This window comes from Vombatus ursinus, unplaced genomic scaffold (assembly GCF_900497805.2).
Source record: "Vombatus ursinus unplaced genomic scaffold, bare-nosed wombat genome assembly UNPS02013950.1, whole genome shotgun sequence".
NCBI lineage: Eukaryota > Metazoa > Chordata > Mammalia > Diprotodontia > Vombatidae > Vombatus > Vombatus ursinus.
This window is the reverse complement of record NW_020953728.1, coordinates 3,872,486-4,016,664: the sequence shown is the minus strand read 5'-3', so window position 1 is coordinate 4,016,664 and position 144,179 is coordinate 3,872,486. Positions and strand designations below refer to the sequence as shown.

At 37.3% G+C, this 144,179-nt stretch overlaps 2 protein-coding genes across 3 annotated transcripts; both read left to right on the top strand.

The window, feature by feature from the left end:
- Nucleotides 1-226: 226 nt before the first annotated feature.
- Nucleotides 227-1,968, top strand: UCN3 (urocortin 3). The gene is made up of 2 exons (XM_027858925.1): nucleotides 227-292; nucleotides 1,201-1,968. The coding sequence occupies exon 2, from the start codon at nucleotides 1,207-1,209 to the stop codon at nucleotides 1,714-1,716; it is 510 nt and encodes a 169-aa protein (XP_027714726.1). The 5' UTR covers nucleotides 227-292; nucleotides 1,201-1,206; the 3' UTR covers nucleotides 1,717-1,968.
- A 32,616-nt stretch (nucleotides 1,969-34,584) lies between these two features.
- NET1 (neuroepithelial cell transforming 1) lies at nucleotides 34,585-134,383 on the top strand. 2 transcript variants are annotated; one of them, XM_027858960.1, is made up of 12 exons: nucleotides 34,585-34,882; nucleotides 68,830-68,896; nucleotides 79,355-79,414; nucleotides 127,270-127,377; nucleotides 127,939-128,106; nucleotides 130,072-130,134; nucleotides 130,451-130,547; nucleotides 130,670-130,746; nucleotides 131,335-131,592; nucleotides 131,865-132,035; nucleotides 132,718-132,904; nucleotides 133,681-134,383. In XM_027858960.1, the coding sequence occupies exons 1-12, from the start codon at nucleotides 34,716-34,718 to the stop codon at nucleotides 134,085-134,087; spliced, it is 1,830 nt and encodes a 609-aa protein (XP_027714761.1). In that variant the 5' UTR covers nucleotides 34,585-34,715; the 3' UTR covers nucleotides 134,088-134,383. The 2 variants fall into 2 exon arrangements, with proteins under 2 accessions (XP_027714761.1, XP_027714762.1); XM_027858961.1 differs by lacking the exons at nucleotides 34,585-34,882; nucleotides 68,830-68,896; nucleotides 79,355-79,414 and adding an exon at nucleotides 117,275-117,586 and having other exon boundaries at nucleotides 133,681-134,381.
- Nucleotides 134,384-144,179: the final 9,796 nt, after the last annotated feature.

The window sequence follows — 144,179 nt, the reverse complement described above, 5'->3', positions numbered from 1 at the left end:
TAAAACAGTGAGGTTTTAAGTAGAAAAAAGTACTTGGATTTGGAATTCAAGCACCTAGGTTTGAATCCTGATTCTTCTACTTGCTTTTGGTGAGATCCTGAACAAGGAACTTGACCTCTCTGGTCTGGATGTACTTCAGTAAAATAAGGAGGTAGAAATAAATAATGTGTAAGGACTCTTCCAACACTAAATCTTATAACTCTTATGTTCTTTCTTCCTTTCTACAGGCACAGTTGTCCAATTCGCTTAGGAGTAGTACACATCAAACACACACCAGCCTCCAATTCTTCAGGTCAGCTAACTCCTTCTGTATGAGTTTTCCCAATCTAAATGAAAGAGGACCAGGAGCATAGGGACTAAAACAGTTGTGTCAAACTCAAATAGAAAAGTAGGCCCACTAAATCTTACATAAGGATCCCTGCTAGCCACATAATGACTTAGAAAACTGTGTATTTTTACTTAATGAGAGAGACAGAATCTAGGAGAGAGCATTGGGATAGAAGTGTATTGAAGTGGTGTGACATGAATGTCACAATCAGCAAAAGAGATTTATAAGGAATGAAGAAACGGGTAGAGGGAGAACCAAGAGAGAACAGTGTCACAAAAACCCAAATAGAATAGAAAGTGTCAAATGCTACAGAGAGATAAAAGAAAAAAAAGATGAGGATTGAGAAAAGGTCAATAAATTTGTCAATTAAGAGATGATTGGTAACTTTGGTGACATTAGTTTCAGCTAAGCAATGAGGTCAAAAACCAAATTACAAATTGCTGATCCAGGGAACAAGATTTCCTAACTGGATCCTTAAGGTTTAAGAATGAAAAATCGTAGATTACCCAAGCTGTCGTCCTGGATCCTGCTGGATCTTTCTAGCAGCACTTTCAACAGCATCATTTAAACGTAGACACCTCCATGTGAACTTCAAAAACAAAATAAAACACAGATGCCAAATTAATTGGCAAATAATTCACTTCAAAATGCACTGCCTTTTATTTGTATTTGGAACTTTTCTTCCCCCAATAATAGTACAAACCTTTTCTCACTCAGTACCTTTTGCAACTGAGAGCTTATGGATTTACAAATGATCAGCATTAGGGGTTTAGTCTTTTGACCACAAAACAGAGAATATCATAAATACCATTAAAGTTGTAATAACATCCCATTTCTTTTTCATCTTTGTCCCACCTTCTTCCCCACTATAGGACAGAATGCTGTTTCCTGCTCAATTTCTGTTCCTACTGCTACTTCTAGGAACCTCGGGAACAGGCAACTCCCACAAGCTCTGCCAGACAGAGTTCATCTTCAGCTGTATTAATACTGCTCTGTCTGGGGCTAAGAGTCAGCAAGGTGATGATTCCTCACTAAGCAAGAGGAGCTTTGGTTACATTTCCAGTGAGGAACTATCATCTGAGGAGGAAGACAAAGAGGAGAAAGAAGAGGATGACGAGAACAAGGAAAAAAGAACTTTATCTGGGGGTAGTGGTGGGATTGGCACAGGGATTGAGGGTACCAGGTATAAGTACCAGTCACAGGCACAGCTAACAAGAAAGCTCTACCAGAACAAGGCCCAGAGTGATCGGCACACTAAGTTCACCCTGTCCCTGGATGTCCCTACCAACATTATGAATATCCTCTTCAACATAGCCAAGGCCAAGAACTTGAGGGCCAAAGCAGCTGCCAATGCTCACCTTTTGGCACAAATTGGGCGAAGGAAATAAAGATGCTTCCAGAGGGAGTCTAGCAGAAGCTGTAGGGAGTGAGAGGCATGATATTTAGAGAGGCTAAGCATGTATTTATGGTTAGGGGAGAAGAAGGGTTGGGTAATCTAACTGGTGTTTGTGGTTAGGACCTATCCCTGATTAATATATGTCACTTATTCCCTCCTGGGTCTGCCTAGTGACTACCTTTTCTCTGTACATATGAACAAAATTGTGTTTTTTAATGTTTCTCTTTTCTCTGTGCCTTTCCAATTTGACCCCTTATCTATGAAGAGAATTGCCAGGGTTTGTCTCTTTCTCACCCTATTTTACACCTTCTTCTTCCTGACTTTTCACTGTCTTTCATCCAAATCCCCATTCCCTATACATTAAAACCAATATATCTTGAAATTGTTCTGACTTATTTGAGTTCTTTTTTCTGCTGTGTTTCAGTGCTAATGTCAAGAAAAATCAAGCCTGGTGGTTCCACTTACTCACTAGTAGACTGACTTCCGACTCAATACCAAAAAAAAGATAATGTATATATGTGCTTTGGGGAAAGTTTGTGGTGTGTGGTAGTTGTTTATGTGTGATGGTGAGGGGAATGTTGAGAGAGGCTAGGCTGGCTTTAGATTATACATGTATTGAAGCCATTCCCAATATCAGAAGCCACCCACAAAAATAAGCTAGATCAGTTTCTGAAAGGGGTTAAAGGTGAAGAGCTATTTGTGTGAAGCACAAATGACAAAGAAAGAGAAAACATGGAAAGTGTGTTGTAATTGAAGTCAGAAGATCTGAGTTCAAATCCAAGCTCTGATACTGTCTCTGTGACCTTGGTCAAGTCGCTTAAACTTTTCTGAGCCTCAATTTCCTAAACTATAAAATGAAGGCTTTAGACAAGATTGTTTCTAAGATGTCTTCCAGCTTAATTTTTATCATCCTATGACAGAGTCATAGGGCAATACTTTTAAAGCATCCTTTCTCCAATGTATAACTCAAATAAGACTCAAAGGGAACAGCACAAAAATCACAGAATTTGAGAGTTGGAAGGGACATCAGTGGACATTTGGTCCACCTCATACCTTTAAAGAATACCCAGTACAATATACCCAACAAGTGACCATCCAATCTCTGCCAAAGGACCTCCAAGTAGGGGGAATCCTTCACATCTTGAGATAAGCCTTTTAACGTAAAGATTCCTCTAATTGTTAGGGGAAGTGTTCCTGGCATCAGTTCTAAATTTCCTGGTTCTGTCTTCTGGAGCCAAACAGAGCAATTCTAATCCCCCTTTCACACAACAGCCTTTCAGATATTTGAACACAGCTATTGAGAGGCAGAATGGTAGATGGGAAAGAATTCCTATTCTGAAGTTAGAGGACTTGAGTTCAAATCTTGCCTCTAATACTTAATACTTTTGTGAGTTTGGGCAAATCACTTTGCTACCCTGAATCTTAGTTAACTCATCTGCAGAATAAATTGGTTGGAGATGGACTGTGAGGTCTCATCCAGTTCTTGGTCTCCCTCCTAAGTCTTCTTCTCAAGGCTAAACATTGACAAATGTTTCTTTAACTAATTACCATCCTAGTTGCCTTTCTTTGCATAACTTCTGGTTTATCAATGTCCTTTTTAAATTGTGCAGCTTCAAACTGAACACAATATTCCAGATGAGTTTTGACCAGGGCAAAGTATAAAGGAATTCTCATTTCCTTATCTTGAGAACCAGGTCCCTCATTGCAACCCAGCATCACAGTAAGTCATTTTTTGGCTTCTAAACCACACTGCTTATGCACTGTGAACTTTAAGTCCATTGAGACTCTTGGAGTTTTTCCATACAATTTACTATCCAACCATCTCTAATGAATTTCATCTTATTAAGTTCAGTCCAAAGTTCTAACTGTCAAGATATTTTTGAATCCTAATGAGCATATAATTTATACCTTTAACCAAGTCATTGACCAAAATGTTAAATAACACAGGGTCAAGTAAAGATCCTTGAGGTACTGGAGATTTCTTGCCATGTTGACATTGAACCACTTTTTGAGTTTGGGTATCTACCCAATCAATTTTGAATACAATTAATTTTAATAATGTCTAATCCACATCTCTCCCTATTCTTCACAAGAATAACATAAAACTTTATCAAAAGCCTTGCTAAAATTTAGACAAACTATAGTAAATTGTAGTCTCCTCATCCATCAGTTTTGTAAACCATCAAACATGGAAAAATGGTTACTTTGATATGACATATTTTTGCTGAATTTTAGATGGCTCTTTATAATCACCACTTGATGAACCATTCCAGAATTTTCCCTGAAATAGAATTCAAGATTATTGGCCTATAGTTTTAATGTTCTATACCCTTTTGTAAAAAAAATTGGAGCATTTTTGCCTTTCCCAATTTTGAGTGCTACCTCTCCTATTTTTACAGTCTTCCAAATATTGCTGACAATGGCTCAGCAATCAAATATGCAAATTTATCTGGGCCAAGTAACTTTAAATCACTAGTTCAATAAGGTGCTCTCTTCATATCAGCTTACTCATTTTGGGTATCAACTCCCTGTTAGCCTATTTTATTCTATTATTTTCAGTGTCAAAAAGCCATTCTCCTTGGCAGAGAAAACAAAAGTAGAACGGGATGGCTCATTCTTAGTGAGCAGTTCTGCCTTCTCTCTGTTGTCAGTTATAGTCCTATTCACCCCCAAGCAAAGTTTCTGTCCTTCTTTGACCTACTTTTTTCTTCCAGTACAGCAAAACAAACAAAAAAACCTACCTTTTTGTAATCTTTGTCTTCCTCCAACTTCAACTCATTCTGAACTTTAGCCCTCCTGATACTATTTTTGCAGGATTGTTCTATACTTTCATATTCATCCTCTGTTATTTGGCATTTCTTCCATCTTCAGTATAATTCTTTTTAAAATCTAAATTGATTAGTGAGTTTCCTTGACATCCTATTAGACTTTTCAGATAAATTCCGTTTTCCTTTTCATTGGAAATGTTGCCTTGTAAGTCTTCAGGATTTCAGTCTTGATTATCTCCAACCCCTTCTTATCACTAATACTGCTAACTGTGAGACATCTGAATGTTAAAGTGTTAAGTCTAAATGAAGTTTTCCCCACATTCAATAACTGGATTGGCTTAAAGAAGAGTTATTTTCCAATGTGAAGTTTCTGACTAGTTCTGCACTTTCCCAATTTCTTGGATTTCCTCACATAAGTATAATTTCTTTTTATTATTATTTTAATTTTTAGGCAATTGGTGTTAAGTGACTTGCCCAGGGTCACACAGCTATTAAGTGTCAAGTGTTTGGTCTGAGGCCGGATTTGAACTCAGGTCCTCCTGACTTCAGAGCTGGTGCTCTATTCACTGCTCCACCTAGCTGCCCCTTAAGTATCATTTCTTAACATTTGACGCTACATCATCCTCTTCCTTTTCCTATCTTATTTCTTTTGAATAATGTATACCCAAACAGAGTCACAGTCTATTCATGGGATAATTTTCCTCCTTGCTTTAGGATTTCTAGTTCCTTTTATTTGTTGCATACACTTTGGGCATTTGGGTCTTATTAATTTTCTTGTGAACTTCTAGGTGTCTCACATACTATTTTTCATTCTTTATGGTTATTCAATATAGCATCTAGCTTGGCGGATATACAAAGATAATCTTCTTCCTCCATCCTCTTTAGTTCAAAGTCCTTTGATCTTTGATTATATTTTTATTGACTAACTGACAGAATTGCAAACCACCAGACAAATGAATTTTTACCAGTCTTTTTTGGGTAGATTCCACCCCTGACCAGGAATCTGTTATCCATATATTTTAAACTAGAAGTTGAAATTCCAGCTTCAGATTCAGCACTTTCACAGCTAGCTGTTCACTTTCCAAATCAATTTTTTTCTTCTGTATCCCTTCACTTCAATGGATAATATAAGGAAAATAAAACCTGTGATTTTATGATCTTCAATTTTTGACTCAAGAGTTTGTAATCTTTGGAAAGACTTTTTAGGTTCTCTCTGAAGTATCCTCTGTGCATGCATGAATCACCAGAAGTGGGTAGTTTTCATCTATTATGATAAGTCTTCTCTTCTTCCTTTGACACTTATTGGATCTGTTTATCTCTGTGCCTTGGCATAGGCGATTCCACATGCTTGGAATGCACTCTCTACTTTCACTCAACCTCTTAGAATCCTTAGTACCTTTCAGAATTCAGCGTCCATGCTATTTTCTATATGACCCTTCTTGATCTTCCCAGCTGACAGTGCCTCCCACCAAAACTACATTGTATTTGTTTTCTATATACTTTTGTACATATATATTGTCTTTCATGATAGAATGAAACCTCTGTGAAGGAAATGTACTGTTTCATTTTTATCTTTGTATCCCCAGTTCTTATCACAATGTCCATCTGGCTCAAAGTTAGTACTTAATAAATGCCAATTGATTAATTGTATAACACAACTGCTTTTGTTTCCCTTGGACTTTTCCTTGACAAACAACAAAATAACAAATCAAGCCCTCATTTGTGATGTTTTCATTAACCTCGGATTTGCACTGTCTGAGCAAGTCACAAGTTCTAGAGCTCCGGGCCAGTCAATCATGACTATCTTTGGTGCAGCAGCTGCAGGAACCTCCTTGCAGGGGTACTCTTCTCCTCTAAGCTTGTTTAGAATTGAGAAATACCTTATGCTGAGCGCCTGATTTAGGAACTCAAGAATTCCCAAACTCACCAGATAGCTGAATAATCAGGATTACTGGTCACTGACCTGTTCTGAGGAAAGGAAACAGAAGGGCACAGGAAGCAGCCAAGGATTCAAGGCACATAGCAGGTATCTATGGGCTTCAAGCTACAATTGTCACTATGGAGGAAAGGGAGAAAGGAAAACGCAACTATTCTCACCTCTTACCCTCTCCCCTACCCCAACAAGTTCATGATAGATAAAGTGTTAAAAAACAAAAAGACAGAGCCGTGTCATTGTATCCTTTTTATATTGATCAAGGAGTAGGGAGCTTCCTCAATAAGAGTCTGTCCCCAGTAATATTCAGAGGCAGTCGTGTTTAATATACTGCCCCCTGCCCCAGTCATTGTAGAGAAATCAAAGGTGTTCATTATATGCTGATCCCAGCAAAGAGATAGAGAATATGCCCCAGCTCCTTTGGGTCCCTAATCTGACAAATTAGAGCTTTTTCTCATAATGATGCAACATATTCAAAGAATCTGGAGTGAGTTAAGATGGCAACACAATTTGATGGTAGGAACACATTGCAGAGGGCTATTGGGACAGTTATATCAAAGAAGACTCTGGAGCCCAGTTAGTCAATAAGCATTTATTAAGTCCCTACTCTGTGCCAGTCACTATGGTAAGTAAACTGGGGATAGAAAAGAAAGGCAAAGGATAGTCCCTGCTCTCAAGGAGCTCACAATCTAATGGCGAATACAACATGTAAAAAAAAATTTACAAACAAGCTATTTATAGGATAAAAAGAAATAATTAAAAGAAGGAAGATGATAGAATTAAGAGGGATTAGGAAAGGTTTCCTACAGAAGACAGAATTTTACTTGAAACTTAAAAGGAAGCCTGAGAAGTGAGGCAGCAGATATGAGGGGGGAGAACACTCCAGGGAGGAAGACAGTCAGAGAAAATAACTGGGAGAGCAGGTTATGGAGGACCTTGAACACCAAAGAGAGGATTTTTAAAGGTGATAGAGAGCCATTGGAGTCTATTGAGCAGTGTGTGTGTGTGTGTGTGTGTGTGTGTGTGTGTGTGTGTGTGTGCGCGCACGTGTCTGTGAGTGACATGGTTGGATCTTCACTTTAGGAAAATCACTTTGGTGGTCAAATGGAGGATGGATTGGAACAGGAAAGAATTGAGGCAGGCTATTGCAATAGTCCAGGGAGAAGGAGATGAAGGCCTACACCGGGTTGGTGGCAGTGTCTGAAGAGAGAAAAAGGTATAAATACAAGGAATGTTACAAAGGTGAAATCCAGAAGACTTGGCAACAGAGTGAATATGGGGGGAAAGGGGTGAGAGATAGTGAGGAGTTAAGGATGACACCTAAGTTGATAGTCTAGGAGACTGGGAGGATGGTGGGGCCCTTCACAGCACTTCTTTTTTTTTTTTCATTTTCAGGCATTTGGGGTTAAGTGACTCACCCAGGGTCACACAGCTAGTAAGTGTCAAGTGTTTGGTCTGAGGCCAGATTTGAACTTAGGTCCTCCTGACTTCAGGGCCAGTGCTCTATCTGCTGAGCCACTTTGCTGCCCCCCTTCACAGCACTTCTTAAACGTCATGTGGGTTGCAACCTCATAAGGGGTTGCGTAATTGAATGTGAAGGGGTCACAAAAAATTTGGCAACGGTAAAAGGTTTCTGAATGCTCAAGGACCAAAAATTAATTCAAAATCAAACACGCAATGAATCCAAGGTGCTTCTGGCAGTGCTTGCCAATGTTGCATTGTGCAACTTCACTGCAGGCTTGGTTCTGAACATGCAACATGTGACTTTGCACTGTGCATGCCGTCACTCCACGCAACACCAGTGAACACTGCCAGAAACACCTCAGCTCAGATTTGAGACTATTGTATGTTATAAATTGCAGTGTTTTTATTGTACATACAAAATCATTAAATGAATTTGGCTTGGGATTAGGACAGAATTTTCAATAATTTCTGAAATGGCCTTAATCATACTTCTGTCATTTTGTACTATGTACTTATATGAAGTGGCATTCTTAGTATTGATGATCATATAATTAAAATATCAATCAACTATGAAAAACATTGAAGATGCTCTATGCCCTGCAGTATCAAATATTCTGCCTAGATTTAATTCTTTTTGTAAAAATAAACAAGCACATCCATTTCATTAGTATGCAAATTTGCTTTTGTCTTTAATAAATGATAAAATGATATATATGCCAAAGAATTATTTTAAAATAAATTTCCTTATGATTTATTATCAGCAAATATTTTATTTGTATACCTGTTTTGCATACCTGTATACCTGGAGTTATGTAAAAATTTCTTGAGGGAAAAGGGGTCACAAGTGGAAAAAGTTTAAGAAGCCTTGCTCTATAGTATAAGAGAAGTTTGGAAGGAAGAAGGGTTTAGAGACCAAAAAAATTGAGTTTGAGGTGTCTGAAAGGACAGCAGAGAGGTTAGAGCTGGACAAATAGATTTGAGGATCATCAGCATAGAAATATAATTAAATCCATGGGAGCTGATGAGTTCACCAAGTGAAGTAATTTGGAGGGAGAAGAGATGAGGCTTCCTCATATACAATAATGAAATATTTGCATGCTAAAAGGTGGGAAAGAAATTTGTCCTCCTAGAACCCTAATGTCTTCAAGGAGGAAGCAAATAAGACAGAAAGCCTAGGAGCAGTTTTGCTATATTTTGATCATCTTAAGAAAAAAAAGACAAGAGATAGAAAAAAATAATATATTAGGGAAGAAAGAGGGAAGAGGGGGATAAACCTTAGCTATGCCATATAATTGGTTTGCATAAGATTATACAAACATAGAGGAAGGGGTGGGAGGAGTAATATGCACATGAAACTCACTTTCATCTGAACTGAACAAAGTGGGGTAGAATACCCCACCCACCCACCCACACACAGGAGTTTGGTAAAGAAACTAAACTCATTAAAAATAAAGAAGCATTAAAGAGGCAGCTAGGAGGCCCAGTGGATAGAGCTCTGGCCTTGGGGTCAGGAGGACTTGAGTTCAAATCCAGCCCTTACTAGCTGTGTGACCCTGGGCAAGTCACTTAACCCTGATTATCTCACCCAAAACAAAACAAACCCCTCCCCAAAACCCAACATACTAAAAAAAAAAAAAAAGTTGAATTGAATTGAAATGCTTTAGTGGTATCCATCCTTCAGCCTGGAAGGAAAATGGAGTTGGTTATACTAAGTTAACAAAACTTATTCTCACTACAGATCCACATAAAAAAGGGGAATGAAGCAAAATCTATTATGTTTTTGATAGGCTCAAAAAAATAGGGACAGAAATCATGACTTCAAATGAGGCAAGTAAGAACAGACTTCATTAAAACAGCGGAAAATTTCACTATGCTTAAGGAACCACAGAAAATGAATTTAAATCAATATTTAACATATATGCACTAAATGGCATAGCATCTAAATTCTTAAAGGGAAAGTCAATTGATTTGAAGGGAAAAAAAAGAGAGTAAAACCATAATATCTGGGGGTCTCAATGTAACCCTCTCAGATCTAAATAAATCTAAACAAAAGATAACTGAAAAAGAAGTTTAAAATCTGAATGGAATTTTGGAAAAATTAGATATGGCCATAGATCATAGATACAGAAATAGAAAGGACCTTGTAGGCCATCTAGTTCAATGTCTTGTAGTTGCTGAATGGGAGCAGAAAGGCTTATAAATATTTCTTAATTGTACATGGTACCTTTGCCAAAAATTATACAGGTACTAGGGAATAAAAATTTCATAAGCAAATGCAGAAATGTTAAATACATTCTTCACTGAAAGAATGCAATAAAATTACATTAAATAAAGGACCTTTAAGGAAAGGATTAAAAATTAATTGTAGGCTAAATAATTTCATCCTAAAGAATTGCTAAGTCAAAGAACAAACCATAGGAAAAATAGAAAGTTTCATTTAAAAAAAATAACAAGACAACTTATCAAAGGAGACTTCAATGCCTGCCATCTTCAATGTGGGACACATAGGGATTCACTGTTTCAGTTGAGGAGAGAACAAAGTTCCCTGGTTATACAGGTCTAATCCTGTCTTGGATCGACAGAGGAAGGAGCCTGTTAATGAATGACAGCTCTCACTGCAATCAAAGTCCAGTCCAGGAAGGAAAGCATTCCAAATGCAACTTTTCAGAACACTGTACATTGATTTTAGCCCAGCTTTATCTCTAGAATCCCAGTTCAGATTCTTCCTGTTCCCCTTTATGTTTTATTCAAAATACATCCAATTACTATATATGAACTCAAACAGGAAATGACTGAAATTGCCCCAGCTGGTGGCTCTGATAATTATAATTTTATCCCTTATCCTTAAAATTATAAGGCAAAGAATTTATGGCCAGCTATTAAGCATTAACCAGCACATAGGATGGGGACAATGTTTTACTCATTTTTTTATTCTCCCATCTGTCCTGGCATTTTTGGTGCTTGATTAATAGTTATTGAAATGAATTGAAATGGTAGTTGGATAGATCCCACTGGCAGACCCTACTTCCAGGGGCTTTTGAAACTCCATAGATTCAAGATTGACCTTCAGAAAGAGGGAATTCTGCCCGTACAGAAATGTTTGCATAGGTTTGGCAGTAACAGATCTGTTTACCCTCTAGAAATACTTTGATCAGCAAAGTGCTGGAGATAATGTCTCCTTTTAGGGAGCAGTAAGTAGTGAGAGTACACCATTATAGTAATTATTACTGAACATATTTACACAGAAACATTTAGATTTAAAAGACAGTTGGCCTAGGGAGCTTCTTCTGCATCTCCATCTTTACTATCACTGGAGAAATAAATGGTAGACTTCAATCTTTATGACTCCTTTAAGAATTAGGGGCCTGGAATATTCCATTAGATTGGTCTCCAATATCCTAAAATGTGAGAGTACCTTTACTAAAATGAGGTAGTGCCCCTCCTCTAACAACCCAAGTAAAAGCAACTAGAGTCCCACTTCTACAAAATTGCAGACAATAATAACAGACAATGATATGTCAACTCAAGACAATAAATATTTATTAGATAACTATTCTATTTCAGACACTGTGCATACAAAGAAAGGCAAAATGGTTCCAGTCTTCAAAGAGCTTACAGTCTAATGGGAGAGACAACATTTAACAGGATAAATTGGAGATATCTCAGGAGGATTAAGGAAAATTAGGAAAGGCTTCTTACAGACGGTGGAATTTTAGATGAGACTTAAATGAAGTCAGGGAACCCAGGATGTGGAGGTCAGGAGGGAAGGAATCCCAGGCATGGGAGAAAATAAGGGAAATGTGTGAAGTGAGCAGATGGGCTGTCTTATCTGAAGAATAAAAAGAAAGCCAAAGTCACTGGATCATAGAGTACATGGAGAAGAGTAAGTTGTAAGAAGACTGGAAAGGTAGAAAGGGCCATATAATACAAGGCACAAGTTTGGCTTTAAAAGCCAAACAGAAGATTTCATATTTAATCTTGGAGGCAATGGGGAGCACCAAGAGTTTATTGACAACCATGTTTAATGACTTGGTAGGACCTTTAGGAACATAACTTTGATAGATGAGTAGAAGATGTACTAGTCTGGGGAGCACCTTGATTCTGGAAGACCACCCAGAAGAATATTTTAATGGTCCAGGAATGAGGCAACCAGGGCTTATATGAAGGTGGTGGCAATCTCCAAGGAGAGATGGGAATGCATACAAGAGATGTTTCAAAGGTAGAAATGATGGAACTTAGCAAGAGATCGAATGTAAGAGATGAGAGAGATAACACCTGGGCTGTGAGCCTTGAGTGACTGAGAGAATGGTGAATATGGGTTCAGGGTGAAATGTACACTAAATATAATTTAGAAATAGAAGCAGCAACTAAGTCTGTGGTAGGGGTGTAGAGTGTGTTCAAGGAAGACTAGTACCTCTGGTGTAAGGGCTGCTGGGACCTTTTCAAGACTGCTTTCCACCTTTGGTGTATACCTGATCTACCTCTTACCTGTGACTCCAAACAGCTTTAGCATGCCCAGCGGCCACAGCCTAGTAAACCATTTTGGCAGATGGGTTAAACCAGGTCAAGGGTAACCAAGGGATCTCAAACCTGTCAGTGAGTTGGGGGGTGCAATAGTAGGCACAAACTACCAGACATGGCAGGGAATCATTGGGAGGAATGGAGTCAGAAACAGCAACAGCAATGGTCTCTTGCTACTTAAGACTTGTGCATCTCATGACCTTCTCATCACTAACATCTTCTGTTTGCCTAAATGCAATAAAACTTCATAGATGGACTCTCAAAACAAACATTGGCATTTAATAGACTATTTCTTTGTAAAGAGAAGAGACAGACAGGATGTGAGACTGACAAAAGTGATGTGTGGTACAGAGTGCTGCACTGATCATAGACTTCTCTTCTCCAAGCTAAACAATCACATTCAACAAAAGTGGGGGCCCCCAGGCAATATGACTACCAGAAGACTTATGGTGAAGAGATTAGAGTGTTTCTCCAAGGTGAATGGTTTGTTGTTAATTTGAAGGGAAAGCTGAGCCAACACACAGTTGGCAACAGTGGAGCAGAAAAACAGTGGGCAGCTTTCAGAGATTTGTTGTACAATTCTGCATTTACTTATCTGGGCCAGAACACTTGCAAACATCAAGACTGGTTTAATGAAAATGATAGGGAAATTCGGAAACTGCTAAATGAAAAATGAGAACTCCACAGTGTTTACCAGTAGGGTGGTTCATCCATCTCTAAGAAGACAGCATTTAAGTCCATCAAAAGTAAAATACAGGGGCAGCTAGGTGGCACAGTGGATAGAGCTTCAGCTTTGGAGTCAGGAGGACCTGAGTTCAAATCCGACCTCAGACCAAACACTTGACACTTACTAGCTGTGTGACCCTGGGCAAGTCACTTAAGCCCAACTACCTGAAAAAAAAAAGTAAAGTACAAGTGAAGCTTAGAGAGAGATACAGGATTCTTGGCTCAGTAAGAAGGCAGATGAAATTCAGCTTTATGCTGATAGTAACAATCTAAAGTGTTTATATGATGCCCTAGAAGCTATTTATGGACCAAAAACCTATGGCGCATCTCAACTACTCAATGCTGTTGGAGCCACATTGATTAATGAAAAGGACATGATCCTAGAGAAATGGGCTGAACACTTCCATAGTGTTCTCAACATCCTTTCATCAATCGATGCTGAAGCAAGCCATTGAGCGTTTACCTCAAGTTGAAGTCAATCCCTTGCTAGCTGAAGTTCCAACTGAAGAAGAGGTTTTGAATGCCATTAGGCTCCTTTCATGTGGCAAAACACCTAGCGCTGATTCTATTCCAACTGAGATTTACAAGGTGAGGGTCCATCGCTCATGCAAAAGCTGACTGAAATTTTCCAGGTTATATTGTTGAAGTTTCATGTGTTGTGGCAGAAGCATCTCAAAGAATTCAGAGTCAGACCACCTCTAATCCAAGTATAGGCATTTATTGAGATTGACGCCTCTCATGATGTGGGCTAAGCTCCAAGAGGAACAAGCAACTTTAGCGAAAGCAAGACAGATTTTTATGGGGTAAAGATGCAATTACATAACAGAAATTGTGAATATTAGAAAGGCAGGAGGGGTTTGTTAAAGGATTAGGTAATAGGGAAGTTGTCTCAGCCTCAGTGGAATTGTGCCTATGGTTTCCCACAATGCATACAGAAAAACCCAGATGAGAGGGTATGTATGATAATGATAATATAATAAGCCACTCTACATCATAAGTTGACCTAAAGGACAACTTTTGCTATTACCGCACAGGTGCCTACTTAGGGAAAGTCCCTTATGTTGTTTTGGGGTCCACATCTTGCTTGGGCATCCTGGTGGTGCTGCTTTCTAATTGGCTGAGTATTGTGGTCCTGTCTGAGACTGGATGGATGTGGTTGTGGTGGAGTGAATGGACACACCTGCTGTTTCTGTAGGAAATATGAGGAATGGGTCTGGGAGCAGTGGCTAGTTAGAGGCAGTGGCTGGGATCCCATCACATGGACATGCCTGCTATTTTTGTGAGAAATATGAGTTCATGGACACACCTGTTGTTCTCGTGAGCAGTGAATCATATGTGAGGAAGTTAGGCTGTTTATTTGGTAGGTTGGGGCAGTGGCTAGGTAGGGGCTGTGGACCTGCTGTTCAGTGGGGTCTATAAAGAAGTTAGAATATTGGGGCTGGGGCAGTTTTATTAGTATACCATCATTCCCTCCTCAAAAAGCTGGGGCCCAAATTCATTTGGGAAAAGGGACGAAGGTCTCTGCTTCTGTAGCTTCTTCAGGCTGGCAAAGGGCATAGAGCTGTCCCTGCCTCAATGGGTTCTGAGGAGGAGGTTGACTGGAATCGAGCATAGGTCACATCCAGGGGATGATGGGTGAGCATGGGCTGGTATCCACTGTTTTCTGCCAACTGTAGGTGAATCGGCCTGTAGTCTGGGAGACACAAATCTGACAAGCCAGTTCAAGATGCAGGGCCCCAGATATAAGGAGAAAGAAACCAAGAGCCCCAACGATGGTATTATTTACTTTTGATATACAGGATTATCTGATTGTGTTATTTTCTCAAAAGTTTCTGCTCTGATTCCAATTTCTTTAGGAGGATCAGATGCTATTGAGGATCCAATCCTATACATGTAAATATTAGTAACAACACTTCTGCAGGTAGAAGATTTCCACTCCTGGGTTCAATAGTTATACAAATGAATTTGCTTATAGGAGGTTAACTTTACTGCAATTATAATAAAAAAAACTTGTGAGGATATTTTAAGTAATTAATTCCAAAACAGTGCATATACTTTCTTTAAGAAAATTGGTTGCACTGAAATTCTTTTTCCCAAACCAAACTGAAGATGTTTCTGATTTAGTTTCAGTAATTAATAGAATAACAGCTAGGTCCCTCAATCAGTTGTACTAATACCCAATTATTCTTACATCCATTTTGAAACAGTTAAAGACCTTATTTCATACAGATATATCTAGTAACAGGCAGTTAACTAAGCCAAGTACCCATTTGCTGAATTGTTTAGGCTATAGGAAAGAATATAATTTTAGGATAAATAGCTCAGATCTAACACACATTTTGTTATAGTAGCTCAGATGCATCCAAGCCTTAGTCTATGGGATAACGATTAACATTGTGTTTTACCTTTGTTTCACAAACTTCATTTCCCTTTGTCTAATTATTACCACATCATTCAGAAAGAATGTTCTATTCCAGGGATTTAATCTTTCACTTGACTCTGCAGGCAGGCAGATGATAAGCCCGATTACTAATTTACCTAGTTATTTAGGATATGGAATAACTACATTTTCAGATTGAAAACAGCAAGATTTCACATACTTGCATTGTACTCATATCTTTTACTGACTACTTTCTCTGATTATAGAAATTTGCTTTACAAGGAAAAAAGCAGGAACATGCCAGATATGACAGGGTTCTTTGCTCTGTTTGAATTAAGATAAGAGTTACTTTAATTCCATCTCATAGCCAGACTCAGGAATAGTCAGGTGGGAAACATTCCTTTTCAAAGGAAGACAATGGGGAGACTGAGCCAGAAGGGTTCCATCTTAGATTGAAGCTAAAATTGTCCTTTTGGCTTTTCCTAGAAGCAAGCCTCCACCTGTAGTAAGATCACATTCCCTCTGAGTAGCTTGTGGCATTTCTCTCAGATATTGATTTCATGCAGACAACTATTTCTAAATTCAAATTCAAAATAAAATCAGTTCAGTCCCAAGGACTTTTACTTCAAATGGCAAGTCTCACCAATTACAGCTTAGGTCTAGATACAATTATTTTTACTTTTATGGAGTTGCAATAAGCGATAAAAATTTACCATGATTTATGTAACATCTTTCACTTGTTTTTCTTTTCTTCTTCAAGTTTAAATTTGTCCTGGTATAAAGACAAAAATCTTTAAGAATCATTTCTATATTGTACAAAAACTTGCAAATTCTCAGTAAGAGAGAGTAAGTAAGTAAGTAAGAGTCTAGCACCAGAATTAAAGGTCCAGGGGGCTATTGAGAAATGGGATTTGGTGGATGAGCAGGGTCCCCATGAACCTACAAGCTTTCTGATAGGGGTTTCTCAGCTTTGGGGAACTTGGAGCAGAAGCTTCAGGTTCCAGTGGTGTAGGAGCAAAGATTTGGGGATTTGAGAAGAGAGGTTCATTTGCTTGCCTAGAGGGGTGGGCTTCAGGGTGCCCAGGGGGTCAAGTAAACTTCACTTCTGTGTCCACTCCTTAAAAACTTCTGCCAGAGTGGGAGCTTTAAACCTGCCAGTCAAAATGAATGGGACTCTGGATAAGATGCGACTAGTACCCTTTCCTCCATACATACTGGAGATCTCAAAGCTTCATCTCTGAGGTATCTCTTTTTCAGAGCAATGCATTTTCCCAATTTATCTTAATGCCTAATAGTATAATAAATTCTGACTTATCTTAAACATCAAATTAGGAGAGACAACATTTCACTTAAACTATAACCAGATTCAATTACTTTTGGTTGTATCCTGACTCACATAAACCTTCTCTCTTTCTGTGACCCAGGAAAGGGTTAAGTGCTAGTCCTATTCCAAAGTGCAGCCTTGAAATCTTCCTCACTTTTATCAGTGAAGTGACCCTTTTTCTCTTAGATAGAGAGGAGAAGTTTCCCTTCTTTTTTCTATCTGTCCCTCTACCTCCAGAACTTGGCCAGAGTCCAAGGAAGTAGAGAGGGAGAGAGAGAGAGAGAGAGAGAGAGAGAGAGAGAGAGAGAGAGAGAGTTGGGTTTTTTTGGTTTGTTTGTTTGTTGCCAAGAACCTTTCTTTAAGGGACTATCAATCTTTCCAGCCCAGGTATAGTTTCTTTTTTCTTTTCTGGCTGGCTGCATTTTAAATCTTACAAGGTGGCAGACTTAGAGATTTTTACACAGATACAGAGCAAACAAATACAAATAGATCTTAGTAGTCCCATGGGATGGGAGCTGGGACTAAATGCCAGTAAGCCTAAGGAAATCCCCCCTATAGCCACATTCATCTTTCAGTGGAGTCCCACTGAAAGATGAAGAAAAGGACAATCCACAGAAGAAAGGGGTGTTATGAGCTCAGCAATTGTGTGGATCCTTTCAACAACCTTTAGGCATGTTACTGCCAGGTAGCAGGATGTTTAGAAAGTCTTGACAAAGTCTTGAGTCTGCAGCTTCTGCTCAAGGTTGCCCTTGAGTTGATCAAAGCTGGTCCTGTGGTATCTGGCAGCTACAGGCATCTCCAAATTTGACTAGAGTTCACCTGCAAAGGATTATTGTTATGTCAAGCAGCTCTGAGATTCAGAAATCTTTCTGATTGGCTATTTGTTGTGTATTCCCATCATCTTGCTGCCCTGCTAAGAAAGGAAGTTCCAACATATTTAACAAATTATTATAATCATTACAAAACCCTACCCACATTGGGTACCTCTCTCACTGTACTTATAATATTTTTTGTGTATTTCACTTACTTTTGTGTTTTATACAAAGCTAAGTGGCACAATGAATGGAGTGGTGGGCTTGAAGTCAGGAAGACCTGAGTTTGAATCCAGTCTCAGATACTTGCTAGCTATGTGACACTGGGCAAATCACTTATTTGCCTCAGTTTCCTAATCTGTAAAATGGGGATAATAACAGCATTTACCTCCAAGGGTTGTTATGAGGAGCAGATGATAACTGTAAAGACCTTAGCACAGTGGTTGTCACATAGTATTTATATAGCATTTGTTATATAAATCTTAGCTATTATTATTATTCAGCACCTATATAGTATGGAGGTATATGAGAGAAGGAACTATATCTTAATCTAAGGCTTATTGTCTTTCTCAGCACTTAGTACAGTACAATAAGCATTTAAAAAATGTTTGCTGGGGGCAGAGTCAAGATGACAAAAAAAAAAAAAAAAGGCAGGGACTCATCTGAACTTTCCCCAATTCCTCTCCAAACAACTTTAAATAAAACCTCAAAATGAATTCTGGAGTGGCAAAACCAACAAAAGGACAGAGGAAAACAATTTTCCAGCCCAAGACAACTTAGAAGGTTGGCAGGAAAGGTCTGTCTCACTGAAGTAAAAGTGGAGCTCAGTCCAGCACTGGCCTCTGCAAGCTAGGCTTCAACAAAGCAGCAGCAGGCCTTAGGAATGACTGAATCAGTGGCAGCAGCAGCAGTTCCAGGAGTTCTCAGTCCACAGATGGTAAGGGGGTCAGACAACTGGTCAGAAGGAGATTACAGGGGCAGCTAGGTGGCACAGTAGATAGAGCTCTGGCCTTGGAGTCAGGAGGAGCTGAGTTCCAATCCGGCCTCAGACACTTGACACTTACTAGCTGTGTGACCCTGGGCAAGTCACTTAACCCTGATTGCCTTACCAAAAAAAAAAAAGAGAGAGAGAGAAAGAAAGAAAGAAAAGAAAAGAAGGAGATTACAGGGGTCCCTTTGCTGGCCATGGGTGCAGGACTCTGTTGCACTGCCCATATGTGGATCAAGGTTGCAGCATGAGTTGAAGTCCTGGGGTGAGGAGAAGCACTAGTACACCAAAGCTTGTAGCTGCTGGGGAGCTGGGACCCTGGTCACAGCTCCAGAGTAGAAAAGAGTGCTTGTGGAAAAAAAAAGAGTGCTTGTGGTCACTCACAGACCAGAGTACAGGCCAGGAGAGCAATGACCACACCTCTCCTTAGATCATAACATCTTGGAAGAACTGAAAAACTTACAGACACCCAGAACTAGCTCTGAGAGTATCAGTAAGAAAGGACTGAAGCTTCCATCCTGGGAGCAGAGGCCCACTTTAACATAGAGTTAAAAATTAAGAAATAAGCTGGAAAAACAAGCAAATATCAAAAAAAGAACCTGACCTTAGAAAATTATGATGGTGACAGGGAAGATCAAAACACAGAATCAGAAGACAACAAAGTCAAACTGCTATATTCAAAGCCTCAAAGGAAAATGTGAATTGATTTCAGGCCCAAACAGAATTTTTCGAATGGCTCAAAAAGGATTTTAAAAATCAAATAAGAGAGATAGAAGAAAAATTGGGAAAATGAATGAGTGTTCAAAAAAATGAAAAAAGAGTCAGTAGCTTGATAAAGGAGGTACAAAAAATACTGGAGAAAATAACACCTTAAAAACAGAATGGGCCAAATGATAAAAAAGGCACAAAAATCCACTGAAGAGAATTCCTTAAAAAAACAGTATTATCCAAATGGAAAAAGAGGTACAAAAGCTCACTGAAGAAAATCATTCCTTAAAAATTAGAATTGGGCAAGTGGAAGTTAATGATGCCATGAGACAGCAAGAAACAATAAAATAAAACCAAAAGAATGAAAAAAATAGAAGAAAATGTGAAATTTCCTTGGAAAGACGACTGACTTAGAAAATAGATCCAGGAGAGATAATTTAAGAATTGTTGAACTACCTGAAAGCCATGATCAAAAAAATAGCCTAGACATCATCTTTCAAGAAATTATCAAGGAAAACTACCCTGATATTTTAGAACCAGAGGGCAAAATAGAAATTGAAAGAATCCACCGATTATCTCCTGAAAGAGATCCCCAAAGGAAAACTCCTAGGAATATTGTCTCCAAATTCCAGAGTTCCCAGGTCAAGAAGAAAATATTGCAAGCAGCCAGAAAGAAACAATTCAAGCATTGTGGAAACACAATCAGGATAACACAAGATTTAGCAGCTTCTACATTAAGGGACTGGAGGGCATGGAATAGAATATTCTGGAGGGCAAAAGAGATAGGATTACAATCATGAATCACCTACTCAGCAAAACTGAGTATAATCCTTCAGGGGAAAAAATAGTCAGTCAGTGAAACAGAGGACTTTCTAGCATTCCTGATGAAAAGATCAGAGCTGAATAGAAAATTTGATTTTCAAATACAAGACTCAAGAGAAGCATAAAGAGGTAAACAGGAAAGAGAAATTATAAGGGTCTTATTAAAGTTGAACTGTTTACATTCCTACATGGAAAGATGATATTTGTAACTCCTGAGACCTTTCTCAGTATTAGGGTAGTTGGAGGGAATATATATGTATATAGACAGAGGGCACAGGGTGAGTTGAATATTAAGGGATGATATAAAAAATTAAAATTAAGGGGTGAGAGAAGATTGTACTGGGAGGAGAAAGGGAGAGGTAGAATGGGGTAAATTATCTCACATAAAAGAGGCAAGAAGAACTTTTTACAGTGGAGAGGAAGAGGGGAGAGGTGAGAGAGAATGAGTGAATCTTACTCTCATTGGATTTGGCTTAAGGAAGAAATAATATACACACTCAATTGGGTATAGAAATCTATCTCACCTACAGGAAAATAGGGGGGGAAGGGGATAAGAGGGGGAGATAATAGAAGGAGGGCAGATTGGGGGAGGGAGTAATCAGAAGCAAATACTTTTGAGTAGGGACAGGGTCAAAGGAGAGAATAGAAAAAATGGGGGGGCAGGATAGGATGGAGGGAAATATAGTTAGTCTTTCACAACATGACTTTTATGGAAGCGTTTTGCATGACTACACATGTATAACCTATATCCAATTGCTTGTCTTCTCAATGAGGGTGGGTAGGGAGGGAGGAAAGGAGAGAATTTGTAACTCAAGGTTTTAAAAACAAATGTTAAAAAATTGTTTTTACATGCAACTGGGAAATAGGATATAGAGGCAAAGGGGTATAGAAATCTATCCTGCCCTATAGGAAAATAGAAGAGGAAGGGGATAAGAAAAGGGAAGTGGTGATAGAAGGGAGGGCAGATTGGGGGTAGGGTTATTCAGAATGCATGCCGTCTCGGGATGAGAAGAGGGGAGAGATGGGGAGAAAATTTGGAACTCAAAATCTTGTGGAAGTGAATGTTGAAAACTAACAATTAATTAATTAATTAGAAAATTTAAAAATATAAAAAATAAATTTAAAAATATATACTTAGTTTAATCAACTAATATTAATACATATTTTATGTATTTTATATTTAGGGATAATTAGATAAGATTAGATAGATTCTTTCTTATATTAGGCCACCAAACTTTAAACTGCAAGTTATAAGTTCATTTGTTTGTTATAAAGTTCACGTGACTAACCACAGAATGCTGACTAGAGGACCTCCACCCTTTTGGCCTGATGAGTAAGTGACCAAGGTCAGCATGAGTGAGAGGACCTCTGAACCTCCAACCTCTTTTGCATAATCATCATGACCCAGCCCTGCATGGCGGAGATGACCTAATGATATGGGAAGTCCGCCAACTTATTTTTGTACCTCTGGACCCCCTCTGTTATCCAATATGAAGAGGTGCCCAGCCTATGACTATTTCGTGGAGATGACCCTTGCCTTGTTCATCCTGTTCCCACCCACACAGTTGCATTATCTCCAGACCTTTTGGAAAGTCAAGGTATAGGTCTGTCAATCAATGAGATTCAGTATCTTACTCTGCCTTATCTGTATCATTTGGGTTTCAGGCACTATAAAACTAAGGCTCTGGTATAAGGGGGCATCTCAGATCATGAGGAAGATCTGAGGTCACATTCGTTAGAGGGGACCAAAGTTCCTTTAATAAATGGTTATTGACTTGGAGCTCTGCTTCAATTTTCTTTTATTGTAGATTAGATATTTTTGCAGTTCACAGACGATATCTAAAAAAAAAATAAAATTAAAGGGGTGAGAAAGAGGAATGCACTGGGAGAAAAGGAAAGGGTGTGGTAGTATAGGGTAAATTATCTCACATAAAAGAGGTGAAGGGGAAGATGGGGGGGTAGACAACACTTGAATCTTCCTCTCTTTGGAATTGGCTCAAAAAGGGAATGACATACACATTCAGTTAGGTATAGAAATCTGTATTACCCTACAAGAAAGTAGAAGGGGAAGGAGAAAAGAGAAAGGGATGGGGAAAAGAGAGAAGGGAGGGCAGATTGGGGGAAGCAGTAAGCAAAAGCAGAACACTTTTGAGGACTGACAGGATGAAAGGAGAGAGAGAAAATAGGATAAATGGAGCAAATAGGATAGAGGGAAATACACAGTAACCATAACTGTGAAAAAAAAATTTACAGCAAGTTTCTCTGATTAAGGCCCATTTCTCAAATATATAGAGAATTGTGTCAAATTTATAAACATAAGAGCCATTCCCAAATGATAGTCAAAGGATATGAACAGGTAGTTTTCAAAGTAATCAAAGTATCTATAGTCATATGAAAATATGCTCTAAATCACCATCAATTAGAAAAATACAAATTAAAACCACTGTGAGGTACCACCTCTACACGTATCAGATTGTCTGATCAGATTGACAGAAAAGGAAAATGACTGAAGGTTGCATTCTTTTTTTTTTAATGTAGCAGCACACTATTTGCTCCTATTGAGCTTAGATATCATAAAGAAGTTAGAGTAAGTTTAAAAAAATTTTAAAAGGGTGCAGGCATATATATTATTTCTTAAAGTCCTTTGGTTTTCATGTCTTTTGTTCTTGCAGAGACTTCTAAATAGAGTTTTTGTTGACTTAGAGGAGAAGCTGCCCACAGACTCTGAATGCTTTTTGAACTGTTCTCTAGGAACCCAGGGCTAGAGCATTGTCCTAGGAATTGTAAGCAGGGGAAAGTCGATTGAGAATGGAGATCACTTTATGAAGTTATTCATGGATAGAGGCAACTGGAGAAATCAATGAGTTACTGACCTTGTCAATGAAGTACCAACCAGATGAAAACAAGACTTGCTGCTGGCATTGATGAGATCAAGCAAAATTCTGGTTCTAAAGATTCTTTTTTCCTTATTTTCTCAGAACCCTTACTGAAAAAGCTCATATCAGCGTGTTTGTTTGTTTTAATCTCCTGCCCAATCCCTTTCTTTTCTGTTCCACACAAACCAAGTTCGAGAAAGGGTGGGGAGAAAAGGAAAATTAACCCAAACTGTGGCAATATCAAAGCCTCTCATCTGAGGTTCCAATTTATAATTTTCTTGAATTTCCTATGACATTTAACCGTGACCTGTAGAATCCAATGAATTTGGGGAAGGGGACTGTGATTGAGCCCATGAGAAAGGGACTCAATAAGTAAAGGAGAGATGTTCCAATTTTGGTAATTTGGATGTATTGCATATCATTCCAATCGATTTCCCTTGAAACTAGAGAATGCTTAATCACACTCTAGCTGAGCGTGCAGGAGCAACTAATGGAAATAGGCTACTCATAAATATCAAGAGCACCATCTAGTGGTCAAAATCCCTTTCTGCTAGTTAACTTTGGCATCACAGGACAGGCTTGCTGCCCTTCCAGAACTAGCTTTGGATGGCTAAATTTATTCCTAAGTGCATCTTTTAGCACACATTGGCATCCACCACCCCATCACACTTATTAATATGTATATCCTTAAGGTTAAAGAAGGAAAAAAAATTAACAGCAAACCAGACAGACTGAGGTTTTGGTAGAAGAAAGAACTTCCTAGCAAGTTGGGATCTGGCACAGATTATTTAAGGATGTGGAATCTTCCACAATGAAAATTAAGAACTGGATAGACATCCATTGGTTTAGTATGAATCAAACGAAATTCTCTTTGGGGACAAAGTTCTGTGGAGATCCCCAAACTGCTTTTCATTTTATTTTCAGAACTTCATGATCATTGGCTAGAAAAGTATAGGGAGATGGAGATGGGAAGAGGGCGTCCTGAACTGTTATTGTTGCTCATCACCAGGCATTAATTTAGCTCCTGCTATGTGTCAGGTACTGTGTACCCTAGTATATTTGGGAAGCAAAGAGGGAGATGAAGCACTTCTTATCCTCAAGGAAATTAGGGTCTATAGGGGAATTAGCATGTACACAAATAAGTAAATACAAAATTTAGTCAAAAGAAATACACAGTAATTTCAGAGGTGGGAGGCACTAGCGGCTAGACAGAATCAGGAAAAGCCTCATATAGGAGGCAGTATTGAGCTAATGAAAAGCTCTGCTCACTGGGGTAGTCTGATCGAATGTAGCATCATATATATGCGTCATATATATCCAGTCAAGACAACATACTCTTTTTTTAAGTATCAGATTAGCCATACAATAATCAGATATCGTACAAAATAGCGAGAATACACAAAAAGGTAAAAGAAATATATATTATATATATATAATTGCTAATTTGCTACTTACTGAGTGAAATATATATACTGAAACAATTTATTTCTCTGCTATGTAGTCACCATGAATCTTAGAATTCCTAAACTCTGGAATGCATAACAGCATTAACCCACATTATTATCCAAATGTATATTATCAGTGTCACTAACTAGGAAGCATTGCTGAGTACACACAGACCTCACCTGAAACAATTGTGCAATAACTTTGGATGTGAGTTTAATATATGTAATACTGAAACTTTTTACAAAGAATATTTACTCCAGAAAATATAATCACAGATTAACTTATACCTCCAACATGTGGGAGGCATAATTTCTCACCACCTCAGTCTTTGGCAAGGGGAAGGGGATTATCCAAAACCTACCTCAGGCTTGAGTCTCAGGCACCGTGGCCTTCTGGGGTTTCTATGTTGGGCTGGATAGGCATTGCCACGGCTCAAATTCCCAGCAGGTATCACCTCTGGTACCCGACTAAGGAAAAACAACACAGAATAGAAAAAAGAAATACTCTCAGGCCGATTTCTTGAAACCAGGGTAAAAGAAGGAGAGCAGAGGAAGGCAAATCCCCCTCCTCTCACCAGTTCATGGCATTCATTCTGCGTACAGTAGAAGGAGTTGTCCCCCAAAATGGTGGGAAAGTGAGCAACCAGCTCAGTCTCACCAGTTTTAAAGATGGAGGCAAAAAAAAAAATTAAGGCTGCCAGTCAAAGGAGACTACCTCACCCATGTGGTAGGGGACACATTGGGCCCAGGTTACATATATAATTAGTAGTATGATTTAACATAAGCACTTGAATTAGGATCAGGCTTAAGAACCATCAAGCATTGCAACTTAGGTAAATGTCAATGCTTGACCAATCAGTAATGTAATCATGTACTATTGTGCAAAGTGAGAGATGCAAAGTAAGACAGAGTACTAGAGTTTTTGAAACAGTAGCGGTCTGTCTTGGATAGTTTTCATAGATCTCCATGTTCCATGCTGAACTTTTATCTGAACTCTCCTTGGTGAGAAACTCCATGTACCATGGAGAAGGGGCCTAATCTATTTGCTAAGGGTCTCTGATTTAGGAGAACATTGGCAATAATTTTAAACATGAAAGATGTCAGAATCTCAGGTCCTCAAACAAATGTTTTTCAACAATGAGTAAAGCACATTAGAAAACATTGAAACAATTGTGGCAAAAGGGGGAGTGAAAGGAGCAGCGGCTATGATCAGCTAGGAGTGGAGAGAAGAGGAAGAAAGAGCTAAGGAGCGAATAAGCGTTGGGTTACTATTTAATATCTCAGTCAACAGCTAACAGCGGGTGCTAACTGTAGATCCAATGCAATTGAATAAACTGGCTAAATATCATAAGCAAAGAAGGGGAAGCTCAAAGTAGCTGTTGTGGGATAGAGGGCACTCCCTCTCACAAAAGGACTTTGACCCTGGGCTCAAGAAACCTGGGTTCAGCTTTTGAGGAGCTAGATCTCTAGAAGGAGGATCGAGGTTTTCTGAAAGTCATTGTCCCTATCTTGGAACAGAACTTCAGGGAAAAAAATCTCTGAAGTAAATAATGGGTACGACTTATGTCTAGGGCCTCTCTGTTAAAGGTCTCTTCTTGAAAAATATTCAGCACAGTAGTAGTAGTAATAGTAACAGTAGTAATACTGGGTCTAGGACAGCTACTTGTTTCTTCTGCCGCACACACAAACTGCTTAAAACAGAAAAGATTCCTAAGTGTGCATTTTAAAATGCTTATAAAAATAATTATTAACATCTATAATTTTCTCCCAGAAGGTAAAGATTCCTAGGAGACATATGGTACTGCTAAAAGATATTTTGTTGTTGTCTGTCCTTCATTCTCAAAGAGGACCATGGCACCAGGGAGGTGATGCTGTGACATGCGAGTGAACTGGATTTAAGTGAGGGAGGGCTGTGCAGAGTCACCAGCCTCACTTTCTCCTCTGAAGCCATCTAGGTCCAGTGACAAGCTTTAAATCAGTATAACTAGAGATGGCCCTGGAAAAGATATTTTATATTCACCTTGGATTGGTACTCTCTGAGCACCTCACAGAGTCCCAATATTTGGCCAGCCAGGCACGATTTGGTCTTACTTGGTTTTTCAGTTAAAGCATCCTCCTAGTGGTAGTCATCTTCTCTTGCCAAGAAGGATGTAGTTGTAGGAAGCACCTTCGGAGGAGCGGCTAGCACCAACTCAGAAACTCTAGTCCTCTTGAACTTAGGGGGTAGCCACAAAGGCTAAAGATGTCTGTTGTTGTTCAGTTATTCTCTACATTACCGACAAAACCCAGTAGGAAGAGAAGAAGAGAGATATTCCGTTTACAATAATTTTAGAAGCTATAAAATACTCGCCAAGACACACATACAGGATTGATATGAATATAACCTGAAACAATTTTTATATAAATACAGATTTAAACAATCAGAGAAATATTTCTTACTATTGGTGAGTCGAAGCAGATATAATAAAAATGACAATGAAACCTAAATTAATTTACTTATTTAGTGCCATAGCAATCAAACCACCAAAGGATTACCTTGTAGAGCTAGGGAAAAAATAACAAAATTCATCTGTAGGAACAAAAGAATCACAATGATACTAGTTAGAAAAGCGGGAAGGGGGCCTAGCAATATCACATCTCAAACTATGCTACAAAGCAATAAACATTTAAAAAAAATTTGGTACAGGGCTTAGATTCTTATAATCTAGCCAATAGATCACTAACATTCAGACTCCTTAAGAGTCTGCCCAAAACGACAGGTGTTCTAATAAACCTTTTCTTTGGCTGAAAGAAGGCTTGGGTCTAATTCTTTTGGGCAGGACCCACATGCTGTGATTTTGGGGTCCCAGCACTCCTAAACCCCTAAACTTCAATATGTTGGAGGCCCGTATGGGGAAACTGCCTAACTCCAAGTTCTTCTCCAGCCAAGGTATGTAAGCTTCCCCTCACCCCTGCTTCTTGCTCTGCAGTTGGGGTAACTCTCCAAGCACCAAGGCTTGGAGGTGCTTTTCAGGCAGACAGTTACAAGGCTGTCTTGCCCTCGGCCTGATGCTCTCAGGCTCTTGGTCCACTAGTTTGGTTTGAGGTCGTGGACCTCAGTCCACCTTTAGCAGCATAGAGGACAAGGATGGATGCTCTATCGGGAAGTGTATGCCCAATTCTGTCAATTCTCTCTGTGCTAGGGAATTGGGGAAAACTGAGGTTGCTTTTTGGTTCCTTGAGGCTTACTTACTCCCTTCCCTCTAGACCCCTGAATACTCCTTCATGGAGGTTACAGGGAAAAATTAGAACAGCTAAAAATATCTTGGCAAATTCTGGAGGTTTTGTGATTGATCATTAAGGAGTTTTGAAACTCCTCCTTATAACTCTGGTCACTCCTTTCTCCCACTCCCTTCCCTTCAGTCAAGAGGGTATCTGTTAAGCCCTCTCATAGGAGAACAGAGTTTCTCCTTTTACCCCTCACCTTTGATTTCACCCTCCTCCCCCTGGGAAAGGAAGGAGGGGGGAAAGGAAGCAGCTACAGCATGGGGCCCCCTGGCAATGGCCTTGAGCCCTAGAGCAACCTTTGCCTGAAAGCATCACCCAGGTTCAGCACATCCTGCTCAAGGTAAAGAAGCTGGCCTCTTAACTTGGGTGAGCAAGCTCTTTTAAAGTTGTAGTTTTAACTGTTAATGATGAGAGGTTGATTCTCTGTGTAAAGTAATTTGGAAATGCATTTAACAAAACTGAAGTCACCTGATTGGTAAAGGGTTTGTTTCAAGTTTCAAATTAGTGAACTTTTTGTATCAATTATATCAAGCAACTTTTCATAATTTGGTTACTGCTAAAATAATTTGGCTATTTTTGGTTATTGTTTTAATATGTAAACTTGCTGGGTTTTGTCTTGCTGAGAATTTGTAAGTATATAGAAATAATCCCTAAGGACTGGCTTTTTACACCAGGACAAATTTAAATTTGAGATACAAATCCTGGAAAAGTTTTTCCTAAACTGTGATTAGTGAAACTTGCTGTTTGAGGTAAAAGCTCATAGGATTTTATTTGAGTTGTCTGATGGATCATAATAATATATTGATAATCAATAATCTACCATCGGAGAAATTCCACAAGCTACTCAGAGAATGGGATGGAAAGTCAGCATCAGGAAAAGCTGAGGACAATTTTAGCCTCAGTCTAAGATAGGATCCTCCTGGCTCAGTTTCCCCATTATGTTCCTTTGAAAAGGAATGTTACCCACCTGGCTATTCCTGAGTCTGGATATGAGGTGGATTTGATACTGCATGGTTGGAAAACTGAATTATCTGAATCCAAACAGAGTTAAGGATGTTTTATCCTGTCATTTGGGCCCTGCAGTCTTTTTCTGTCAGATTTGTGTCTTCCAGACTACAGGCTATTCACCTACAATTGATAGCAAACAGCAGATACCAGCCAATATTCCCCCATCGTTCCCTGGATGCAGCCTGTACTAGGTTCCGGTCAACCTCTTCTTTGGAACCCCCTCGAGGCAAGGACAGCTCTACGCCCCTTGCCAGCAGGAAGCAGTTTCAGAAGTCGAGACCTTCACCCCTTATCCCAAAAGAATTTGGGTCCCATTTGTTTAAGAGGGGAATAATGAGGATGGGATCTAGACCCCAAAAAGGAAAAACCCTGAACTTTCCCACATGGCCAAATTTCTGGCATTTGTCTGAGGCTATAATACCATCAACTGCCATACCCTCAACGTAGCCTGGCCCTCCATTGTCTTACCTCCCTATGGCCCCCAGCCACTTCCCACCCTTAATCCTAGCAAGGCTGAATTCTCCCTTGGCCATGTGGTCCAGGTCCCAGGAGTTGTGTTCACTCCAGCTTACTGGCCACTCCCATTCATATCTTCCTTAGACCCCTCCTCCAGTCACCCCAAACTACTTGGCCACTCCTAGATCCCTCCCACAGTCTTTCTGTATATAAAGTCCATCTTGTCTCCATTAAGGTGCTTAGATTCTTAAAATCTAGCCACTGCTCAGATTCTTATTATCTAGCCAATAGCTCACTAACATTCAGACTCCTTAAGAGTCTGCCCAATGTGACGGATGTTCTAATAAAACTTTTCTTTGGCTGAAAAAAAATTGGTACTGATTAAAAAATAGAGAAGTTAATCAGTGGAATAGATTAGATACACAATATACAGAAGTATATGTATGTATATATGTACACATACACATACATGCATACACAGACACAGACACACACACACACACACACACAGCGATTTATTGACTAACCCAAAGATCCCAGACATTGGGGAAGAACCCACTATTCACCAAAAATTGCTTAGAAAACTGGCAATCAATCTAGCAGAACCTAAGTATAGACTAGCATCACACACCTTATACCAAGATAGGCTTCAAATGGTTACATTACTTAGATGCAACGAGTGACATTATAAACAACTTAGAGGAGCAAGGAAGAAATTACTTCTCAGATTTATGGCTCTGGAAAGAGTTCATGACCAGATAAAGGATAAAGAGAATCATAGAAGGTGAAATAGACAGTTTCGATTACATAAAATGAAAAGTTTCTGCACAAACCAATTCAGTGAAAATTAGAAGGGAATCAGACAACTGGGACTAGGGTGGGGGTTAAATCTTTGCAGCAAATTTCTCTGATTAAGGTCTCATTTCTAAGATATGTAGGGAACTGATCTAAATGTATAAAAAAAGGAGCCATTCCCCGACTGATAAATGGTCATAGGATATGAATAGGCAATTTTCAGAGGAAAAAAATCTAAGCTATCAACAACTATGAACAACTGAGGAAATATTCATTGCTTTTGGTTAGTCTAGCCAATATAACCTAAACTAATTTATTTATTCAGTCCTGTACCAAACTACAAAGGAATATTTTATAGAGCTAGAGATATTATGAAATTTATCTGTAGGATTCAAAGGTCAAGAATCTCAAGAGTAATAATGAAAAAAAGTTGGATTAAAAAAAGTAGATTTTTAAGTATAAGACAGGCCTGTACATTATACCCGTGGGCCACTGGCAGCCTGCCAAAGGATTTTGGGCAGCCCTCGAAAAATGTAGAGGTTATAAGAGAAAGTAAAGATGTAATGAGTGCTTTGTCCATGCCCTTAGTAACCCACCTTCCACTAGTCACTACTGTGCCCATCATGTAACTTGAAAGGTGAGTTGCCACTGCACACTCTCTTGTGTTTGTCACATCACCTGTGGCAACCAACCATTGTCAGTCTCTAGTCTGAGAAGAGTGAGAGTCCTATCTTTTTGCTGTGTTTTCCATCATTACTGGTATTGAACAGGGACAAAATGAGTGCAGCAAAGCACTGACGCAGTTGATGCCCACTATGCAATGAGTCACAGTAACGCAAGGACTACTTCCCCTCCCTTGCTACATAGCCGCCCTTCAAGTTACATGAGTGTCTGGCACTCTCTCCAAAGTCAGATGCTCAGCTCAGTATTTCTTTGTATGTGAGCCGTTGCTGTGGAGATTTTTTGTTTCTAATGTTAAAATTTGGGGGGTAACTTTTTAAAATGGGCAATATAAAGATATGGAAGATCAAATCAGAACATAGTGCTTAATCCAGAGTGGACAAATAGATACTTGTTTACTTACATGAGAGACAAAATATTATGCCTTGTTTGCCGGGATGTAATAGCTGTTCCAAAGGAATACAATCTTCGTCACCACTTAGAATCAAAACATCCTGACTTAAGCAAATTGGACACCAATGAAAAACAAATTAAAGCACCCAAATTATTGAAAAATCTCAGTGGGGAACAACAGTTTTCAAGAAAGTAAACAGAAAATGAGGTAGCTACTAAGGTTAGTTTTCAGATTTTTAAAGAAATCGCTGCTGCTGTGAAGTCTTGCTGAAGGTGATTTCATAAAGAAGTATTTGCGGATTGAAGTTTCTTGATTATGTCCCAATAAAAAAAGAAGTGTTTTTGAGAAATAGTTTAACCATTAATTATATCTTTACTTGTGAAGTGAGCCTTTAAAAACCTATCTGCAGCCCAAAGAAGTTTAGCCTTTTTTAATTCTGGCCCCTACCTATACCAGGTCTGGTATAAGATCTCAAATTGTACTGCAAAGGAATAATCATTAAAACAATTTTGTGGTTGTTATTGTTCAGTTGTATCTGATTCTTCATGACCCCATTTGGGGCTTTCTTGGCAAAAACACTGGAATGGTTTGCCATTTCCTTCTAGACTTAGTAACTGATCAATACAATGATCCACTACAATTCAAAGGACTCATAATGAAAAATGTTATCCGCTCCACATAAAGAACTGAGAGACTGAGGAAATACAGATTGAGGTGTGCTCCTCCCTATCCCCCCCCCTTTTTATTTTCTTTGCTTTTTTTTTTGTCAGGGGAGGTGGCGCTAATGCAGAAATATACTTTGCATGACTTCATAGGTGCAATGAGTATTGTATTTCTTGCCCCCTCAACGAGTGAGTGAGGGGCTTAAGGGAAAGAAACAATTTGGAACTGGAAATAAAAATAAAAAAAAATATGATTTAAACTCATAAAAAAGTAAAAATGAATACATGACCCAGATTTTTAAAAATATTACATCATAAATTATAGGAACAAGGAAGAAATTATCTTTAGGATCTATGAATATGGAAGAGATCATAAAGATAAAATGGACAATTTTGATTATGTAAAGCTTAAAAGTTTGTGCACACATAAATCTAATGTAGTTAAACTTAGAAGGGAAATGAGTAACTGGGCAAAAATCTTTGCAGCAAGTTTCTTTAATAATGATTTCACATCCAAGATTTATAAAAAACTGATTCAAACGTATAAGACTAAGAGCCCAATTGATAAATGGTGAAAGGATATTGTGTGGGATAGTGACCTTAAAAAAAACTCTCAAGGTAGGAACAGAAAGTTTCTTTCAGTTCTCGAGAATTAGGTGTTCCTCTCACCAGCATGATTTCTGATGGAGGAAGACATATTACAAAAGCAGAAAGCCAGTTTAAATAACAGAAACGGGGGAAAATTCCCCCTCCCACCAACTATCCAATATTTGGCTTACAATCTAAGTGCAAAATCCATTCCCAGGGACAGAAAACAAAGAAACAATATACATATCACCTTAGTTTGCTGCAAAAATGAACAATTTAGAATGTGCAATCAAGCTAGATGCTGCTGTGGGAAGCAGCTAAACACTGCTGTGGGAAAGTCACCATGACTGGAATGTAGCAACAAAATGGGGGGGGGGGGTTCTCAGGGGTTCCAGGCTTGGCAATCTTTAACTACTAATGTCAGACTGTGAGAAAAAGGAAACTATAGAAATCTATACTTATCCTATACTGTCTTCTGAACTTATCTCCAAGTTCAGGATAGTCTTATCCCAAACCTTAATTACACTGAGAAGTCTTCATAGGGGCATCCCACATTATATGAACAGGCAGTTTTCAAAGGAAGAAATTCAAGCGATCAAGAATGGAAAGAAAAAAAAATGCTCTAAATCACTAATAATTAGAGAAATGCTAATTTAAAGCACCTTTGAGTTTCCACCTCACACTCATTAGCCTAGCAAAGATGATAAAATGGGAAAATGGCAAACACTGAGGTGAGGGACTGTGGGAAAACAAAGTACATTAGTGTTCAAGTACACTAGGGAATTGCTCCAACTATTCTGGAAAGCAGTTTGGAACTATGTCCAAAAAGTTACCATACTGTGCATGCCTTTTGGCTTAGGGATACCAAGACTAGTCCAAAGAAATCCCCTCCAAAGAGAGAAAAGACACATACCTACAAATATATTTATAGTGGTTCTTTTTGTGATGACACAGAACTAGAAACTGAGAGAGTTGTCCTACTGGGTTACAGTTAAGCAAATTGTATACAAATGTAATAAAATAGTATAGTGTTGTAAGAAATGAAGAATTGTCCAATGTGGGAATTTACTTTGCTGGACGAGGGCATTATATTTCAGGATTAAAACAAAATTAAAAAAAAAACCCTCTGTGTGTGTGTGGCAGGGTGGGAGTGACAGATTAATAAAATAAAAAATAGGGGGCAGCTAGGTGGCGCAGTCAATAGAGCACGGGCCCTTAAGTCAGGAGGACCTGAGTTCAAAATCGACCTCAGACCAAACACTTGACACGTACTAGCTGTGTGACCTTGGGCAAGTCACTTAACCCCAACTGTCTCACCAAAAAAAAAATCAAATAAAATAAAAAATAGGGTTGATTCTCTGGGACGGTAGGCGATAGAGAAATTTGCACGATGTGTAAAAACATATTTTTTTAATGAGACTAGAAAAGTAGGAAACGGCTGGATTGTGGAGGGTTTTAAAAGCTAGAGGATTTTATATTTGATCCTGGAGCTAATAGAGAGCCCCTGGGTTTAGTAACTTAAAGCACGTACACCCATCCTCGTCTCAATTTCTTCTCCTGTAAACTGAGCCTCAGGACGGTTGTTGTTTTCTCCGAAGTCACGCAGGTATTAAGCATTGAAATTCAAATCTGAACCCAGGTTCACTGACTCCCAAGCCTGAGATCTTTTCACTATACCAAACGTCTCTTTAATGTAAGATGACAATCAGTTATTCAAAAGTGCCAAGAGTTGCCTCGGAAGCGGCGGGTTCCCCTTCACTGGAGTTTATCCAAAACTAGATGACCATTTTTCCTGTGCAGGGAATGCTTGTTTAGGTATGGACTGAACTAGATGACCGCTGAGATAGCTTCCTGCTCTGGAATTCTTGGAGGAGCTGGTGATGAATTCAGGAATAAATTCCATGAGGATGGACGGTCAGCCTTTTAAGTTTTTTTTTTTTTTAATATGAACTAATTAATTGAACCCAGCCCTCTCTCCTTCCATTTTCATTCCCCTCTCTTCCTCCACCTTCTCTTTCCTCCCACTCCCTCTCTTTCCCTTCCCCCTCCTGCCTCTCTCCTCCCCCCAACTTAAAGGGGGAGCTCCTCCTTAGAGGAGCAACAGCACCGCCCCCTGTTATACTCGACTCAATAGGAGGCGGGGCCTCCTGCGTCTCCTAGCAACGCCTTACAGGACCTCGCTGATTTGCTGGTTGTTGCCCTGCCGCCATTTTTCAAACCCCTAATGTTGACTATGGCGGCTCCTTCCTGACAGAAACCCCTTTCCCTCAGCGGAGGCCTCAGGCCGGCCCCTAGTTTCTTCCGCTCCCCCCAGCCCTGGTGAGCCCCCTCCCCGAGATCTCTCCTTTTGCCTCCCGTCCTTCTCCCACAGCCATGGAGCTGGAGCCGGCGGCGGCGGCGGCGGAGAGCCCGGCCCTGGAGCCCGAGCAGCCCCCGCCTCGGAGGCGCGGCAGCCGAGCGGCCGGGTCTCGGACGAAAAGCGCCGACGAGACGGAGGCCCGGCCGGACGATCCTGCCTCGGGGCCTGACCAGCGGAGGAGGTGGGAGCCTCGGAGGAGGGTCTGGGGTGGAGGGTGGGGGCGGCCACGGACCCAGTGAGGGTGGGGGGGAGGCTTGTTTACGTTTAGGCCGGGACCTCTGCCCGGCCCTCCTCGCCTGCCCTGGGGGCCTGAGGGGGAGGAGGCCCCGGCCGACCCTGGAGAATGGAAGCAGCCCGTCCTAGAGGCCGCGTGGCCTAGTGGGCGGCGTGCTGAGCTGGGAATTGTCCAGACCTGGGTTTGGATTCTGCCGTGGACACCTAGCAGCTGTGTGATCCTCGCTTAGCGCGTCGCTTAGCTTTTCTCAGCCTCAGTTTCCTCATCTGCAAAATGAAAGGTTCTGAGGTTCCTTCCATCTCTATGATCCTATGATCCTATGATCTTATGAAATAGAAGACTTGGAGCAAATAGAACCTTACATGTCTTTTATCTGATCCAGGACTCACTTTTTATAAATTACACTTTATTTTAGCATTATTTTTTTTAAAACTCTGAGTTCCAAATTCTCCCCCTCTTTCTCGCCCCTCCCCCATTCATTGGGAAGGTAAACAATATATCATTTATACACAGTGAAGTCATGCAGACTATGTTTCCATATTAACCGTGTTGCAAAAAAAAACAAGAAAAATGAAGATGAGAAAAGTATGCCTCACTGTGCACTGGGAGTTAATCAGTTCTCTCTCTGGAGGTAAAATTTTTCAACAGGAGTCCTTTGGAACTATCTTGAATCAATATTTTGATCAGAGTAACCAAGTTATTCACAGTGGATCATTGTTAAAATATTGCTGTTATTGTGTACAGTGTTTTCCTGGTTCTGCTCACTTCACTTTGCATCAGTTCATATGAGTCTCCCCAGGTTTTTCTGAACCACCCTCCTTGTCATTTCTTATAGCACAATAGTATTCCAATCATAATCATATGCCACAGTTTATTCAGCCATTCCCCAATTGATGGACATCCCCTCAGTTTCCAGTTCTTCACCACCACAAAAAAAGAATTGCTATCAATATTTTTGCACATATAAATCCTTTCCTCTTTTCTTTACTCTCTTTGGTATACAGACCTGGTAGTGGTATTGCAGGATCAGAGGGTATGTATAGTTTTATAGCCATTTGGATATAGTTCCAGATTGTCCTCCAAAATGGTTATACCAGTTCACAACTCCACTAATAGTGCATTAGTGTCCCTATTTTTCTACATCTCTTCCAGCATTTGTCATTTTCCTTTTCTATCATGTTAATCAACCTGATAGATTTGAGTTGTTTTTAATTTGCATTTCTCTAAACTATAATGATTTAGAGCATTTTTATATGACTATTAGTAGATTTGATTTCTTCTGAAAACTACCTGTTCATATCCTTTAACCATTTATCAATTGATAAATGAATAACTCTTATTATAAATTTGGCTCAGTTCCCTACATATGTGAGAAATGAGGGCTTCATCAGAGAAAAAAATTTCCCTGTGTCCTGTTTTCTTTCTAATTTTGGCAAAAACCTTTTTAATATTATGTAATCAAAATTATTCACTTTATGTCCTGTGATCTTCTTTGTCTCTTTGTTCATAAACTCTTCCTTTACCCATAGATCTGACAGGTAAAATTTTCCATGCTCCCCTAATTTGCTTATGATACCATCTTGACATTATGTTGGTATATGGTGTGAGAAGTTGGTCTGCGCCTAGTTTCTGCCAAACTGCTTTCCAGTTTTCCCAGCAATTTTTGTCAGATAGTGAGTTCTTGCCGCCAAAGCTTGGATCTTTGGGTTAATCAAATACTAGATCACTGTAATGGAAGCAACAAGGTAGCTCAGTGGGTAGAGCACTGGATCTGTAGTCAGGAAGACCTGAGTTCAAATTCAGCCTCAGATACTCATTATTTATGTGACCCTCGGCAAGTCGCTTAACCTCTATTTGACTTAATTCACTGGAGAAGGAAATGGCAAACCACTGCAGTATCTTTGCCAAGAAAACCACATAGGGGGACGTGAAGAGTCTGACATGACTGAACAACAACAAGATTACCATAGTCATTTACTACTGTATGTTGTATACCTAAATCTATTTCACTGATCCAACACTTTTTTTTTTAGCTAGTACCAGATTGTTTTGATGACTACTGCCTTGTAATATAGTTTGAAATCTGGTACTGCTAGGCCACCTTTCCTTAACATTTATTTTGTCATTGATTCCCTTGATATTTTTAACTGTTGTTCATCCAGATGAATTTCATTACTATTTTTTCTAGCTCTATAAAATAATTCTTTGGTAATTTGACTGATATGACACTAAATAAGTAAATTAGTTTAGGAAGTATTGATGCTCTATTTTATTTGTTTGGCCTACTTATGAGCAATTAATATTTCTCCAGTTTAGATCTGACTTTTTTTGAAAAATGTTTCATAATTATGTTCATATAGTTTCTGGGTTTGTCTTGGCAGGTGGGCTCCCAAGTTATTTTATATTGTCTGCAGTTATTTTATATGGAATTTCTCCTTCTATATCTTCTTGATGGATTTTGTTAGTAATATATAGAAATGCTGATGTTATATATGGGTTTATTTTATATCTTGCAGCTGTGCTAGTTATAAATTGTTTCAGCTAGTTTTTCAGTTGATTCTCTAGGGTTCTTTAAGTGTCATCATATCATTTGCAAAGAGTGATAGCTTTGTTTCCTTGTTGCCTATTTGTATTCCTTCCATTTTTTTTCCTTGTCTTTTTGCTATGACTGGCATTTCTAATATAATATTGAACAATAGTGATGATAATGGACATCCCTGCTTCACCTTTGATTTTATTGGAATGGCTTCTAGTTTACCCTCATTATAGATAATACTTGCTCTTGGTTTTAGATAGATGCTACTTAACATCTTAAGAAAAGCTCCATTTATTTTTTTATTTCTAATATATAGTACCTCTTTTCTACATATGAGGAAACTGAGGCCCAAAGAAGGTTCCATATAAAGAAAAACTTCCAGTTTAGGAAGATGAGTGACTTTAGGTAAATCCTTTCACTTCTCTGGGCTTTTGTTTCCTCAACTGTAAAATGAGGGGATTAGGCTTAACCTCTTAACTTCCTCTTCCAGCTCTATGATCCTATCATCTTATGGAATAGAAGACTTAAAGCAGAATGGGACATGTCATCTGATCCAGGACCCTTTTTTACACATGAGTAAACCGAGGCCTAGATAAGGTTCCATATAAGGAAAACTTCATATTAGCTTAGGGAGATCCAAAAGTAGAATGGAGTGGGGTGTGGTGAAAAGATAGCTAGATTTGGAATTGTAGGACCTAGGTTCCAATTCCAGCTTCTATACCCATTTACCTGAGTGACCTTGGATAAATTCCATCACTTCTCTGGGCCTTATTTTCCTCCTCTGTAAAATGAGGAGGTTGGGAGGTTGGAATACATGACTCCAAATCCTGCTCAGTTGCTGGTGGTATGTAAATCCTCACTAGAAGCCTTCAGAAACTGGATGACCACTTGTCAGGGAAGTTATAGAGTTAACTTCCTAAGAAGGTTCCTCATGGTTGGACTCATGAATGAATGAAAAAGCGTTTATTAATATTAAGTACATAATATGTGCCAATCACTGTGATAAGGGTTAAGGATACAGATAGACAGGTTAAGGTAGTTCCTGCTCTCTAGCAGGTCATAGTTAAACAGGAGGTGATAACACATACCAAAGGGTAAAGGCCCAGTGGCCCTTACAGTACCAATGCCAGTAGTAATGGATCTGTCTACCTTAGTGTCATTTCCACTAAGAAGACATTCCGTTTCTGACACAGAATCATTGACGGTGCCAAGGAGTTTGGTGTCAAGAACTTTCTTTTTTGAATCTTAAGTAGCTGTGGGTGTTGAGGAGCTATAGTACCTGCACAGACAATTGCCTTCTTAAGTTTTTATAGGGTTTGTCCACATGGAAAATGGCTGGGGGATGGGACTGGTGGCTGGTAGTTGCTGCTATTCTTAAGACTCTTGGGTCCTGGACTGCTTCTACTATGGTATGTTATATTGGGGGTTCCCTTTGTGTATAGGTTGCACTTAGATGGTCACTGAGGTCCTTTTTAACTCTGAAATTCTTTGATGCTGTTTTTATAGAAATTTTATAAGTGGTACAGAGTGGTATTTATAGATGTAAGATTTCTTTTCCCCTTCAGTACCAGGTTCAGATATCAATACTTTTCAGTCCATGGGACAAAGAAATGGGGAGCAATAATAATAACTGATTATTAATTGGTTGACATTTTTATAGCATTTTAAAGTTTCCAAAGTACTTTACATTAATTATCTCATTTAAGCCTTACTCTGTTAGCCAAGTTTTGATAGTATTATTATGCCCATTTTACAGATGAGGAAACTATGCCTTTGAGAGATAAAGTGACTTGGGGTCACACAGTTTAGTAAATGTGAAAAATACAGTTTGAAGCTAAGATATCTTGACTCTAAGCCTAGTACTCTAATGTAGGGCTTTATGGTTTTTCAAGTGATTTCAGAGATTATCTCATTGAAACGTGTAGAGTTTTGTTAAAGCCACTAGCCTTTTCATCTTTCATTCTTCAGTGAATATCTATTTACTTTTTCTTATATGCTTTTCACTATCTCATGTCAGGTAAAATAATACAGAGATTGTGAGAGTAGCTAGCACGTTCCTTTACTCCTTCCAAATATGGGTATCTGTGGAGTGTTCCTCCAACACGTGGGCTAGACCTGGCTGTGGCTTGATCCCCAAGGAGTGGTTTTATCAAGGAGCACAGATCAGGGTGCCTATCCACTAGGCAAGGCTATAGATCAGGTATGGCCCTGGAGTTAGGATATGTGAGTTCACATTCAGCCTCAGACACTAGCTGTGTGGCCCTGGGCAAGTTACTTAACCTCCCTCTGCTTCAGTTTTCTCATCTGTACAATGGGGATAATAATATCACCTACTTCCCAGGGCCGTAATGAGGATCAAATGAGATAGTATTTGTAAAGCTTAGTACATGGTAAACACTTAATAAGTGCTTATTTCGTTCCTTCCAACATAACTACATCTGCCCTTCACAATCCAACTCTCCCTTTTGTCTGCATCCAGAAAGCTCCAATCATAGCCCTTCTGAACTAGGCACTGGCCTTTCAGGGTTATTGGGCTCAAACAGCTGCCTAGATGCCATGCGAAAATTCTCTTCATCCCAGCAGAATTTCCACTGAGAAAAAAAAAATTGTAGCTAATAGTACACAATCAAAAAAGTTTGAATACTGTTACTCTAGAGCAGGAAACGTGGATGTTTAACTAATGTATTGGGGTTTTCTTTTTTTGTTTGTTTGTTTGGTTGGTTTTTTATTTATTTTTAGTTTTCAACATTCACTTTTATAAGGTTTTGAGTTCCAAATTTTTCCCCCTCCCCAAGACAGCATGCAATCTGATATAGGCTATACATGTACAATCATATTAAACATCTTTCCACATTAGTCATGTTGTAAAAGAAGAATTAGAACAAAAGAGAAAAAAAAGAGAGAAAATAGCATGCCTTGATCTGTATTTATATTCCATAGTTCTTTCTCTGGATATGGATAGCATTTTCCATCATGAGTCTTTTGGAATTGTCTTAGATTATTGTATTGCAGAGAAGAGCTGAGTCTATCACAGTTGATCCTCACACAATGTTGCTGTTATTATGTAGAGTGTTCTCCTGATTCTGCTCACTTCACTCAACATCAGTTCATGTAAGTTTTTCCAGGTTTTTCTGAAATCTACCTGCCCATCATTTCTTATATAACAATAGGATTCCATTACATTCATATACCACAGATTGTTTAGCCATTCCCCAATTGATGGGCGTCCCCTCAATTTCTAATTCTTTGCCACCACAAAAAGAACTGCAATAAATATTTTTGTAAATGTGGGTCCTTTTTTATGATCTCTTTGGGGTACAGACTTAGTAGTGCTATTGCTGGGTCAAAGGGTATGCATAGTTTCATAGACCTTTGGATATAGTTCCAGATTGCTCTCCAGAATGGTTGGATCAATTCACAACTCCATCAACAATGCATTGACCTAATGTATATGTTAAATATGTGTTTTGGATTCAGGTGTATAGTTTTGCCAAGTACAGATTGGACTAGTAGATATAAATTTTATTTTCCCAAGGAAAAGGAATATATGCATACATACAAAGGAATATGTGTGTGTGTCTGTGTATATAAATACACAGACACACACACACATACACACGCACGCACGCACACTTTATGGTAGATCTCCCTGCTATCTTGACATCCTTTTAAGGGAATCAGACAGTCCCCTGAGAAAGCCTGCTTGTTCCTTACTACCATATTACCTCATCAAGGATACCTTTGATCTGTGTATGCATGATTTACATGAAATTTTTACATATATGGGAAAGTAGTCAAATAAGTTGGTAGTTGTTGATGTGATATTAATTGATTTCTTCTTGTATTAATAGTCAGTAAATATTTATTAAGTGCTTACTCTTTGCTTACACTGTGCTAAGCAACAGTGATACAAAGAAAGGCCAGATGAGATAGTCCCTGCCCTCAATGCATAATCTACTGGAGATAGACTATACATAAAAAAAAGTTGAAGAGGGTCAGGTATGAGATGGAAGCATGATAAAGCCTAGAGGAGTGCAGCCAGATGGTAAATGAAGAGGTAGCTGGCCTGGTTCCTTTAATGTTAAGATCTGAGAGGAGCTCTCTCATCTTCACCCTCCATCCTCTCCTATCAGAGGAAGGAAGAGGCCACAGGGGCTACTGATGAGGGTTGATGTGATGAGCTTCCTGGGAGGATCAGGGGGGTGGGGGAGTAGCAGCATATAGAAGTCTAGAGGACTACAACTGGTTGGAAAAGAAATTTCAAGACTTTCTGACACCTTTGATATCTTTGCCTAATAAAGATAACTTGTGAAGCATTCTTGCAAAAGCTCCACAATTGTATTGACCCCTGAAAGAATCTTCTTTATGTACTTTAGATTGGATCCAGTTGGTTTCCCCTCTTTATTCTCTTTAGTGCCATTTCTACCTCCTTCTCTATAAGCATATCTGGGAATGTTTTGTTAGAGTCTAAGTGTGATGACTGTTGATTGTTCTTAATGGTGAAAAAGTTTGTTATAAAATCCCTTTGCAGATGTTTTACTTTTTCCCTCTATTTTTTGTCATCCTTTCATTATTCTTTTTTTTTTTTTTTTTTTTTTGGTGAGGCAATTGGGGTTAAGTGACTTGCCCAAGGTCACACAGCTAGTACACGTCAAGTGTTTGGTCTGAGGCCGGATTTGAACTCAGGTCCTCCTGACTTCAGGGCCGGTGCTCTATCCACTGTGCCACTTAGCTGCCCCATCCTTTCATTATTTTTAAATGGCCGCAAGATGACTTTGATTAGTTGTGTCTTTTGTCAAATTTGCCTTAAACTGGTTTTAACATCTAATGTTTCTCTCTTGGTATTTTATGGTGTTAAAAAGAAGAAAAGAAAGGGAGGAGCAAAGGAGTTCAATAAGGGGGGAAAGCAAGAGGAAGTGTGAGGGAAATTTTTCTCATATAATTGGTGTATGGGAGTAGATTACTACAAGCAAGAAGGAAAAGATGGGGGCAGAAGTCAACACTTGAACTTTCCTTTCATCTGAAGTAGGCAAAGGAGGAAAGAATACACATACACACACATTCATACATACATACATATATACTCACACACATAGTTGGATGCAGAAATGCATTTTATGGTTGAGAATTTGTGGAAAGATGGTAGAATAAACTGGGAAGTTACTCAGCTCTCCCAGATTCCCCTCCAAATAACTTAAAACAGTGCCTCAAATTGAATGTTAGAGTGACAGAAATAGTAAAAAGTGGAGCTAAAGCAGTCATCTAGCCTAACAATTTGGAAGAATGTTGAAAGATCTGACCTACCAGGGTGACCTGACTGGGAGTGAAGTACAGATGCTGCTGTGTCAGTAAGCAGCAGGCTTGGGGGTCAGCTGTGTAAGTGGCTGTTTGGGTGTTGTTTGCCCTGGGGGAGGAGGTCCCAAGGAAGATAACAGGGCCCTCTGCTGACACTGGATGCAGGGCCCAGGTGTACTGACCAGTCTGGTCCCTGGCTGTGGCGATGGCCAGTAAGTGCAGGAGCAGAAGGGTGGGGCACTGGACGTAGAGAACTAGTTGGGGCTGCTTGCAGGGCAGAGGGACGAACTGAAGCTTGCAGCTTAGGGAAAGCAGAGACCAGTGATGTGTTTCAGGGACTATGGGGAAGGAAAGTGTTCGCGGTGATGTTGGTTCAGAGGGGCCCTGGTTGTGTCTTAGGGCTGGAGAGGCGCATCTGAGGTCACTCATAAACCAAGGTTTGAACTGGAAGAGCAGTAAAAGCTAAAGACCCACAGATATACCTCTGAAAACAACATGAAAAAACTGAAGCCTGAGATATCCTTTACACCACAGGAACAGATCCCTATCCTAACATAAAATAAACAACTAATAAACAGGCCATTTTAAAAAAATTCGTAAATGATAGGAAAAGACCCTGAACATAAATAGTTACTATGGTGATAGAGAAGATTAGGGTTCAAACTCAGAAGAAGTCAAAACAGCTACTTGTAAAACTTCAAAGAAAAATGTGAGATGGTCACTAGCCCAAAAAGAATTCACGGAAGAGCTTAAAAAGGACTTTAAAAATTAAATAAGAGAGGTAGAGGAAAAATTGGGGAAAAAAAGGAGTACTGTGAGAAAATTTTAAATAACTGGAAAAAAGAAGTCCAAAAACTTATTGAAGAAAATAACTCCTTAAAAATTGGAATTGGGCAACGAGAAGCTAATGATTTCATAAGACATCAAGAAATAATAAAGCAAAATCAAAACAATGAAAAAATAGAAGCCAATGTGAAATATCTCATTAGAGAAACAACTGACCTGGAAAACAGATCAAAAAGAAATAATACAAGAGTTGTTGGATTACCTAAAAGTTATGATAAATAAAAAAGAGTTTAGACCTCATACTTCAAGACATTATTAAGGAAAATTGCCCTAAAGTTTTAGAACTAGAGGATAAAATAGAAATAGGAAAAATCCACCAATCACCACCTGAAAGAAATTCCAAAATGGAAACTCTCAGGAACATTATTGCTAAGTTTCAAAGCTCCCAGATCAAGGAGAAAATATTACAAGCAACTAGAAAGTAACAATTCAAATATGGTGGAATTACAGTCAGGTTTGACACAAGATTTAGCAGCTTCTATAGTAAAAAGACTGAAGGCTGTGGAATATGATATTCTGAACAACAAAGGAGCTGTTTTTGTAACCAAGAATAACCTACCCAGCAAAGCTGAGTTGTAATCCTACAAGGGAAAAAATGGATATATAATTAATTAAAGGACTTTCAGACATTCTTGAAGAAAAGACCAAAACTGAACAGAAAATTTAATTTTCAGATACAAGAATCAGGAGAAACATAAGAAGGTAAACATGAAAGACTAATCATAAGGAATTTAATAAGATTAAACTGCTTGCTGTTTTGTATGAGAAAACAATATTTGTAACTCTTAACAATGTTATTATTATTATTAGGCTAGTTAGAAAGAGTATGCATAGATAGAGGGCTTGGGTTTGAGTTGATAGTAATGGGATGATCCTAAAAAATAAAATTGGGTAGAGAGAAGTAAAATGGAGCAAAAAGAGGCATGAATGGAAGAACTTTTACAGGGGAGGATAGAGGACAGGCAGCACCAGAACCTTATTTTCATCAGAACTGAGTTAAAGAGGGAATAACACATATATCTAGGGTCTTCTTAACTTAGAGAAAAATAGAAGGTCATGTGGATAAGACTCTTAGAAGAGTATGCAGATTAGGTAGGCTATGGTCAGAAGTAAACTGGACTTCTGAGGAGGGACAAGGTAAAAAGAGAAGGAGAAATAGTGAGGAGAAATAGGATGGAGGGACAGGTAATTGTAACTTTGAATGTGAATGGAATGAACTTACCCATAAAATGGAAACAGCAGAATGGATCAAAACCTAGAACCTGACAATATATTGTTTACAAGAAACACATTTAAAGGGCAAGTAGGTGGCCAGCCCTGGAGTCAGGATGACCTGAATTCAAGTCTGGCCTCAGACACTTAACTCTTACTAGCTGTGTGACCCTGGACAAGTCACTTAACCCTGATTGCCTCACCCACCCAAAAAAAATTTTAAAAAAAGACATTTAAAAATGAGAGACACAAAGTAAAAATAAAGGGCTGAAGTAGAATTTACTGTATTTCAGCTGATATTAAAAAAAAAAGAGGTAGTGATGATGTCAAACAAAGTTAAAGCTAAAATAGATTTAATTAAAAGATCAATGAAACTACATTATGTTAAAAGGTACCATAGATAATGAAGTGATATCAATTCAAAACATATATGCACCAAATGCTATAACATCCAAATTTATAAAGAAAAGGTAAATGAATTCAGGTGGAAATAGATAGCAAAACCATAATAGTGGAGGATGTCAACTTTCCCTTCTCAGAACTAAATAAATCTAACCAAAAAATAAATAAGAAAGAAGTCAAGGAGATGACTAGAATCTTAGACAAGCAAGATATGATAGATATCTGGAGAGAAATGAATGGGGAACACAAGGGAATATATCTTTTTCTACCAAACATTTGAAGATCAACTAATTCCAATATTAAATAAATTATTTGGAATAACTGGCAAAGGAGTCTTACCAAACTCCTTTTATGAAGCAGCTCTTTTTGTGGTGGCAAAAAATTGGAAATTGAGGGGATGCCCATCAATTGTGGAATGACTGAATAAGTTGTGGTATATGAATGTAGTGAAATACTATTGTGCTGTAGGAAATGATGAGCAGGTGGACTTCAGAAAAACCTGGAAAGACTTGCATGGACTGATGCTGAGCAAAGTGAGCAGAACCAGGAAAACACTATACACAGTAACAGCCACGTTGTTCCATGACTAACATTGATAGATTTAGCCTTTGCCAGCAATGCAAGTATCTCCAACGGTCTCATGATGGAAAGTGCTATCCACATCCAAAGAAAGAACTATGGAGTTTGAATGCAGATCGAAGCATACTATTTGCTATTTTTTTTCTTCTGTTTTGTTTTCTCTTTTTTGTGGTTCCTCCTATTGGTTCTAATTCTTCCTTACAACATGACTAATGTGAAAATATGTTTAATAGGAATGTATATGTGTAGCCTTTATCAGATTGTGCACCATCTTGGGGAGGGAGGCAGGAAGAGAAGGGGAGAAAAATTTAAAACTCAAAAGTTTATGGAAGTGATGGTTAATAAATCAAAATAAATTAATAAAACACAAAAAAACCCTCCTTTTATGAAACAAATATGGTGCTGAAACCTGAATCAGGAAGAGCAAAATTTTAGACCAATTTCAGTAATGAATATTGATGCAAAAATCCTAAATAAAATACTAGCAATATTTGAGTGTTTACTTTTGCTGTCAGAAAGCATGATTGCAGTTCTTGCTGTTTTAGATTCATTTAATGAATTGTAAATATTTTTTAATCCTTTCAGTTTTAATTTGTGAATATCTTTGTTTTAATATATATTTTTTCCAGCACTATTTGTACTTTAACGCATTTCCCCTCTGACTCACTGGTCTAGGTAGGGGAGTTGGAATACTCCTTGCTTCCCATTGCCACTTCCAGGCTTTCCCTCTACCACCATCACTCAGTAACCTCTCTTTTTTTGAAGTTCACTCTATCCATGTCTACTACTCAATAAATATTGAACCTGTTCAACTCTACACTATCCACTTGAGTTTCTCTTAAATAATAGATTGTAGGGTTTTGTTTTCTTGTCCAATATGCCACTTTTTTTATTTGATTGTTTAATCCATTCATATTTGAACCTGTGAGAATTAGGTTTATATTTTCCTCCATTTGTCTAATATTATTTAAGTTATGATTTTTCCTTCTTCCACTGTAAACACAGCACTAGGTTTCTTCAATTATTTCAGCTTAATTTTTTTTAAGATGACTCTGCTCCCACTAACTTTCTTCCCCTCACTTCTGATGAACCCACTTCTGTTTGTTACCCTTTGGAATTTTGCTTATTACTTCTTTTTTCTTTCCTCCTTTTAACTGGTTATTTAATTCTATTCTTTTTTTCTTTCAGTTAGTTAAGTAGATTTCTTTTTCTCCCCTTAACTTGTCCTACTCAGTGTTTTTTTAATTTCTTTTTTTTGTATCCCTTTACAGAGATTTCTTTTTGTTATCCACTCCTTCTGCCTACTCTAGCCCCTTATGCTCTGATTTGTAATTCTTATGCTTATGTCTCTATTGCCTTTATTCCTCAAGGAATCAAAATTTCGAAGATATCCATTCTGGGATATCTCATAGAGTTTGCCCCGTTGTTATTCTTCAGTCATGTCTTCATGACCCCATTTGGGGTTTGCTTGGGAAAGATACTGGAGTGGTTTGCCATTTCCTTCTCCAGCTTATTTTACAGATGAGGAAACTGAGGTAAACAGGGTTAAGTGATTTGCCAAGGGTCACACAGCGAGTAGGTATATGAAGCAAGATTTGGACTCAGGAAGAGGAGTCTTGCCCTATAGATTCCCCTTTTCCATTGTACCTCAGTCCCTGAAAAATACCAGTTCCTGCAGGAATGGGGATGCTACCTCATGAAGGACAACCTTCTTTCTTCCTCACATGTCCTGTATTACACAATCTACCACTGACCTATACCCTCACCTTGTTTATCTTATTTCCCCATTTGCCTCACAGTGTCCTCCCTTGGTCTATGCCCTCCCACTCTTCCAGGCAGTAGTTGCCCCAAGAGATAATAACTACCCTTCTCCTGAGGCAGGACAGTGGGCTTTTCAAGCACCAAATCCTTAAAGACAATGCCCAAGGCAGGGTCCCCATCCTCCTTCACAGAACATTTCTCTTCACACATAGGAGCATTCATCATGGAATCTCCTACCACTCTAAAACAAAGTTCCCTTCTTCCTTCCCTGTTTTCAGCCCTTCTCTCTACCTCCTCACCTACTCTCCTGCAGGTACTTGTCTTCTTGAGAGACAAGAATCACTTCCCCATTATTTCTACTAGCTTTTGATTTGAACAAGTTTTATCACACAGTACCTCTATCCTCTGTCTTCCTTCCCACCTTCCATACACCCTCAAAAGGTAATGCAATCCCACAAAAAGAGTTAATTTACCTTAACCAAGGGTTATAAGATTCTTTCCATAATGCCCCAAGCTGGCTTCTCTACCACCTCCACTTCACCCTGTCTCCTTGGGTACATTAAGAAACCTGTCTTTTTACTAGTCTTTCTGTTGTCACTCTGTTGCTAATTGCTTTCCTTGCTGTAATCATTTGTTCCTGCTGTATTTCTGTTGTCTGGGATATTCAAGAAGCAAATAATCTCTTTTAGTATGGCTTTCTTTTTAAGAATGTTTCAAGTGCCTCTTTATCATTGAACATTCATCTTTTTTTCATTTATACTTAAGCTCAGATAAGCTCAGCCTTGGCTATATCCTGAACACGTTATTCTATTCCCTCCTGTGTTTCTTGGTAGGTCCAGAATAATCTGTTATTTGAATTTTCTTGCCTCTGTTCTTGAAAGTTTTTCTCCTGATCACTTACATAATTTGTTGTTTCTGAAATTAATTGTTAAATTTAACCACTATATGTCTTGGAGTTTTCAGCCTTAAGGTTTTTTGTTTTTTGTTTTTTTTCTGGAGGCAATTTATGTATTCTTTTTTTAAATTTATTTTTTATTTTTTATTTTTATTTTTTTGATGAGGCAATTGGGGTTTAGTGACTTGCCTACAGTCACACAGCTAGTATCAAGTGTCTGAAGCCGAATTTGAACTCAGGTCCTCCTGACTCTAGGGCCGGTGCTCTACCCACTGCTCCACCTAGCTGCCCCTCAATTTATGTATTCTTTAAATTGGTGTTTCATTTTCAGTATTCAGAAGTTCTGAGCAATTTTCCTATACAGGCATACCTTGTTTTGTTGTGCTTTGCTTTATTGTACTTCACAGATGCAATTTTTTACAAGTTAAAAGTTTATGGCAACCCTATATCAAACAAGTCTATTGGTGCCATTTTTCCAACAGTGTAGTCTCACATTGTGTCTCTGTGTCACACTTTGGTAATTCTTACAATATTTCAAACTTTTTCATTATTATTACATCTATTATGGTGATCTATGATCAGTGATCTTTGATGTTACTATTGTAATTGTTTTGAAGCTCCATAAACTGTGCCTATATAAATGTTGTTTGTGTTCTGACTGTTCCACTGACCACCCATTCCCTTTCTCTGGCCTCCTCTGGCCTCTCAATTCCCTGAGGCCCAATTAATTACTAATTAGGCCAATTCGGCCAATCAGTAACCTTACAACGGCCTCTAAGTGATAAAGTGAAAGAAAATTGATGAGACAAATTTCATTGTTGCCTTATTTTAAGAAATTGCCATACGAACCCTAAACTTCAGCAACCATTACCCTGATCAGTCGGCAGCCATCAACATCAGAGCAAGACACTCTACCAGCAAAAAGATTAGGATTCACTGAAGGTTCAGCCGATGGTTAGCATTTGTTAGCAATAAAATATTTTTAAATTAAGGTATGTCCTTTTTTTAAAAAAAATAATACTATTGCACACTTAATAGACTACAGTATGGTATAAACATAACTTCTATATGCATTGGGAAACCAAAAAATTTGTGACTTGCTTTATTGTGATATTTACTTTATTGCATTGGTCTGGAACTGACCCTGCAATATCTCTGAGGTATGCCTGTATTATTATTTTATTATTATTAGTTAATTATTATTGGACTGAACAACCTTATCTATATTTGAAGAAGATAGGGTTGAACTTACCCATTGCTAAGTGCTTGAAGATCTTTCAAATGGAAGAGGGATCAAATTTGTTTTACTTGTTCCAGAAGGCAGACATGTGAACAAGGGATAATGGTTTTCTCCCTAAGTTTTTATGATATTGTTCTCTTGCCTATCTGTATTCTCCCAGTGTCCTTTCTAGGATCATCCTGCCATGGGTAGAAGCCTTTTTCTTTCTCTACACTTTCCTATTGTTACCTCACCTAGGCAGCTACATGGTGCAGTGGATAGAGCTCTGGGCCTGGAATCAGGAAATTGTTGTTGTTGAGTTGTTTCAGTCATGTCTGACTCTTCGTGACCCCATGTGGAGTTTTCTTAGCAAAGATACTAGAGTGGTTTGCCATTTCTTCTCCACCTCATTTTACAGATGGAGAAACTGAGGTAAATGGGTTCAGTGATTTGCTCAGAGTCACATAGCTAGTGTCTGAGGTCAGATTTGAATTCAGGAAGATAAGTCTTACTGACTACAGGCCCAGCAGCTCTATCCACTGCACCAGCTAACAGGAGTCAGGAAGACTTGAATCAAATCAGGCTTCAGACACTAGCTGTGTGGATCTCTCAGCCTCAGTTTTCTCAGCTTTAAAGTGAGGATAATAATAGCATCTATCTTGCAGAGCTATTGTGAAGATCAAATGAGATATATGTAAAGTGCTTAGCACAGTGCCTAGCATGTAGTAAGTGACATACAATTGCGTATTCCCTGCCCCCTTTTATCAGCTCTCATAGGTCCCACTATTATCTCTATGCAGATGACTCATAAATCTGCATATCCATCTTTCATCATCTCCTGAGCCCATTGCCCCACTTCGCTAACTGCCGGCTGGCCATCTCCTTCTGGATGTCCCATAGGCACCTCAGGTGTAACATGTGCAAATCTGATCTCATTAGCTCTCCTCCTAAAACTAACCTTCCTTCATGCCATGCTTCGAGTCACCCAGGTACACAACTTAAGTCATCACTTCTTCCCTCTCTCTCATTTCCCATATCCAACCAGTTGCCGAGCCTTACAGATTTTTTTTCTTCACATCTAGTATGTCTGTCCTCTTCATTCTCACAACCTCCACTATTTCAGGCCTCATTGTCTTTTGCCTGGGCTACTGCAAGTGTATCCCTCTTGGTCTTTCTATATCCAACCTTTCCTTTCCCTAATCTATCCTACTCAAAGCTGGAAAATTAATATTCCTTAAGTATAAATTTGACCATATCTTCTACTCAAGAAGCTTTAGCAGCTAAATAAAGAGGTCACTAAAGGGAAGTTGAATTCTAAGTAATGGAAAAACCAGCGAAGGTCCTGGAGAGATAACTAAACATACCTTCTTTCTCCTGTCAGAGAGGTATGGAAACTAGGGCATACTATTATTTACATTACCTGACAAGGTTTCTGTATCTGATATTTTTGCTTATTGCTTTTATTTGCTTGAAAGCTGAGTTCAAAGGAAGGATGATTGCAATGTAAAAACAAAAGATGAATAATTTTTTAAGAAACTTTAAAGGTTCTCTACTACCTCTCAGATGAAATATAAACTCTTCTATTTTCCATTTAAACTTCTTCATATTCTGACTTCAACCTGTCTTTCCAGGCTTATTACCTATTATTTTTCCTCATACGTTCTGGTTCCACAAGGACTAGCTTGTTTGCTCATTCTTCACCATGACATTCCATCTTCTGTCTCTTTGTCTTTTACAGTCTATTCCCTATTTTTAGGACTCTCTGCTTCACTCCCCTCTGTCTCTTGGAACTTCCAACTTTTTTTTAAGGATCAGCTAAAGATCGTCTCTTTCAATAGGCCTTTCTTGATTGTCCCGAGTTGTTAGGTTCCGTCTTCTACTCCTCCAAAATATTTGTATTTATTTTGCATATATTTTGTATTGACTTACTTATCTGTATACATGGTGTTTTCCCTTGGTAAAATATGAGTTGAGTACAGGGACTCTTATTTTTGTATACAGTGTCTATACCAGCCCTGCACAGTTTGCAGCCCAAGGCCCTCGGGTGCATGCTTCATGCCAAAGGATTTCCTCTATAAACAAAGGATGTTGTCCTCTACATTTTTCAGGGGCTGCCCAAAATCTTGTGGCGTGCTGCAAGCAGTAGGAGGGCTATAAGTGGCCCAGAGGCCACAAGTTGTGCAAGCCTGCTCTATACTCTTATATTTTGTATACTCTTAGGGATATTTTTTGTGTGCCTGGTGCCAGAATATTCACTTGATCACTACTTGTTGAATGAATAAATGAATTGTAACATGGCTTTGATGGATGCGCAGGTCACTTCAGATGTACCTGTGTGGGAGATGCCAGGGATCTGCTTCTAGTGGAAGATAATACTGCATTTCAGTCTTTAACATAGTCCAGGGATGAAGATCTTTTTCTCTCATAGCATAGACACCATATACTTAACCTGAGCGGTGGTGGGGAGGGTGTTTGGGGGAAAGAACATCTTTTCCTTTCCTCTTAGGCCCTATGGCCCCAGGAAACAGTCTTGGTATTTTTCATTAGTCCTTTTCAATTTTAGAGGCAGGTGGTAGAGTTCTCAGACCCAGAAGGTTAAGCTGTGATAGATATCCTTGGAGCAAGGCTTCCAAGTTAGATGTTAACTATGTAACAGAGTTTGCCAAACTATTCTTAGCATGCAGATCATATAAAAACAGGTAGAAGGCCATATTTGCCTCTTGGGCTATAGTTTGCCAACTGTGCTATATTGAGCTGAGTAAAGCCATGAACCTAATTCTCTCCCCTCCCCAGAAAACAATGCCCTCCCTGCCTAAAAGCCAGGTCTGTTACATTTCATCTCTTCTTCCTGGTTCTCCAGTGTCCTTAAGGAGTTTTGGAGGTGTCTAGTCTCTGCCATTGGCTCAAGCCCCCACTGATTGTGTTTCCCTAATTTTAAGTCTGATCATTTCAATTCCATTTATCCACTTAACAGATTAACTTTTACAAAGGAATATTTACTTCAGAGGTTGGCATCTTAATCCCTTCCTACTTTTCCATGGTCTCTGGAGAGTGGAGAGGGTATTCAATTTACAGCTTAATTCCATTCCTGTATAACATTAATCCAACCAGGTTCCAAGTACAAATTCCCACCTCTTGGGTTTGCATCCTAGCACCCTGGCTTCTCAGGACTTCTCTGCTGAGCTGGCTGCAACATCTGGCTTGGAATCTTAGGCTCCAAGGTTATCATGGTTTAAGCTCCCAGGTTCAGGGATTCTACCTAAGGCTTCTAGAACTGAAAAGGACAAAGGAAACAGACTAATGCTCAAACTTTTTTGGCACCACAGGGCCTAAGGAGAAAGGGAAAGTGGTAGGCATGGTGCCCATGATGTAGGTGAATGAGATTTTCACTCCCTGATGCCATCAGAAAGATAGAGCTACTCTGCCTCTGTCAGGTAGATTTAAAGACTCAGGAAGTTCTGGCTACATAGCCAATGGAAAAAGGTTACTCCTACCCACATGGTAGGGGAACTGAGAAACAGGTCCCTGTCATTTCCCTGGCCTCCATTTTAAATTATCTGGATCTGTCCCAAAGCTCTGTTACAGAATAAATGTCATTTAACTTGTCTGAATCTCAGTTTCCTCATCTGTAAAAAATTGATAATGCTTGTAAAACAGTACATACTTTGTAGGGTTGTTTTATAAACCTTGTGATACTGTATAGTTATTACGTATTATATACTATTTTATTTTGGTGTTTTGCTTTAAAAAAGGACAAGAATTCTGCATTAGTGGAGAGTTTTTATAATAGGAACACCAATGAAGTAACCTATTTAAATTACAATCCCCAGTCAAAAAAAACCACAAGAGAAAAACATTCTTTACTGTGCAGTTGTACCTATTAAAAGAATTACTTTAATTTCTAGCAAATTATAGAAGCTAATTTTTAAAAATAGAATATTCCTTCTAAATTTATTTTAAGGTTGAGTGATGGCAGCTAGGTGGCACAGTGGATAGAGCACTGGCCCTGAAGTCAGGAGGACTTGGAGTTCAAATCCGGCCTCAGACACATAACTTTTACTAGCTGTGTGACCCTGGGCAAGTCACTTAACCCCAGTTGCCTTGCAAAAAGAAAAAAAAAAGATGTCCAAAGAGGGCCAAAACCAAACAATAAAAATTATTAAAAAATAAATAAATAAAGGGGGGGGCAGCTAAGTGGTACAGTGGATAGAGCACCGGCCCTGAAGTCAAGAGGACCTGAGTTCAAATCTGGCCTCAGACCAAACACTTAACACTTACTAGCTGTGTGACCCTGGGCAAGTCACTTAACCCCAATTGCCTAAAAATTAAAAAAAAAAAAAGGTTGAGTGATATTTTTATGACTTGGAGTTCAGGCTATAATAAGCAGTAGTTTGAACTGTCTTCCTCTAGGTGGCCGTAGAAGCTAATTTTATATTTAGAATGAAATGGAAGTTGAGAAGCTCCTCAGTTTTGTTGTTCTTTCCTCCACAGTTTGTGAGAAAGCAGCTTCCTTCCTTCCTTCCTACATGAAATTTAAAAAAAAAACATATATAGAATATAACATCAGGCACTGAGCAATTCAGTGGTTTCTTTCATTAATTTTTTTGGTTAAGGCTAAGGAGTCCACATCTGTTGAGTTGTGTTTTCCTTTAAGTGCCTCTTTTTTTCTTTTTAATTTTTCAATGACCAGTCTATATTCAGATAGAGTAAAACATCCTTTTAAAAATAAAAGATATTTGGAGCCAAGATGACAGAGTAAGCAGTAAATCGCTGTGACTCTCCCATATTTACCTTCAAAAAACCATAAAATGGTGCCCCAAAACAAATCCTGGAAGAGCAGAACCAGCAAAAAGGCAGGGTGAAAAGCTCAAGAAACTTGGGAGATTGGCAGGAAAGGTCTGTCTTACTCAGGCAAAAAGAGAATACAGTCCAGGACAGGGAGTGTCCAAGCAAGCCAGCAGCAAGCCCCATCTCAGCAAACCAGCAGGAGATGCTGAACCCCAGTGCAGTGAAACAGGCAAGTGCCAACACAAGGACCCCTAATGTGCCTCAGATAGCTGGGGAAATAGGCAGACTCTAGTTCAGAGAATAGCCAAGTGCTTCAGCATAGCCCCAAGCAAATAGGCAATCTCCAGTGGCCAATCCATGTGGTTCAGTGTACCTAAGCAAACAGGCAGCTGCCAGCTTAGGGCCCCCACTACATGCTTCATTGTATTGCGGGAAATGCAGAAACACCCCACTAGCCTCAGCATATACCAGACACCAGCACTAGGACTCCGGCTTAGCGCCAGGTAAGTTTCCAGACCCCTATGGCCTCCAGCAGTGCCAGCCACCACCCCTAGCCCTTACCCCTTCAGCACTGCATCAGACACAAGGGTCCCCCATGGGCCTCAGGGCAACATCAATGCAGCACCAGGTAAACAACCACAAGTTGCAGCCCCTGGTACAAAAAGCCTGAGACAGTGCCCCTGCCACCCGAGAGCAGAGCTCAAATTTAAAAGAGAGGGAAAAGGCCAACAAAGATCAGCAAAAAACAACAACAGAAAAAGAATCAGACCATAGAAAGTTATTATGATGACAGGGAAGACCAAGACACAAACTCAGAAGAGGAAAACAGTGTCAAAAGACCTATGGGCAACACCCCAAGGAAAAGCCAGAAGTGGTCTCAAGCTCAGAAAGAAGTCATGGAGCTCAAAAAGGAGCTTAACGATCATTTAAGAGAGGTAGGAGAAAAATTGGGAAAAGAAATGAGTGAAGCAAGAGAGTTATGAAAAAAGATGCAACAGTTTAGAAAACGAAAACAATTGCTTAAAAAGTAGAATTGGTCAAATGGAAAAAAGATATACAAAAATCCACTGAAGAAAACAACTCCTTAAAAAGTACAGTTGGCCAAATAGAAAAGAAAGTACAAAAGCTAATTGAGGAAAGTTGGAATAAAAGTTAGAATTAGGCAAATGGAAGCTGATGACTCTATGAGACATCCAGAATCAATCCAATTCAAAAGAATGAAAAAATAGAAGAAAATGTAAACTACCTCATGGGAAAAAACAACAGACCTGAAAAATAGATAGGAGAGACAATATCAGAATCATTGGACTACCTGGAAGCCATAATCAAAAGGAGGACCTGGACAGCATCTTTCAAGAAATTGTCAAGGAAAACTGTCCTGATATCCTAGAACCAGAGGGCAAAATAGGCATTAAAAGAATCCACTGATCACCTCAGGAAAGAGATCCCCAAATAAAAACTCCAAGGAGCATTATAGCCAAATTTCAGAACTATCAGGTCAAGGAAAAAATACTGCAAGTGGCCAGAAAGAAACAATTCAGATATCAGGGAGCCGCAATCAGATTTACACAGGACTTAGCAGCTGCAACATTAAAGGATCGGAGATCATGGAAGGTGATATTCTGGAAGGCAAAGGAGCTAAGATTACAACCAAGAATCACCCACCTGGTGAAATTAGGCATAATACTTCAAGGGAGAAAAGTGGTCATTTAATGAAATAGAAGGATTTCAAACTTTCATAAGGAGAAGACCAGAATTGAACAAAAAAATTCAATATCAAGACCCAAGAGAAGCAGAATCTTTTATGAGCTGAAGCTGAATCTATTGTGAAGCTGAAGAGCTGAAGTACAAAAAAAAAAAAAAAGCAGGGGTAGTAATCATGATTTCAGACGAAGCAAAAGCAAAAATAGACCTAATTAAAGGAGATGAGGAAGGAAACTAAATCTTGCTAAAACGTACCGTAGACAGTGAAGTAATATCAATATTAAACATATGTACTCCAAATAGTATAAAATCCAAATTCTTTTTTTAAAGTTTTTTTATTTTATAAGCAATTTTTTTTTCATGTGTTTTTAAAACTTTGGGTTACAAATTTTCTCCCTTCCTCCCTCCCCACCCACCCTCATTGAAAAGGCAAGCAACTCAATACAGGTTACACATGTGTAGTCATGCAAAACACTTCCATAGTAGTCATATTGTGAAAAACTAAGTATATTTCCCTTCATCCTATTCCGCCCCCCATTTATTCTATTCTCTCTTTTGACCCTATCCCTCCTCAGAAGTGTTTGCTTCTGATTATCCCCTCCCCCAATCTGCCCTTCCCTCTATCATCCTCCTGCTCTCTTTTCCCCTTTCACCCTTATTGTCGTGTAGGGTAAAATAGATTTCCATACCCAGTTGTGTATGTTATTCCCTCCTTAAGCCAAATCCTATGAGAATAAGATTCACTCATTCCTTCCCATTTCCCCTCCTCTGTAAAATCCTTTTCTTGTCTGTTTCATGTGAGATAATTTACCCCATTCTACCTCTCCCTTTCTCCTTCTCCCAGTATAATCCTCTCTCACCCCTTAATTTTATTTTCCAGATATCACCCCTTCATCTTCAACTCACCCTGTGCCCTTTATCTATCTATCTATCTATCTTTCTGTGTATCTATCTATCTATCTATACATACATATAATTTTTTTCCTTCCCACTACCCTAATACTGACAGAGGACTCAAGAGTTACAAATATTATCTTTCCATGCAGGAATGTAAACAGTTCAACCTTAATAAGTGTCTTATGATTTCTCTTTCCTGTTTACCTCTTCGTGTTTTATTTCAGTCTTGTATTTGAAAGTCAGATTTTCTATTCAGCTCTGGTCTTTTCATCAAGAATACTTGAAAGTCTCCTATTTCACTGAATGACCATTTTTTACCCTGAAGGATTATACTCAGTTTTGCTGGGTGGGTGATTCTTGGTTGTAATCCTATTTCCTTTGCCTTCTGGAATGTTATATTCCATGTCCTCAGGTCCCTTAATATAGAAACTGCTAAATCTTGTATCATCCTGATTGTGTTTCCACAATACTTGAATTGTGTCTTTCTGGATGCTTGCAATATTTTCTCCTTGACCTGGGAATTCTGAAATTTGGCTACAATATTTCTAGGAGTTTTCCTTTGGGGATCTCTTTCAGGAGGTGATCAGTGGATTCTTTCAATTTCTATTTTGCCCTCTGGTTCTAAAATATCAGGGCAGTTTTCCTTGATAATTTCTTGAAAGATGATGTCTAGGCATTTTTTTTGATCATGGCTTTCAGATAGTTCAGTAATTTTTAAATTCTCTCTCCTGGATCTATTTGCTCTGTCAGATCTATCTGATCTATTGGTCAGTTGTTTTTCCAATGAGATATTTCACATTCTCTTCTATTTTTTCATTCTTTTGGATTAGTTTTACAGTGCCTTTATTTCTCATAAAGTCACTAGCTTCTAATTGCTCTAGTCTAATTTTTAAGGAAGTATTTTCTTCAGTAAACTTTTGGACTTTTCCATTTGGCCAATTTTGTTTTTTGGCGCATTCTTCTCCTCATTGGCTTTTTGGACCTCTTTTGCCATTTGGGTTAGGCTATTTTTTAAGGTGTTATTTTCTTCAGTATTTTTTTGGGTCTCCTTTAGCAAGCCGTTGACTTGTTTTTCATGATTTTCTTGCATCACTCTCAGTTTTTCCTCTACTTCTCTTACTTGCTGACGTGGCCGCTGCAGTGGTGAGCATGAGACCAGCTCAATACACTTAACCCGGAGGCGCACGATAAGGCGGGAGATAGCAAGAGGGCAGAAGCTCCGTTTATTAAGTGCTAGTAGCTTTCTTTTATATCCTTAGTAACACCTGATCAAAGCATGATCTCCACGTGATAGCCAATCACCAAGTCTGCTGGACACCTGCAGCCCTCATATCAGGGGTATGAGTAGGACTTTTCTCCCAATGAGAGGGGAGCCGAGCCAACCGTGGGAGCTGCATGTCAGCAAAGGAGAGGTCTTGTGAGACTTCCTTATTTTTGCCACGCAACAGGTTGTGACCCTCAGCTTCTGCTGAGAGAAGCTAGAACTCCCATGAGAAAATTACCCTAACACTTGCTTCTCAAAATCCTTTTTGAGCTCTTCCATGGCCTGGGACCAATTCATATTTTTCTTGGAGGCTTTGGCTTTGTTGTCTTCTTCTGGTTGTATGTTTTGATCTTCTTTGTCACCAAAGTAAGATAATATAGTCTGACTCTTTGCTTGCTCATGATCCCAGCCAATTACTTGAGTTTTAAACTCTTTGTTAAGGTAAGGGTCTGTTTCCATTATGGAGAATGTACTGTCCCAAGCTTCAGGGGTTTTGTGCAGCTGTTTTCAGAGATACTTCTAGGGACCTGAAAAGTGTCAGTTCTTCCAAGGTGCTATGATCAAGGGCAAGGTGTTTACTCCTTTCCTGGCCTGTGCTCTGGTTTGTGAGTGACCACAGGCACTCTTTTCTGTCTTGGAACTGTGAGGAGGATTTCCTCTCTATTGCCACGACAAACTCCACCATGCCAGCACTCCTCCTCGCCCCAGGACCACCACCCAGAACTGTGACCCAGATCCAAGCATGGACAAAGCAAGAGAATCCTGCCTCAGCAAAGAGATCTCTGAAATCCCCCTCTGATCAGCCAGTTGATTCCCCCTCAGTCTGTGGGCCAGGAGCTCAGGAGGCAGCCGCCACCCCAGGGCCAAACTTGGGGACTGGAGCTGAGACCGCCGTGCTTTTCTCTCACCGCAGAAACAGACTTTTGACCTTCTAAGTTGTCTTTGGCATTCGTGGGTTGAGAAGTCTAGAAACCACCACAGCTGCCCATGATTCAGTCCTCTGAGGCTCCAGGTTCGCTGCGGCCTGCACGCCCATGCCAAACTGCGTTGTTCTCCCAGCCTGGCGCGATATACCTTTCCAATCAACCATCCAGGTTGTCTTGGACTGGAAATTTGTTTCACGCTGTCTTTTTGTGGGTTCTGCTGCTTTAGAATTTGTTCAGAGCCATTTTTTATAGGTATTTGGAGGGGTTTGGGGGAGAGCTCAAGCAAGTCACTGCTTTTACTCTGCCATCTTGGCTCCACCTTAGCATCCAAATTCTTAAAGGAGAAGTTAAGAAAAAGACAGAACGTTGCCTCGGTGGAAATATAGAGCATTGGAAATAAACAAAACTCAGGGTAAAGCAGTTCTCCTAAGACAACTTAAAAAGACCCCAGGAAACACCTGACCTCCTGGGGCAGAGGATTGTGCTGATGAAGTGCAAACACCTCCAGGTCAACTCTCTAGAATCAATAAACAATAAGCCCTGGGGGCAGCTGGGGTTGGGAGGTAGCCTCTGCCTTAGAAACTTTCCTCTCATGGACTGTGTGGGGATCTGAAAGCTGAGGAGGATAAGATTGAAGGACCTTCCACTGTCTCAAAGGACACCAAGCACAGCTGTGCTGATCAGATTCGTCCCAGGCTGTGGCTACAGGGAGAAGGAGCTAGCACACACCTGGTGAGTGCAGTAGCAGAGGGGCAAGGACTCTACTGGCTGTGGGCAATTGCAGGAGATCAGAGTCCCTGGTTTCAATTCCAGGGAAGAGAGAATAGCTGTAGTTTGCAGCCACCAAAGGGACCACAGGGAGTAAGATCATTTGCAGGACAACTTGACTGGGGGCCCTAGTGGTAGCTTAGGAGTGGAGAGGAGAGTCCAAGGTTGAGCCTCAGGACAGACCTCAGAAAATAACACTAAGAAGGACCTGAGGCTTGGGGCATTATTCCCCATACCTTGGGACTAGAACTTGATCACACTAATAGCTGCAAAAAAGAAAATAAAACAAAAAAATGAATAAAAATGAACAACCAAAGGAGAAAGAACCCAGCCATAGATAGCTACTATGGGGATAGAGAAGGTTTGGATTCATATTCAGAGGAAGATAATGGAGCTAAAAAAGCCATTCCTTTTTCAATGAGAAATGCCAAATGGTCCCAAGCACAAAAAGATTTCTTAGAAGAATTTAAAAAGGACTTTACAAATAAAGTAAGAGAGATCAAGGAAGAATTAGGAAAAAAAAACTAGAACAATCCAAGAAAATTATGAAAAAAAAATAAACCAATTTGAAATAAAGAACTAAAAAATTAAAGAAGAAATTCCTTGAAAACTAGAGTTAGGCAAAGGTAAGCTAATGACAATCTTAAGATAAAGAATTAATAAAACAAAATCAAAAGAATGAAAAAATAAAAGAATATTAAACATCTCATCAAAAAAGCAACTGATCTGGAGAACAGATCAAGGATTGCCTGAAAATTATGATAAAAAAGAGAATCTTGATACAGTATTACAAGAAATTGTGAAGAAAAATTGCCGTGAAGTTCTAGAACAAGAAGGCAAAGCAGAAATAGAAAATCACCACCTGAAAGAGATCTCAAGTGGAAAACTTAACAGTAATATCATAGTCAAGTTTCAAAGCTCCCAGATTAAGGAGAAAATATTGGAAGCAACAAGAAAAAAACAACTTAAGTGTTATGGAGCTACAGTAAGGATTGCATAACTGTAGGTCTTGGAATACTATATATCACAGATCAAAAGCACCATCCCACATACCCCAGGACTAAAAATGATTATAAAAATAGCTGTTACAAACAAGGGTAACTTACCCAGAAAAGTTAAATATAATTCTGAATGAAAAATATTGACATTTAACGAACTCAAAAACTTTCAAGTATTTGTAACAAAAATAGCAAAACTTAAGGGAAAATTTGGCATATAACATCCAGGAGAAATATAAAGTAAACATTAAGGACCAATTTTAAGGGACTCAATAAGGTCAAATTGTTTATTTATGTATGAAAATATCAGTTCTATTATGACTGTCATTTTTATTTGGGTAGTTTGAAAGAAAGGCGTGGGCTGAGCTGAGTATGATGGGGTGATTCTAAAAAAAAGTAAAACTGTAGGGAGAGAAAAAAGGAGCAATTATATCATGAATGAGGCAACAAAGGAAAAATTGATACAGAAGAAGCTAGTGGCGGGGAGTGGGTAGTGCTGAAATCTTACTCTCATTTAGAATGGGTTAAAGAGGGAACAACATATATCAGAAGGGTATAAAAGTCTTCTAAATTCAGGAAGAAATAAGAGGGCATGAGATAAGGTGGGAGAAGAGGATAAGGGAAGGGATTCTTGAAGGAATGGATGGGTTAAAGAATAAGAGGGCAAGGTAGCAGGTAGAAGTAAAGCAGAAGAGTGATTTGGGATACGAATAGGGTGAGAAGGCTAGTAAAGGAAAACAGGAAGAAGGAAAATATACAACAAGTAATTATAACTTAGAATGTGAATGGGATGAATTTACTCATAAAAAGGAAACTGGTAGCAGATTAAAAAGTTTAATTTAACAGTATGTTGCTTTTAGGAAATGCTATAAAAATGAGAGATACACACAGACAAAATAAAGGTCAGAAGTAGAATTTATTATATAAAAAAAGCAAGGGTAGTAATCATGATTTCAGACAAAGTTAAAGCTAAAATAGATTTAATCAAAACAGAAAAATAGAGAAACGACACCGTGTCAGCCATGATATTCAATATTGTTTTAGATCATTTAAAATAACTAGATAGTATAAAATATCTGAGAATATACCTGCCAAAACAGATACAGAAATTATATGAATATAAACATAAAATACTTTTTATACAAATAAAGTTAGAGCTAAATAATTGAAGTAATATTTATTGTTCATGGGCAGGTAAAGCCAATATAATAAAAAAAAATGACAAGTTTACCTAACTAATCTATTTATGTAATGCTATCCCAATTAAATTACTAAAACATTATCTTACTGAGTTAGAAAAAATAAAAACAAAATTCACTGAGAAAAACAAAAAGTCAGGAACTTCAAAGAAACCAGGGGAGAGAGGGGATTCTGGGAAGATGGCAGAATAGATCAGAAAATTCCAAGCTCTCCAGATTTTCCCCACAAATGAGATAAAATAGTACCTCAGGGCAAACATAGAATGGTAAAAATAAATAAGAGTAGGGGCAAACAGTGGTCCTCCTGGGAAGATCAGAGAAAATCTGAAGAAAAATCCCAGGTTGGTCCCTGAGGAGTGTAAACACCTCCAGGCTAGGTCTGCTTAAACAACAAGCAGCAAGCCCAGGGCTTAACCTAGGTTGGGAGGCTGCCTTGGCCCCAGCCATAGTAACTTTTACCCACTGGGACAGTGAGGGGAGTTGGGCCCCTGAGCTGGGGAAGATCTAGGGAACCTCTGCTGACAAGGAAAGCCAGACCCAGCTGTGCTGCAGAGACAGGGCTGGGGGTGAGAAGGAATCAGTACACAACCAGTGAGTGGAGAAGTGCTGGCTATGGGCACTTACAGGAGGCTGGAAGTTCTAGGCCAGAGGGGAGAACTGAAGGAGTTGCTAAGGCTAGAAGCACCATCTAACATACCCCAGGACTAAATGTGATTATAAAAATAGCTGTTACAAATAAAAAATTTTTTAAATGAACAGGCAAAGGAAAAATAATCCAACTATAGAGAGTTACTTTGGGAACAGAGAAGACTAGGGTTCATATTCAGGGGAGGATACTGAAGCAAAGAAACCCTCTTCTACCCCAAAGAGTAACATAAATGGTCACCTGCCCATAGAAGAATTCATAGAAGAACATAAAAAAGATTTTAAAAATGAAATGAGAGAGATTGAGGAAAAACTAAAAAAAAAAAAATCCAAGAAAAACAAGATTATGAAAAGAAAGTCAACCAATTAGAAAAGAAGATCCAGAATCTTAAGGAAGAAAATTACTCCTTGAAAATCAGAATTGGGCAAGGGGAAGCCAGCAAAGTTGTAAGAGATCAAGAAATAATAAAACAAAATATAAAGAATGAAAAAATAGAAGAGAATGTGAAACATCATGTAAGAAGAACAACTGATCTAGAGAACAGATCAAGAAGAGAAAATTTAAGAATAATCGCACTACTTGAAAAGTGATAAAAGAATTTTGATATAATAACACAACAAATAATTAAAGAAAATTGTATTTATGCATTAGAACAAGAAGGGAAAGTAGAGATAGAAAAAATCCACTGATCACCACCTGAAAGAGATCCTCTGAGGAAAACCCACAGAAACATCATACTCAAATTCCGAAACTCCCAGCTCAAAGATAAACTACTATGCACAACAAGAAAAAAAAAACAATTTAAATATGGCAAAGCCACAATTAGAATCACACAAGACCTAGGAGTGGCGACACTAGAAGACCCCATGTATTAGAACACTATCAAAGACCAAAAGAACTGGGGTTCCAGCCCTAAATATCTTACCCAATAAAGCTAAACATAATCCTGAATGGGGAAAAAAAAGACATTTAATGAATTGTCACACTTACAGGATTTTGTTTAAAAAAAAAAAACAACTGAACTTAATAGAAGATTTGACATACAAGAGCCAAGAAAAATATAAGGTACATACCAAAGACTAATTACGAGGGGCTCAATAAGGACACACCATTTACCTTTTATGTATGTGAAATGTAAAACATATGTCAAGATTGTTATTAGTAATTGGATAGTTTGTAAGAAAGATTGGGGTAGACCTGAGTGTGATACGATTTTAAAAAGTAAAATTGTTTAGGAACAGCTAAAAAGAGTAATAATTATCTTATATAAATGAGGTATGAGAGGAAGAACCGACACAGAGGAATTAGATGGGAGAAGAGGGCCGGTAGTTCTGGAAGTCTACTTTCATGGGGAATGGGTTCAAGAGGGAACAATACATATATATCTAGAGGAGTATAAAAGTCTTCTAAATTCAGAAAGAAATAAAATGGTAAGGGGATAGAGAATGGGGAAAGGATAAGGGAGGGATCTTTACAAGGAAGGGTGAGGGAATGGGTTAAATGGGGGTATAGAAGGGTGTTTAGATTAATGGGAATTGGAGGGGGGAGGTTAAATAATAGGAGGCAAGGTAGAAGTAAAGTAGAAGAGTCAGGAGGGATAGGAAATAAGAGATATGCACAAACATAAAATAAAGATCAGGAGTAGAATTTATTAGGGGAAAAGGAGCAGGGGTGGTAATCATGATCTTGGAAAAAGTTAAAGCTAAAATAGATTTATTCGAAAGAGAAAAACAGGGAAACTACGCTATGTGTCAATTGTATTTATCAACATCGTTTTGGACTATTTAAAATAACTAGACAGTATAAGGTGGGGATATTGCTGTGGTTTAGGAAATGATGAGTTATTGGACTTGGAAAAATATGGAAGGACTTTGACTTATGAAGGAAGAGGTTATCCACCCTTAGAGAAACAGAGGATAAATAAGTATAGTACAGTCTTAGATAGATGCATATGAATGTATATGTCTATGTATGACTATGATTAATGATAACTAAGTATATGTGTGTGTAAGTGTATGTATGGGTATATGTGTGTATATATATATCTTTGTGTGTATTTATCTATGTATGTATGTGTATATGTGTGTATATATATCTGTACTTAATTATAGCCTGGTGAGGGGGGAAGGGGGAAAAAAGAACACAGTAAAAAATGCACAGCACAGAACAAAAGAAAATCTATAAGGAAGCAAAGAAAAGCTGGGCAACTTTGAAAAAAAATGTGTAGTATTTATTATATAGGCTTTCTTGAAATTGAAATTTATTGTTTTATATTGAATCCTCTCTTTATGTTCTGCTGTGCACATGACAATTTTTTTCTTTTTTTCTTTTTTACTTAAGTTTAAAATAAATTTTAAAACAAAAAAAGCTTTTGCACAAACAAAAACAATGCAATCAATAGTAGAAGAAAACTGAAAGCTGGGAATCAATCTGTACAGCAAGTGTCTCTGATAAAGGCCTCATTTCCCAAATATATAGAGAACTGAGTCAAATTTATAAGAAAACATGCCATTCTGCAGTTGATAAACGGTCAAAGGATTTGAACAGGCAGTTTTCAGATGAAGAAATCAAAGCTATCTATAGGCATTTGAAGAAGTGTTCCCAAATCACTTTTGGTTAGAGAAATGCAAATTAAAACTACTCTGAGGTACTACCTCACATCTCTCAGATTGGCTAATATGATAAAAAAGGAAAATGATAAATGTTGGAGAGGATGTGGGAAAATTGGGACACTAATGCATTGTTGCTGGAGTTGTGAACTGATCCAACCATTCTAGAGAGCAATTTGGAGCTATGTCCAAAGGGCTGTAAAATTGTGCATACTCTTTGATCTAGCAATACCACTACTAGGTCTGTATCCCAAAGAGATCATAAAAAAAAAAAGGGAAAAGGACCTACATGTGCAAAAATATCAGCCGCTTTTTGTGGTGGCAAAGAATTGGAAATTGAGTGAATGTCCATCAATTGGGAAATGGCGAACAAGTTGTGGTATATGAATGTAATGGAATACTATGGCAGATTTCAGAAAAACCTGGAAAGACTCATATGAACTGATGCAAAGTGAAATGAACAGAACCAGGAAAATATTGTATACCGTATCAACAACATTGCGTGATGATAAACTACAGATGCTCAGCTCTTCTCAGCAACACAATGATCCAAGACAAATAAAAAGGACTCAGGAAGGAAAATGCTATCCACATCCAGATAAAGAATTGTTGGACTCTGAATACAGATCAAAGCATACTTTTTCACTTACTTTTGTCTTTTTCATATTTTTCTTTTTCCTTTTGATCTTTTTCTTTCAAAAGTGCAACTAATATGGAAATATGTTTTACATGACAGCACTTGTATAACCGATGTCAGTTTGCCTACCATTTTCAAAAGAGGGGAGGGCAGAGAGGGATAAAAAAAATTTGGAACTCAAAGTCTTGTAAAAATGAATGCTAAAAATTGTCTTCACATGTAATTGGGGGAAATACTATTAAAAATAGAAAAGACATTTGCCATTTTTTGTAGGAAAAAATCAATTTTTATTTACTTTTCAAAGCTCAAGTGCTAAATTATCTTTTGGAAAAATTTTTATGAGCAAAGTTTACCATGGTTTATTTACTATAATTTATAGTCACAAATGACAGCAATGTTTTATGTTTTCCTTAATGGAGTGTGGTCACTTTTTCCTGATTCATAAGAATTTTCTGGCACAAATCTTGGGAGGCAAATGACAGCTTTATCATGACTTCTAGGTGCTTAGATATGTAAAGTAGGATACTTTTCTTAACGTTATACATAGTGGCATTTGGTCCTTTGCAGCTCATTATGGATGGGTGAAGTACATGAAAACTGTCTCCAGGGTACATATATCTTACCCATACAGTATGAGGTCACCTATAACGCATGATGATGCAGAACCCTGTCATCTTTTTCCAGGCTTTGTTCTCAGATGCTAATATAGGTCTTCTTCAGGCATCTTGTTTATTTTTGTTTGTTTTTTTGTTGTTGTTGTTTGTGGTTTTTTGTTTTTTGTTGTTTTTTTTTTTTTTGGCTAGGCAATGGGGTTAAGTGACTTGCCCAGGGTCACACAGCTAGTGAGTGTTACACGTCTGAGGCCAGATTTGAACTCAGGTCCTCCTGACTCCAGGACCGGTGCTCTATCTACTGCACCACCTGGCTGCCCCTTCTTCAGGCATCTTTAGGCTAGCATCCAAATCTTAGGAAATTGTTCAGAGTAGGAAATTATTGGAAACTATTTGCCCAATTATAAGACAATAAAACTGACAATCTAAATGAAATAGATGAATAATTAATACAAAATGCTCAGATTAACTGTACAAAAAATAGAGGACTCAACCCAATCTCAGAAAAAGAAATTAAATAAATCATAAATGAACTCCCAGAAAAAAAAAAAGAAAAAACTACAGGTCCAATAGATTTACAAGTGAATTCTTTTAAACATTTGAAGAACAGTTCTTTTCAATATTACATAAACTGTTTGAAAAATAGGAAAAGGAGGGGTACTACCATGATTGTGCTCTATCTTTCTACCTCTTATCCAACACTCCAACTGTCCTGGAATCCTCAGCTTCTGATTGGTGAACATTCACCATAATTGGCCAAATTGCCCAGACCTACCACATTACATTTCTGCTTCCCAACCATCTTCATGCCATTTCATCCTACCTATTTTCCACCTCTAGTTCTGTGAATAGTAATGAAGTGATTAATGCCATTCCTGGAAAAGAGCATGTCAATCAGTTGTCCTATGACTACATTCACCCTCCCTATAATATTCCTGACCAAAAACATCCCTCTCTGGCTACTACTACTCCTTTATGTGATTGTAAGCTCCCTGAGGGCAGGAACTATCTTGCTTTTTATATTTGCATGCCCAGCACTTATCACAGTGCCTGATGCATAATAAACAATCAATATTTGTTCCTGTAATCATTTGAGAATCAGTTAAAGGATCATATCAGCGACGTGATCAGCGACAATGAATGGAAATGGCGAAGAACCATATTTAAATTTAATATAGAGGAAAAGGTCTCAATAATTAAAGCTTTCCCAAAGTAAAATATGCAGCCTTGTAATGTAGTACATTTCCTGTCATTGGAGAACTTTGACATGAGCACTTGTCAACTATGTCATATAGTAGGATTTCTGTCTGATATAAGTTAGACTAAATGGCTGATAAGAGTCCCTTATAGCTCTAAAATTCTGTGATTCTATGGGTGTCCATCAGTTAGTTGCTTTTGCCATGTGGCCAGCTCACTTGTTTTTTCTGTCATACTTTTTTTTTTTTTTGGTTGTGATATCCTTCATGCTATTCCTATGTAAGTTATTGGTAATATATTGCAGTATACTCATACACAGCTGCACTTCTTCATTGTTCTTTGAGTGATCTTCAACTTTTAATTCTTTAGAAATTGTGATGTTCTATGATCTTAATCCTTTAATTCTTAGAGATTATGATAATCCATGACTTACAACTATATAGTATCCTTGAATGAATATTGACATTAAAATGATGAGCCTTTTTTTTTTTTTTTTTTCAGGAGAAGCTTGGGATCATTAGAAGTACTATACAACTCCTCAAAGGCAATCTAGTTATAAATATAGACTCTTCTTGGTATTTTAAGTGCTAGAAACAGGAGGAGAATAAACTGGATAATCACTTGTGATCCCTGCCAATTAAAAAAATTATAATAAGAAAATGTCCATTTACAATGCTTCTGTTATAATAATATTATAATAACATTAATCTTACTGCTGAAAATGTATTGGCCAACCTGGGGGAGAAAGAATAAATGGAAGTGAGGTTTTAATTCTATTGTTAAATATCTTAACTGTTTCTTCAGAGTATTTCAAAAGTATCCCAAAATTATAATCAACTTTCTCTGTAGCTGCTGCTGTAGCTCCGTGTCTCATAAATTTATTTTATTTATTTTCTATTAATAGATACTCCCTTCGGAGAGGCAGTTCCTTCACATTTCTAACACCTGGGCCACACTGGGATTTCACTTTGGTGGGTAAATACCTTTTACATATTTAACAAAGTTCTTTAAAATTTGCTAGCACTTGGAATCCTATAGAATTAACATTCTTCATGAAGTACATACTGAAGTATTATTTCAATTACTATAGCATAGTTTTTATAGAAATAATACAGCCATGGCAAATAAACTTAATTGGCATGTAGAAGTAATAAATCAAGAAGCCTATTTAAATTAAAAAAAAAAAGCTCCAGAAACTCAAATGATAAATTTTAAAATCAGTTGGAGTTTTTATGACCCCTTAGTAAACCACTTCAATCTTACACTTTCCTCTTCTCCCTAGTCCCGTGCCTCCTTTTCCTATAGATCTTGCCCTTCCAAGCCTTAGCCTTGGATCACTGCTACCCTCCACTGCCCTTGTTCCTACTCACATATTGATGAACAAAGCTGAAGATCTAGAAACTGCTTTATTGGGTCCACTATGTATTTGTTACATAACTGAGGCAGGGCATTTCTTTTGTGCCTTCCTAATTGATTCACTATCTCACTTACCACAGTGACCTTTCCAAACCATTTCATCCCTACTTAAAATTTGAAGTGCTGGGACTGGAGTCAGGAAGACCGGAGTTCAAATTAGACGTCAGACAACCTACTGGCTGCGTGACCTTGAGCAAGTCACTTAACTTCCACCTACCTTAGTTTCCTCAGTTGTAAAGTGGGGATAATTATAGTACCTAAAACCTCTCCTCTCCCAGTGTTGTTAGGATCAAATGAAATATTTGTACAATGCTTGGCATGTAGTAGATGATTCATAAATGCTTGTTTCACAGCTCCCCTTCTCTACTCTCTCATCTGAGAACCTTGCTACTTATTTCACTGAAAAGTTAAAGCCATCAATAGATTGGCCCTATTCTCCCCTCCTCCTCATTTCATGTCTCCTAGATGCGTTCTGCTACTATCTCTTCCTTTGCCCATTCATATAAAGAGATAGCCCTTCTTCTTGCCAAGCATAACCCTTCTGCATGCAGCCTTGATTGCATTCCAACCTGTCTTCTCCAGATGATTGCACCGTTATTTCCCCTCTCTCCTTTGTCTCCAACTTCTCATTTTCTATTGTCAGCTTTCTTACCGCCTACAAACATACCCTTGTTGTCCTATGTTGTTCCTGCCTTTCATGGCTGAACTCCTTAAGAAGGCTGTCTATAGTCTGTGCCTCTAATGAGTCAACAAGTATTTATTAAGCACTTAGTATGAAGGACGGACTGTGGGGATACAAGTACAAGCAAAATGAAGACAATCTGTTCTCAAGGAGCTAAATTCTAATGCAGAAAGAATACATAAAAGGGGACCTGAAAAGCGAGAGGGATAGAAGGAAGAAGTGAAGAAATTCAGAGAACGAAGGATGAAGTCCTCCTCCCAACCTGGCTTCTGACTTCCATCATTCAACTGAAATACCTCTCTCCAAAGTTACCAATAATGTCTTAATTGCCGTATCTAATGGCCTTTTCTCAGTCCTCATCTTTTTTTTATCTCTCTGCAACCTTTGACCCTGTCAATCACCTTCTTCTTGTCTCTTTAGCTTTTCATGACACTACTCTTTCCTGACTGTCTTCCTCCTCCCCAGTCTCCTTTGCTGCATTTTTATCCAGATTTTACTTGCTAACCATGGGTGTCCCTAAGGCTCAGTAGTGGACCTTCTTGTGTTCTCCTCCTCTTTGTCCTAGTAATCTCTTCAGCTTCCGTGTATTCAATTATTATCTCTATGCAGATCATTCTCAGATCTACTTGTCCAGCCCTGACCCCTTTTGTGACCTCCAGTCTCACATCTTCAACTTTCTATTGGATATTTCAAACTGGATATCTGTAGATATATGAAACTGACTTGTCCAAAACAAAACTATTTTTCTCCCAAACCCTTTTCTGAACTTCCCTGTTCCTGTCAAGGATTCTCAATCACCCACAAATCTGAAAGTTAGGTGTCATCCTCTCCTTCTCACTCACCTTTCCCCCATATCTAATCAATTGCTAAATACTGGCTACCATGGAAATATTTCTCAGATGTACCCTCCTCTCCTCTAACACTACCACTATCTTGCTGTAGGCCCTTATCACCTCCCATCTAGAGTATTGCGGTATCTTGCTGGTTGGTCTCTTGCTGGTTGGTCTCGCTGCCTCAAATCTTTCCCCACCCAGCATATCCTCCATCAACTATCAAAATGATCTCACAGGTCTGCCATATTACCCCCTATTGAGGAAACTCCAATGGCTCTTTTTGTTTTAAATATAAAATGCTCTGTCTAGTTTTTAAAGCTCTTTATAACCTAGCACCTTGCAGTTTTCTTATATTCATTTTTCCTCTACAATCCAGTGACACTGGTCTTCTTGCTGTTGCTTGCATAGTACACTGCATCTCTTGACTCCATGAAATTTTTACTGGTTATCTCTCATATCTGGAACTCTATTCCTACTTTTCTCCACCTCCTAACTTCCTTCGAGTCTCAGCTGAAGTCTCACTTTCTGTAAGAAGCCTTACCTGTTTGACCTTAATTTCCTTCCCTCTTAAATTATCTTCAGTTAATCCTGTATATATCTTGTCTGCAGGCAGTTGTTTGTGTGTTGTCTTCCCCATTAAGACTCTGAGCTCCTTGAGGGTAGGAACTGTTTTGTGGTTTTTGTGTGTGTGTGTGTTTTTGTTGTTTTCTTGCTGCCTTTCTATCCCCATCACTTAGTATAGTGCCTGGCATTTAATAGGCATTTTATAATAGGCATTTAATAAATACTTGCTGACCTGCCTTGATTTGAAGAGCATCGATGATGATTATAATCCAGTCTTTATACATATACTTGCTTATACAGTATACCCTATTTTTGTCTTGTTCTTTTAAGCAATAAACATATTCTGGCTTGTATTATACTTGCCATAGTATAGAGCTATACTTGTATATATTTCTTCAATCAGTGAACAAGCATTTATTAAGTGCCTCCTGTATGTTGGGAACTGGGGAATATAAACACAAAAATGAAATAGTTCCTGCCCTTAAGGAGCTTACATTCTACTAGAGGTTGCATAGTCATCACAGGTAAGTGCTGTAGCCTATATTTACAGGCTATGTGGTAGAGAGCCAACATAATATAATGGAAAGGATACTAGTTTTAGAATCAGAAAATGTGAGTTTGAGCCCTGACTCTAAAGCTTTGTGACCCTGGGCAAGTCTTAAAGTCATAGGTTTGGAGCTGGAAAGGACTTCAGAAGCCATTGAATTCAACTCTCTTGTCTTACGAATGAAGAAACTGTGGCCTGGAGAGTTTAAGAGACTTGCCCAAGGTCTAAATAGTACATGCTAGAGGTGGGATTTTAACCTAGCTCCTCTGACTCTAGAGCTGGTATCACATTATTCAGTCTCTTTCAGAGAGAGACAACATGATATACTAGAGAAAAAACACTGGATTTAAAGTCAGGAATCTTTTAATCCTCTCACTCTAATATTTTTAGTCATTTTTACCTTGGTTAAATCATTTTACCACCTTGGGTGTCATTTTACTAATCTGAAAATGAGGAAATTGGACTAAATGATTTAAGCCTTTCCTTCATCCTGTGATTATCCTGTGGATGATAAGCCACTTGTCCAGTGACCAACAAATGAATATATTGCTGGAGGAACTGAATTTCATCAATCTTAACATTCTTGCAATAAATGAATCTAGAAAAAAGAAGTTGCAGCTAAATGGAAATATAGCTTACCAGTATTCCTTGGATAAAGACAAAGAAAGGAATTAGCAGAGTAAGTTTTATCATACCTATCAAAGCTAGGAGAAATATTATTTCATGGGAGGGCAAAGTTAAAATTGAAAGAAACTCCAAAACAAAAACTCCCAGGAATATCATAACTAAAAGCCAGAGGTTCTAGGTCCCAAAAGAAAGAGTTTGAGTACTAAGGAGCCAGTCTACTTCAGTGGTGTCAAACGCAAATTGAAATGGATCCCTAAGGGTCACATGTTGACTTAGGAAACCACAAATCAACATTATGCTGTATTTTCATCCATTTTGCTAAACAATTCTCAATTACATTTTATTCTGGCTTAACCAGATCAGATTTTTGGTATATCTGGGAGTTTTGTGGCCTGCGAGTTTGACATCTCTGGTCTACATTCCATAAGAGTAAAAGAAGAGACCTTGGAATATTTGTTTCAAAATGTAAAAGATAAAGGCTTACAATCAAAAATAACCTATCCAACAAAATAAAAAATTAAGTATAATCCTATAGCGGGAAAATGACCATTTAATGAAATAGACTTCCAGACTTTCTTGATGAAAACACCAGAGCTGATTACTTTGAAATAGAAATATAGGAGTCAAAAGAAACATAGAAAAGTACAAATACTTATTGAATTAAAAGGGACTGTATGGGGATGGCCTATTTACATGCCACCAGCTGGTTAAGAAACAGTTGTCTTAGGGGCAGGTAGGTGATGTAGAGCACTGGCCCTGAATTCAGGAGGACCTGAGTTCAAATCCGGCCTCAGACCAAATACTTGACACTTACTAGCAGTGTGACCCAGGGCAAGTCATTTAAACCGAATTGCCTAAAGAGAAAAAAAAAGAAACAATTGTCTTCTGAGAACCCTAACATTTTCAAGAGTTATACAAACGATAAATATGACAGACAGGGTCCAGGAATGGTTTTGTTTTCTTTTAATGGTCTTAGGAGAAGACAGAATTAGGAGAGATAGGGATCTGTATTGAGGAAGAAAGGAGAAGGAAGGGTAAAGAAAACATCAAATAATAGAGATATATAAGATGAAGAGTGTTCAATCATGGAAGAAGGAGTGGGAAGTATGAGTGCCCCGTGAACCTCATTTTCATCTGAACTAGAGAAAAAAATGATTGAGCACATAAAGATTATAGCATAAAAATACATTAAACTCAACAGGGAACCTCAGAGAGGGAAAGAGGGGTTTGAGATGGAATGTAAAATAAATAACAAAAAGGTATAAGCAAAACAAAACCCAAAGAAGATAGCAAAATGGATTAGAAAACAGAATCCAACAAAATGGTGTTTACTAAAAACACATTTGAATCATAAAGATTCACATAGAATTAAAACAAAGGGCTATTAATACTCTAGCTGAACTTGAAAAAGTCAGAGTTTGCAATTTTGGTTTCAGATAAGGCTACTATAAATTTTTAACATGATTAAAAATGATAAAACAGTGAAATTGCTTTACATTTAAAGTCACCATAAACAGTGAATCAATATAATTACTTATTGGTGTGGCTTCTAGTTCAATGTATGCTCCTCAAGCCAAAAATAAGTCTAACAGAAGATAAACGAAAAAAGTTCAGAACTTGAAAAGAACTTTTAAAAAATTATAGGTGATTGATCTCTAATCTTCTGAATGGAAACAGAAAGGAATTTAAATACCTCTTAGCTGTGTTTGAGACTTTTACAAAAATTTACTATATTATTGATGCATAAAACCCTCACCAAAGCAGAAATATGAAACACATAATTTACCATGATGCAACAAAATTGTATTCGATAAAGAACCTTTGAAGACAATTTAAATTAATTGGAGACTAAATAAATTTTTTCAGAATTTTTTTTCCAATTGCAAGTAAATGCTATTTTTAACAATTGTTTAAAATTTTGAGTTCCAACTTCTCTCCTTTCTTCCTTTCCTTCTCCCCGTCTTTATACGGCAAGCAATTTGATATAGATTATACATATGCAATCATGTAAAATATATTTCCATATTAAGATTAAATAACTTATTACTAAAGAATTGGTGGGCCAGTACAAATTATAGAAAAAATAAAACATTTCATTAAAGAAAATGACAATAATGAATCAATAGACTAGATATAGCTAAAGCAGTCCTTAGGGGAAAATGTTTATCTTTAAATGCTTTCATCAACAAAAGAGGGGGGGAAATCAATGAATCAAATATGCAACTAAAAAAAACCTAGAAAAACAAATCACCCTTTCCAACTAAACAACAACAACAGAATTTGTATTGCTAAATAAACTAGGTTTAGATATATAAACTAATCTGATTTTTAAGAGAAAAAAATAAAATTGTTCTTAACAAAGATTAAAAAGATTAAAAGATTAAAAAGAATTCACAATTGAAGAGAAAATAAAAGGAAATAATCAGAAACTACTTTGTCTAATGTCATGCCAAAAAATGATAATTTAAAGGAAGTGAATAAATACTTACAAAAATATAAGATACTCAAGTTAACAGACATTAAATAGCTTACTTGAATAATGCAATATCAATAAAGAATTTCATTTTACAATTCAAATTACATCATTTACAAAAGCTTCACTACCACACAACTGGGCCTGAAACATAGACTTTCTTATTTTGAAGGAAGGTAATTCTGATCCATAATTACCATCATTTCACAATAAGCTGCTAAAGATTTATGCTCCTCCACTTTTGTATCCTTTAATAATGAAAAAGAGCACTCATTCTCTTTGTCATGCCTTAGAGTGAGTGTTAATGTTATTCTTTAGGTTGTCTAAATGTTCTGTTTCAATAATAACATTTCTTTGCTGGTGATTAATATATGCCTTTATTTCTTTTTTTTTTTTATGCCTTTATTTCTAAAGCTGTTCTGAATATAGTTTGCTTCCCTTTCCAGTGGTTAATATTACCAACCTTTTCCTTCATTCAAAATTTAAATGCCTCCATTTTACATTAAGTACACCTTATGCATTTGTTTATATCTAACTGGTCAATTATTATTTTTAAAATTTAATTCTGTATTCTTGTCTTATCCTGTAAAACTGTAAAATATTTAATCATGAACTTCTTCGCAGTAAGTAGTCTTTCAATGCCCTTTCAGTCCTCATGGTGCTGACTAACCAAAATTATCATCATTGACAGCAATATTATCATAATTTGTATAACATGTTTTACTTTCCACGGTTTTTCCACATGTATATATTTATATATCTTTATATCTTTTATATAGTTCTGGAGGTAGATAGCACAAATGATTTGATCGTGATTTTCCAAAGAAACATAGATTTAGAGCTCGAAGGGATCTCAGAAGCCATTAGTCCAACCCTCTTATTTTATAGATGAGGAAACTTGAGTTCCGAGGAGCGCTTGCCAAAGGTCACATAGAAAGTAGGCATCAGAATTAAGCATAAGTATCCAGGTCCTCTGACTCCAGCACCAGTGTTTGTTCATACTGCTTCCCATAGAAGTATAACTTTCTTTTTAGCTATTAGATAACATGATTACTGACTTCTCCTAGTCAAAGCCTAAATGAGCCCTATAATTCTTGACATCAGCAGTAACATTATTTTGATAAGCAATACATAGTAATGGGGGGATGGAATAATTTGTTAATATTGACCATTAAAAATATGGATAAAGCTCACCTAAACTAACTTAAGACCATTATAATTGCCTTTGTAACATCCTTTGAATTAAAACTTTTTAATCATTTCTAGATATTGTTCTGTTCTTTTATCTAACATTATTTTCTCAGTACTCATTCTTTTTGATCTGTCTGCTCCATTTGGCCCTGTTAACTACTCTTGGATATTTTTTTTCCTCTGGGTGTTCATAACACTGTTTTCTTATAGTTTTCTTCCTTCATATTTAAATGCTATTTCTACATCTACTTTGCTATCTTATCATACAAGATAAAAAATGCAAGAGGTGAAAAAAAGCAATGAAATGAGAAGTAAAGAGAAAATGGGGGAATTTTAAAAAAAATTCATTGATTCTTTGTAGTTCTATATTGTTGCATCAAATCCTAAATTATCTTAACATGCTAAGCCTCATGTTTCATACATGTTAATTTTATGTTATGTACTTTTTTTTGCTTGATTTTTACCCTTAAGGATTTAACATAAAATACTGCTTCAGTTTTGATAGACAAATTGTGCTTGCCAAAAAATATAGGTAAATGATGTTGTTTCATATGAAATTTATCTGTAGAGTTGTTTCCTCTAATATTAAGGAATCTCTTAAAGATCACCAAATTTCTATGGTATGGTTTTCTTGTTTACATTAATGCATGTAATCCTTTTGCCTAAAATCTAAATTTTGTGAGACTATATTAAAAATTGTGATTAGTACTGTAGATTAATCTATTTAGAAACATACTTTTAGACCAAATCTATCCAGTTTTAAAATACATTTGATTTCTTCAGACCAGGCCTGGTCCCATTACCATATGCTCAAGATTTTTCTGTTTATATATCCTATACATGTCAATCAGTTATTAAACATTTATTAAGTGCCTGCTTTGTCCAGGCACTGTGCTAAGAGCTGAGGATACAAAAAGAGGCAAAAGATAGTCTCTGCTCACAAGGCGGGACAACATGTAAACATCATACAAAGCAAGCTATATACAGAATAAATAGGAAATAATTAACAGAAGGAAAGCACTGGAATTAAAAGGGGTTGGGATTTTAGTTGGAACTTAAAGGCAGCCAGGGAAGTCAGTAGGCGGAGTTGAAGAGAGAAAGAATTCCAGGCTTGGGAGACAGCCAGAGAAAATGCCTATAGCCAAGAGGTGGGTTGTCATATTCTTAGAATAGTCAGCAGATCAGTGTTGCAGGATCAAAGAATACATGTTGGAGGGTAAGGTATAAGAAGATTAGATAGGTAGGAGGGGCCTAGGTTTTGAAGGGCTTTGAATAACAAACACAGAGCATTTTGTATTTGATCCTTGAGTTGAGAGGATGGAAACCACTGGAGTTTATTGAGTGAGAGTGGGGTAGGTTTTGACATGGTCTCACCTGCACTTTAGGAAAATCACTTTGGTGGCTGAATAGAAGATGGATTGGAGTGAGGAGAGACTTGAGGCAGGTAGACCCACCTACAGGTTATTTCAGTAGTTCAGGCATGAGGTAATGAGGCCTGCCCTAGAGTAATAATCTGGTTTCATAGGAGAGAAGTGAGCATATTCAAAAGATATTCCAAGGGTAAAATCAACAGGCCTTTGCAGCTGACTAGATTTGGGAGGTGAAAGATAGTGAGGAATTGAGGATAACTCCAGGATTGCAAGCCTGAGTGCCTGGGAGGATAGTGTTGCTCTTTACAGTAACAAGAAGGAGTTTAGGGGAAAAGATGATAATTTGAGATGTCTGAAAGGTAGTTGGAGATTAAAGGTTGGAGGTCAGCAGAGAGGTTGGGGCAGAATAGGTAAATTTGAGAATCATCAGCATGGAGACAGTAATTTAATCCATGGAAGCTGATGAGATCATTAAGTTGTATAGAGACAAGAGGAGAGGGCCATGTACTCATATTTGCATACATACATACATACATATATACATATAAATGGTCATTTGAGAGAGCTTTCATTTTAAATTTTTTAATTTGAGGATTGATGATTTCCTCACTGATTTAATAAATGAATAATTACATGTATTACCAAGTTAATTGGCTCACAGGTACATTTATCTACTATTAAAGAAAGTAGTTCTTGGTCCTTGGCAAATGTGTGAGTGTATTTAGTTTTTTTCACCAAGAAGAGGGAGAATATTCAGTAGAAAAGCTTTGCAAATTGGTTGAACTCAACCAGAATTTTAAAGTAATCTCCAAAACAATTTTACCAACCCTTCTCCTGTTAAAGAATCTTATATTCTGTCTAAATAATCTATTTTAATCAGCTTCATGAAGAGATGCCCCCTCCCTTCTCTTTTAGCAAATCAGTTTATCTGTCATCCTGTTTACCATGCTTGAGAAGAAACCATTTGATTAAAATTAGGGATAAATGAAGTAACGTCCTCAAAGGGCGAAGGTGGTTAAGAGTAGGGGCATTTGCTTTCTTCCCTTTAGAAAATGATCATTTTTCACGTAACCAAAAATAGAGATGTATTTGGGACATTAACTTTTTATTTTTTCATTTTAAAATGTATTTTGATTAGATGATCTCTTAAGGTTATTCCTAGCCCTAACATTGTATAACTCTGTAAACAAAATGTACTTTTAAATTGTAGACCAAAAAACTGTGTATATGCAGCTTATATAGGGTGGTGGTAACAAAAGACTGTGTTAAAGGTAACATTTATCCAGGCAAATAAATTAAACCTAACATTCCTTTTTTCCTCCTTCCTACTTTTTGCTGTTAAGAGACAGACACTAAACCTCTGGCTTAGGCTCTCCTGCAAGCTATAGTTACAAAGAGTTGCATAGTCCTAGAGGATTGAGAAGTTAAGGGACTTGGCCCACAGTCACATAGTCAATAGGAACAAAGAACTGGAACCAAGGTCTTCCTGATTCTGAGGCCAGGTCTCTATTCATTACACCATCCTGCCATTTAGGCTGTTATTTTATAAAACTGTATTTTCTCGTGACTTGCCTCCTGAATTTTCATATGTAAGAGAATATTTATAATTGTGCAACTTAACTCTTTTTCATATGACTTTTCAGGTTATGTGGAGTTCCTTATTTTTTAAGTGTTAAATCTTCATATTGAATTTGAGAATTTAAATGAGTTTTTCTCTTTTTTATAGAAAAGAAAACGAAGAGAAAAAGAAGATGATGTTGTAAGTCTTAGCAGCCTGGACCTTAAGGTAATTGATTTTTTGGTTGTCTCTGCTAAAACAAAGCACTATATATATACAAATCCTGTCCAGACCTGTGACTTCAGTGTTATCAGGAATTCTCAGTGAAGAAACTCCTTAACCAAGACAGGTTAGCAATTGTTCTATAATTTATGGTCTTAGATAATTGTCTGAATATTTGAACATGTTCAAATAACATTTTATTAACATGTTTTAAGACACTAACTTGTAGTAATTGTCATATTACATTAGAATGTAAGAATGGTATCTAAGACTCCTCCTGAGTAATATAGGTTCCTTCTATGTCTTATTTTATAATTAGTAGCATCCTTTTTGAATATCACTATCTAAAACAAAAATGAAAGATAGCAAAGGAATATTGAGGTTTAAATGATAAAGTGACATTTGTATACATATAATATTTATTGAAAGCAAATCCAAAAACCCAATACCTAATGATGGAGAACATGTTTGATTGCAGTTTTTTAAATATATTCTCCAAAATTTGTGCATTTTAGAAATCAAAAACTTTTATAGAACTTGTTAAGACATATTGATTAGGAATTAAATATTTTTAGAAATATTATTTTGTGAGGAGGTTGAGCCAAGATTCGAGAAAAGGCAGGGACTCACCTGAGCTCTCCCCTAAATGCCTCCAAACAACTTTAAATAATACCTCAAAACAGATTCTGGAGCAGCAGAATTCACAAAAGGATGGGTTGGAACAATTTTCCAGCCCAAGACAACTTAGAAAGGCAACAGGAAAGGTCTGTTGCACTGGGTTGAGAGTGGAGTGAAGGCTGCCCCCACAAAACAGCAGTAGAATTTGGGGGCAGCAATCGGTGGCAGCAGTGGTGGTTTCTGAACCACTCAGGTTAGTAAGCTGGTCAGAAGGAGATTACAGAGGTCCCTTTAGTGGCACCAGGGGTAGGACTCTTTTGCATTACCTATACTTGGACCCTGGTCACAGGCCTAAGTGGCAGTCCCAGGGCGAGGAGAAGGACAAAAACACCAGAGCTTGGGGCTGCAGGGGAGCTGGGACCCTGATTGCAGTTCCAGTGTGGAAAGAATGCTTATGGTTGCTCACAGACTAGAGCACAGGCCAAGAGAGTAGTAAATACACGTCTTCCTAGATCATACCACCTTGGAAGAAGCAAAAACTTACAGGTCCCCAGAATTATCTCTGAAAACAGCTGCACAAAAAAATCTGAAGCTTGGGACAGTGACCCTTCCACTCCAGAAGTAGAGCGCTACTTTAGCATAGAGTAAAAAGTCAAGAAATAGACTGGAAAAATGAGCAAACAGCAGAAAAAGATCCTGACTATAGAAGGTTACTATGGCCATAGGGAAGATCAGAAGCCAAACTCAGAAGAAGACAACGGAGTAAAATCTAAAGCCTCATCTGCCATCTAAAGCCTCAAGGAAAAATATGAATTGGTCCCAGGCCATGGAAGAGCTCAAAAAGAATTTTAAAAGTCAATAAGTGAGATAGAGGACAAATGAGAATGAGGGAAGAAAATCTTGAAAAAAGAGTCAACAACTTGGTAAATTGAAGAAAATAACATCTTAAGAAACAGAATAGGCCAAATGGTAAAATCCAATGAGAAAAAGAATGCCTTGAAAAGCAGAACTGGCCAGATAGGAAAAGAAAAAAATTCACTGAAGAAAAGAACTACTTAAAAAGTAGAACTGGCCAGTTGGAAAAGGAGGTACAAAAGCTCACTGAAGAAAATTATTCCTTAAAAATTAGAATTGGGCAAGTGAAAGCTAATGATTACATGAGACAGCAGGAAACACTAAAACAAAATCAAAAGAATGAAAAAATAGAAGACAATGTGAAATATCTCATTGGAAAAACATTTGATCTGGAAAATAGATCCAGGAGAGATAATTTAAAAATTATTGGACTGCCTGAAAGCCACAATCAAAAAGAGAGCCTAGACATCATCTTTCAAGAAATTATCAAGGAAAATTGTCCTGATATTCTAGAACCAGAGGGTAAAACAGAAATTGAAAAAAATCTACTAATCACCTCCTGAAAAAGATCCCAAAATGAAAATTCCCAGGAATATTATAGCCAGATTCCAGAGCTCACAGGGCAATGAGAAAATACCTCAAGCAGCCATAAAGAAATAATTCAAATATTGTGGAGCCATAGTCAGTATCACACAAGTTAGCAGTTTCTACGTTAAAGGATCAGGGGGCTTTGGAATATGGTATTCCAGAGGGCAGAAGAGCTATGATCACAACCAAGAATCACCTACTCTGCAAAACTAAGTATAATTCTTCAGGGGAAAAAAATGGACATTCAGTGAAATAGAGGACTTTCAGATACAAGGCTCAAGAGCAGCATAAAAAGGTAAACAGGAAAGAGAAATCATAGGGATTCAATAAAGTTTACATTCCTACATGGGAAAATGACACTTGTAACTCCTAAGAACTTTGTTATTATTAGAGCAGTTAGAATAAACATAGACAGAGGGCACAGGTGTGAGTTGAATATGATGAAATGATTATCTAAAAAAATAAAATTAAGTGGTGAGAAAGGGAAATATACTGGGAGAAGGGGAAAGAGAGAGGTAGAATGGGGTAAATTATCTTACATAAAAGAGACCCAAGAGGAAGATGGGGGAGATTGGGAACAGGGAGCATGTGAACCTTACTCTCATAAGAATTGACTCAGAGAGAACAACACACACATAGAAGTATATCTTACCATACATGAAAGTAGGTAGGGAAGGGAATGAGGAGTGGCTGGTGGAGGGGATTGCTGATAGAAGGGAGGGCAGATTGAGGGAGGTAAAAGTTAGAAGTAAAACATTTTTGAGAATGGACAGGGTGAAAGGAGAGAGTAGGATAAACAGGGGAAATAGAATGAAGGGAAATACATAGTAATCATAACTGTGAAAAAAAATTTATAGCAAATTTCTCTGATAAAGGTCTCATATATCAAATATGTAAAGAATGAAGCCAAATTTATAGAAATGAGTCATTCTTTAATTGATAAATGGTCAAAGGATGTGAACAGTTTTCAAACAACTAATCATAGCTCTCAATAGTAATATGAAAAAATGTTCTAAATCACTATTGATTAGAGAAATGCAAATTAAAACAACTCTGAAGTACCATCCCATACCTATCAGATTGGCTAATGTGACAGAAAAGGAAAATGACAAATGTTGCAGGGAATGTGGGAAAATAGAGACACGCATACAGTTGGTTGAAGTCGTATTCAGCCATTCTGTAGAGCAATTTGGAACTATGCCCAAAGGGCTATAAAACCATGCATATCCTTTGACCAAGCAATACCAGTACTAGGTCTGTATCCCAAAGAGATTAAAAAAAAAAAGGTAAAGAGTCTGTATGTACAAACATATTTACGGCAGCTCTTTTAGTGGTAGCAAAGAATTTGAAGTTGAGGGGATGTCCATCATTTGGAAAATGGCTGAACAAGTTGTTGTATAAGATTGTAATGGAATACTGTTGTGCTATAAGAAACAATAAGCAGGATTCTCTCAGAAAAACCTGGAAAAACTTACACGAACTGATGAGAGTGAAATGAGCAGAATCAAGAGAACAGTATGTATACAGTAACAGAAATACTGCATGATGATCAACTGTGAAAGACTTAGTCATTCTCAGCAGTATGATCCAAGACAGTTCTGAAGGACTCATGAGGAATGATGCTATTCATCTTCAGAGATGGATTCTGAATGCAGATCAAAGCATAATTTTTCTTTACTTTCTTTATTTTTCTTGTGTGGTGTGTGTGTTTTCTTTCACAACATGACTAACATAGAAATATGTTTTGCATGACTGCTTCTGTATAACTTATATCAAATTGCCTTCCTTCTCATTGGGGGAGGGAGTGGCTGGGGAGACAGGGAGAGGGGATGAGAATTTGGAACTCAAAAATTTTAAGAAACAAGTATTTAAAATTGTTTTCACATGTAACTGGGGAAAAATAAAATATTAAGTTGTTTTTTAAAAGTATTTTGCTTTTATACCTTTCTGGGTTTGGATAAGTCTATCAAATCTGTTTTTCATTGTTATTGTAGGTATATAATATCATTTTAGACATATGATCTGGAAATTTTACAGCACTATTTTAGTTAAAAGAATAAACTTGCCATAGTAGAAAGAGTCAGTCTTCAGAGTCAAGAAAATTAGGATAAAAGACTTGCCTCTGACGCTGCTGACCATTATGATCCTAGACAAATCATTTAAACTTTCAGTGCCCTAATCAACTCAGACTGTAAGTTGCAGAGAAGACAGTGATCTGAATTAGTATGTCATTACAAAAATGGCTCCCATGTAAAAACTAATCTTTTCAGATTTGCCTAAATCTAATTGAGAATTTCTTCAAAATTGTTAATCTGTTGAGGGGGCGGAGTACAGTGATGAATTCTATTCAGTATGAGTGGTCATACTAATTTGTGGACTTGTTTGCGATATTTGTATTATTAAATTGGAAGAATTGGTATCCTCCCTCTTCTAGTGATGATTCGTCCTTTGACATATTTTATATTATTGTGGTTTTGCAGGTCATTAATCAGTTAAAATTTTGACATCAAATTTTCAGCTGAAACTAATATATAATTATTGAATTAATATAATGGAATGATTGTCTTTCTTAAACTAAGGCAATAATAATTGAACTAAAAATTACATATACAGAGTTATGGTTTCATTTTATTTGGAAATCAGAACAGAAAACAACCGAATTCACATTTGGGTATCCATGTTAGAGGTTACTCTTATGCCAGTATTCTCTTAGATGTTAGGACAGAATGAGACATTTTCAGTTCATTGAATAGTTAACAGAAGTATATTTAACACAGAAAAAATATGTAACAGGAGAATAAACATTTATTAAGTGCCTACTATGTGCTAGTCATTGTAGTAAGCACTTTACAGATAATATCTCATTTGATAAATGATCCCTGATCAAAAAGGATATATTGGCATTCAGCTTCTCTAGATGTGGTCCTTTTCATCTCCATATGGAAACTTGCCTGGTGCTCAAGGGAGGATGTGGTAAATAGAATGGTATTCATAAATCCACCCTGAGTCTGAGGTGCCCTGACTGTCTGTGGCCGGGATTTTTTGTGCCTCTGGGTGTTTTAGGTAAGCCTGGGCTACTTAGGTCCTGGGGGCAGCTTCATCTCTTTTTAGGAAAAGCTAATCCGTAAGGTTTAGGGAAGAAAGAGGGACCTGGGCCTCCCCATGTTGTAGGTGGGGGAAAAGAAAATGATTCAGAGAAACACTGGTAAATATTAGTTCTATCACAGTGCAATTCTTTCTTTTCTTTTCTTTTCTTTTTTTTAATAAAAAACAAAAGAATATCTTCAAAAATGCTGTTTATATCTGACAGAAATATGGTTATATTTATTACCCTACTTGTAGCATTTAATTTCTATTACTATTCATCCTGTTATGTGCTTGACACATAACAGTAAGTATAGTATATAACATATATACCATATAACATATACGATATAGCATATAACATATATTATATAGTATATAACAGTATAGTAAGTACTAAAGAAACGCTTTTTTTTTTTTTTTAAGTGAGGCAATCGGGGATAAGTGATTTGCCCAAGGTCACACAGCTAGTACACATCAAGTGTTTGGTCTGAGGCCGGATTTGAACTCAGGTCCCCCTGACTTCAGGGCCAGTGCTGTATCCACTGCGCCACCTAGGTGCCCCTTAAAGAAACGCTTCTTGACTTGACATGTTGATATATGATACTTTATCCAAATGTTCTCTAACTTGTTGGCTCCCATATGGTTCATGAATTTTCTTATATGACTAGATCTTCTTAATATAGAATATTAGTACTTTCCAACCTTTACTCTATCCTGTGCCTTTCAAATAAATTATATCTTCCTAGTACCATTTATTCCAATCATGTTATATCATATCACATCAGAATGATAAATCTGTGAGGTCAAATTTGCCCCCTTGTGTTTGCATCTCTAGTTCACTTTGCTTCTTACTCATATTTTGCATATGAATTTAAAGTGTTAATAGACAGGTGAAAAAAATTTTTGTCTTGGAGAATAAAATGGTCAAAATTTTTGTCAGTCAACAATATTTATTGAACTTCTTTAGGTAAATGCCAATATAGGACAGTATAATAGGGTTTTGTCCCAATTCTTTAAAAGCCAACTGTAAAGAAAAAAAAACCAACTGTAGTGGCAACAACTGAAGAACAATTTAACAGAAAAAATATATAAATAAGTACTAATAAATGTGCAACAGAGTGTTTAAGAGTAAAATAAACAGTTATAAAGAAGGGACAAATCATGGAAACTTTTCTGGGAGGTGTTTCTGAGTTGGGTATTTAAAAGTAAGTAACCTAGACTGACAGTGCAAAGCAAAGAACATGTGGTAGTTCAGACAGAGGTACTAGCACATACAGAAGCATAGTTGTGTACAGGGAAGAACAAACAAAATAGTCTCATTAAATTCCATGGGTTTAATTATATGTCTATAATTATAATCTATACAAGTAATTCCAGATCCATATATACAGCCCCTAGTCTGTCTCACATCATCAGTTCTTATTCAGTATTTCAAACTGGAGAAATCTTAAATCTCAACATGTCTAAAACTGAGTTCATTATCTTTCTCCCTGAATCTTGCCCTCTTCCAAACTTCCCTTTTTTTATCAAAGGCACCCTCATCCTTCTAGTCTCCCTGGTTCATAATCTCGGCAATATTCTGGATTCTTCATTCTTCCTCACCTCAGGCATCCAATCACTTGCCAAATCTTACTGTTTCTACCCTCACATCTCTCACATCTGATAACTTTTCTCCACTGGTACAACTGCTGCCTTAGTTCCAGCTCTCATCGCCTCTCGCTTACATTTTTGCAACAGCCTGCCTCACTCGTTTCCCTGCTTCAAGTCTCTGTCATTCCCTGTGGCTCTGTCACATAGTCCCAATTTAGGAAGTAAGGCTGTAAAAAGGAATACATAAGATACTGATAATTAAAAAATAAATTATAAATTCATGGATTCCTAAGGTACAAATCCAGATGAAGAGAATGAGTCCACAACATCTATAAGGGAAGTCTCAAACAAAAACACAACTTGATTTCAAGGTCAACTAGAATTTCTACAAGAGTTGAAGTGAGAATTTTTAAAATGTTATTAATTAAATATGAAAGCTTTAGAGAAGTGAGCACCAAACTCAAATAGAAATGGATCCTTATTGCTGCATATAGACTTAGAAATCCACAAATTAACATTATATTTCTTATATTATATTTTTATTTTGTTAAACATTTTACAATTATATTTTAATCCGGTTTGGGCCTCACTCGAGGGCTTGCCTATTCAGCTGTAGAAGAAAGAATGGGAAAAGAAATGGGAGATCTAGAAGACATAAAGGAAAAATTCTGAACACACAAAGAAATTCTTCAGGTGAGGAAGAAAAGAGAGAATTTTCCAAGGGTAATGATATATATGCACACAGCACATCAAGTAGTTTACTTTTTTTTTTTTTACATCACATGCAGAAGATGGAAGGTAACAAGGATGAATACAAAAGGGTGGCAGAGTCTGGCAAAATAGCATCAGAACTGCTAAAGTTTGAAATAAGCTATGGCTGGCAGGGAAAACTAATGATAGAAAAATGGGTGTTTTTTAGCTATATGGTGTATCCCAAAAGTCTTAGTTCAGCTTTAAGCTTTCATAAGGATAGGACTACTAATCAGGGATGATATAACAGACAGTAGAAAAAAGGCATAGCTGTTTAACTCCTATTTTGCTTCTGATTTATCTGCTAGGAAGAATGATGTTTGGACTAGAAAAGGTGGTATATAAATGACATTTATGTAGCACTTTAATGTTTGCAAAGCATGTTAAATACATTGTTTCATTTGAATCTCATGACAACCTTGTTGAGATATCACATGTATTATCCCCATTTTATAGATGAGAAAACTGAGGCTCTGAGAGATTAAGGTGACTTTCCAGTGGTCACAGAGCTAATAGATATCAGAAATAATATTTGAACCTAGATCTTCTTGTCTCCAAGTCTAGCAGTCTATCCTCTGTGCCATTCTAGAGAGATAATAAGAAAGTAGTCTTTGATTAGTTACATCTTAGAGTATTGAAAGAGGAGTTAGATATCTTTGCTGACACACTGTCAGTGATCTCTGACAAATAAAAGTGTAGCAGGAGGAATACTATAGAAGAGCATATGTTATCTTCCCTTTTTGAAAAATCAGGACATTATGATCTGTAAATAGTAGGCAAGCAAGTTTGACTTTTATTCCTGACAAAATTTTAGGTTTGGAATGAATTTAATGTCTAGACCCAAAGAGTAGTTATTAATGGTCTGGTGTCAAATTGGAAGGAGATCTCTAGTTAAGAGGGCACCAGGAATCTATGCTTAATGTTTTTATTAATAACATGCATAAATGCATAGATGACATCTTCAGTATGCAGATAAGACAAAGATAGGAGGAATAGCCAACAGACTAGAGAAGAGAGTCAGGATTGAAAAAGACCTTGACAAGCTAGATCACTAGACTGATAAGTAAGATGTAACTTAATAATAACTCTTAAATTAATTTCACAAGTAAAAGATAAATGGGGTGGGGCCACTCAGTAGTTCATCTTGAAAAAGTTTGCTCAGTGTGAGTCAGCAATGTAATGTGGTGGTCTGAAAGGCTATTTCAGTCTTAGGCTACATTTAGAAAGCAATGTGTACTCTGCCCTGGTCAGATTGCATCTGAAATACTGTATTCTCTTTTGGATATCACAGTTTTGAAGGGTCATTGTTGAGCTAGAGATCATTAGAGAAATGCATCTGGGTTAATGAAGTGCCTTTAACATGTACTTAGTTCATAACATATGATTATTTGCTAAAAGAACTAGGGATATTTAACCTGAAGAAGAGATTTCATGAGTGACATGTTAGCTCTTCTCAGATATTTGAAAGGATTACCATATGGTTGCGTATTAACCACTGATTTAGGCAAAGCATCCACATTGAACCTCAGTTTTCTCATTTGTAAAATGAGGATAACTGGACAGGAAGAAAGTAGGCAGGGAGAGAGAGAGTCAGTGTGTGTGTGTGTGTGTGTGTGTGTGTGTGTGTTTGTGTTTGTAAGTAATACATGGTAAACTAAAGTGGAGTACTAATAGCAAGGGACTGGGTTAAGAAGAGGTAATGCTAAAAGTGGGTGTGCATCCTGGGATGCATAGAAAGTGGCTTACACAAATACATTTAGAAATGAGATAAAGTATCAGGTTTGGGGAACAGCTAGTAGTCCATTTTGGATGGTTCCTAGAGTGAATGAAGGGTACTTGTGTTCTTACTCTGGAAAGTTGAAGTTGGAAGTGGCTGAGAGTTTATACTCTAGATCTGAGTCAGTAAGTACCTGGAGATCAAGTATCCAGAGACCACATCGTAGCTCAGTAGCTACATGCTAAGAAGAGACAATTCCTAAACATATCCACATGTGAAATTCAGGCTTTGTGTCACGCAGAGTCCATACTCAGATAGTTGTGTATTTTGTGAAGTGCAAAACACTTGTATAAATGTAAACTATTATTCCTTTACTGCTTCATGGATCTGTGATTTCATTGATGTGAGTCCATGTGCAAAGATTAGATTCCCATATCTATATGATTTAGTGAATGGTCTTAGATAGTTGTTATGATCAAAAATTCATCTATCTGTAACCAACCTTATGATGAGCCTCTTATAATTTAATTAGGCTAGTTAGGGCAAGCCAACAAATGTTTATTAAGTTCTTGCTGTGTTCCAGGCCCTGTTTTAGAGATACAAACAAAACCTAAAACATGATCCCCTACCGCAAAGGAGCTTCTGCTCTAATAGGGAAGATACCATGCAAACAACTATGTAATATAAAATGTTTAGAGGATTACTTGGAAGTAATCTCAGAGGAGAGGCACAAGCAGTTGGAATTAGGGGTGGGGATGGGAGTCTTCTTGCAAAAGGTAGAATTTGATCTGAGTCTTGAAGGAAGACAGGAGACAGAAATGAAGAGGGAGTTCATCTCCGTTATAGAGGGTAGCAAGTGAAAAGGCACAAAGTTGGGAAATGAGGAAAAGTATGAAGGGGCCAAGTTGCAAAGCTCTTTAAAAGACAAATAAGATTTTATATTTGATCTTGTTGGTAATAGATAGAGCCATAGTTAGACCTGCACTTGAGAAAAATCACTTTGGCATCAGAGTGAAAGGTGGACTGGAGTGAGGAGAGATTTGTAGCAATCAGATAGAGCTACCAGGAAGCTATTGCAATAGTCTAGATATGAGGTGATGAGGGTAGCCTGAGGCAATATCAAAGGAGAGGAGAAGGTATATTTTAAGAGATGTTTGTTGTTCTGTCATTTTCAGTCGTGTCTGACTCCTTGAGACCCTATTTGGGGTTTTCTTGACAGAGCTATTGAAGTGGTTTGTCGTTTCCTTCTCCAGCTCATTTTACAGATGAGGAAACTGAGGCAAACAGGATTAAGTGATTTGCCTAGGGTCACAAAGCTAATAAGTGTCTGAGGCCAGAGTTCAACTCTGGATGACAAGCCTTCCTGACCTCCAGGCACTCTAGTCATTACACTACCTAGCTGCCTGCTTAAGAGATGTTACCACGGTGAAATTGACAGACCTTGGCAAAAGATTGAATGAGGGTGGGGGTTAGAGGGTGGGAGGTGGAGGTGAGAAAGAGTAAGGAGTGGAGGATGATGCCTAAGTGAGGAACCTGGGAGATTGGGGAGTATGGTGGTGTCCTCAACAGTATTAGGGAGCTTTGGAAGGAGGGAGGGTTGGGGGATGATAAGTTTGGACTTATTGGACATTTTGAGACATGCATTAACTGATGCAGAGTGAAGTAGGTAGAACCAAGAAAACAATATATAGGTAAATAGAAAGAACAACAATCATAAAACAATCAAAAGTGAATGTTGCAAAATTACAAGAAACAAACATGGCCCCAAAGAAGAGGTGTAATAAGACATCCTTCATCCTACTCCTTTGCAAAGGTGGGAATTCAATGAGTGTGGAACACTGTATTTATTTTCAGACTTTTGTGGTATATTCATTAGTTTTGTAGATTTTTTTTCTTTTTTCTCTTCCTCTTTTTCTTTAAAAACTATCTGTTATATGGGATGAGTCTAGGAGGGTTGGAAAGGAAGGGATATTGAGATAAGCTTTATTAATGCCTGAACAAAAAATCAATTTAAAAGTACTTATTCTTTGCAAACATGGAGTGGTAATGACTGAAAGGAAGCAAGCAGGTTTGATGGTAGTAAAATATGAATGCTGGTTCTTTGAGTACTCACTGGGAAGACCACGATGGCCGTGGGAATTAAGGCTTTAATCACACTTAAATAAGACCCATCGGCTACAGGGGCAAACGGCACAGAAGGTACAGAGACAGGCAGTGAAAGGGTTTCAGAGGTAGACCACATGGAGGCTGGGAAGGGGTGGTGGAGGAAGACAGAAAGCCTAGGGAAGAGGGGAGGAAAGGCACAAAGAATAACTCACATAACAATATATTAGAGTTAGGAGCATTCAGCATCATGGACTGAGATGGAGATGGAAGAGGGCTGGGAGAGAGAGGGCGGAGTTCGAGTTCTTGTTTTTATAGGTTTTTCTTTTGGGGGAGGGGGACACAAACTCATTTGTGCCACCTTGGTGTTATTCCATTAACATATTTACATCATCCCAAAATTATCAGTAGCATGCTGATCTTATTGCAAGTTGTATGGAACTTATCTGAGATTTACATACCATAAGACGAAAAGGCCCTGACAGTGAAGCCTGTCCCAATTTCCCCAATTTAGCACATAATACCAGCATGTGAGTTTTGGTTAATTTTTAATAGTTTGCAAATTTCATAATTTGCACAGTCTGTGTGTGACTTGTAGGCTACCCTATTCACTTCCTGCTATTGTTATTTTATAGAAGTTACTTATAAACTTACTTATTGTACTGAGGAGGGAGGGAAGGGAACAGTGGTCAGGGGGCCCAGAACAAGATACAATTTTAACATACTAGGTCAAATCGTAGTAGAAAATATCTGTTGGTATCAGCAAAGAAAAAATATGAGAGTAAGTGAAGTCTCTGTGATTTTGTTTGCATGAGGAACTCTTTCTGTGGGATTTCCTACTTGTAAGGTCATAGTTTTAGAACTGGAAGGGACCTTAGAGGCCATGGAGTCTAGTCCATACCATTTTACAGATTAGGAAACTGAAGTACAGAACAGTTAAGTCCCTGTACCCAGGGACAAGATATTCCTAACTGTAAACTCAGCACTCTGTCCTCTGGAAAAAAGGAAAGGAAGGGAGGGAGGGAATTAAAAGCTGAGGATAGAAATAGAAATATGAATAGCATCTAGGTGGGATGGAGTGCCTGGCCTGGAGCCCAGAAGATTCACCTTCCTAACTTCAAATCTGGCCTCAGGCACTTACTAGCTCTGTGTCCCTGACCAAGTCACTTAACCCTGTTTGCCTCAGTTTCCTCATCTGTAAAATGAGCTGGAAAAGGAAATGGCAAACCACTCCAGTATCTCTGCCAAGAAAATCCCAAGTTGGGTCATGAAGAGTCACACACAAATGAAATAACTCAACATCATAATAAATAATTCAGCTCCAGGTCACGTGGAAAGGCCCTAGCTATCCTGGATGGGTTCTTCCTCCGTCTCTCTAAAAGATGAAGAAGAGAGGCAAAACAGGGAAGGGCCCCTTCAGTGATGGAAGAAAAATACTTTTTTCAGTTGCGTCCAACTCTTTTGTGACTCCATTTGGGATTTTCTTGGCAAAGGTACTGGAGTGATTTGCCATTTCCTTCTCCAGTTCATTTTACAGATGAAACTAAAAGCCAGTAAGGTTAAGTGACTTGCCCAGCTGTTAAGTGTCTGAGGCTGGATTTTAACTTGGTCTTGCTGACTCCAGTCCAGGCACTCTATCCACTGCACCACCTAGCTACTAGAATTGTTTAAAAGCCACAAAGTTGAAAAGTTTCCAGTTTTCAATTTTAACAATAATAACATAAATACTATATTGAATAAGTATTATATTGAAATAGCATGTAAAAAATACTTGACTGTTTTGAGTAAACAATGAAACATGACCTGTTTATTATTATGTATTATTTAGAAATCCTGTAACAAGAAATTAAAAATTCATTTTATTTTATTATATTTTAATATTCCTCCTAAGTGGCTATTTTATCTTATAAATCATCACTGAACTGTGTCATTTCATTTTTGGTTTTTTTTTTCCTTAGCTAAAGTTTTATTATACTCAGTTGTAAATCCACCTGTACTATTTTATTAGGTTTTAAATGATTCATTTTGAAAAGAAGGCAATGTTTGTCTTTCTTAAGGTGTGTCCTTGTTAGCAGCCCTTGCCATTGTTATCTAACAAAAGGAACTGTTTACCTTCAGGAAGTAAAATGATACTATGTTGAGAAATATTGAGTCTGGTGTTTCTTGACCGAAGTTCTTCAACCCTGATTGTCAGTTATTAACCTCGATTTCTTTTTTTTTTTTAAACCTGGATTTCTTACAAAATAAGCTCTTAATACTTAGGAAACAAATGTTAAAAGATAATGTTTTGTGTTACCACTTTCTTTAAATTTTATTTTTAATTTATGGAATAAAACAAGTACTTCCATGACATAGTACAATCAAAAAAGATGATTGCACACTAAACTACAAATCTACCATGCACAACCTGCTATTCCTTTCAACTATACAGCAAAATGATCATGTAAATTTCTTTTTTTCTTCCCTCCTCCCCAGATGACCATCATTAGACCCAAATAGGTATATACGTGTGTGTGTGTGTGTGTGTGTGTGTGTGTGTGTGTAAAATTATTCTATACTTCTACTTATCAGTTGTTTCTCTGGATGTAAATAGCAGATTTCTTTGTATGTCTTTTATAGTGAACTTGGGTATTTACAATATTCAAAATAACTCATTTACTCAGAGTTGTTCTTAAAACAGTATTATTGTTAACTGTATACAATGTTCCCTTGGTTCTGTTCATTTCACTCTTCGTTATGTTGTGCAAGTCCTTCCACGTTTCTCTAAAATCATCATGCTCATCATTTCTAATAGCACAGTAGTATTCCATCACAATCATATAGCACAACTTGTTCAGCCATTCCCCAACTGATGGGCATCCAGTTTTTTGCCACCACAAAGAGAGCTACTATAAACATTTTAGAACATATAGGTTCTTTTCCTTTTTCCCTAATTATCTTCAGAAACGGACCATGGTAGTTTAATAACTCTTTAGGCATAATTCCAGATTGCTCTCCAAAATGGTTGGGTCATTTTACAAATCCACCAACAATGAATTAGTGTCCCAATTTTTCTACATCCTCTCCAAAGTTTGTCACTTTCCCTTTCTATCATTTTAGACGGTCCAGTAGGTATAAAATGATATTTCAAGGTTATTTTAATTTGCATTTCTCTAATCAGTAATGATTTAGAACATTTTTTGATATGACCATAAATTATTTTGATTTCTTCATCAGAAGATTACCTGTTTATATCCTTTGACCATTTATCAATTGGGGAATGACTTGTATTCTTATAGATTTTACAAAGTTCTTTATATATTTTAGATATGAGACCTTTATCTGATAAACTGTGTATAAATTATTTCCCCTAATTTTCTGCTATCCTTCTGATCTTGGTTACATTTGTTTCATTTGCACAAAAACTTTTTAATTTCATGTAATCAAAATTATCCGTTTTACACCTAACTTTGCTCTCTATCTCTTGTTTATTCACAAATTTTTTGCCTATCCATAAGTCTGATAAGTAATATGTTCTGTGTTCTTCTAATTTTCATGTAAAATCTCTCTTTATATCTAGGTCATATATCAATTTTGGCCATATCTTGGTAAATGGTGTAAGATATTGGTCTATGCCCAGTTATTTTTTCTGTTTTCTTTCTCAGCCTCTTTTCACCCTGTCCTTATTACCTTATCTTCTCCCCTTACCCTCATATTCTTTATTTTACCCACCCCTCTAAAAGTCCTTTCCTTATCTATTATTATCTTTATCTATTCACCTCATCCTCCTAATCTTAATCTGTATACCCTTCTAAAAGTCTCTCCCCCACCATATCCCCCTTTTCTCACCTCTCTAGAAGTTCAGAAGACTTCTGAACCTCTTCAGAAGTTTATGTTGTTTCCTCTTCAACCCAGATGAGAGTAAGGTTCCAATATAACCAGCCCTCCACCCCCACCTTCTTCTTCTGTATTAGTTCTTCCTTTCATTCTCTGTTTTCATGAAATAATTTCTCCTTTTAATTTTTTCCTACCCAATTTTGTTTTTTAGAATTACCTATCATACACAACTCAGCCCCAACCTTTCTTTTAAACTACCTTAGTAATGATGTTTTAAGAATACTATTACTAATAATAACTAATATTAATAACATTTTCATATATCATAAGTAAACAGTTTTACCTTAATCAGTGCCTTATAATTAGTCTTTAATGATTTCCTTATATTCTGGATCTTTTATATCAACTTTTCCATTGAGTTCTGGTTTTTTGTTACAAATACCTGAAAGTCTTTCAGTTCATAAAATGTCCTTTTTTTTTTTTTCATTTAGGATTATACTTAACTTTACTGGATAAGATATTCATGGATGCAACCCCAGCTCTTTTGCTCTTTGAAATATAGTAGTTAAGAAAATGAATCACATCTTTTTTTTTTTTTTTTAAAGCTAAGTAGTATGTTTAAAGTATCCCTGTTCACAAATCAGTGTACCTAGAATAAGAATGGAAGCAGGGGTGGGAGTGAGGCCAGGAATGTCTTGATATTAACTATTCCTGTTAAGTGTCTGATATCCAAGCTATGTATGAAATAGAATTTACAAGACCAAGGACTTGTCCCCAATGGATAAGTGATCAAAGAATGTGAAACACTTCTCAAAAGAAAACTTACCAACTACTAACAACCAAATGAAAGATTGTTCCACATCACTAATAATAAGAAATGAAAATCAAAACAACCTTGAAATTTCATTTCACATGCAAGCAAATAGATTGACAAAAAGATAGACAAATGATAGAAACAGGTAATGTTGGAGGGGCTGCAGAAAAGTAGACCTTGTTGGAGCTGTAAATGGAGCTTTCCATTCTCAAAAGCAATTTGGCATTATCCTTTTTTTTTTTCCTCAGTGTAACTAAAATGTTCAAACTCTTTAACTGAGAAATCCCACTTTTATGCTAGGCATAAGCCCTCATGAGGTTAAAAAACAAAAACAAATGTCCCAAAATATTCATAGCACCACATGGAAACAAATGCACAGTGATTAGAGAATGAATAAATTAATTGTATTTCATTAATGTTTTATAGTATCACTACATTGTAAGAAATGTTGAATTTGAAGTCTGAGAAGCATAGGAATACTTAGATGAACTGGTACAGAATGAACTAAGACAAAATAGTAAAACAATGTTCACAATGACTATTATATTGTCATTGGAAAGAACACAACAAAAAATGAAACTTAAATCTGTATAATTTTAATGAGAAAGTTTGGCCCAGGGGAAGAGATGAATACCTTCCTCTCCTTTTTGGTGGATTATGGGTGTGAAACATTTCCTGTATTATCAAGACTCCATATACCCACCCCCTTCTTCATCAGGGATGGCTTTCTGTGTATGAAAAACAAGGGAGAAGGATTGTATTTAGTAATGAAGATGATGGGAAAACAAAAGATGTCAGTAATAAATTAAAATGTATAGTCTGTTTCATTGTTTTAAGGCAAATCAGTTTTTTAGATATGCCCCAATTCTAATTGGATTATCATTTCCTTTTATAATAAAATAAAAACAAAGTTAATAAGCAAATGAGATTAGTTGGTCAAGACTATTTTTAGATTTCTCTATGTAGGAAGAGTAAGAGATGACTTATTGATTAATGGAAAAATTAATGGAGCTCTGATTAATGGAAAAACCAGTAAAGTTTCTAGAAAAGAGATAAGTGAAACATACCCACATGGCAGAGAAATGGGGGAAACTACCAGGACAGAAAATATATAAAACCCTTTCTAGACATGGTCGCTGTGGGATGGGTGTGTGTGTGTGTGTGTGTGTATTTTCTTGGTCACAAGGGAGGATTAAATGGTAGGATAATGGGGAAGGATGGAGAAAGGAATGTCCATGGAGGAAGTAACTTGGAGGGTATTGTTTCAATTTGCTGACTAAAATAGAGGTTTCATATGAAACTTTTAATCTGAGTTAGTTGCTTTTAATCAATTTTTTATTAAGCACCTACCATATGCCAAGCACTGTGTTGGCCACTGGAAAAACAAGAACAAAGAAATAACTCATACTTGTGAGGAGTTTACATTTTAATAGACAAATATCTTTAAATATTATATGTATGTATGTATATGTAACAAGCATGAAGTTACTACAAATAATATACATTGTAGTTCAAGGTAGTTTGTGAGGGAGAACACTAGCGTTTGGGATGGGAAAAGCTTTGTGCAGAAGATGATGCTTACACTACATCTTAAAGAAAGAGAGGGATTCTTTGAGGCAGAGAAAAGGAAGGAGCATATTCTAGGCCTGAGAGGAGTTTACATTTTGTCCTATAAGCAATAGGAAGCCACTGGAGTTGGTTGAGTAGGGGAGTGACATGGTCAGACTTGTGCTTAAGGAAAATTGGACTGATGTGATGACACACAAGACAGGGAGACCAAGGAGATGATTCATGATTGACAAGGATAAATAGTGCTGTCTAAGATGCTGTTTGTACAGGCATAAAATATATCTCAATATTCTTTTTTCCTTTTTTAAAATAGCATTTTATTTTTTTCCAATTACATATAAAGATAATTTTTAACATATCAGTCATATTGTGAAAGAAGAAACAGACCAAAAGAAAAGAACCACAAAAAATAAAAAGTGAAAATAATATGCTTCGATCTGCATTCAGACTCTATGAATTCTTTCTCTGGATGAGGATAGAATTTTCCATCATGAGTTTTTTGGAATGGTCTTGAATTATTATGTTGCTAAGATGAGCTAAGTCAATCATAGCTGATCATCACACAGTGTTGCTATTCCTGTGTACAGTGTTCTTGTTCTGCTCATTTCACTTTGCTTCAATTTATGTAAGTCTTTTTTCCAAATTCCTCCTGCTTGTCATTTCTTATAGCACAATAATATTCCATTACACTCATATGCCACAACTTGTTCAGCCATCCCCCAATTAATGGGCATCCCCTCCATTTCCAATTCTTTACCAACACGAGAAGAGTTGCTATAAATATTTTTGGACATGTAGGTTCTTTTCCCTTTTTATAATTCCTTTGGGATACAGACTAGTAGGGGTATTGCTGGATCAAAGGGTAAGACACAGTTTGCTTAGTGTCTGAATTTTCCCACATCCTCTGCAACATTTATCATTTTCCTTTTCTGTCATAGTAGCCAATCTGATAGGTGTGAGTTGGTGTGTCAGAGTTGTTTTAATTTGCATTTCTCTAATCAGTAGTGATTTAGAGCATTTTTTCATATGACTATGGATAACTAATTTCTTCATCTAAAAACTGTTCATGTCCTTTGACCATTTATCAATTGGAGAATAAACTGTATTCTTATAAATTTGATTCAATTCTTTATATATTTAAGAAATGAGGCCTTTATCAGAGACATTTGCTGTAAAAATTGTTTCCCAGTTTTCTGCTTTCTTTCTAATTTTGGTTGCATTGGTTTTGTTTGTGCAAAATCTTTTCAACTTAATGTAATCAAAATTATCCATTTTGCACTCCATAATGTTCTCTGTCTCTTGTTTGGTCATAAATTCTTCCCTTCTCCATTGATCTGACAGGTAAACTATTCCTTGCTCTCCTAATTTGCTTGTGGTATCACTGTTTATGTCTAAACCATGTATCCATTTTGACCTTATCTTGGTATATGGGTTAAAATGTTAGTCTATACCCAGTTTCTGTGATACTCTTTTACAGTTTTCCCAGGAGTTTTTGTCAAATAGTGAGTTCTTATCCCAGAAGCTGGGGTTTTGTGTTTATCAAACCCTAGATTATTATGATCATTTACTACTGTGTCTTGTGTATCTACTCTATTCCACTGATTCAACACAGTTTCTTAGCCAGCACCATATAGTTTTGACAATTACTACTTAATAACACAGTTTTAGATCTGTTATGGCTAGATACCCTTCCTTTGCATTTTTTTATTTTTACTAATTCCTTTATATTCTTTACCTTTTGTTCTTCCAGATGAATGTTATTTTTCTAGATCTGTAAAATATTTTTGGTAGTTTGATATGGCACTGAATAAGTAAATTTAGGCAGAATTGTCATTTTTATTATATTGGCTCAGTCTCCCCATGAGCAATTGATATTTTTCCATTTGTTTAGATCTGATTTTATTTGTGTGAAAGTGTTTTGTAATTGTGTTCATATAGTTTCTGGGTTTGTCTTAGCAGGTAGATTCTCAAGTATTTTAGATTGTCTACAGTTATTTTAAATGGAATTTCTCTTTCTATCTCTTGCTACAGGGCTTTGTTGGTAATATATAGAAATGCTGATGATTTATGTGAGTTTTTTTATATTCTGTAACGTTGCTGAAGTTGTTAATTATTTCAGCTAATTTTTCAGTTGATTCTTAGGATTCTGTAAGTATACTATTATATCATTTGTAAAGAGTGACAGTTTTGTTTCCTTGTTGCCTATTCTAATTCCTTCTATTTCTTTTTCTTCTCTTGAATAATAGTGGTGATGATGGGCTTCCTTGCTTCACCCTTGATCTTATTGGGAAGGCTTCTAACTTTTCCCCATTACAGATAGTGCTTGCTGATGATTTTAGATAGATTTTAAGGAAAGCTCCATTATTCCTATGTTCTGTAGTGTTTTTAATAGGAATGAGGGCTATATTTTGTCAAATGCTTTTTCTGCATTTATTGAGATAATCATGTGATTTCTGTTAGTTTTGTTATTGATATGGTCAACTATGCTGATAGTTTTCCTAATATTGAACCAGACTTATATTTCTGGTATAAATCTCACCTAGTCATAGTGTGTGATCCTGGTGAGATATTGCTGTAATCTCTTTACTAGTATTTTATTAAAATTTTTTTGCATCAAAAAAATTTTTTTTTTATTTGAATCAATATTCATTAAGGAAATTGGTCTCTAGTTTTCTTTCTCTGTTTTGGTTCTTCCTGGTTTAGGTATCAGTACCATATTTGTGTCATAAAAGGAATTTGGTAGAACTCCACCTATTTTCCCAAATAGTTTATATAGTATAGGAATTAATTGTTCTTTAAATGTTTGATAGAATTCACTTGTAAATCCATCTGGCCCTGGAGATTTTTTCTTAGGGAGTTCATTGATGACTTGTTCAAATTTTTTTTTTTTTAAACTGAAGTGGGGTTATTTAAGTATTCTATTTCTTCTGTTAATCTGGGCAATTTATATTTCTATAAATAATTGTCTATTTCACTTATATTATCAGATTTATTGGCATACAGTTGGGCAAAATAGCTCCTAATGATTGCTTTAATTTCCTCTTCATTGGTGCTGAAGTCATCCTTTTCATTTTTGTTACTGGTAATTTGTTTTTTTTCTTTCTTTTTTAATCAAATTAACCAATTGTTTGTCTATTTAATTTTTTTCATAAAACCAACTTTAAGTTTTAATTCAATGGTTTAGTTCAATGGTTTTCTTTAAATTTTATTAATCTCTTTCTTTGATTTTCAGGATTTCCAGTTTGGTGCTTAATTGGGGATTTTAATTTTTTTCCCTAGCTTTTTTAGTTTATGCCCAATTCATTGATCTGGTCTTTCTCTATTTTATTGATGCAAATATCTAGAGATATAAATTTTCCCCTAAGTATTGCTTTGACTGTATCCCATAAAATTTTGGTATGTTGTATCATTATTATTCTCTTTATTAAGACATTGTATTCTCATTTCTGCTCGAGCCTTTTACCTTTACTCTTTGTGTATCTCTATTTCAGATGTTTCTTATAAACAACATAGGATTTTGATTTTTAATCCACTCTGCTATCCATTTCCATTTTATGGGAGTATTCATCCCATTCACATTCATAGTTATGATTACTACCTGTGTATTTCCCTCCATTCTATTTTGTCCCTGTTTATACTTTCCTCTCTTTTCTTTTACCCTGTCCCAACCACCATCTCCCTTAATATGCCATTTCTTCTATCAGCCCCTTCCCCCCACTCCTTTCCTTATCTTCCTTCCCTCCTACTTCCCTTTAGGGTAAAATAGATTTCTATATTCAACTGAGTGTGTATGTTATTCCTTCTGAGCCAAATCCAATGAGAGTAAGGTTCAAACAATGCTCATTCCCCCTAAATTTTTTCCCTCTGCTGTAATAGCTCTTTCATGCGTCTTCATGTGATGTAATTTACCCCATTCTCGCTCTTTCTCCCGGTGCAGTCCTCTTTCTCACCCCTTAAAAATTTTTTTATGTCATCTCATCAAAGTCAGTTTATACCCATACCCTTTGTTTATGTATACTCCTTCTAACTGCCCTAATTGAGATACAGTTCTTAAGAGTTACAGTTATCATCTTCCCATGTGGGGATGTAAACAGTTTAACCTTATTGAAGAACTTATGTTTTCTCTTTCCTGTTTACCTTTTATGTTTCTCTTGAATCTTGTATTTGAAAATCAGATTTTCTGTTCAGGTCTGGTCTTTTCATCAAGAATGTTTGAAAGTCCTCAATTTAGTTGAATGTCCATTTTCCCCCCTGAAAGATTATGTCACTTTTGCTGGATAGTTGATTCTTGGTTGTAATCCAAGCTCCTTTGCCTTCTGGAATATCATATTTTAAGCCCTCCAGTCCTTTAATGTATTAGTTGCTAAATCCTATGTAAGCCTTACTGTGATTCCTGCATATTTGAATTGTTACTTTCTGGCCACTTGTAGTATTTTCTTCTTAACTTGAGAGTTCTGAAGTTTGGCTATATTATTTCTAGGAGGTTTAGTTTTGGGATCTTTTTCAAGAGGTGATCAGTGGATTCCTTTTTTTTTTTTTTTTTGACTAGGCAGTGGGGATAAGTGACTTGCCCAGGGTCACACAGCTAGTAAGTGTTATGTGTCTGAGACTAGATTTGAACTCAAGTCCTCCTGAATCCAGGGCTGGTGCTCTATCCACTGCACCACTTAGCTGCCCCCTCCTTTTTTTTTAATTTTTAGGCAATTGGGGTTAAGTAACTTGCCCAGGGTCACACAGCTAGTAAGTGTCAAGTTTTGTGTCTGAGGCCAAATTTGAACTCAGGTGCTCGTGACTCCAGGGTTGGTGCTCTATCTACTGCGCCACCTAGGTGCCCCCCAGTGGATTCTTTCAATTCATTTTTCCTTGATAATTTCCTGAAAGGTGCTGTCCAGGATCTTTTTTTGGTCATGGTTTTCAGGTAGTCCAATAATTCTTAAATTATCTCTACTGGATTTATTTTCCAGGTCAATTGTTTTTCCAATGAGGTGTTTTTCATTTTAGTCTATTTTTTAATTCTTTTGATTTTGATTGACTGATTCTTGATGTCTCATAGATACATTGGCTCCCATTTGTCCAATTCTGATTTTTAAGGAATTAGTTTCTTCAGTTAGCTCTTATACCTTCTTTTCCATTTGGCTAATTCTGCTTTTTAAGGAGTTGTTTTCTTCAGTGAATTTTTGTATATCTTTTTTCATTTTTTGTGCTTCCTTTACCAAGGAATTGTCTCTTTTTTTCATGATTCTCTTGCATAACTCATTTTTTACCCTGATTTTTCTTCTCCCTCACTTATTTGATTTTTTAAATCCTGTTTGAGTTCTTCCAGGAGGACACTTTGGGCCTGAGACCAATTCATATCCTTTTTGAGGCTCCTCATGTAAGTGTTTTGACATTGTTGTCCTGGTTTGATCTTACCTGTCAACATAGTAGCTATTTATGGTCAGGGCCTTTTGTTGTTGTCGTCGTTGTTGTTGTTGTTGTTGTTGTTGTTGTTGGGAGTTTTGGGGGGGGGGGGGTTGGCTTATTTTCCAGACTATTACATGACTTTCCAAGTTGAGCTCTGGTCCTGGGTATAGGAGGCACCAGGCTAGGGGCCAGATCACTGGATTGCTACCCCTGGGCCTCTGGGGCTGGTGACTTGCCTGCTGCACTGGGACTAGAGACCTCACAGCTAGCTCACTGTGCAGTTGGCCTGCTGAGCTGGGGCCACAGAGCCTTGGTTGCTGATCTGTGCTGGGACTGGAGGCCTCTTGCTGGCTTGCCCAGACACCGCCTGCACTGGGCTGCGCTCCTCTTTTACCCAAGTGGGACAGTCCTTCTAAGTTATCTTGGGCTAGAAAATTGTTTCATCCTGTCCTTTTGTCGATTCTGTTGCTCCAGAATTTGTTTTGAGGCTTGATTGAAAGTTGTTTTGAGGGAAATTGGAGAGACTTCGATCAACTTCCTGCCTTTTCTCTGCCTTTTTGTCTCCGCCTCCATATTTCAATATTTAATGGATTTATAATCCCTCCAGCTGTGCAGACCACAACCAGTCTATCCAATGAGATGCTAAACTCCCATAAATTTTCCTTAAGGAGTCAACCAACATGTGCTAGAAACCTCCCTCTATGTCTTACTTGTGTGCCAGAACAGGATACAAACTATCCATCTTTTAGTAATTTTTTTACTCTTTCTATTTGACCAGCCCATCTTCAGTCATATACCACTTATTGTGTACATCTATGATTGGTAATATATTGTAGCCTATTTAACCTATTTCTTGCTTTTGGATAGCCCACATTATTAGTACTTTGGAGAATGTGGTATTCAGTGGGTTGTAGTCATGTAGCATCATTGGAAATATTTTAAAATGTTAAAAAGATAGCCTTTTGTGTTATGGAGAAGTTTGAGGTTGTTGAAAGGGGGTTGTAGAATTTCCCAGTTCCTATTGTGATTTACTTTCTTATTATTCAATTGTAGGCCTAATTAATTTTTCATCTTTTACTATATGTACTAATGGATCAGCTCAACAGGTTACCCATCCAATTTTCTAGACTGGTTGTCTCCAAAGTGGGGTTCATGTACCTCAGAAGATGCACAAGCTGTTAAACTAAACTTGTGATAAGAAAGTATTAGAACTGCTAATTTTACCTAAAACAAATGAAATTGAGCTTTACACTAGTGCTCTCACTTAGTCTATATGTTAGATATTCATGTGTTACATGTGGTATTCAAGGTATCTGGAGGAAAGAGTGCAGAAGGATTGATAGTGGTGCTTTTACTAGTTCCTTTTCTTTCAGCATATTTTAATATATTGTCACTTACATATACCCTGTTAAATGGATTTGCAGATTACATTGTCTAGTTTTTACTAACCCTAACAAAATGGACAAATGGCTTTAAAAGATTCCTGTAAATAAACTGCAGATTGAAGATGATGCTAATAATGAAAGCACAAGAGAACAACCAGAAAGTGACAGAATTGACATCTCTTACCTCTGGTAAAAGCTCTTAGTCAGCCATGTTTAAGAGGTATAAACAATGAAAATCTAATCAATTCTGATAAGTCAACCTAAATAATTTGGAATTGTCTAAGATTTGAAATAAAGATTTCAGGAAGACCTGAATTCAAATCCGGTCTCAGAGCTGTGTGTCCTTGGACAAGTCATTTAACCTCTCTCTGCCCCAATTTTCTCATCTGTAAATGAGGACATTAATAGCAACTACTTCCCAGGGTTGTTGTGAAGATGAAATGAGATAATATTTGTAAAGTGCTTACTTAGCGTAATGCCTGGCACATTTTAGGCACTATATAAATGTTAGCTTCTTCTCCCCCTCCTCCTCATGTTCCTACTCCTTCTCCTCCTTTTTCTCATAATAATAATTTATATCCACTATCCTTAACACTGAACCACTTCCTTTGTGCACATTTTGCATTGAGATATCACCTAATGATAGCGTAAAGCCATCATGATTAGCAAGATATTTAAAAGCTTCTACAGTTCTTTCAGTGATGTTTAAAGTCATGTGATACTCAGTCCAGTGCCTTACAAAATTTTACAAAACAGTTATATATGTTTAGAAGCCTCTTTGGGGGTTTCTTAATAACAAAAGACAGCCACATACCATTGTGGAAACATTATTATAAAGTATTACATGAAAAACAATATGATAGCAAAAGATGAAATGCATTTCTTTTTCAGCAAAGACAAAGCATCGCTGAAGATGTGAATAAATGGGTCTTAAAACAACTTACGCAGTATAGGAAGTTTGTTATACAGTTTAGTAAAAATACAGATGTTTCTGACATCTCAGTTTATGATATTTGCTAGATTCTGTTTCAGTAATGAAATACCCAAAGAACTGTTTTTCTCCCCTGATCCACTGAACAATGATATACCAGAGAGATAAATTCTAAAGAGTAAATGACTTTTTGCATGCCAATCACTTGGGGAATGACTAAACAAAATATAGTATCTAAATGTAATGAATATTTTTATGCCATAAGACATGATGGAGACCATTCAAGAAAAAAAACTACAGAACTGATGAATGAACTGATGTATGTATGAACTGATCCAGAATGAAGTGAGCAGAACTAGGACAATTTATGAAAAGTACTCTCATCAGTTCATTGATCAGCCATGATTCCAGAGGACTGATAATGAAGAATGTATAACCTCCTAAGAGAGATGATGGACTAAATACACAGAATACACATTTTTGACATTGCCAACTTTGGAATTTGTTTTGCTTGACTATGCATATTTGTTACAAAGATTTCTCCCTTCTTCCCTTCCTCCTTTTCTTCCTTCACTCCCTCCCTCTCCCCCTTCCTGCCTGTCTGCCTTCCTCTGGACTTCACTGTCCCCAGGAACCTTTTTATCCTGCCAGATCAGTTCAGTCCTGGAACTCATCTCATCAGTACCTTCTTGCTCCCCTCCTTTCTCCCTCTAATTGGAGAGTGGGGAGCTTATCCCAGAACCTCCAATTAAGGAGGGGCACCTAAGCTAACTATCTCTTCATTTACCACTCTTCTGGACTTCATCATATCCCAACATACTCCCCAGTCCTTTTGCTCCTCACTTTTTTTTTTATAATTTTTTGGGTTTTTTTTATTTTTTTATTTTTTTAACATGTGTTTTTAAAACTTTGGGTTACAAATTTTCTCCCTTCCTCCCTCCCCACCTACCCTCATTGGAAAGGCAAGCATCTCGGTACAGATAATAGATGTGTAGTCATGCCAAACACTTCCATAGTAGTCCTGTTGTGAAAAACTAAGTATATTTCCCTTCATTCTGTCCTATCCCCCATATATTGTATTCTCTCTTTTGACCCTTTCCCTCCTCAGAGTGTTTACTTTTGATTATCCCCTCCCCTAATCTGCCCTCCCCTCTATCAACCCCCTGCTCTCTTGTCTCCTTCCCCCCTTATTTTCCTGTAGGGCAAGATAGATTTCCATACCCCATTGTGTATGTTATTCCCTCCTTAAGCCAAGTCCTATGAGAATAAGATTCACTCATTCCCTCTCATCTTCCCCCATTTCCCCTCCACTGTAAAACCTTCTTCTTGTCTGTTTCATGTGAGATATTTTACCTCATTCTACTTCTCCCTTTCTCCTTCACCCAGTATAATCCTCTCTCACCCCTTAATTTTATTTTCCAAATATCACCCCTTCATCTTCAACTCACCCTGTGCCCTCTATCTATCTATCTATACATAAATATAATTTTTTTCCCTTCCACTACTCTAATACTGACAAGTGACTCATGAGTTACAAATATCATCTTTTCCTGCAGGAATGTAAACAGTTCAACCTTAATAATTCTCTTATGATTTCTCTTTCCTGTTTACCTCTTCCATGTTTCACTTGAGTCTTGTATTTGAAGGTCACATTTTCTATTCAGCTCTGGTCTTTTCCACAGGAATGCTTGAAAGTCCCCTATTTCATTGAATGACCATTTTTTACCCTGAAGGATTATACTCAGTTTTGCTGGGTAGGTGATTCTAGGTTATAGTCCTAATTCCTTTGCCCTCCAGAATATCATACTCCATGCCCTCCGGACCCTTAATGTAGAAGCTGCTAAATCTTGTGTTATCCTGATTGTGTTTCCACAATACTTGAATTGTTTCCTTCTGGCTGCTTGCAGTATCTTCTCCTTGACCTGGGAATTCTGGAATTTGGCTACAACATTCCTAGGAGTTTTCCTTTGGGAATCTCTTTCAGGAGGTGATCAGTGGATTCTTTCAGTTTCTATTTCACCCTCTGGTTCTAAAATATCAGGGCAGTTTTCCTAGATAATTTCTTGAAAGATGATGTCTTTGATCATGGCTTTCAGGTAGTCCAATAATTTTTAAATTGTCTCTCCTGGATCTGTTTTCCAGGTCAGTTGTTTTTCCAATGAGATATTTCACATTCTCTTCTATTTTTTCATTCCTTTGGATTAGTGTTACAGTGCCTTGATTTCTCAAATTGTCCCTAGTTTCCAATTTCTCCATTCTAATTTTTAAGGAAGTATTTTCTTCAGTAAGCTTTTGGACTTCCTTTTCCATTTGACCAATTTTGCTTTTTAGGGCATTCTTCTTCTCATTGGCTTTTTTCGACCTCTTTTGCCATTTGGGTTAGGCTGTTTTTTAAGATGTTATTTTCTTCAGTATTTTTTTGGGTCTCCTTTAGCATCACTCTCAGTTTTTCCTCTACTTCTCTTACTTGCTTCTCATAATCTTCTTTGAGTTCTTCCATGGCCTGGGACCAATTCATATTTTTCTTGGAGGCTTTGGATGTAGGAGCTTTGGCTTCGTTGTCTTCCTCTGGTTGTATGTTTTGATCTTCTTTGTCATCAAAGTAAGATAATATAGTCTGACTTTTTTTTTTGCGCTGCTTGCTCATGTTCCTGGTCAATTACTTGAGTTATAAACTCTTTGTTAAGGTAGGGGTCTGCTTCCAGTGTGGAGAATGTACTGTCCCAAGCTTCAGGGGTTTTGTGAAGCTGTTTTCAGAGATACTTCTAGGGACCTGTAAATTTTGAGTTCTTTCAAGGTGCTATGATCAAGGGCGAGGTGTTTACTCCTTTCCTGGCCTGTGCTCTGATCTATGAGCACTCTTTTCTGTCTTGGAACTGTGAGGAGGGTTTCTTCTCCACAGCCACTACCAACTCCACCACGCCAGCGCTCCTCCTCGCCCTAGGACCGCCACCCAGAACTGTGACCCAGATCCAAGCACAAGTAAAGCAAGAGAATCCTGTACCAGCAGAGAGATCCCTGCAATCCCCCTCTGATCAGCCACTCGATTCCCTCTCAGTCTGTGGGTAGGAAGCTCAGGAGGCAGCCACTGCCCCGGGGCTGGGACCCCATGCTCCTCTCTCACCACCATAGAAACAGACTTTTCCCACTGACCTTCTAAGTTGGCTTTGGTGTTCTTGGGTTGAGAAGTCTGCAAACCACCACAGCTGCCCGCGATTCAGTCCTCTGGGGCCTGCTCCATGGTCGCTGCGGCCTGCGCGCCCACACCGCACTGGGCTCCTCTCCCTGCCCTCCGCAATATATCTTTCTGATCAAGCATCCAGCCTGTCTTTAGCTGGAAGTTTGTTTCACTCTGTCTTTTTGTGGGTTCTGCTGCCTTAGAATTTGTTTAGAGCCATTTTTTAATAGGTATTTGGAGGAGTTTGGGGGAGAACTCAAGCAAGTCGCTGCTTTTACTCCACCGTCTTGGCTCCGCCCCTTTGCTCCTCACTTTTTAGTTTCCTTTTTGTGTGTTTTCCTTCTCCCATTAGATTGTAAGTTCCTTACTTTGTATCTCCAGAACTTAGCACAGTGCCTGATATATAGTAAGTGCTTAATAAATGTTTATTGTCTAACTGACCTCCTTTTTGTAGGGTATAAAAAGTGAGAGTGAAAAATTAGGTCCTTGTTTAATAAAAAAATTAATTTAAAAAGTAAAAAGTTCATTTTTATGGAAAAACTGTTTTAAGTGTAGTCACTAATAAAATGACTACTTTGACCAGAATTAATAAAACAATCTGGGAAAAGATTATAGAGATAGAATGTGGAATTCATTCATGAACAAGGCAAGCCATTTCAGCAAAGATGTTGGAGCCATTGTGCACAAACTGCTGCCAGATATGGTTAGTTTTATAAAAATTCAACCTTTAGGGGCAGCTAGGTGGCGCAGTGGATAGAGCACTGGCCCTGAAGTCAGTAGGACCTGAGTTCAAATGCTGCCTCAGACCAAACACTTAATACTTACTAGCTGCGTGACCCTGGGCAAGTCACTTAACCCCAGTTGCCTTAAAAAAAAAATACAACCTTTAGATTTTAGAACTATACAATAATAATTTTAAAAAGCATTCATGTAGTGCTTTGCTATGTACAATTATTATCTCATTTCCTCACAACAACCCTGGGAGATAGGTGCTGTTATTATTCCATTTTACAGTTGAGGAAACTGAAGCGAGCAAAGCTTAAGTAACTTATGCGGGGTCACACAGCTAGTAAGTATCTGAGATCACGTTTGAACTCGGGATCTCCCTTACAGTCCAGCACTCCTATCTACTGTGCCACCTAGCAGCTAATTCTTTGTAATGAGGTAGAAAGTAACCATGAAAATCTTTTGTATCACCCCAAGGTTCAGTGGTTATCTCACAGTAAAGTGCTTAAAAGAACTGTTGAACTTAAAGATAAGTTATACATACAAAAAAGAAACTTGCTGGACTTTTCTGTGATGGCAAATTTCTGTTGGTAGTATGCTACCTAGCAGGTATTTTTTTAAAAAATAAACATACTTACCATCCCTTCAAGGAAAGAGAGATCTGTGCATATAAAAGGAACATTTTGAAAATGGATATGTATAAAAGTTTTCATTTTTATATTTTATTGACCAATATTATGTTATCTATAAAAACTATCATATTTGTACCCTTCAACTGGGAAAAAAAATATTCAACTACAGTAATTCAAAGGTATGATTCTATCACAAAGTGTTAAGCCAAGATTTTGAAACGTAATGAAGCATTTTCAATCACATTAATTTCATCAAAATTATTAATACACTATTTTTTAAAAATATTGTTTATTTAACCTAATCATTTAGAAATTTCTAGATTTGTGTTTTATAATGTAATAAATTACTTATAAAAAGTTGCATATATATACATAATGTATAAATATCTGTAAATCTATACACATACGTATCTGTTGTGCTCAAATTTTTTTTTACTGATAAAAGTATGTGATCAAAAACACTTCATGACCACTTGTCTAAACAATAGATATTTTTCATCCACTTGGAGTTTTTCTTTTGTAAATTTTTAAGCCAGTATTCCTTTCATGATGATGGAATTTATAATGTGTGCTAAGATATTTTGGAGGGAGGGAGCGATGGAAACAAGGAACACTAAATTATACATAAGGATCCCTGTGGGCTGTGTATTCATTTTGTTGTTCAGTCATGTCTAACTCTTCCTAACTCCATGGACTATACCACACCAGGCCCTTCTATCCTTTATTATCTCCTGAAGTCTGTCTAAGCTCATGTTCATTACTTCTATGACACTATCTATCCATCTCAGCCTCTACTGCCCCCTTCTCCATTTGCCTTCAGTCTTTCTCAACATCAGGGTCTTTTCCAGTGAGTCCTGGACTCCACTGAGTCCAGCCATACATGTAGCCAAAGTTTTTCAGCTTCAGTATTTGCCCTTCCAGTGAATGTTATTATTGTTGCAGCATTGTTTCAGTTGTCTTTCAGATTCTAAGCCCAGTGCTGTATCCACTGCACCATCTAGCCACCCATTCAAATGAATAGTCTGAATTAACTTCTTTAATTTATTGACAGATTTGATCTACTTGCTGTCCAAGAGATTTGCAAAAGTCTTGTCTAGCATCACAATTCAAAAGCATCGATTCTGTGGTGTTCAGCTTTCCTTATTAGTCCAACTTTCACAGCCATACATGACTACTAGAAAAAACATAGCTTTGACTATATGGACCTTTGTCAGCAAGGTGGCATCTCTGCTTTTTAGCGTGCTGTCCAGATTTGCCATAGCTTTCCTTCCATGAAGCAAGCATCGTTTAATTTCATGGCTGCAGTTGCTGTCTGCAGTGTTCTTTGAGCCCAAGAATATAAAATCTGACACTGCTTCCATTTCTTCTCCCTCTATTTGCCAGGAAGTAATGGGACCACTTGCCATGATCATAGTTTTGTTTTCTTTTGTTTTTTTAATGTTGAGCTTTAAACCAGCTTTTGTACTGTCCTCCTTCACTCTCATGAAGAGGTTTCTTAATTCTTTTTCACTTTCTGCCATCAAAATGGTGTATCATCTACATATTTGAAATTGTTGATATTTCTTCCAGCAACCTTAATTCCAGCTTTTGATTCATCCAGCCTGGAAATTCACATGATGTACTCTTCACATGAGTTAAGTAAAACAAGGTGACAATATACAGACTTATCATACTCATTTCCCAATCTTGAAACAGTCGGTTGTTCCATGTTCTGTTTTAACTGTTGCTTCTTAGCCCACGTACAGGTTCCTCAGGAGACAGGTAAGATGATCAGGTACTCCTATCTCTTTGAGGACTTGTCAAATTTTGTTGTGATCCACATAATCAAAGTTTTTGGTATAGTCAGTGAAGCAAAAGTACATGCTTTTCTGGAACTTCCTTGCTTTCTCCATAATCCAGCAAATGTTGGCAATTTGGTGTCTAGCTCCTCTGCCTCTTCTAAAGCCAGCTTGCTCTTCTAGTAATTCTTGATTCACATATTGCTAAAGCTTAGCTTGCAGAGTCTTAAGCATAACCTTGCTGACATGTGAAATGAGCACAATTGTTTGGTAATTTGAACATTCTTTGGCATTGCCCTTCTTTAGAATTAGGGGGTAGCCTGATCTTTTCCAATCTAGTGGTGACTGTTGAGTTTTCCAAATTTGCTTGCATATTGAGTGTAGCACTTCAACAGTATCATTTATTATGCCCATTTTTGAATGAAACGTTCCCTTGATATCTCTAATTTTCTTGAAGAGATCACTTGTCTTTCCCATTCTGTTGTTTTCTATTTCTTTGCATTGCTCATTTAAGAAAACCTTATCTCATTTGCTGTTCTTTGGAATTCTGCATTCATTTGGGTATATCTTTACCTTTAGCTTTCCATCTTTCTTCAGCTATTTGTAAACCCTCATCAGAAAGCCATTTTGCTTTCTTGTTATTCTTTTTATTTAGAATGTTTTTATGGTTACCTTGTGAGCAATATTGTGAATTTCTGTCCATAATTCTTCAGGCACTCTATCTACCAGATCTAACCCCTTAAATCTATTCATCACTTCCACTTCATATTCATAAGGGATATTATTTTGATCATACTTATATAGTCTGGTGGTTTTCCCTTCTTTCTTCAAATTAAGTCAAAATTTTGCAATAAGAAGTTCATGATCTGAGCCATAGTTAGCTCTAGATGTTGTTTTAGTTGACTGTATAGAATTTCTCCACCTTTGGCTGCAACCTATATAATCGATGTGATTTCAGTATTGACCATCATGGTGATGTCCATGTGTAGAATTGCATTTTGGATTGTTGAAAAAGTGTTTGCTATGACCAATGAGCTATCTTGCCTTGCTTCATTTTGTACACCCAGGCCAAACTTGCCTGTTATTCCAATTATCTTTTGATTCCCTGTTTTAGCATTCCAATCCCCTATGATGAATGTGACAATTTTTTTTCTTGGTGTTATTTCTAGAAGATGTTGTAGGTCTTCAAAGACTTAAGCAAGTTTGGCTTCTTTGGCATCAGTGTCAGAGCATAGACTTGTAGTACTTTAATGGTAAATGGTTTGCCTTGAATTTGAACAGATGTCATTCTGTCATTTTGAGGTTATACCCAGTACTGCTTTTCTCATCCTTTTGTTGACTATGAGGGCCTCTGCATTTCCTCTAAGGGATTCTTGCTCTCAGTAATATATGTAATGACTGCCTGAATTAAACTCACCCATTCCTGTCCATCCAAGATGTCAATGTTTAATCGTCTTTTCATCTCCACTTTTACCACATCCAACTTACCTTGGATTATAGATCTTACATTCCAGGTTCCTATGAAATAGTGATCTTCACAGCACTGGACTTTCCTTTCATCACCAGACACATTCACAGTTGAGCTTCCTTTTGGCTTTGGCCCAGCCACATCATTCTTTCTGGAGCTACTTGCAGTTGTCCTCCACTCTTCCATAGTAATGTGTTGGATACTTTCCTACCTGAGGGGCTTATTTTCCAATGTCATATCTTTTATCATTTTAATACTATCCATGGGGTTTCCTTGGCAGAGATACTGGAATGGTTTGCCATTTTCTTCTCCACTGGATGACCTTTTGTCTGAACTCTCCACTATGATCTGTCCATAACCCGGCGTGGCTTATAGATTCATTGAATTACTCACACCCTCCACTACAGCAAGGCAGGAGTATATTCACTTAGAAAATCACATACTAACATTATGTGTGTTCTATTATATTTTTATTTATATGTCCTAATAACATTTTAATCTGGTTCCTTCTACACTCTGGACTGTTGCAGTAAGTGTTTGACACTTCTGCTCCAGAATACTAGTCCAGTGCTGGGAGTAGGGAATCGGTGTTGCTCTCTCCTTTCTGGCTACTTGCTATCTATCAATCCTACTATCTAAACCTCACCCAGGACTTGGCCTGAGGTGATTTGGTAGGAAAATAAGTGTAGGAACCAATAGAATTCACAAATATTGGTATTGAAGGGAGATGGTGTATTCCTCAAGGGTGGTTGTGTGTTGGGGAAGAAGACAATGAATTTGTAATGAACTTTGAGGGTTAATATGACAACATTACCCTGTTGTTTGAGATTCAATGTTGGGACAAAATGAGGCACTCATAGGTCATTGAACAGTTAACAAAAGGAGGTTTACTTAGCCCTGACATAGCTAAGATATGCCATAGCACTTATCTTGGGGGGAGCATCTCCATATGGAAATGTATCTGGTCATCTAGGCTGGGTGTGGTATCATGAAGAATCCACCTAAGTCTGTAGAACTCTAACTCCAATGTGGATGGGTATCCCCCTAAGTGATCAGGAAGTCACATCAACAAAGCCAGAGGTCACCAGGATGCTTTCTCAAGAAAGGCATAGATATGAAACTTGTTCTGATCAAGTCATGGCTTTGTGGCCTTTTAGGGAAAATATAGCATAACCCATGCTGTGGGGGGAAGGGGTTAATTGGTCCTCACATACCATTCCATGTGATGGCAAAATCCCAAGGATCTCTTAGGCCCTAGAGGATCTTTTACCATTTGAATTCTTTTAAGGTTTTTACTAGACAGTCCTCCTGGAATAGGTAGTACTAAGAAGAAAAAGAAGGGAAAAAAAATTTACAACACTTCCCTCCTCCACAAGAATCACAATAAAGAAAAAATGTAGAAAAAAACAAAGCCAGAAACTCCATGTTTGCTTCCCTTCCCCACCTAAAGTCTCAACAATCTAGTCCATGTGGTATGTGATGCTACATTTTTGAGGTTCACAGTAGATCTCCTAATGCGAGGTGGTAATGATTAGCTGGAACAGCACCAGTAACATCAGGGCCATAGCACAGATGTTGATACTTCTGGCAAAGTCAACTAATTCTTATCACACATCAGGGTCATCTGTAGTAAAGTGGCTAAGAAGTCATAAGCCTTTTGCATGCAACCTGTCCCAGGATCTAAGTTGATACTAGTGCTCTCCCTGTACTGCCACCCATACAGTATTCCCTAGCCCACCTGCCAAAATCTCTCCCTTCCTTAGAGCTACACCAAGGAAATGAAACAAAATCTTTGTCCACTTAGAGGGACTGCCTCCTTCTACAGGAGCTAAATAAAGCTCTCACATCCGGGGGTCAGAAGTGCTGCCCAATCAGCTGAGGGAACCCCTTTATTCCAAGTAAATATACACCTATGATAGTTAGATAGCAACAGTTTCACCTCTCCCATACTATTAAAAAGCGTGACAATACCACCCTGGGGTGGGGGTAGGTGGGAGGGGAGTGTTACTAAAAGGAGTGTAGTTTTCCCCTCTTTTTCTGTTACTTCTGCTTATATCAGGAAGATTGTTTAGTAAAAGACCTAAAAGGAGTTAAATGGGAGAAGATCCTTTGTAAGATCCTTAGGACCTTGCCCCTGTGAGGATGGTATGTGGTAGGACATGATCATCCATTTTCTCCCAACAGGGATTAGTTTTCTATAAAGGGCATATCTCACTTCTAGTCCCTTTTCTCCATTCACATACAGTTAAAGCCTTCATCAATCACTTTTTTACCTAGACTTTTGTAATAGTCTCTTTAACTCCATTCTTTCCATCTCCAATCCGTCCTCTACAAAACTGCTAAAATAATCTTCCTGATTCACAGATCTGACCATGCTCAACAACCTTCAAATTGATCTTCTTAAGGCCCCAGGTCTCCCTAGGACCTAGCACAATGGCTCCATGTTGCCTCCAAAATCAAATATAAAGTCCTTAGTATGAATTTAAGGATTACTACCACCTAACTCTAATTTACCTTTCCAACCCTTTCTCACGTAACTCCCCTTTACATATTATACATTGCAAACAAAATGTACTATTTCCCGTACTAAGCTATCCCCTGTATGCATTCCCTCCTCATCTGTTCCTTTGCCTTTCAGAATCTTCCTTTAAGGATCAGTTCAAATACTATTTCCTTCTTGAAAGGTTTCCCTAATCCCCCCAATTTTTCAGTGCTTTATTTCCTCAGATTTTCCTTTACTGCTTTGATTTCTTTCCTCCTGTCACTCCTTACCTTGTTTTATAATTATCTGTGTATATGTTTTTTCTGTCTAGTAAAAGGGTATAGACTTTCATTTTTGTGTTTGTATCCTATCTCAAGTGTCTAGTATCAACAGGTCAACAAGCAATTATTAAACACCTACTGTGTGACAAGCATTGTGCTTATTTCTTATTTCTTTGCCTAAGAAAGGCAAAAATAGTATCTACTCCCAAGGAGTTCATGGTCTAATGGCGGAGACAACATGCAAACAACTATGTCCAAACAAGAAATACACAGGATAAATTGGAGATAATCTTAGAGGGAAAGGCATTAGCATTAAAGAGGATAAGAAAAGGCTTTCTGAAGAATCTGAGACCTGAAGTAACCCCAGTGATGGCAATGAAAAGGAGAGAATTCCAGGCAGGAAAACCAGAGTAACTACCTGGAATTAGGAGATGGAATATCTTTTGTGAGGCCAGAGTAACTGATTTGCAGAGTAAGGGGAGGGAGGGAGATATAAGAAGACTGGAAAGGTAGGAATAGACCAAACTTTAAAACCAAGGATTTTATATTTGATCTTAGAGGTAAGCCACTGGAGGGAGCCACTGGATTTTATTGACTAGGAAGGATAACATGGTCAGACTTGTGCTTTAGGAAGATCAGTTTGATTAGAAGAGTGGAGGATATTTACAGTGATGAAATGCATAGAACAGGGAGACCAACAAGAAGGCCAGATAGGGGGGCAGTTTCAGAGGAGAGAAAGGTGCATTGATTTTTCTCTTCCTTCAATACCATCCTATCTCTTCTTGGGTATCAATCAATTAGCAAGCAGCTAGTAAGAACCTACTAGGTGGAGTACACTGCGTTAGATGCTGGGGATACAAATATAAAAACTCAACCCCTCAATTCAAAAGTTTACATTTTCCTGGTGGGATACACAGCTTTACAGATAAGCTCACAGATGTGTTTCTTACAACCAGAGCACTTGAGGTCATGGGGAGAAGCCAAGTCATTAGACTTTGTTGCTCCCTAAAACCATTGACTCCTTTTCACCCTGACCTTTTTCTGCCCTGTGTGTATCTCACCCCTTTCTACTCCTCTTCCTAAGAGCTATAATTATTGCTACCATTACCTTAGAAAAGGGTGTGCTGTGGACTGCCTTTTCCCACTTAATTATTGTTGTGACTTCCCTAGCTACCACTCCTCCTATTAGAATGTAAATTCCTCCAGGGACTGGCAGAAATATTTTGTCTTTCCCCAATAGAATGTGTGTTCCTTGAAAGCAGAGCTCGTCTACCTTAAGTATTTATATCTCCTGAGGTTTAGCAAGGTGTTTGTCATTTTCACTGTAGTAACTAATAAGTGCTTCTCATTCATTCATAAGTAAATACAAGATTATAGGAAAAACAAATATAGTGCAATAAAGCATTTAAAATTATATATAAAAAAGCATACAAAAATTCTGAAAGGGACATAAGTTTTATACTTTTTTTTTTTTTAAAGAGTCAGCAAGCATTATTAAGTGTTTACTGTGTTCCGGGCACTATCCTAAGCATTGGATGTACAAAGAAAGGCAAAAGGTCTCTCAAGGACCTCACATTCTAATGGGGTTGATATACAAACCATGCAGTTTCATATACAAACCCCTTTATTAATGTTCTTTGGACATTCTTTTTTTTTTATGTTTGCCAAGTTAACAAAATATCTACAAAGGGGAAGGGACTAACAACTAAGGGAATGAGGAAGAGACTGGAAGGTTATGACAGTTGCATAGATTACTTATTTATTTTAGCTTTTATGCCAAAGATTAAATACTAAATTAAAATAATTTAGCATATTTTTAAAGCATTTTTAAATCCTTCATTATAATGTAAGTATGCCAAAGGAGTTTCAGCTATACATTAGGAATATCCACCCTACCCAAGCCTAGTATCCTATGGAATAAGAAAATATTCATTGAAAATAACTACAGACATTCCAAATGTCTCGTGTAAAGGATTTTCTCCTACACAATGAAAACTGAGCAGCCTAGGTGTGCCAGCAGCTGTCAGTTAACCAATGTCATGTGATTCCTGGAGCCAGCCTATTAAGCTAGTTTGCTGCTGCTGCTGCTGCTGCTGCCGCCGCCGCTGCCCCTCCTCCTGAGGTTCCTGTACTTTGAACTCCCTGAAGTTAGTGAAGCCATGAGCTTTACCACAGCTAGAAGCTTGGGCAAATGGCAGATAAGGGTGGCTGAATGCTTAGGCTGAAAAAACCCATATAATTCCATAGTAATTCTTTGTAGACCTGAATCTGATGTGGATTATTTCAAAAGATCGTATGTGAAGCTTTGTAAAGCATGGTGGCTCATGATGAAATTGGAAGTTTCCTGCCTATTAAAAGGACTATTCGTGTCCTAGATGTTAATAATCAGTCCTTTAGAGAACAAGAGGTAAGGCTTTGAAAATGATTTTAGTGCTTTTCTCAGTTTTAAATGTTACAGTTCAACTTCTATGAATGTTTGAAGCTGATTTAAGGGCCAGAAATGTAAATTTAGTTACTGTTTATATTTACCAGCGTAGTTTAAAATGTGTGCATTACTTTAGATACCAGGCTATTAAGTACTCTAAGAAATATAAAAAAGAATTTGTTTCTTAGTGGGAATTGAAAGTAGAAAGTTGTCTGATATCTTAACTTTATTCATTCTTGATCTGTCAGCTTCTTTTTCATGTTGTGCCCTTCCTCAAAAGGAAAGCAATATGTTAAACTGGTGAAAGCACAGAGTCTTTTAAATCTCCAGTCTTGTTTTAACTGTCTGAAATCATTATTTCCTTGTAAACATATCTTTAAACAAATTAGTGGATGTTTTATCTGACAGTATTTTAAGAAAGATTTGTGTGTTAGACATTATTCTCCAGTTTTTAGAAATGCCAATTATGAACAGAAGTGTCATTTTGTATTTAAACTTATACCTGTTGGTGTTTAAAACTGCTTCCTTTATAGATGACTTTTTGTATGTTTTTTTTTTTACTTGTGTGTTTCATCACAGTGTTAAATAAAAGGGCTATTTATCAATAATGTTTGAAGAGGAACTTAGTAATGTCAATACTTTGATAATTTTGTTCTGTTATCAACTAGTTTTGTTGTTTTTTTCCTTACTATTGAGGTTTAAAATATCTGCCGTATTTTAAATATAAGTTCATTCAGATGACTAAATAACAACTGGGCAAGTTTTAGAACCAGGAAACTAAACTGAATTTCTGCAGCTCTCATTTCTTCCTCTAAAAGGAAAGGAAAGAAATGTTGTATATGGCCACAATTCATTTTTTCTTTTTTTTAATAGTAAAAATGAACACTATTTTGTAGTTTTAAGTTGTCTCTGAGTAAAAGTTATGTAAGCTATAAATACTCCCTTTTTTAAGGTAGCCCTTTCTGTGAATTTTACATACTTGTCCTTTGTTAACAAATTTATTCTCTCATTATGTGCAGCCTCAAGTGCTATAGCTTAATACAAGACAAAAATTACTTACATTTTAAAAGGTCAGAGAACTCATTTAACCAAAGAGTTATCTTCATTGTGTAGTGATTCCAAATAAAACACTCTTAAATCCTGTATTATTTGATAATTTTATGTTTAAATATATTATAATTTTAAATCCATTTTTATAATAAGCAAAATCTGAAAAATCAATTTCTCTTATTAACATCTAGGTGAAGTAAGATAAAATTGTAAGTTAAACTGGCATTCAACCATGCAACTTCTAAATCCCAGATGATATAGAGATATAAACCTAAGCTAAACAATTCCTGCTCTCAAGAAGCTTACAATTTTTTGAGGGGAGCAACATGCACACACAAAGTTCTATACGAAAAGCATACAGAGTACATAAATGCCTGGAGGAGTTGGCGCTCGCTGTAGCCCACCAGAAGGGGCTTTGAACTGAGTCTTGAAGGAAACCTGGCCTGCACAATAGCCAATACAAAGGCACATGCGCTGGAAATGAAATGTTGTTTGTGAGGAATAACAAGAAGGTCCCCCCTTGCTGGACTGTCAGTGTGTGCGAAGTGGAGTGGTGTGTGATGTAGGTGGGAGGGTGAGACAGGGCCAAGTTGTACAAGATTTAAATGCCAAACAGTGGAGTTTATGGGGGGGGGGGCTGAGAGGGGAGAGGGGTTGAAAGCGTGTCACAGTGATATGATCAGACCTGTGCTTCAAGGTTTTTGTAAAAATGGACTGCAGTGAGGAGAGGCTTGAGACAGGGAGACAAATTAGAGGGCTGTTGCAGTAGGCTAGGCTCTTAGTAACTAGGACAAAGGACTGAGCTAGGGTGATGGCTCTATGAGTAGAGAGAAAGGTATACATAGTGAGAGAAATGTTGTGACAATACTAATGATACAATGGAAATTTAAATTGCAGAGTTTTGTGTTGTTTCCCCTCCTCCCCTGCAAATGACCTTTGCTGTTGGTTAAAGGTTGCTTATAGGAGAAAGTCCTTTAACTCGTTTAATACACATTGCTGCTCTTTGTATTGTAATAAAAGTTTCATGAAGTGGAAGATTATTCTCCTTGAGGTGAAAGTTTGTATTATCCATTTCTTTTTTGTTTTCATATATGTAATCCCATCTTAACCCCACACAAGCATACACAAAACCTACTGCCAACTACGCCTTGGTGGGGAAGGAGTATTATTCAGTTTGTCAGAAAACTAGCATTTATTAAGTGCCTACTATGTTTGTGTTTCAGGCAGTGTTAAGTGCCAGGGTACAAAGAAAGGCAAAAAGCAAAACAAAAAAAAAAAAACCCAGTCACAGGAGTGTGTGTGTGTGTGTACATGCACACATATGTATATATGTAGAGAGAGGTATAGTTATATATGTATATACAGGTATACAAACGCACGTATAAATCACTGTTGCCAGCTTGGACTTAGCAATTTATGACACTAGACTTAAAACCAACTTCATGGGAAAGGTTCCTGTGAACCTACAGAAGTGGTCATTTGCAGAGAAGCAAGGTAATTTCTGTTCTAAGGAAACAGAAGCACTCTCAACAGCCTCCACTTCCCAATAAAAATTGCTTCAAATGATAACTCATTCCCAAAAGAAATCTCTTTTAAACAATATAAATTCATTTTAGAAACTTGTATTTTGTTTAGTAGGTTAAAATATTCCAGTCCAAAATTGAATAGTTAATAAATTGTATGGATTAGCGACCTTAATAATTCTAACAGGGAGCAGTTGAATGGGAAAAATGGCAACACTGGGTGGTCTTTGACTAGAGTTCACACTCTTCTTGGGTCACAAGTTGGCCCCAATATAAGCCTCTATATGCATATGGACAGTACAGTGGCTTTGGTTGCATCAGTCTGATTAGTATAGCAATCATATAAGTTTCCTTCAGTATTTGGAAATAACTAAGTGCCACCTGATTGTTTGAACATCTGTTCTATGCATGTTGGAAATAGGCAAGATGGTTTAAGAAACCAGAGTCAACTCCCTACCCAACCCCCACCCCAATTCTAAAGCTAACTCAAGCCTTTTCTTGTTTAATAAAACTAGTTGGGTAATGGCCAAGCCTACGACTTGCACAGAAATTATGTAATTTTAATAGTAATGTGGTTCAGACTTGTGCAAGATACTTGATGTTTATTTTCTGGGTATGTTTGCAAGATCATTTATAAACTTTGTATGATCCTAAACTGAGCTGTTCAAGGGAAAAATAAAAGCTATACCTATTGTTTGCCTGAAGAAAAAAAAGAAATTTGTGTTTTTTATATTTGCCTTTTTTCAGCATTTGTTTTTACTGTAAGGAAATTTTTTTTGTTACTTAAATTGATTTACTATATAGTTATACAGTATTTAAGTTGTAGATAATATCAAGAAATTTTTCCTTTCCTCCTAGCCAAATTTCTTTGCCTTTTTAAATTCACTGGAAGAGCACCTAGGAAAGCCAAATCCTCTTTGCCTTAAGGAAGGGAGTTAATTTAGTTCCCAAAAAAGAACCAAACTAACACCTGTTTTCTTTCTACTTAATATTAGCTATCTTAATATGAATCTTAGTTTGTTCTAGGGGAATGGTAACTATGTCTCCATTTTAACAGAAGTCCCTTTGTACTGTTTTTACTAAATGGAAAGGAATGCCTTCTGCTAGCCCTTCTGCACATGCATGTGTCACTTCAGTCTTGCACAGATGTGTAGTATAAAGACATTCACATATGTCCTTTGCCACAATGTGTCAATTAATCACATATCTGAAACGCCTCTTATTTTTCAGTTCAGTTATCATTTGCCCCATTTGTTTAATATTCTTAAAGTTGGGATTAATTTTTTCCTGAAACTATAAATATGCTGTTGGAATTAACATAGCTGTTTTTAATCACTATAAAGTTCTCTCACTACATATTCTAGTGTTTAGTATGAAATAAAGTACAGAAACTTTGCTAAATACAAGTTGATGGTCCTTTGGAATTTGAGACCATTTATTAAGGAGATTTAGTTCTTTCCCAAAAGAACATAAAATATACTAATATTATATACCTTATTTCTTCTGATAGTCGTTTCAGGGATATCTTTTCCTTGCTCCCCTTATTTCTTGATTAATTCCAAGCATTAAATGTATGATTATTTTGTTTTGGTTCTTTTAAAGTAAAATATTTGTGATGTCAGCCATTACCTGTTCTTTTAGAGGTCAAGGCCGCAGGAGACTGGCAAAAAATATATGCTGATGTTCTTGAGCTGATAAATTCAGTGATTGCATCTGATTGTAATCAACTTTTAAAATATTTAAGTTATTGGTTTACATGAACATTCCAGAATTATAAAAGACACTAATACAAACAGTAACCCTAGAATAGAAACATTACAAAGAAAGAATGGATTTGTTCTTGACTCTGAGCCTTTCTTCCTCTTTAAGTAGAAGAATCATCAAATTCCAAGCATCAGTAAAACTAGAATAATAATAATGATTATTTAATAGTTTTACGAGATACTTTGTAATCCCTAGATGAAAGGTAACATTCAGGAGGTATCCAGGGGCTGAAGGGATAAGAAAAAAATGAAAACATTCTGCCCTAAAAGCTTCTATTCTACTTATCTAATAGCATTATCTTCTAGAAGAAAGGACTTTAAATGTACTATAATATAATATTTCTGCGTTCTCCTTTTTAAGTATGTTGTATTAATAGAAAAACAATATTTGATATGGAAAGATAATTAACAAATTTCAGGTATTGACTTAGCAAGCATTTATAAAGCTTTTTCTATGTAAGAAAAATCAGAAGCAAGCCCTACCCTCAAGGAGCTTACATTCTCAAAGAGAAGACAACGTACAAGATAAATACTAAATTTTTCTCTTAGAGAAAAAGGGCCACTAAGATCTAAGGGAACCAGGAAAGTTCTCTAGAAGGATGTGGTTCTTGAGCTAAATCTTAAAGGAAGCTAGAAATTCATGAGGCCAGGGTTGGAAGGAAAGAGCATCCCAAGCATTAGGGAGCAGCCAGTGCAAAGGCTCAGAGGTAGAAGGTGAAGCAAGGAACAGCAAATAGGTCAGTATGGGCTAGATCATAGAATTGCAGGGAGGGGTTTAGAATGTAAAAAGATTGGAAAGATAGGAAGGACAGGTTATAAAGAACTTTACATGCTAAACAAAGGACTTTAAATTTGATCCTAGAGGTAATAGGGAGCCACTGGAATTTATTGAATAGAGTCATGGTGGCATCCTCAGACCTAAACTTTAGGAAAATCTTTTGACAGCTATTGACAAGATAAATTGGAGCAGAGAGATTAGAGTCAGGTAAGGGGTAAGGGAATAAGCATTTATATAGTGCCTACTATGTGGCAGACACCATGCTGCTGAGTGCTTTACAAATATTATCTTATATGATAGCAATAACAACCCTGCATGGTAAGCGCTATTATTATTCCTGTTTTATAATTGAGGAAACTGAGGCAAATAGAGATTAAGTAACTTGCCCAAGGTCACACAGCTAGTAAGTTTCTGATACTAGATTTGAACTCAGGTCTTCCTGACTCCAGGCTCAGTGCTTTATCCTCTCTGCCACCTAGCTGCCAATTTGAAGGCTGTTGTAGTAGTTCAGGTGAGGGGGCCTGAACTCTGTGGGATTGACTATGTGAGTGAAGATTACATATGTGAGAGATGTAAAGAAAAAAATTACAAGATTTGGTAACTGATTGGATATGTGAGGTATTCCAGAGAAAGGAGTCAAGGATAACATTGAGTTGCAAAGGTAGGTGACTAGAAGTATATTGTTCCCCTCAATAATAATAGGGAAATTGATGGAGGGGAAGATTTAGAAGTAACGTTGTTTTGGGCATGTTAATTTTGAAAGGCCTGCAGCAGTCAAAGTGTCTAATAATTCAGGACTAGAATTCAGGAGAAAAACTAGGGCTGGTTAAATACATTTGAGAATTAGACAGTTGAACCCATGGGAGTGGATAAAATACAAGTGAAAAGGTATAAACAGAAAAGAGATAAGGGCCTTTGGGTTTCAGGGGGAAACACCTACAGAATAGTTGTAACATGGATGAAGATCCCGCAAAAGAGATCAGGAGCCAGTTAGGGAGAGATTGAAGATTAGAGAGAGACAGAGAATAGGGAATGGTGGAAACAGCTTTTTGGAGAAGGAGCCATATGGGATCCAAGGGTACATGTTAGAGGGTTGGGAGTTGGCTTTGACTAGTCAAAGGTCCATCTCATTGTCAGAAACTAGAGTGAAGGACATGGTGAGAGGTCATGTCAGAGGGTAAGACAAGAGAGTTTACTGTGAATGTCATCAACTTTAGAGGCAAAGTATGAAGTGAGGTCCTTAGAAGAGGTGGGTAGGGAGAGAGTAGCATGAAATGCTTGAGGAGAAAAGGTTTGGAACCCCTGCTGTGGTTGAACAGATCAAGAGGAGAACTGATAGGATTGTAGTGAGGGCCAATTTGATATTTGCCAGTATAAATTTGTCGTGAATTGAGCACAATTTCATGATTTCTTCTAGTTTCATTCAGGAACAAAAGAGTAGGTGCAAAGAAGTGGTAAGAGTAACTCAAAATTGGGGTTTTTGGAAAGTAGTAAGTTATAGAACAAAAGAACAGGGGATTTCAGAATAGAGTATAGTGTAGAGTTGAATAGGTTCACCAGATGATCAAGATTGTGAATGGAGAAGTACTGAGAGAAGGGTTAATGGCCTAGGTTATACTGAGACATGGAGAGATTAGAAGTCATGCATGATGAGGACAAAGAGTAGGTTTAGGAGGAGTAGAGAAGCTAACAGTGTGATGGAGAGATAAGTGATTGTGATCAGAGAAGGAAATTAGTTGAACATGGAAGTAAGCTTTGTGAGTGATGTCAAGATCCAGGGCGTGGTCACCCATCTTTTGGAGTACAGGTCACAAGAGTTGATCTGTTGGTGAACTGTAAAATAGGGTATATGACGCACATTAAAATGAATGAAGAAGCCCTCTAGAATGAGAAAAATTGGAGTGGAGAAGATCACTGTGATCTAGGCACTGAACTCAGTGAGAAAGGAAGGAGAATGACTTGGGTTTTATAAAGCTACCAAAATCTTGATTGGGTTCTTAATTTGCATTAAAATGAATTTAAAAGAGGAAAGGTTGTTGAATGATGGCAGCAGAGGCAGAATCTAGAAGCAGCAATAGGGAGCAAAGAGTATTCTATATCTATCATTTCTGCATCAAACTGCTCCTTATCAGTCTGATCTCAGGACCTTAACCTCTTAGTGCCTCAATTTCCTTATGTATAAAACAAGGGATTTGAATGGAGGGATTTGGATCTTGCCTCTGTTGTTTATTTCCTATATTACCCTAGGCAAGTCACTTACCATTCTAGACCACAGCTTCTTCGTCTGTAAAGTGATAAAGTTGAGCTAGATTGCTTTTGAGGGCCTTTCCAATTCTTGACTTATTGACAGGGTGATGTCTAAGGTCCCTTCCAGATAAATTCTAATAATTCCAATCTTGCTTCATCCTATTATAAAGAATGTCGCATAGAACAAAATACAACAGCAATGTATTCTAAGACATATAGATGGCAGCAGTGGATAGAATGTCATCTTGGGCTCCAAAGTCCCCTCTAGACATCTCCATCCATGTTAGATGATCTGAGTATGCTACGTAGTCCATTATACCTAAATACAATAAACAAGGGAAACAAACAGGGATGGTAAGATGGAATGCTTTAAGAGGGAAGACAGAGGGCAACTAGGTGGCGCAGTGGATAGAGCACCGGCCCTAAAGTCAGGAGGACCTGAGTTCAAATCCAGCCTCAGACCAAATCCTTAACACTTACTAGCTGTGTGACCCTGGGAAAGTCACTTAACCCCAATTGCCTAAAAATAAAATAAGAGGGAAGACAGTACTGAGGAAATAACTGCAAGCAAAGCAAACTTCTAATCCCAAAAAGAGGGAGTAAAAAGCGAAGGGTAGTAACAGAGAAGCAAAGAACTAAATTGGCTGAATGAGTTGTGGTATATGAATATAGTGGAGAGTTGTTGCTGCATCAGAAATGACAGGATTGATTCAGAAAATCTTGGATAGTATGAACCAGTGAAGAGTGAAGTCAGCAGACCCAGGAGAACCATTTATATAAGGACAGCAGCATGGTAGAGATAAACGACTTTGAAGACCTTAAAAACTCTGATCAATGAAATGACAAACCATGTCCCCAGGGGATCCATGATGAAGTGTGTTACGCATATGTTTCATCACAGTGAGACAATGGGCAAAATGTACAGAGATATACATATTTTGGACATAGCCTGACTATGCTTATTTGTTGTTCTGTTTTCATTGGGGGTTAGGGGAGAAGAGGAGGTTAACAAGTGATGCCCCAAAAAGGGCCCATTGTAACATTTTTAAGTACATAGAAGACAAAAGAAGGAAGCGCAGACAAGCAGAACAGTTTTGAAAGTAATATGTGGACTTCATTATACTTTTTTTTTTTTAAGATAAATACTCTGAAATAGAGATTCACAATTTCATAGAGAATTCTCTTGTGTTCTATGTGTATGGAAATACATTTTTTCTTTCTTTTTGGTGTTTACATTTTGAATTAAAAATAGAAAAAAAAACAAATTCAAAATCCCTGAATAAACTCCTACACAGTAAAAAATGAATATGCTAGGTACACTGAGGATACCTCAACCCTGAAATTTTAATCAATAGCATATTTGTTCTCATTTTTAAAAATTTGGTAGCATCCTCACTTTGCCCTCTGCTGTATAGAAGAATACCTCTGTAAAAGCCATCTTAAGAGGTGTCACACCAGCTTTTAGTCTTTGATAGGTAGGAGGAATGTTTTTTATTCTTCTCTGGCTTCCTTCAAAATTCATTTCAAATCTAGAGACCTTTCTGGTCCCAAAACCACCACCTTATTACTTTCTCTCTGACATTATTTTCTATCTGCTCTGTATATTGCTTGTTTATATACATAATTATTTATTTATTGTCTTTTCCATTAGAATACGAACTTGAAATACAAGAGACAGTGTTTTTGTTTTTTTCCTTTCTTTGTAACCAGAGAGTTTAGTATAGTGCTTGGCACAAAGTCAGCGCTTAATAAATGCTTAACTGATTGTCTGAATATAGATTGTAGGACATATTGCTCCTACTTGCTTTTAGGTTAATAATTTGTCAATTGACCAGAACAACTATAAAAGTTTAAAAAGTCAGTTAGTAAATCTAATTTTCTTATATCTACAGGTATTTCTCTCCCTCAGATATTTTGGCGTCCATCTATTTCTAGATATTGAGGAGCAACACTTGATTAAATAAATTAAAATTGATATGTACGATTCAGAGGCCAAAAGAGAATATATATACCTTTACTTATATACCTTACTCTATTCTAAAACTGATATGGATTTGATGTGTTTGTTAATATTGAATATTTAACATTTTCAAATGGAATTAGATCCCTGGTACTAAATGTTGTGTTCTAAAAGTGATTTTTGGACATTTTCTTTTTTTTAGCTAAGTTATTTCAGAAAATCACATTTCTGTTCTTTGTAATATGCAAACATGTATTTTCTTATTGTTTCAATATTGTCCTGACTTGTTTGCAAAAATAGTATGAATATCCCATGTGTAGTATAACCTGTTTTTGCTTTCACAGGAGCCAAGCAATAAAAGAGTTCGATCCCTGGCCCGAGTCTCATCTTTAGCAAATTTAATCTCTCCTGTGAGAAATGGAGCAGTCAAACGTTTTGGTCAAACAATACAAGTAAGAAAAAAGTTCCTTTTTGAAGAAATGGAACTATACTTTTTTGTAGAAGTTTTTGTTTTGTTTCATTTTTGGTCTGGGCCTGTGAATTCATTGGCATGGGGAATTCCTGTTGAGGAAATTCCCTCTAGCAATGTAGGCAATTGTTCTTTAACTTACATTCTTAAATAGTTACCAAGGGCACACAGTTTGTGTCAGAGGCACTTGAACCCAGGTCTTACTGATTCTGACTTTATTTCCTATACTGCTACTTTAATGAGAAATGAAAATGTGCTCCCAGATTTTGGGATAATTAAGTAGCTAAATAACATTGTTATCAAAACAGAATCATAATCTCAGTTTGTGACAAGAATTTTCTTGAATGATCTGTACCCCAAAATTTTAGTTCCAGAATAACAGGTTTGATCTGATAGTGATAGACTACATGGTACCAGAAAGCCTTTTTTAATGCTTTTTTATTTTCAAAATAAAAAATGCCTATTAAAATTTCATTTCATGCTAAAGTATTTTCTGATTATTGTTTTCCGTTTGTTTGTTTTTTGTTCCTTGCCCTTTTAATAGTCTTTTACACTTCGTGGTGACAACAGATCTCCTGCTTGTGCCCAGAAGTCGTTTAGCAGGGCTACTGTCCCAACTCCTTCTAAAAGAAGAAACAGTGTAAGATGGTCAGAGATGTTAGATATCAACATGAAAGAATCTTTAACCACCAAAGAAATCAAGCGTCAGGAGGTAAGTTGTGTTTCCAAGAATAGAACCAAACTCATTAATGCATGACATCTGTCATAGGAAAAAGACCTGCTAGAGTTTTAGGAAGTTGTTAGTATATGTAAGTGCATTTCTCTAAATTTCTCAACTTCGTTTGCAATACTAGCAAAGCTAGCTATGGAATAGTAATTAAATTAACAGAATGTTGATCCTAATGCTCTAAATAACTTATGTTAACAGTAGTGATTCCATATATTCCATATTCCTAAAGAATATATAATCATTTCAAATTATTTCATGAATCCTTCACTAAAGTCATGCCTTATCATGGCATGGAAGGTGATACTGAGTTTTTTTATAGCTGCACCAGTGAAACACTAGCAGTGATGGGGCCTACTATACTAGCTAGGAGCAGTGAGATAGCTCTATGTCTGTAAGCCGAGAAGCAGCCTAAGTAAGCTCAGTGACATCATCAGTAGGCTTAGCCCTATAAAATGATGATTCTCTCAGCCTCGACAACTCATAAAGAAAGGTCAGACGATAATGTCTACCATGATTGTGATTTGCTTTGGTAAAGGGAACACCTACACTGACAAAGAATCAGATCCTTGAAACAGTGATGTAAGGGTTGTGAATTACCAAAAGTATCACCTCTCATATCCACCCCCTTCTCTCAACTCACATTGCCTTAGTTCAAGCCCTCATCACCTCTTGCCTATATTATTTCAACAGCCTCCTAATTGGTGCCCTTGACACTTTTCACTCCGGTCTGTTGTCCATCCTACTGCCAAAGTAATTTTTCCCTTAAGTACAGATTTGACTATGTCATAGTCCTACTCAGCAAACTCCAATGCCTTCCTGTTGCCTCTAGGATAAAATATGAAGTTGTCTGTCTTTTAAATCCCGTCATCTCCTAGCCCATTTTACACTTTGTGATCCAGCCAAACCAGCGTGTACTCTGTTCTGTCAAATGCAGCAGCTGCATGCCTTTGCACTGGCTGCTTGCCCTGCCTCACCTCTGCCTCAGAATACTTCTTTTCCTTCAAAATAGAATTCAAACACTACTGTCTATGTGAAGCCTTTCATGATACCCTTCCCCAACTTTTAGTGACCGCCCCAAACAACTTGGTGTTTAGTTATTCTTCTTAAATTTGTTCTGTATACACATCTATTTGACCTTGTCATCTACTTCATCCACTTGCCCTCCCCCCCATTAGGCTGTAAGCTCTACATGAATAGAGATTGTTTCACTCTTTGTATCTCCAGTGCCTGGAACGTAGTAGGCAGCTTAAGATATGTTTGTTGACAGATATCTCTCTTTTAGATGGTATTGTCTTAAAATCAAAGAATTGTAATGGGTTGTAATTCTAAAAAGTCTGGTAGTCATGTTATTAGAGCTTTTACACTAAAGAATTTACTATTTTCAAGTAATTCTAGGTGGTATACATTATTTCAAATCATGTAATTGTCCCCAAGTGTCCCCCTTGGTGCTCTTTGTAGTATACCAAACACTGAATAATAGTATATGTGTTGCATAGATTATGTATAATAATTACATATAATGATGATGATTATCATAACTAGCATTTATATAGCACCTATTATGCCAGACACTATGCTAAGCACTTTATAGATATTATCTCATTTGATCCTCACAATAAACCTTAGAGATAGGTGCTATCATTATCCCCATTTTGCCCTTTAGGAAATTGAGGAAGACAGAGGTTAAGTAACTTGCCCAAGGTCATACAACTTGTAAATGACTGAGGCTGGATTTGAACTCAGGTCTCCCAGACTTCAGGCCCAGCATTCTATACACTGTGCCACTTAGCTGCCAAACAAAAAAAAAATTAAGAACCTAGGTCTTTTAAGCTAGTGTTTTGAATTTATGCTTTGATTATGATTTCCATATAAGCAATTTTACATTAGCTACCCTTTTTTAGAGAGAGGCAAAGGAGAATTGATTTATGTAATGCACTTCCTTTTCAGGCAATATATGAAATGCTTCGAGGAGAACAGGATTTAATTGAGGATCTTAAGCTTGCTAGAAAGGTTAGTAAGTAGTTTTTGCTTTTAAGAATACTATTTCCCCAATTTCTACCACATCCCTCCTCAACTTCATCAAAATAATTAAAATTCCCACCACTTTTTCAAAAATTCTTCACAATGCTTTTTTAATATTTATACTTGGAAATAGAAAATATCTATTCCTATCTTTTGAAATAAAATCATCTTACAGGGCTCTTACCTCTACATGTAACATTTAATTTGGCCCATTTTGTGGCTGACTGTACTCAGATGTTATCTGTGGAAGTCTTGATGTAATTAGCTAGTTCTTCATGTAACAAGTTTCCTCCTCTACCAATAGGCCTACCATGACCCCATGTTGAAGTTATCTATTATGTCAGAGGAAGAGCTCACACACATATTTGGAGATTTAGATGCCTACATACCTCTGCATGAAGGTAAAACCTTTTATTTAATTTTCAACTGCATATGAAGATCTATAGCATGCCATTTTAAGAACAACTTGTAAATTTTAATTTTAATTGAAATTTAAAATTTTTTTGGCTTTTAAAAATTTCAGATCTGTTGGCCAGATTAGGAGAAGCAACAAAGCCGGATGGAACAGTAGAGCAAATTGGTCACATTCTTGTGAACTGGGTATGTGATGAATCATTTAATCTAATTAATTTGTTGAAAGGATAGTTTATTGAAATGTATTGGCAAATTTTTGAAAGATCTAAATCTAATGATTCAGAACCAGCTACAAATAAGACACTACAACTGAGCATATTAAACAACAGTAGTAGTAATTGCTTATATAATGCCCTGAAGGTTTACAAAATGCCTAATGTTTACTTCATTTAATCTTCATTAAGAGGAGGCAAAACAATCTCTCTCCCTCTCCCCAAACCTACCTTTCTCTTTTTTTCAAACAGATGAGTTCACTAAGTCTTACAAGGATTAGGTGACTTACCCAGTATCACACAATTATTAAATGACAGATCAGGAACTTGGACCCATGTTTTTTGTTTGCTGTCCAGAGGGGAGAACTCATTAAGTAGTTAGAGTTGGAGGAACTCTTTGTCCCCAAGTGGACAAAGTTCGTGATGAGATTATAAATTTAGTACTACCCAAACCCATTGTGATAAACATGTAAATTTTTAGAATTTACTATGAAAATTGTTAAGGCTTTCGGTGATGGCATTTATCCTAAAATGATTTAAGTTTTGTTTTACAATCTTTTAGTTGCCACGTTTAAATGCTTATAGAGGATACTGCAGTAACCAGCTTGCAGCTAAAGCTCTTCTTGATCAGAAAAAACAAGATGCGAGAGTTCAAGATTTCCTTCAACGATGTCTTGAGTCTCCCTTCAGTAGAAAATTAGACCTCTGGAGCTTCCTGGATATTCCTCGAAGTCGCCTAGTCAAATATCCTTTGTTGTTAAAAGAAATTCTCAGACATACACCCAAAGACCACACTGATATAAAACCTCTAGAAGAAGCTGTAAGTAGTTAAAGCAATTTAATCATGTAAATTTTTAGAAATGTTTAATTAAATTACCTTAGAATGATGTAAAATGGTACCTTCAAATTAACCATCAGCATCAACAAACATTTAATGTGTACCCTCTTTGAACTGATCATTTTGTACTGTGCTTGGGTGCACCAGAAGATGGCAAATTCTGCCTTTTAATATAATTGGGGAAGTGGAATGTTAAGGATGTTATAATATTTGCTAAAATTGTCACTTCTACAAAGCTGTTTTTTGACTTTTAGCTGTTGGTAATACAAGGAGTACTCTCTGATATCAACTTGAAGAAAGGAGAATCAGAATGCCAATATTATATTGACAAACTGGAGTATCTGGATGACAAGCAGAAGGATCCTAGAATTGATGCTAGCAAGGTGTTGCTTTGCCATGGAGAACTGAAGAATAAAAATGGACATGTAAGCTTATTTCCTTACTAGTATAAAGTAAAATTAGAAACAGTTATTAAACCTGTTGTTTTTTTTTTCTGCTGATTTTTTATGTCTTCTAAAAATGTCTGGAGATGTATTTTGAAAGGTAAGCCTGGAGTCAGGAGGACCTGAGTTCAAATCCAGCTTCACATACTTACTAGTTGTGTGACTCTGGGCAAGTCACTTAAGCCCAATTGCCCTCGCCAAAAAAAAAAAATATGAAGAAAAACATTTACACCTAGAAAACTAGACCATTTTGAGAATATTTTCCTTGGATAGTGAAGACAGTTTTCAATAAAATAATTTATTGAGATAAATAATGTTGTCAAATCAACTCAGTATTAGCATTATGGTTGTGGTGGTGGTTGTTCAGTCATGACTGACTCATCATGACCCCTGAACCATACTATCCATGGGATTTTTTTGGCAAAGATACTGGAGTGGCTTGCCATTTCTTTCTCCAGTGGATTAAGGCAAACAAAGGTTAACTGACTTGCCCAAGATCACACAACTAGTAAGTAGTTAAGGCTGCATTTGAACTCAGATCTTCCTGACTCCAGGCCTAGCATTCTACCCACTTGAGCCATCTAGCTGCTCTTAGTAATATGGTACCAGTCTTCAAAAATAATAGTGTCATATTTTATGATGTTTTTTTCTCTCATTTCCCCAGAAACTCTATATTTTCTTGTTTCAAGACATCCTTGTATTGACTCGTCCTGTTATACGCAATGAACGCCACTCTTACCAAGTCTACCGTCAGCCTATTCCTGTCCAGGAGCTGGTTTTAGAGGACCTGCAGGATGGTGATGTGAGAATGGGAGGTTCGTTTAGAGGTGCTTTTAGCAACTCAGACAAAGGTAAAGAAGAAAGTTTTCAATAATTTCATTTTTTAAATGTTAATGTATGGATGAGCCTTTGAGAGGTTTAAATAAATTAAATCCCTGGATTTCTTTTGTGTACATAAGTTGTTAAATCACTAAGCATAAATGAATGTTACTAGTTAAAGGTAATTGTGCTAATTAATTGTACATCATTTTAAATGGTATCTGGTACTGAGATGTGGCATGTAGCATCTTTTCCAGTAATTCACCAAAGCATAACCCAAAGTTTCTTTGTTCTAGGAAAACATTTTTTCTCTGATTGTTCAAAATAAAACCATCTTGTCCAAGTGGTCTAAAACATCAAAAGTGAAAGGTAGCTTTGGCATCAGGAAAACCTCAGTTCAAATGCTGCTCCTGACGCATAATAGCTGGGTAGCCCTTAGTTTCAGATGAGGTGCTGATCTGCTTTAGTAGAAGGAGTTCCTTCATCAATAAACAGGGAAAGATACCTCTTCTCCCCCTGACCCCCACCCCCCCTAAAAAAAGTGCTAGATTTCACAGAAATTAGACCAGACTTCAATCAACTAGCAAATAATTAAAGACTGGAAATGTTTTTGTGTTTGTATCTTTTGAGATTTATAATGCATACCCAGCATCCATCAGATTGCTTTCATATTAGTAAAGTGAGAAGGGCCAAAAATTTAAATAAGTCTCCAGATTTGCTTCTGTGTAAAATCTTTTAAGTGCAGTAAATACTGGTATAATCTCTTTTTAAAAAATAAGATTTCCTTTTCTTTTTTTATTTTTTCCAGCTAAAAATATCTTCAGAGTTCGTTTCCGAGAGCCTTTGCCAGGGCAGTCCCACACTTTACAGGCTAATGATGTGTTCCATAAGCAGCAGTGGTTCAATTGTATCCGAACCGCTATTGCCCCCTTTCATCAGACTACCAGTCCAACAGAGTTTAAGGGTTTGTCAGAGCTCAATAAGGGGTGTGAAAAGAGCAACTCTTTGGCATCACACATCAAAGCCCAAAGGAAGTCATCAGCGCTTTCTGGTCTCATTCCTCTAGAAGTGGATGAAAATTCCCCAGGATATACTTCCAGTGTAACTGTAAATGAAGACTCCACAGGTATAAAAGCATACAGAATACAATCTGGCTCCCAAAAAGCACAAGAGAAGGCTCAACTGAATGATAAAAGGAAAGAAACTTTGGTATAAAGGGGACCGTGTACCAACTGAAGAAAAGACTTTATAAATATGTACATTTTTTTTCATGTAATGTGAACATGCTAGGGTTACTTTGTCCTAATGTGTTGGTTTTTTAAATGGCAGCTACTGGTATACTAATAACTTTTTTAAACAAAGGTCTGTTTTTTAAAGAATGTGGAATTTATATTTTCTAAATTTGTCAAACATTTTTAAGGCTTAGCATAATTAGATTGAAAATTTAAAAGGTAGATTGTTCATAAGTTCTGATCTCCTATGGCTTTTTTTTTTCTGGGTTTTTTTTTTCCCAGTTACATGTAAAAACAATTTTTACCATTTGTTTTTTAAAATTTTAAGTTCCAAATTCTTCCTCCCTTCTCATCCCTCAATGAGAAGCCAAGCAATTTGATACAAGTTTTACATGTGCAGTCCAGGCAAAACATTTTCATATTAGTCATGTTGTGAAAGAAAACACAGACCAAAGGAAAAAAATAAAAAACAAGAAAAATAAATAAAGTAAAAAAATCTACTATGACTTCTTGAAATTTTAAATGTCAGCAAAACTCACAACTTTGCAAATGCTAATTCTTTACCAGTATTTTTTCCACAAACCTTGCAACTGAACTTTTGTTAAAATTGAATTTTTACACAGGCATTTAAAATCTGTATCTGTATTATTTTAAAATCTGAATTGAAATAGAAATTCTTTGGAAAACAGACCATAGAATTCAATAGTTTCTATTTTTAACAACTGGAACTCTTTGTTTTTTTACTGCACATTCTTCATTTTTCATTCACATAACCTGCCAATTATTTACTCTTTTTTTTTTTATTGTAAAGTAGTGTAAGGATTTGCTTTTTAAAAAATTTTTGATGGTTGTTCAAGTTGGCATTTCTTTAAAGTTTGACCTTCCTTGTCTTAAAATATGTGTATATATATGTGTGTGTGTATACATATATTTTTTTAAAAATAATTTTAGCCATATTATTTCTTGAGCCAGTAAAAAAGGTGGCATCATTTAAATGTAACATTTGGGGAGGTGGTATACACATTAAAGGGCTTGATTATGCTCTATACTACTGAAAGAGGGCTGCTGTGATGCACAGTGAAAGTCTTAGGGCAAAAAAAGAGGGAAGAAGGTCAGGTTGACAAGCTTCAGAAGGAAAAAGGGAGTGGTTTTGTCTTAAAAGTAAAATAGCTGGTCTCTGCCAGAATGTGAAAGAATAAAGTACTGAGGACAAACCAAAGGGGTATATAGCAAGTTGAAGAGGGCTGGAGGGAATTGAACTTTATATGCAAGGTGTTAAGAACAGTGAATTTGGGGAAAGAAGTGACATGGAGAAAATTAAATCTTGACAAAATTGTCTAGTGGTGTTGTTTTAGTGGTTTAATTTCGCAAGAAAAGGAGTAAGGACTTTCCAAAATGTTTCCGAGGTAAGGTATTAAAGTCATTAGAGTTTTGTTTTCCGGCTGTTAAACACACACGTACACACAAGTCCAGTGTATCCCTACAGTGGCTAAAATTTTAATCACGGCTTACATATTTTGCAGTGGAAAAGAGAATTGGAAAAGTTTGTAAATACATGAAACCAAATGAGGAGGGGGTGTCTGTATAAATGGATTATATTATTAAAAAAAAACCAAACTCACCCCAAAAGTTTCTTGTATATGTATATATTCATGTATATGTTGTGTAATATAAATATAGGGCATGTTGATGTATTAAGAAAGTTCACTTCTTTTCAAATTGCCTACATCACTCTCTCAGCAGAAGACCTTTACAAATACTTCACTGGAAAAAATGAAGTTCTGTATCCCAATTCCTCTTTTTCCTATAACTCTGTACTCCAAAATCACCTCAGCCTCCTCCCCCACTCTCTTCCTTAAGTCTCAGAGGAAAAGGTGCACCTTCTTATAGATGCTATCCCCTCTACTTCTGCCCGTGATCGCATTCACTTCTGTCTCTTCTGGGGAATTTCTCTTTCCCATCATCTTTCCTCTCTTCTCTCTCATCTCTCCTTAGTCATTAGTTCCTCAATGCTCAAATATTTCCCATCCTTTTTAAAGGATGATTTATATATCCTTTTATCATTCACATCCTTTTTTTAAAGATTTTTTAATCCTTACTTGATCCCCCTCAAACAATCCTTTATTTCTTTTTTCTTTCACAGCCAAACTTCTAGAAAAGGTCATGTTTATACTAATTTCCTCTATTTTCTCACCTACCACGCACTCCTCAATTCCTTGAAATCTGGCTTCTGACCCCATCATTATTCTTTCCAAGGTTAGCAATGATTGCTTAATTGAAAACTTTGATGGGCCTTTTCTCAATCTTTCTCCAGCACTGTTGACCACCTTCTCCTAGAGTTTCTTTCCTCCCTGTGTTTTCATGACATTGCTGCCTTCTGATTCTCTCCCATCTGTATGGCCCTCCTTCTGAGTCTCCATCATTCTTGTTCTACCTCCATGCAGGAGTATACCAGATGGTTCTGTCTTGGGATGCCTTCTCACTATACATTTATTGGATCTATTCAGATCCAGTAGGTTCAAGCTATGATCTCTATGCAGATGACTACTAGATCCATATATCCAGCCCTAATCTGCATCCATCCCAAACTCAGTGTGTCCGAAACAGAATTCTCCCCACCCCCTTCCCAGTCCTCCTCCATCCCTACTTCTTATTTCTATTCCATTTGCCCAGGTTCTCAATCTTGGATTCATCCACAATTCCTCCCTCATTATTAATGCTCATATCTAGTAAATTGCCAAATCTTGTTGATTCCATCTCCATGATATACCTCACAGTCCTCTTTTTTTTTTCTACTCACATGACCACCACACTACACCATCATCACCTCTTGCCTAAACTATTGGACTAATTGATTTCCCTTCCCCATCCACCATACAGCTGCCAAATTGATATTTCTTTTTTTTTGTTGTTTGTTTTTTTGGTTTGTTTTTTTTTTTGTGAGACAATCGGGGTTAAGTGACTTGCCCAATATCACATAGCTAGTCCATGTCAAGTGTCTGGTCTGAGGCAGGATTTGAACTTGGGTCCTGCTGACTTAAGGGCCAGTGCTGTATCCACTGCGCCACCTAGCTGCCCTTTGCCAAATTGATATTTCTAAAACAAAGGTGTGACTGTGCACCTGCCCAAGAAGCTCAAGTAGCTCCTTCTTGCCTCCAGAATAAAATACAAATACCTCTTTTTGGCTCCTCATGATCTGATTCCAAACTTCCTTTCAAGACTTACTGTGGGTACCTCACATTCCCAACTATCCAGCTGACTATTTGCCTATACTTGACATTCTATTGCCCTTCACTGTGCCTTTGTACATGCTGTCCTCAGTACATCTAATGCACTTCTCTCCTCTACCTCAAAGGATCCCAAGTTTCCTTTAAAGTTGGGCCCAGGTGCCACCTCCTACAGAAAGTTAGACTGATCTTCCCAGTTGCTGTTGTCCTGCCCTTAGAAATTACTTTGTGTATCTGAAGAAGGAACTATTTTAAGCCTCCCCTGAACATCCAGCAGTCTTGCAGTATTTCTAATTAAGCATTTCACGTTTTATTTGGGCACTGGATACTTTCCAATCAAACAGTCCAGCTTAGTCTTTTTGGGGTGAGTGTCTCATAATATGGCTAAACTCTTCGATGGCAGCAACTTCCCCTGCCATCAACCACTGCCACTTTCCTCTAGATCTTTTGAAACTCACAGGGTCACGGAACACTTTCATCTTGGCTTATTCATTCACATAAGATCAAGAAAGAACAAACACAAAGAGATGGGAAAGCAGCCAGGCCCACCAGCAAAATCTTCCTGGTTAAACCCTGCCGCAAGGGCAGGACTGTTGTTTCACTGTTCTAGAGAAGAACCTTGTCCTTTCTGGAGTTATCTGGTCACCTAGAGAGCCACAGCCAGGAGACCTCAGCCAGAAACTATCTTTTCACAGATCCCCCAAGTCTCCGGTACTGACTGGGTACAAGCCCCTCAGTCACATGTATATATAGAAATGAACTCCTGCCATATTTCCAGAAGGTTCAACTGAAATCAGGCGGGGAGTAACCTCACATGCTCCAAAGAATGGCTTTTCTAGACCAGTTCACCTACATGACATTCATTCACATACACATACATACATACATACATACACACACATGCATGTTTATTATATATGTACCTCCCAATGTTATTTAATTTCCTACATGTGTGTTTTTCCTCCCAATAGAATATAAGCTCCTTAAGGGCAGGAGTATTTGGGGCTTTATGTGTTCAGCACCTAGCAGTTTTTGGAACATGCATGCTTTAATACTTGTCATTATTCTTGAAAGTATCCCATAGCAATCTGATCTAAAGGCAATGTTCATCTATAAAGATTATCTCCCTTTCATCTTCCCCCTTTTCCACTTTTTGCTCTTGCAGTTATACCTTTTGAAATAGTTATAGACAAGAAAGATTTGTCCTGACAAATGAAAATTAAAATCAAATTTTCCTAGTCACTAACTGCGAACTAGATCTATAAACTTCACAAAATATTTCAGCAAGCCCAGGTTGAATTATTTAACCCAGTCTGAAAAAAAATGAAGCCAAAACAAGTGATGCCAATTATAGGACCCTGTTTACAAGATATTCCCAAAGTCTTAGTGGCACAGTTTGAAATTTTGATAGATTAAAACTGCAGTAAGACTTTTGGGTAGCTCTGTATGTGCTTCTGTAGACTGATCCATATCACAGAAGTTGAAGAAGGACTAGATTTGAAACAGCTACTTTAACAAGCTCAGAAATTCCAGCATAGGAATGGGCTATCAAAATAACCTTCTGTTTTCTAAGCTCTCTCATAAGCATCATAGATTTAGAGCTAGAAGGGCCCTAAGAGAACATCTGATACTTTTACATGTGAGGAAATTGAAGTCCAATGAAATGACTTGCTGAGGCATACAGAAAGTAGAGGCAATTATTTAAACTCGGGTCGCTTGACTCAAAATCCAGGTGAAAGGAACCGCAGAGTCCATCTATATCTATGGGAGTTCAACCCATACCTTTAACAAGAACCACCTTTATAGCCATCTATTCTTTGTTTGAAAATTCTAGTGAGGAAAGCCTAGTACTTCAAGTTTGTGGTATCAAAGGTAAATTTTCCTCTTTGCAGCTCCTGGTGCCAATAGAGTAAATCTAAACCCTCTTCTAGAGATGTCTTCAAATATTTGAAGACAGATAATGTATCTCCCCTAAATCTTTTCTTTTCCAGACTAAATTTCCTTAGCTCCTTTAGCTAATCATATTGCATGGTCTCAAGGCCCTTCAACCTAATTGCCATCAACTTTCATTCAGCAAGCTAATGCAGTAAACTGAAGGGGAGGGCTTTTAATTTCTAAAATCATGTTACTATCTTTAGTATTTTTATCTCATTCTCATTTCCAAGTACCTTTTTTCCCTCTCTTATCCCATGAACAATTCCTTATAACAACAATAAAAATTAAAGTCAGGAAAAAAACAATTCAGCAAAGCTCACCAGCTCACATCCGATGATATATGTCCCCCACATCCACCAAGAGAGAAAGAAGATACTCTTTCTCAACTTTCTCTGGTACCAAGATAGGTCATTATAATTACAAAACATAGGGTGTTTTTTAATCCATTTACATTGTTGTAGTCATTTTGTAAGTAATCTTCCTGGTTCTTCGTACTTTGTATCATTTCATCTAAGGAGCTTCTCTGAATTCATAATATTCATTGTTTCTTATGGCTCAGTGATATCCATTACATTTCTGTACCACAATTTGTTTAGCCATTCCCTACCTGAAGGGCATCTACTTTGTTTCCATTTCTTTGCTATCACAAAAAGATGCTGCTACAAATGTTTTAAGGTATATGGGACCTTTTTGACTTTAACCTTCTTGGGGCATACACACAGTGGAAACTCTGGATCAAAGGGAATAGATATTTTGGTCATGTGTTTACTTTAGTCTAATTCCAAATTGTTTTGCAGACTCTTTGGACCAATTCACAGGTTTACCAATACTAAAATACAACATACTTTTAGTTGTGGGGCAACTCAATTCAATCTGTACCCTCAGAATTTCATCTGAGAAGCCAGTAAAGAAAGAGTTTTATCATCTGGTATCTATACTTCAAATGAAACAGAAATATAAACAGTTGTGTGGATTCAAAAAACTAACGACCTCCCAGGAAACCTCAGATTTCTCAGTGGCTAATACCTAGTGTATTTGTATTATGTTTTCATCATAAATCAGAATTTGGAAGCTAAAAAAATTTAAGGCCCACCTAGCCCAACACCCTCATATTGCAGGTGAAGAAACTAAAATCCAAAAATGTCAAGTGACTTGCCTAAGATTACACAGCAGAAAATATCCTATCTCTCTTAGCTTCTGGGCATTAGGCCTCTCTTAGACACCAACTTTTATGATTTCTCAACTAGATCCTCTTTGTTGATAAGCATTTAAAGAATAAAGAGGTTGGAGTGGGGTTTCTTTTTTGGATTTTTGTCTTTTAAAAAGAGGATGGGAAAATTAATTGTTCCACAACAGTCGTAATTCCTATGAAGAGGAGCTTACATGAATTTCCCAGTCTAGAAAACTTGAACCTTCCTTCCTACAACATCAGAAGCAGCTGGAACCCAAGGTGGTTTACAGAGCTGGTGCAGTTGCAGTCCCCAAGTACTGGCATTGAAAATCCCACTGGTTCTCCAACCAGATTTTCATAATCATATCACCTTTCACTTAATGGAACTTTATATATAATATTTAAAGCACTTTCATATCCCATCAATTTTATTTACAGTAGCCAATAAGGTAAGGGAGTTATTTCTATTTAGTCAGTAAGCATTTATTAAATGCCTACTATGAGCTAAGTTCTGGGGATACAAAAAAAGAAAGGCAAAAGACAGTACCTGCCCTTAAGGAGCTCACAATCTAATGGGGGACACAATATGCAAACATCTAGTTACAAACAAGCTATCTCCAAGATGAATTGGAAATAATCAATAGAGGTAAGCCATGAGAATTAAGAAAGATTTGGAAAGACTTTCTATAAAAGGTAGTTATTATCTGGGAAGGACAGAAGGCAGAGATGAGGAGGGCACTCCCAAGCATGGAAGACAGAGAAAAAGCCTAGAGCAAGCAGAGAGATGGAGTGTCTTTTTTCATGGAACAGCCAGGAGGCCAGTGTCAGTGGATCAAAGAATATGTGGCAAGGCAGTAAGTAAGAAGACTGGTAAAGCAAGTTGGGAGACATGATTGTCTCCCATACTGTACTTCAGGTAAATCACTTTAGTAGCAGAATAGAGGATGGACTGGAATGGAAAGAGATTTGTGGCAGGTGGACTAACCAGCAGGCTATTGCAGTCATCCAGGCATGAAATGATAAGTGATGGCAGTGTCACAGGAGAGAAGGTAGCAGTAAACAGATGAGGAAATAGAGGTTAAATTACTTGCCCAAGGTCACCCAGCTCATTAGAGATAGACCTAGAACAATAATCCAGATCTTTTGACTCTTAGTTGAGGGCCCCTTCTGCTTCACATAGTAATTTTGTATGTATTCTGGGTATATTTATGTACCTGTTGTCTCCCTCAATGGAATATAAGCTTGGGGGCAGGAACTGGGAACACTTTCCCTGTCCCTCATGCATAGCATAGTAACTTTCATTTAGTAGACGTTACAGATCCATTTGAATATTTGAGAGATTCACCTGTTCAGTTTCAATGTTTATAAACTTAATCCCCAAATTCATGAAATAAGCTATAGGAACACTAAGACATGCATTTGAAAAAGACGTGTGAGAAGAAATATGCAATATATTGCAAAAACATTTCCAAAGTTCTAGAGTCAAGTATTAGGAAAAGCACAAACACTTTACTGTGTAGTGTTTATTTGACCAGAACAAACCAAAAACCTCCAAAAAACTTTTAACCTAAAAAGATTACATACACTTCATGTTTTCTCCACATTTTCTCTTCCTAGTTATCTCTCAGCAAAGAACTTAAAAGTGTTGAACTCTTTGTTTGTTTTTGGCTAGGCAATGGGGTTAAGTGACTTGCCCAGGGTCACACAGCTAGTAAATGTCATGTGTCTGAGGCCGGAATCAAACTCAGGTCTTCCTGAATCCAGGGCCAGTGCTCTATCCACTGCACCACCTAGCTGCCCCAAAAGTGTGGAACTTTTAAGATGTCCTATCATGCTAACCAGAAGATATTTTAACAAATAACAAACAAATTTAATCTATCGTTTTAAAGTAAAGGTGACATTTTAAAATTTTTATTACTGGAGCAACTAGATGCACAGTGGACAGAGCACTGCCCTGGAGTCAGGAGGACCTGAGTTCAAATTTGGCCTCAGACACTTGATACTTAATAACTGTGTGACCCTGGGCAAGTCACTTAACCCCATTGCCTAGCCAAAATAAATAAATAAATAAATAATTCTTTATTGCTATCTCTTGTCTTTATTTCACCTTTACTTCCCAATAGAGCCCTCTCTCTTTCCCACACAGAAACATTCTAAATTGGTAGCAAAGAATTTTTAAAAAAGGGGGAGCAAAACTAACCAATGCAGAAAATCATGCTATATGCAGTGTTCCTCATCAATAATCACCCATGTCTGCAAAGAAGAGAAGGAAAGTGTTTTCTCCTATGTCTCTTTGATTTATGTTATTGTTCTGTCCATTTGCATTGTTGGTACTGTGTATATTGCTTACGTGTTTGCTAAACTTTACACCAGTTTATGAAAATCTTTTCATACATTCTTCATATTTTCTTATGGCATGATAATGTACTACCTATTCACATACCACACTGTTTAGTCATTCCCCAGTTAATGGACTTTGTTTCTATTTCTTTGATATTACAAAAAGTGCTGCTATAAACCTCTTGATGCATTTTGTCCCTTTCTGTCTTTGACCCACTTGGGTAGCCTCATAATGAACTCTCAGGACCAAAGAATGTGAACATTTTAATCACCGAGAACATAATTCCAACTCCCCCTTCCACCAACAGTGCATTAGTGCTTCACCCTGCAACACTGACCAATCCCACCTTTTGTCATCTTTGCCAATATGCAGATTGGGAGTAAATCCTCATAGTTGTTTGGATTTGCATTTCTGTTATTGGTGATTTGGAACAGCCTTTCATATGGTTGTTAATTTGCATTTGGCAATAACTTTTGGTGTTACAAATTTGTATTAGTTCTCTATACATCTTTTATTCTGAGCTTGTACATTCAAAAAGGAGTATTTCCATTCATGTAGCAGAACAGAAAAAAAAAATTCTATATAAAGCTGAATTTACATTTTATATTCCTTGCTTTGGAAAAAAAGGGGGGGGAGGGGATAAAATAAACTCTGCATATTACTTCCAAAACTTCTGTTTATCTCTTCTGAACTTTCTTCTCTTTTCTGTGGAAATTTATAATTACCCTCTTTGGGGGGAATATCACTATTGCTAAATCCCTTCTTCCCAACCCCAATTAAAAACAAATGCAACTAGTTGCCGTGTCCAAAATTGTATGTCTCTGCAATATGTGTCCATCATCTGTCATGAGGTGGGTAACATGCTTTATCACAGGTTCTGTAGATATGGTTGGTTATTGCATTATTGTATTTATCTGTTAAGTTTGTCTTAAGTTTATATATGAAACTGTGAACCTCCATTTCATACTATTTGCTTCAAATATATATATGTGTATATATATATATATATATATATAAAATAAATGCTACAAATTACTTTCAAAGTGTCTGGTTTATTTGTGCTTCCTTCTGAACTTTTTTGTTCCCTTCTGTGAATTTTTTTTAGAATTAAAAAGCCCTTTTTTGTTGTTTTAATTATTGTTTCTAACCTTTCTTCCCCACCTCACCTTTAAAAAATGTTGGGGGGGGCACTTTGTAACAAAGAAACATAGTTGGGCAAAGTGAATCCACACGTTGGCCATTCCCAAATATTTCTTTCCTCACTCTGCGTCTATCCGCTCTCTGTCAGGAGGTAGATAACATGCTTCATCAAAGGTCCTCTGGAGACATTGTTGGTCTCTGCATTGATCAACATTCTTAAGTCTTTTAAAGTTGTTTTTCTTTACAATGTTGCTGTCCTTG

Bases quoted from the DNA above. Each gene is read 5' to 3' on its own strand.
- UCN3 (XM_027858925.1), top strand. From the start codon at position 1,207: ATGCTGTTTCCTGCTCAATTTCTGTTCCTACTGCTACTTCTAGGAACC.
- NET1 (XM_027858960.1), top strand. From the start codon at position 34,716: ATGGAGCTGGAGCCGGCGGCGGCGGCGGCGGAGAGCCCGGCCCTGGAG. The intron at 79,415-127,269 runs GTAATTGATTTT...TTGCTTTCACAG, and splicing joins TTAGCAGCCTGGACCTTAAG to GAGCCAAGCAATAAAAGAGT. The intron at 132,905-133,680 runs GTAAAGAAGAAA...TATTTTTTCCAG, and splicing joins TTTTAGCAACTCAGACAAAG to CTAAAAATATCTTCAGAGTT.